Source organism: Corvus moneduloides, chromosome 22, assembly GCF_009650955.1.
Source record: "Corvus moneduloides isolate bCorMon1 chromosome 22, bCorMon1.pri, whole genome shotgun sequence".
Taxonomy (NCBI): domain Eukaryota; kingdom Metazoa; phylum Chordata; class Aves; order Passeriformes; family Corvidae; genus Corvus; species Corvus moneduloides.
In genome coordinates this window covers 5,676,161-5,798,056 of record NC_045497.1, presented here as the reverse complement: position 1 = coordinate 5,798,056, position 121,896 = coordinate 5,676,161, and the positions used below count along the sequence as shown (strand labels likewise).

At 54.8% G+C, this 121,896-nt stretch overlaps 3 protein-coding genes across 4 annotated transcripts in view; 2 read left to right on the top strand and 1 right to left on the bottom strand.

Annotated features, from left to right (window-relative positions):
* Positions 1 to 272: 272 nt before the first annotated feature.
* On the top strand, positions 273 to 47,142 carry IFFO2 (intermediate filament family orphan 2). The gene is made up of 9 exons (XM_032131360.1): positions 273 to 1,002; positions 29,008 to 29,068; positions 29,418 to 29,513; positions 32,086 to 32,226; positions 33,933 to 34,075; positions 36,507 to 36,627; positions 39,529 to 39,618; positions 40,264 to 40,394; positions 41,167 to 47,142. The coding sequence occupies exons 1-9, from the start codon at positions 392 to 394 to the stop codon at positions 41,270 to 41,272; spliced, it is 1,500 nt and encodes a 499-aa protein (XP_031987251.1). The 5' UTR covers positions 273 to 391; the 3' UTR covers positions 41,273 to 47,142.
* A 560-nt stretch (positions 47,143 to 47,702) lies between these two features.
* Positions 47,703 to 63,294, top strand: ALDH4A1 (aldehyde dehydrogenase 4 family member A1). Of its 2 annotated transcripts, XM_032131358.1 has the most exons (15): positions 47,870 to 47,929; positions 48,827 to 48,920; positions 49,184 to 49,276; positions 49,381 to 49,428; positions 49,722 to 49,877; positions 50,189 to 50,338; positions 50,432 to 50,506; positions 52,896 to 53,083; positions 53,844 to 53,917; positions 54,537 to 54,733; positions 55,078 to 55,125; positions 57,538 to 57,690; positions 59,504 to 59,625; positions 60,342 to 60,460; positions 61,799 to 63,294. In XM_032131358.1, the coding sequence occupies exons 1-15, from the start codon at positions 47,895 to 47,897 to the stop codon at positions 61,909 to 61,911; spliced, it is 1,665 nt and encodes a 554-aa protein (XP_031987249.1). In that variant the 5' UTR covers positions 47,870 to 47,894; the 3' UTR covers positions 61,912 to 63,294. The 2 variants fall into 2 exon arrangements, with proteins under 2 accessions (XP_031987250.1, XP_031987249.1); XM_032131359.1 differs by lacking the exons at positions 59,504 to 59,625; positions 60,342 to 60,460; positions 61,799 to 63,294 and adding an exon at positions 58,042 to 58,218 and having other exon boundaries at positions 47,703 to 47,929.
* Positions 63,295 to 101,069: 37,775 nt separating this feature from the next.
* Positions 101,070 to 121,896, bottom strand: part of PAX7 (paired box 7) — an 85,279-nt gene continuing 64,452 nt past the window's right edge. Inside the window, exons 5-6 of the mRNA XM_032131328.1 lie at positions 107,794 to 108,040; positions 101,070 to 101,663 (exon numbers count right to left, since the gene is read on the bottom strand). Coding sequence (XP_031987219.1) covers positions 101,548 to 101,663; positions 107,794 to 108,040 — 363 coding nt within the window. The 3' untranslated portion in view covers positions 101,070 to 101,547. The remainder of the gene's footprint in view (positions 101,664 to 107,793; positions 108,041 to 121,896) is intronic.

Below are 121,896 nucleotides of genomic sequence, written 5' to 3'. Positions count from 1 at the left end.
GGGGCCCCCCAAAAATCACCGCCGCCCCCGAATCCCGAACCCCGCGCTGGGGACACGTGGAGGGACCGGCGGCTCCTGCGGCACCGCGGGGCGGGGCCATGCAAATGAGCCGCGTTGCCGTGGCAACAGGGGCGTGGCTATGGAAATGAGAGGCCGGGTATGGAAATAGGGGCGGGGCTATGGAAATAGCGGGCAGTGGGCGGAGCCTCGGCCCGGCGCGGGGAGGATGAGGCGGGGCCGGGCCCGCCCCGCGCTCCCGCCCAGAGCCCTCAGAGCGCGGCGCGGCGGCGGCGGCCGCAGAGACAGCGCCAGCCCCGGCACGGCCGCTCCGCACCGCCGGTACCGCCGGCCCTCCATCACCGCCGGCCCCTCCATCACCGCCCCCTCCGCCATGAACTCGCTGCTGTTCGGGGAGATGGCCCGCGCCTTCTCCCCCGCCGCCGCCGCCGCTGCTGCCGCCGCCTCCTCCTGCCCGCTGGGCCCCGGCGGCGGCGGCCCCGCGGCGGCCGGGGGGGGCCCGCCGGTGACGGCGGCGCTGCGGAACGACCTGGGCTCCAACATCCATCTGCTCAAGGGGCTGAACGTGCGGTTCCGCTGCTTCCTGGCCAAGGTGCACGAGCTGGAGCGGCGGAACCGGCTGCTGGAGAAGCAGCTGGCGGCCCAGCAGAGCGAGCGCGACCGCCGGCTGCGCTACAAGACCTTCTCCCGGGACCAGGCGGTGCAGACGGACGGCGGGACCCCGCCGCTGGTGCCGCCGCCGGGCCCCGGGCACGGGGCGCTGCCGTCGCCGCCGCACTACGGGCGCCTGCCCGGCACCATCTGGAGCTACACCCAGGTGCGGCGCACCGGCGGCGGCGGCCTGGAGACCGTGCAGGGCCCCGGCGTGTCCTGGGTGCACCCGGACGGCGTCGGGGTGCAGATCGACACCATCACCCCCGAGATCCGCGCCCTCTACAACGTGCTGGCCAAAGTCAAGCGGGAGCGCGACGAGTACAAGAGGAAGTGAGTGATGGGGGATGCGGGCGGTCCGCGCTGCACTGCGGGGAAACGGGGCCAGCCCTCCCCGGGAGCGCTCGGGGACAGCGCTGGGGACGCGGGCACCGGGCTCCCCCTCCCCGGCCGTCTCTGCGGGCGGGGGATGCGCCCCGGGGATGGTGGGGGGCTTTTCCTCGGGGTGGGTGTTGAACCTCATCTCGGTACCCAGAAAATTGTGGGATCCATCCCTGTGGGGATGGAGAGCCTGGATCTTGTAAGGAGCATTGTCAGGTTAACTTAAAAAAAAAAAAAAAAAAATATATATATATATATATATATATATATATGCAATTTATATATATATGTATATTTTTTTTTTAGAAGGGAAATAATCAGTTATTAATATTGCATTGCATAGTTACTCCTAAATTTAGCTCGCCTTCATTTTTTTGGTCTGATTACTCCAGTAGTCGGTTCTGTGTGCCAGCTGCCCGAAATTAGCTCAGTGCTGCAATATTTGGGTTGCAAATACTGCAGGGCAGGGTTTGTACTCCGAGATGTTCCTCGGAATTAGCCAAAACAAAAGCCTTTGTAAGCCCTGCTGGTCTGGAGGTCTCCCCTGGCCTGTGGCAAGCCCTGGGGTTGGAATGGTGATGGATAGCGTTCCCTTGGATTGCTGTGGCAGAGATGGAGGCCAGAGAGGGAAAAAAAATGTAGTTGGGCTTCTGCAGGGAGATTCCTGCATTGTCTGAGGAGCTGCTGTCCTTCGAGGCTGGCGTGGGCTCTCCCGGCTGGACTTCGGGATTATTTAGCTTTAAAATGCATTTCCTGCTCGCCCAGCCGGGGTTTTTCCCTGCAGAACGCACTGAATCCGTTCTCATTTTCTGCGTTTCCTGGCTCTGTGGCCTGTGGAGCGTGGCTGGGTCCCTTCTGCCCAGGTTTACCCACTGCAGTGAGCTATTTGCACACCTCAGAGGGTCAGCAGCAGCTTTTGTAACAACCTCCCCTGCTGAAATCACCCGGCTCAGAGGCATTTTTGGGGCAGGTTTGGCTGCTCCAGTAGGAATTTGTGGCCTGTTCCTTGGCCAAGGCTCCGTCTGCTTCCAGTGCATCTCCTTGGAGCTCGTGTGCCTCGGTTGCTCTGTCCCTCATAGCTGGAGCCACTGGTGTGGGTGGAAAAAAGGAGCTGGTCTCTGTTTTCCAGCCTGGAGTAGTGGCTGCCATGGTGGCACGGGGTGGTTTTTGTTTCTGTGGCTGGTCCCAAGGAATGGGAGGAGCAGGGAGCAGAGGAAGTGGTACTGGATGGTGCCTTGGGTGAAGGGGGATCCGTGTGGGGTGTGGGTTGTGTCACCAAAACTTGGGGCTGCTTCTGCTTTTCCATGGATATGTGATTTATTTCCACTTCTGGGGGAAGAGGAGACTTGTGGGCCCTCAGGTTCAGCCTTTCTGCTGATACAAAGTTGATTTTTCTGCTTTTACTCCCTTGTGTAAAGCATGTTTTCCCTCTAGTCTGTGTTCTTGCACACTCAGAGATTGCATAAACCAGATAAATTCAGTGGAGCAAAGGGGAACCTCAGATCTTATTCTTGCCCTTGAAAGAGATTTTCCTTCTGGGTAAAACAATGTGATTAACGCATATCAACACGTCCCACGTTGGTGATGTTGCATCTGCAGTGTGGGTTTTATGGATGCTCATTACTGTGGAGCTGGAATTGGTCACTGATCCGTGACCTTCACTCCCACATGGACAGCACACACTCGTTTTTGGGGGATTGGCTTTTTCCTCTGGGGCCTTGAGCTGCCTTGGGCAAGCTCAGGGAGCAAGACCGTGCTGTTTGAAGTCACTCCTGGCAGTCCAGTGAAGCAGCTGGGTTTAGCTCTGGGTGGTGCAGTGTTTGTCAGCCTTCCTGCAGGGCTTGGGACGGTGTTTGTTTGTGCAGGGCTGGGGGTCCCTGTCCTGGCACCTCTCCGTGTCTGCACTAAATGCACTCTTTGGGCTTCCCTTACCTTGCTGTGATCCCTTTGAGGCTCCAGGTTTATTTAGGGAGCTGAGCTCCAGGTGGAGCAGGAGCCTTGTGCCCGTCTCCTGATGGGCTGTTGGGGCTCGTGGGAAGTTGGGCACGAGCTCAAGCTCCCAGCCCAGGTGTGTGACCAGGAGAAGAACCTTTGATTGCTCAGTGTGAGAGCCAGCAGAACCTTTGGGGAGCAGCCGGGCCTTGTAACCTCACCGAGGAGCCACCAGCCCATAGCCAAGCATCTTCAAGCAGATAACGATAATTCCATTTATTTCCTGGGGCAAGGGAGGCTGTTCCCCCTTTCCTGGGTGACCACTTGGTTAAGGAGGTTGTGGCTACGAAATGTTTCTGGTTTGATTTGGCTACGAGGGAAAGCCAGGCAGGTGGTGACGTGGGGCACGGGAATGCTGCTCAGGGAAGTGCTGGGTGTCCAGCACTCACCTCGGATGTCTCTGTTGTTGTTGTGGAAGGCAAACTCCCCGATGTCACACCTGGGAACTGGAAAATGCAGGGGTGGAACTCGGAGGGGAAATAATCCCTTTGGTTTCCTTTCTTTTAAAGGAAAAGTAGCCTTGCTGCTGTAAAATAACAGTGGGACAGCATCTGGGATGCTCTTTCCAATGAAATTCTGCCTGTGCAATTTCTGGGATTAGCAATGGCTCCATTTGGGGAAATATGTTTAATTTCTTTGTTCCATTCCCTAAAATAATTTTCCTAGGACGTTGTAACACAACAAACTGGAGCTCTGGAATCAGTTGAGCACACAGATCATTTTTTACCCAGGTTTTTGTTTCTGTCTGAAGTAAAATGTTCCCTCTGAGGAGCCCAGCAGATATTTCAGACCAGAACTGCTTTTTCTTTTTCCCCCCAGGTGATGATATTTTACCCAAATAATGTATAAATTTGAATATTTTCTACGTATTGTGCTGTCTTAATCTCATATTTTTTAGCAGTGGTCATGATTTTATACGAGATTATGACTTCAGTGAGGGAGTTAAAAACTGGAGGAGTTTTAGAGGGAAAATGAAGTTAAATTAATTTTCTTCATTTTTTTTTTTCCCAGCTATGCTTGCATTTAGAAGCGCTTTTGACCACAGGTCTGACTCCAAATCAGATCATTTATTGTTTATCTGTCAGATCTTTGGTAATTTTTATCTACTGTTGCACTTTTAGCAAGAAAAGGCAGAACTGTCTTTCTGCAAAATTGCACTTTTGCAGTCAAAGCAGCTCAATAAAAAAATACTTTCAGGGACAGTTAATTGAAAACGGAGCAAAGTCACAATTTTTAATTTAAAACACGCAGGTGAAGTGATTTTTTTTTTTTCCTGGACAGAATAAAAAACAATAATCAGCCGTAGTGCTTCGGCTGCTTTGAGGTGAGAGTGAGCAGCTGCGGGTTCCTCCAGGAGCAGGGCTGGAATCCGGGATTCTGCATCCCTGGGGGGATGGATGCACAGGTTTGGCTCCTCCCTGGCACGGATTTGGGGTTGATCCCTCCAGGTTATTCAGGAGAAAAATCTGCTTTTGGAGGAGCAGCTGGGGGGTGAGCCCAGCCCTGGCCCTGTTGTTTGGGGATCTTTGTCCCGTTTCTGGGAAGCTCCGGAGCCTCAACCCCTCCAATGGCACCGCTGGGGAGGGTCCAGCTGGGAGGGAACTGGGCAGAACCAAGGGGATTGTCCCCCCACAATTAGTTAAAGCCTGTTAATCGCTAACCAGGGCTGCGTGGCACGTGGAAGGCGTGGGGGCGATGCCCGGCTCCCCGGGCCGAGGTGTCAGCTTCCCGAGATCCCTGAAGAGCCGCCCCATCCCTGGGCTCCGCGACAGCGCTGCTGCGTGTGGCCAGCCCAGGCTGCTGACTCGGTGAAATCCTCCTGCAGTCACTCCCTGCCCTCCGTCCCTGCCCTCCGTCCCTGCCTCTCCTCGAGCTGTGAGAGCGCAGCTCCAGCCCCGGCACTTGGGGTAGATTTGTATATTTATGGTTCCACGATTACTCGTAATTGCTGCAGATATTGAGTCTGCCAGATGTTGGTTGTCTTTTCCAGCACGGGCTTAACTGGTACTAAGAGTTGAACTGGAAATAATTGTTTTACCTCAGGATGGTATTTCACTGGGAAGATTAATAAAGTCCACTTGGAAAAGAGATTATCTTAAATTTGCTGCAGCTGGGAAGGACAAAGATTATCATTGTCAAAGGCAGCGCGCGTCAAAACTCACTGGAGCTTGTTTTTTTTAGAGAAGGGAACTTAATAAAAATGTGCTTAGGATAAGCCCTGGAGGAATGTCTGAGAACTTTTAAAGCTAAAATATCAGCAGTAACAAGATGCAAATGTTCTGCATAGACCCAATCAAAAACAAATAATTTTTTCATCCCCCTGGAGGAATGTTACCAGCGTGGCAGACCTGTCCCTGCCTCGATTGGTCACAGGGCTGGCAGGAACAATCTCTGTGGAAAGCCACCTCTTTTAACTCTGCTATTCCTGCTTTTCTTTTTCTCTTTTAGAGGGATAATTATTTTTCAATGTGGCTTTTCACAGAAATTCCGGATTTTCCACCGCTTCCAGAGCAGCCTGGTCTGGGGGATTTTTGGCTGCCCCTTACAAGATGTGAAGTTTGATATGAAATGCTGGCTCTGGTGAAACCTGAGACTCAGGCTTGAAAAGCCCCTTTTTCCCTGGGCTGGGAGAACGTCAGTTTTTTGCAGTGGAGAAGGGATAAAATTGCCTGATGTGAAAAAATCTTGGCTGTGTGGCACAAATATTCAGTTGTAATTGCTGGGTGGAAAGTGGCACTGCTCGGAGCTGTGCAAGTGAAGCACCGTAAGAATAAAGTTCCCCTAAATAATTCCATTTTTCCTTCTAGACTGCTGCTGCAGACACACACAGTTAGGATACACACGGGCTAGCTGGAGCACTCTCACAGATCACAGGTTTATTTATTTTTTTTTCCCCCCATGATACAGCTGGAAACTGGGACTTCTGGGTTGTAGGGATGTAGGAGAAGGTTTGGAAGGAGGAGAGGGTGTTTCCCTTTGATCCTGCTTTCTAGCAGTGCTCCACGGTGGGGTTGGGGCTGTGCTTGAAGTATTTAATAGGCAGAGAAATCTCTGTGTGTGCCCTAAATGGTTTGTAACGGGAGGGCTGAGTGTGTTATGACTGACTTGAAGAAGTTGTCATTCTGAACTTTATCTTTAAATTAGAATTGAAATAATGCATTTGTAAGTGGGGAGAAAAATGCCCTCCTCACGCTGTGGTTGGAGTTTCAGAGAAACTGGGGCCACGTTCCTCAAGGAGGAGCTTCCCCTGCTGCAAGAGAACCACAGGCCTTTGGGTGTGTGTGTGTGTTTTGAATTTACCTTTTGATTTCTCCTGTGACTCACTCTGGGGGGCTCCGGGCTTTCTGAAGGCAATAAACCCCCAGATTTTCAGAGCACAGAGTAGGTTTGGGAGCAAACCCCTCAAATAGCTCAGATCTTAAACCCAAATAATCTCCCCAGCCCCTGCAGCGTGGGGCTGAGGTGGAAGCAAACTCAAGAACAAGTGATTTCCAGCTCTTCTCTTGGATAACCAGGGGCTCTGGAGCAGAGGTGCCTCTGGAGTGCTGGACATGGAGCTAAAGAAAGCTCTGCACCCACCTCCAGCTCAGCAGCTGCTTTTTTTTGTGGCTCAGGGCTTGTGGTGCTGCTGTGCCAGGTCTCGAGCTGGTTTCCTGCATCTGCTTTTCTCTGACCAAATTTACTTTTCTTCTGTGCTAGAAATACTCACAGGATGTTGGTTTTTTGCTCCTCAAGGGGCCCTGTGAGTCTTTTCCAACTCAGGATATTCTGATTCTAAATCTCCATCTTGGTGTTTAAAACCAGCTTTTAAAGGAAGAGATTTCTTCCAGGTTTTTTTAAGTTAAAAAACTTAGAAAGTGTCTGTGTGTGCACTGTTCGGTGGGACTGAAATTCCTGCGTAGCCTTGTGACCTCTTCCTATAAAAAATTACCTTGTTCCAAGAGCCCTGAAGGGATTAGTGAGAAGTGATAATAAAAAGCAGTAAATGATAAGAAATGGAACAAGACTGATACGGCTTGGGAAACAAGGCACAGGGAAATCATGGAATCACAGGGTGGTTCGGGTGGGAAGGGCCCTTAAAGGTCCAATTCCACCCCCCTGCCATGGGCAGGGACACCTTCCACTGTCCCAGGGTGCTCCAAGCCCTGTCCAGCCTGGCCTTGGGCACTGCCAGGGATCCAGGGGCAGCCCCAGCTGAGTGTTTCCTCAGGTTTCTAACCTTGAACCTCCCATTCTTGCATCTGAAGGGAAGGAATTTGCCTCCACTTCACGATAAATTTGGAAGAAGGGGCAAAAATAAGATGATTGTAGTATGGCAACAGCCTGGGCACACCCAGAGCTTCCTGAATTTCAAATATATCCTTAAAATGCCTTAATTTGGGTCGGCCTCTTCTCCCAGGGAACAGAGACAGGATGAGAGGAAACGGCCTCGTGTTGCACCAGAGGAGCTTTAGATTGGATAGAGGGAAAATTTCTTTGTGGAAAGGCTCACAGAGCCCCAGCACAGGCTGCCCAGGGCAGTGGTGGAGTCACCATCCTTGGGAATGTTCAAAAACCGTGTTCATGTGGCACCTGGGGATGTGTTTTGGATGCCTGTTGATGCTGGAGGAGTCGTGTGGGAGGGCGAGATCTGGTTTTGATGCCAGAGAAATAAAGAACTCGTCTGGTGTTTCCTAATCCCGGGTGTCACCTCGCCCAGAAACAGTTCTTATCAGATTATTACCAGATCATCCTGCTTCAAATTAAACCTGCAACAAGCTCAGGTGATTTACCAGAGGTGCTTTCACCTCAGGCGATGACTTCAGGAAGTTTGGGAAAGATTCCCTGACTTTTTCTGGTGCTGTGGCAGGAAGTGGCAGCTGGGGGACGCACACATTTTTACCACCACTGGGTTACCGAGGCACTTTGTTTCAAAAACCTTTTAAAAATTAAATTCTCAGCCGTGCTTTAAAAGGCCTGGAGCGTGTGGGAGCCTCTCCCGTGTCGTTCTCTGCGAGTGCCGCTGGTCCATGTGCAGGAATGACATCAGCTGTGGCTCTGGGTCTCCTTCAGGAAGGGAGGGCTGGCAGAGAATGGAGCTCTGTGCCCGCTAACGAAGTGTCCTGCTCGTTAGGGACCCAGGCCAGCGGCCAGCACCGCGTCACCGGCTGAAATGACAGGCGGAGAGTCCCTGCAGCCCTTTGTTCCTGCGTCCATCCACTCCTCTCCATGTGACTCTCTGGCTCCACTGTGTTTTGCTGGGCTCCCTGTGTCCCACTTCCCCAAAACCTTGGTAATTTGGATCCCTTTCCAAGTGGAGTTTGGGATTGCACCGAGTCACGTCGGCTCTTTGTGCCCACGCTGCTCCTTCTCGCTGGGGACGGGTTCAGGTGTCCCTTTTTTGGCTTTTTCTGCCTGGAAAGCAGCACCATTCCTTGCTCTGGAGATGGAATTTCCCTGTGTGTGATCAGAGCCTTGCACTGCTGCTGGGTTTAGTCTTCAATCTGATGCTCATTTCAGGGGGTTTGTTCTGAATTTGCACTGAAATCCAGTCAAAACCAAGGCTTGGTGTTACAGCCTGCACCTCAGTTCCATGTAACTCCCCAAATCTCTTGGTTCTGTGGATAAACCATTTAAAATTTCCCAAACCTAAGGGTTTGGGAGCAGCTAAACTTCACCCAAAGCTCTGTATTTTGTGGTTGTGGGCACTCAGGGGTGCCTGGGTTTATTTGCTGGGAAAGGTTTGGGGGCCCTGTGTGTGTGCACAGACACCAGCACTTGGAAAAGGGCTGGAAAACGCGACAGCTCCGAGATCCTGGAATAAAGAGAGGAGGAATTAACTTGCTCCTCTTCATGTGGGCAAGGGAAGTTGTTAATTTGCAGTGGCTCATCCAGCCAGGGAATGATGAAAGAAGTGATGATTTACAGCAGGACTGGATCCCCCTTTCCCTTAAATGCAGTGACTCAGGCTGGAATCTGAGATCAAAGGGATCCTGCCTCAGGATTGATTCCAAATTGGTGATTCTGCTGGAAAATGTCTCTCTGCCTGTGGATTCTCACAGGTAAAATTTGTCTCTGAGGGGAGGAAATACAACTCTGCCATTTTTATTATTTTTTTTTTTAATGAAGCTCCCTCTGATACAGAGAACAGAATTTAAATTGAACAGGCCCGTGTCAGTTCAGTCACAGAATTTGACCCTGACGAGTCAAATCTGGTTAAAGAAAAAACCAGGCACTGGTGTGAATTTACAGAATTCCATGAATTGGCAGGGGGTGCATTAATATTGAATCTCAATGGGGATATTTCAATATCAATATTTAATACTTCAAACAGCTGTTGTCATTAAAACTGCTACAAGAAAATCCCCCTCTCGCAGGCAGAAAAGAAATCTTTATTTCCCTCTCTAAATTCTTCCATAAGGCATTGGCCATATGCTGAAGCATTGGGCAGTCTGGAATCTTTTCCCAACTCTTCTATTAAATTTCCCCCCAAATGACTATGCCAGAATCACCTCACCTTTGGTTCTTTCTGCAATTTTTAAAACACTTTCTTTCTTATTTTTTCTCCTCTCTTTTTTATTATTTTGTCTCAAGAAAAGGAGAAACGGGGAGCGCAGAGCAGTTAAAAATTCCTTGAAGCCCTGGAAAATGTGTTCCCACTAATCTGTATTCTCCACCCGGCACAGAGCTGCTGGCTGTCAGTGGGAGAGCAGCTTTCCTTGTTCCAGGGACAAAGTGACCCTGGGAATGTTGTCCCACGTGCAGAGAGGCTGCACGGGGCTGGGTCCCCTCGGGAAGGGCTCCTGTGGGGAGCCTGCCCCGGAGCACAGATGGATCTGCAAATAAACCCCTTTTCCTTCCTTCTCCTCTCCCTTTGAGGCAGGGGATTCTCCTCTCCGTTGGTCTGCGATGCGGGCGGGCTCTTCCCTGCTCAGTTTTGGTGGCTGGGAGGAATTCTATATTTTTTCACCTATTATTTAAGGTAGGAGAGGGTGGGAGCCTCACGTGGGGCTGTGGGTGTGGAGGCACCGAGCTGCTCTGCATTTGTTTCAGCCCTAGAAGAGGTGTCCCCCTGTTTCCAAATGCGGAGCCTTTTCCTTTTCCCAGCCTTCAGTGGAGCATTAATTACTGTTTGATCTTTCTCCTATAAAATTCCCAATGAGATACAGCTCCGGGCCCGTGGGCAGGGATTTATTCCCTGTGGTGAGCTGTGGGTTAGGGCGGGTTTGGGTCCATGACTCAGCTCCATTCTCCTGAAATTGTAGGGCACTGGAAGGCGGGGGAATGAGGTCAGTGCCTCAGTCACTCCGGCCCTTTGCCCTGGCCTTCTGCAGTGGGGAAAGGCTGGGAGGAGAATTGGGATTGTTCATCCTGGAGAGTGAAGCTCTGGAGTGACCTGGTTGTGGCCTTCCCATGCCTGAAGGAGCTGCAGGAAGGATGGAGAGGGATTATTTACAGGGATCAGGACAAGGGGGAACGGCTTTAAACTAAAAGAGGGACAGTTTAGATGGGATTTTGAGAAGGAATTCTCCACCATGAGGGTGGGGAGGCCCTGGCACAGGGCGCCCAGAGAAGCTGTGGCTGCCCCTGGATCCCTGGAAGTGTCCAAGGCCAGGCTGGAACAGCCTGGGACAGTGGGAGGTGTCCCTGCCCATGGCAAAGGGATTTGAACTGGATCAACTTTAAGGTCCCTCCCAACCCAAACCATTCTGGGATTCCATGAAAACCACGTCTGTGCTGGAGCTCTCCTGCTGTCCATCCCTTCCCCTCCACAAATACCCCAGGGCTGCCCCTGCCCTGGCTGTTTGTGTCCCCCGCTACTAAAAATTCAAGTACTAAACCCAATTCTTGGAAGTTTATACAACTGAGGCAGAAAAGCAACTATTTGTGTGAATAGAAGACTCTGCCTTTATATAAATATTTAAAATTTGATGTCCCAACTGCCACCTTTATTAATTTACTTCCCTCTCAATGGCAGAGTGCTGTGGTTTAATGGTAATTAACCACAATTAACTGGGAACCCTAAACTTTATCAATCTGCCCATTGTACCAGAGGTGATAAAAGCAGCCCGAACAGGGGGCACGTTCCTTGTGTGTTCAAGTGTCCCTGGAGCCCCTGAAGAACAGTTTATTTCTTGCCCTCCGTTAACATCTGTGTTTGTTACAGTTGTGACACTGCACGTTAAATATGTTTACCTTTGTGAAGGTAATAGAGCTCCTCAAATGCAGATAAGGGAATGGATCTGCAGGAGCCCTCCAGGGGTGCTGTGTGTTCCTCAGGTGCCTTCGGAGCCCTTGAAGAGCAGTTTATTTCTTACCCTTTGTTAACATTTTTGTTACAGTCTTGGCACTGCACATTAAATATATTTACCCTTTCAAAGGCAATCAGACTCTTCAAATGCAGATAAGGGAATGGATCCATAGGAGCACTCCTGGGGGTGCTGTGTGTTCCTCAGGTGCCATCGGAGCCCTTGAAGAGCAGTTTATTTCTTGCCCTTGTGTTCTTACAACCCTGACACTGCACATGAAAGCTACACTTCGATATATTTACATTTTCAAAGGTAATAAAACTCTGGAAATGTAGATAATGGATCTATAGGAGCACTGTGGGAGTTCTGTGCATTCCCACCAGTGGCCTCGGAGCCCTTGAAGAAAAGTTGATTTCTTTTGAGGTCCCAATCTCAACACTGCACATAAAAGCTGCACTTAATATATTTACTTTTTCAAAAGTCATAAAGCTCTTAAAACAGAGATAATGGATATGTAGGACACTGCTGGGAGGCTTTGCTGTGCCCTAGGTGTGTATTCCACCTGTCTTCCTGACTCCTGGGAGCAGATAAGCTTTATCTCACTTTTTCTTTGATCTTTAGTAGGTTCAGTAAACGTGTTTAGTGTTGGGACAGAGATTAGGGTGACCCGAGCTCTCAGTTTTGAGTTTGGGTGACTTTGGCTCTCGGTTTTGAGGCTGGTTCTGAAAGGATGTGGTGGGAGAGGGAGATAAACCCAAAGACAAGGTGAGGAGGGCATGGGCACTCCATTATTTTTGCTGCTTCAGGCTGGAGAACTGCACAAGGGAATGCAAATCATGTGGTAATGAATTCCAGCGGGCTCCTTTCCACAGGAGGGTAATCCTGAGCTATTATCACTTGGTCTTATCAGGGCCTTTTCCAATGACTGAGGTGATAACAGCAGTTACGTCGTGGCTGGGCAGAGAGGGTTATTTATAGACAGCATTTACTCATGGAATCAGAAAGTAAATAAAGGCCTTTTATGAGAGAGGATGTTCAGCAGCAGTGTTTTGAGCCTTGTGCAGGTTCCATTCTAAGAGCTGAGCTCAGCCAGTGCACATTGAATTGCATAGTTCAGTGCTGCTTTACAGGATGGAGCAGTTTGTCCCAAAAACGGGTGATTTGCCCGAATGCTGGAGTGAGAGGAGATGGGAATATCCTGGTGGGGTTCATGTGTTGGTATTTGGCAGCAGGTGATGGAAGTGGTGCTGTCCCGGGTGGGTTTGTGCCATCCCAGGGATTTATTTCCTTTTTTTTCAGCCTGGCGTGTCCCCGAGAGCAATGCTTCAGGAATTAGGCTGCTCCCCGTCAGCCTAACTGGGATGGATTTCCAGCTCTGGGAATCAGGGAGACAGCCCTGGGTTGCTGCCAGGGCCACACTGAGCCCTGTCCTGGCTCACCCTCCCCACCAGAGACCTCACTGGGACCCTTGGTGGGGCTCCCCTTGAAGCCCAGGGTGCAGTTCCAGTGCCAGGAGATCCCTGCTCCGTCTGGAGAGCAGGAGACCCACGGCACCACTCCAAACATCCACATTTCCCTCTCCACAAGATTGCCCTGAAGTCACAAGGCAGTTGTGAAACAAAATAATCCTCACCCTACATGGGAAAACTTTCCTGCAGTCACAGGCCTGGTGGACAGTTCCTGGGAGCTGTGAGGAAGGAATCTTCCCCGGAGTCATGTGCAGCCGCTGAGATAATGCCCTGTTTTCACTTGGCAGCCTCCAGGAGGACATTCAGGAGAGCTTTCACGAGGTGTTTATAGGGAAGAGAAAGGAAAAACATGCCACAGAAGTTTGCCTGGACTTTCCGACAGCTTAGATCTTATTATGGCCTTAAATCCCTCCTGGAACTCCTTGTCTGAGCTGCCGGAACTTTGGCAGAGTCTCTGCCCGGTGCTGAGAGGCCTCGGCAGCAGTAGGAGGTGAGAAATGACAAAGGAAACATCCTGAGCACCATAAAAACACAAATGTATTTTTAAAAGGGTGATGGTGTGTATTAGGGCATGCTCTTATGTCACCTTCTCAGAGCGGCTGCCAGGCTGGAGCTATGGGGAATTATTCTGCTTTGTTACAGCGTGTTCTTGATTGGGGTTCCAAATCTGGTTTATTTGTGGGCTTTGTTTTTCTTACTCTTTTTCCCTCCTGCCTGAGATCCCTCCTCCATATTAATGTTCTTATCAGCTCTGGAAGTGTCTCCTGCGTTCGGGGGATAAAAAAAAACCCCAACCAGAATAAAGAACTGAGAAATCAGAAGGAAAGGTTGAGAGAAGGGAAAATACAGGTATATGTGGAAAAATATGGGTTCTTCTCATGCTACTTAAAGACCTGAGGGAGAGCCTTGAAAATCAACTCAAGTCTCGTGTGCTGGATTTTATTTTGAAGCTCTTGGGGTGCTTGGCGTCAGAAGTGAGTCCTGCCAAAGCCTGCTGGGTGCTGGCAGTGCCCTTCAGGACCTGTGGGGTTTATCAGTGGGTGCTTTAGGTTACCCTAAGATCCATGTGCTGGAGGGGAGGCGAAGGAATTAGAGATGGGGAGAGGAGAAACAGGGTGGGACCCCTGCTTTGGAAGCCTCGGGAGGCCGGTCACGTTTTTAGTGGGGAGGGTGGGAGTGCCAGGTCATGTTTGGTGGGTGGCAGCTTGCAAAGAGCTTTTATTTATTACAAATATTTGCTTAACACTACCTGGGGTGCAGGTTACAGGGCACGGAGGATTTTTCCTAAAGTCCTCATGTGGGTCAATCCTGCATCTTAGCAACTTATTAAAACTTTATTGAAGGCTGGGATAATAAGATTTTTTGGTAATATTTTTATTTAATTTTTTAATTCTTTTTTTTTTTTTTTCCTATTAAACTTGGGCCAGGCATGCCGGTGCCTATCTCCCGCTGGTTTATTACATTTGATGAACTGAGGAGCATGAGGCAGTTTCCAAGTTTTCCTAAACAATGGCTGGATTTTGCGGTGATTATCCCGTGACTCAGCCATAATCACCCCTTCCCATGGCGAAGCTTCGCTGCTGCACTCCAGTTTTGTGGGGAACTCCCTTGTAAACAACCCAACTCCAATTTGCAGGAGCTGCTCCTGGCTCTGGCCTGTCCTGTGTTCCTGTCGGTAATGATGTGGCTGCGGGGCTGAGCTGTCCAAAGGAATCACATGGCTTTACTGGGACACCGGATAATGACACGCTGTGTCCCCGCCGCAGCCTCCCCTTTGTCTGCTCGGGGTCTCTGAAGCTTCTTTTGACCTTCCCACTGCAATCCTACAAGTTTCTCACATTAGCACTCGCACCAGAAGAATTGGAGATGATGAATAGTCCGGGCCAGGGGTGAAATGGGATTTAAAAGCACTGGATGGGCTCCTTCTTCCTGCCCTGCTATTGCAGGGTCAGCAAAAAAAAACTCCTTCAAGATGTCCAACTTCTGCTTCTCATTTGTTCGGGGCTGCCTGGGCCTGGCTGCCAGACCCTCATAATGAAATTTAACCCCCCTGCATCCCATAGGTGGGGAGATAAACATAGAGCACTTTCTCAGGAGCAGAGGATAACTGGGTTTGGGACTTTTGCAGGAAGTTTAGAAAAAATACTGACTTAAATCAGTGCTTTCTTCGGGCTCAACATCTCTGTTCTCTGCCCTTTGCTGAAGTTTTATCTTCAGGATCTTTTGGATTCCAGGATCTTTTGCAGCCTCAATGATTCTAAAGCATCTGCTGCTGTGTTCTGGTAGTGTTTTCTTCAAAGAGAGTGGGCCGCAGTGAGTTTATTCAGCTGAATTTCGCAGCAGTTTTTTATATTTGCCTGGGCCACAGTGTTGGGACAAAACACCTGAATGCACAACGCACTAAATCCCATAAAACTGCAGCTTGTCAACAGGCGGGGCTGTAAAAGAAATGTAAATAAATGTCTGTGCGTGAGGGGCTGTCGTTAATGCAGGAGGTTTGTAGTGCTTCTGTTTGCTGGAGATTCCCTTCCCCGGGAATTCAGGATTTGATAATTAACTCGTAGCCAGCAGCACTCCCAGCAATGTAATCCTGTGCTTTTCAGATTACCTGTTTCCAAAGGAGTCGCAGTAATTACTTTATCTGCGGCTGTGACAACAGTTGTACAGGAGTGTGATGTTCCGTGGGGCTGTTCCCTGAGCTCTGCCCGCAGTTGTCTTCTCAGGCCTGGGGAACATTCCCTGGATCCCTCAGTGGCAGAGGAGATAAGGATTTGGTAATGTGCGGAGAGGAGCGTGGAGCTGCTTGTTTGGGAGAAAACAGTTTGATCAGAGTGGAGCTAAAAATGAGAGTGCGGTACAGAGACTGCTGGAGCTCTGGAAAAACGGGATTTCTTCCCAGTTTTAGCTGAGTTCTGTGGAACTTCCCCTCTCCCTTCCATGGCAGGGGTTGGAATAAATCGGTCTTTAAAGTCCCATCCAACCCAAACCATTCTCCTTTCCCTCTTTGTTCTTCAGTTGTGCCAGTCCCCGAGTTCCCAGCAGCACCCTGAGACCCCTCAGAGGTAAAATAAGAACAGCAGCACAGGAAAAAGCCTTGGAAATGTGATGCCATCCTCCCAAATTGAAACCAGGATGTGCCTGTCTTAAAACCTCTTTTCATTGCTAATAAAAGTAGATAAAGAAATGGAAAAAATAAGCAGATACACAATGCAAACTGGGGGAGATGGCTTGGATTTGATGGCTAGAGGAGCAGGAGAACTGGGAATCTGAGCCTTTTCCCGGGAAGGAAGGTGGCGTAGCCTCCTAGGCCACAGTCATATTTACAAGGATGACTTAGTTCTGCCCAGCTGAGCTCGAGAGAAGCCCGGCCTGCAGCGCCCTGGTTCTGATCCTGCCCCAGGTGCCACGGGCTGTGCCAGAGGGGTGTCTGGGGTAAATCTCCTCAGATCAAACCACATTCCCTGTGCCATGTGGGCACGTCCCTGGGATCGGAGCTGCCTTGTCGAGCAGTGTGTGCCATCCCCTCCAAGAGTGAAATGTCCCCGCAGGTGTCCCTGGGAGGCTCCGTGTCCCTGCAGGCGGCTGAATTGGGACTGGCTCTAGGGACTGAGGCCCTGTGGGCACAGGGAGGGCAGTGGCCTGTCCCAGTGGCACACAGCAGCTTGCTAGAACTTGGTGTTTTGGCTAATTCCGTTCTTTGGCAGCTCACGTGTCCCTGGTGTTGTGTCTCTGGTGGCTCCAAGTCTGTCTCAAAGAAACGAGGGGCAGTCTCAGAAATTGGAAGTTGGAAGTTCATCATCATATTTCCCTTTTTTATTACTTCCTAGAGCTATCTGGCTTTGGAGAGGTTCCTCTTCTCTGTGCTGCACATTTTCCCCCTCCCCACTGACGTTTTCACCCCGTGTTATCATTGATGTTTTTCTGATTGCAGGCTTGTTTGTGCTTGTTCTGTTGGCTGCTTTTCCATGATTTCCAGAGTAAATCTCTCCCCCCACTCAGCGAAGGCCCAGGCCAGCCCTGCAGACCTTTGCCCAGGCTGCTGTTTCCCACAAGGCTCTTTTGTTGGTTGCAGTTCTGGGTTGCTGCAGTCCCGGGCAGCTGGCTGGGAATGGGAGGCAGGCAGTGCTGAACAAATCCCTCTCCCCTTCCCTGGGGGCTGCTCTGCCTCCCCAAAAACTGCATTTCAGCTGTCAAAAACTGCAGCAGATCCCTACTGCAGAATTATTTGTTCATGCTTAAGAGCTGTGCATTTGTTCAGGGCTTGTAAACACTGTCAGCAAGGTTTTGACAGGAGTGAAAAATGAATTTAAGTTGCTTGTGTGGAGGGAAATGAAACCAGCTTTGGCTCTGCCTGCAGCCTGCCAGGGGTAAAACAGAGGGAAGAAATCATTCCCTGTGAGGCCCTGGCATAGGTTCCCAGAGAAGCTGTGGATTCCTGATCCCTGGAAGTGTCCAAGGCCGGGTTGGATGGGGCTTGGAACACCCTGGGATAGTGGGAGGTGTCCCTGCCCATGGCAGAGGGATTGGAACGGGATCAACTTTAAGGTCCCTCCCATCCCAAACCATCCTGGGATTCTGTGAAATCCAGTTCTGTGAAATCCAGCTTGGTCTGTTATTTCTTGTGGTTTCGGTGCTGGGGCAGGTTGGGCACAAATTTGCAGAGGAAGATACAGAAAGCAGAGTTTAGTTCACATTCTGTTATCAAAGCACAAATTATGTCCCAAGCCTTTCTCCACACCTGGTGGTACCTTATCAGCCAGAGCAGTTTATGACTAACCCCAAATCCTTCTCTGCAGGAAACGCTGTGTTCCTGCGACGGCACAACGGTGGGAGGTGTGATAAAATGTACTTTTAATTACACTCCAGTTTCTTGAGTGTGGATACTTCATTTATAAAGACTGCACAGGCAGAGGCCTTTTGTGGTTTTGCTCCTTGGGATGTAACAGCTCTGCTGCTCTGAGGCAGCTCCGATTTCCTGAGATCAGGAGCAGCACAAGGGCCAGGTTGCAATGGACAGATGCTGTGAGCTTCCATGAAACTCTGGGAAGGAATTAACTAAGGAATTAATTTCAGTGACCAGGTTCTCCTCAGGAGTGTGTACTCTTGGCCATCGTGGGTGGGAGATGTGGCTTTGGACACCTCTCATGGTTTAACCTGGTAAACAGTGTTTAAAATAATTTATCACTGTGGGATAGGCATATCAGTGATAGGCAGGCTGGGCTTCTGTCGCCTTCAGCCTGATCTTTTTCTCCAGAAGAATAAGCAATGGGATTAGGGAAGGGAAGAGTGGGCAGCAGAAAGAAGAAGCTGTACAAAAGTTTTCTGTCCAGGCTTTTCCTACTTGCAGAAGTTCTGGATTCTCCTGTGGAATGGCTTAGGACAGTGATTAGATTTTTCCTTCACTTTGTTGGGTGTGAGGCTGAAAAAACCTCAAGTTCACCATCAGCAGGTCTGTGCAAGGCCAGGAGATGTTGTAGGCGTTTCCTCTGTTGTATCAGCCTCGCCTGCCGTGCCTGTTTTGAAGGAGTTTCTCGTGTCCTTGTGAAGGGATTTCTGTGCAAGGGGCTGGGCAGGGACAACAAGAGGGATCCTGAGCTTATCCAAGATTCAAAAGGCAGCTTCAGCAGTGCCCTTTGTGGTAGCAGGAATAAGTCACACAGGAGCGGTGACTCGGAGCTCTGCAGCTTCCAGGGTGGCTAAAGCTGCACGGTTCCCTGCGGATTCTCCTGCTCTATTGGGAGCCCCATAATTTTCCTTCTGAAGGAATGCAGGCTCGGCTGCTGCTTTTACTTGATGTTGTTGACCTGTGGTGTCATTAAACCCGGGTTTTGTTTGAACAGCCCGTGTGGGCAGCGAGGAGACACAAAGGAACCTGCAGATGATTTTTTATTGTGGTTCCAGTAACAGGCTGGAGCATCTTCCTTGCTGGGTGTAATCTGGGGGTGTAATTAGGCAATGTTTTCCTGTAGAGTAACTCCTTTTAGCAATTTTCTTCACAAGGAATTGCTGTTCAAAGGTCTGCTTGCTGCTTTAGGTAGAGCCCAGGCCTAGAGTAAGACTTGAATATGAAACCTCTCCTTTATGGTGGAACACCCATCCCGAGTGGTGCAAAGGGGGCAGGTTCTGCTCTGCAGAGGTTTGATGTCTCGCAGTAGAGGCTCAGGGATAAACTCCCCCGTGCCTCTGATGTTTGGGAAGTTCTGCTCTGCAGAGATTTGGTGTCTCACAGTAGAGGCTCAGGGATAAACTCCCCCGTGGCTCTGATGTTTGGGAATTTTGATGCTGGAGTGATCCTGGCAAAGAGCTTCTGTGGAGAGGGTGTTGCAACAGGCAGGAACACAACTTCACTCAAATGCTGCATCCTCTGTTCCAGCCAGGCTTTAATGGAATCAGCCCTTCCCATTAAATTAATATGCTTTCCACAGGGCCCATCAACTAACATTTAATTTGCTTCAATGAGGCCGGGCATGTTGGATCAACATGATCAACACTTGGGATAATCAGGAAGAATCCCTGTATTTTACAGCATCTTAAAAATGCTCATTTAGACAGAGGGAGCAATTGTGAAGAATCTACTTGGTTGATGCAGCTTTATGTCTAATTTAGTGCAAAACCAAGATTGGAAGGAAAATGATCTCTTAGGCAAGGATTCCAAAATCAGAGAGAATGGTGAATTGTTAGTTTGTTTTGGGTTTTTTTTTTTTTTTTGTTTGTCTCTTTTGTTTTGTTTAACAAAACCTGGGAGGTTGTGGTTGCCCCGTGCCTGGAAGTGTCCAAGGCCAGGCTGGATGGGGCTTGGAGCAGTCTGGGACGGTGGGAGGTGTCCCTGCCCATGGCAGGGGGTGGAATGGGATGAGCTTTAAGGTCTTTCCAATCCAAACCACTGTGGGATTCCATGAAAGTAAAGAAGGCTTCATAGAGTTCTTTTTTTAAAATGAAATCCAGCTTGCCTAGTTCAGATCTTTTGAGCCAATGGAGCTGTTTGAGGTTACAATCCCAAACTCCCTTCCAGCCTCAGGAATGGTTTGGGGTGGGGGCAGATGGGGCTTTTCCCACAGCTGACAAAATGGTTAAATGGACCCTGGTGCTGCAGCAGAAGTTGGGTGTCATGAGAGCTTCTCTGAATCTGTTCAGAAGATCTGGAACACGATCCTTTCCCATCCCAAACAGCAACAACCCTGCCCAAACAGCAACAACCCTGCCCAGATTCTGCCGTGGCCGAGGGCAGGATTAAAGCGCCGATCCTTTTGTGTGGGCAGCCAGGTTGGTACATCTGAGGGGCCCTCGAGTGCAGTGCAGGGAAATCAGCGTGCAGAGCTGCACCCTGTGCTGCAGCTGGGTGCCGTGTGGGTGATCAGGGGGGTTACTGGGCACGTTCTGCAGCCCCGGGCAAGGGCTGAGTGACTCCCCAGCGCGAGAGCGCCGCGAGTGGCACGCCCAGCGCAGCGTGGGGCCACCAGCAGTGCCAGTGTGGGCACAGCCCTGTGCTGAGGGCTCCTGTGAGTGCCATGGTGCCAGTGTGGGCACAGCCCTGTGCTGAGGGCTCCTGTGAGTGCCATGGTGCCAGTGTGGGCACAGCCCTGTGCTGAGGGCTCCTGTGAGTGCCATGGTGCCAGCACAGGCACATCCTCGTGCTCAGGGCTCCTGTGAGTGCCATGGTGCCAGTGTGGGCACAGCCCTGTGCTCAGGGCTCCTGTGAGTGCCACGGTGCCAGTGTGGGCACATCCTCGTGCTCAGGGCTCCTGTGAGTGCCACGGTGCCAGTGTGGGCACATCCTCGTGCTCAGGGCTCCTGTGAGTGCCATGGTGCCAGTGTGGGCACAGCCCTGTGCTGAGGGCTCCTGTGAGTGCCATGGTGCCAGCACAGGCACATCCTCGTGCTCAGGGCTCCTGTGAGTGCCATGGTGCCAGTGTGGGCACAGCCCTGTGCTCAGGGCCCCTGTGAGTGCCATGGTGCCAGTGTGGGCACATCCTCGTGCTCAGGGCTCCTGTGAGTGCCATGGTGCCAGTGTGGGCACATCTCGTGCTCAGGGCCCCTGTGAGTGCCGTGGTGCCAGCACAGGCACATCCTCGTGCTCAGGGCTCCTGTGAGTGCCATGGTACCAGTGTGGGCACATCTCGTGCTCAGGGCCCCTGTGAGTGCCATGGTGCCAGCACAGGCACATCCTCGTGCTCAGGGCCCCTGTGAGTGCCATGGTGCCAGCGTGGGCACGGCCCTGTGCTCAGGGCTCCTGTGAGTGCCATGGTGCCAGTGTGGGCACATCCTCGTGCTCAGGGCTCCTGTGAGTGCCATGGTGCCAGCGTGGGCACGGCCCTGTGCTCAGGGCTCCTGTGAGTGCCATGGTGCCAGTGTGGGCACATCTCGTGCTCAGGGCTCCTGTGAGTGCCATGGTGCCAGTGTGGGCACATCTCATGCTCAGGGCTCCTGTGAGTGCCACAGTGCCAGTGTGGGCACATCCTCGTGCTCAGGGCTCCTGTGAGTGCCATGGTGCCAGTGTGGGCACATCTCGTGCTCAGGACTCCTGTGAGTGCCACGGTGCCAGTGTGGGCACATCCTCGTGCTCAGGGCTCCTGTGAGTGCCACGGTGCCAGTGTGGGCACATCTCGTGCTCAGGGCCCCTGTGAGTGCCATGGTGCCAGTGTGGGCACATCTCGTGCTCAGGGCTCCTGTGAGTGCCACGGTGCCAGTGTGGGCACATCTCGTGCTCAGGGCTCCTGTGAGTGCCATGGTGCCAGTGTGGGCACATCCTCATGCTCAGGGCTCCTGTGAGTGCCATGGTGCCAGTGTGGGCACATCTCGTGCTCAGGGCTCCTGTGAGTGCCATGGTGCCAGCGTGGGCACGGCCCCGTGCTCAGGGCTCCTGTGAGTGCCACGGTGCCAGTGTGGGCACATCCTCGTGCTCAGGGCTCCTGTGAGTGCCATGGTGCCAGTGTGGGCACATCTCGTGCTCAGGGCTCCTGTGAGTGCCACGGTGCCAGTGTGGGCACATCTCGTGCTCAGGGCTCCTGTGAGTGCCATGGTGCCAGTGTGGGCACATCTCGTGCTCAGGACTCCTGTGAGTGCCACGGTGCCAGTGTGGGCACATCCTCGTGCTCAGGGCTCCTGTGAGTGCCACGGTGCCAGTGTGGGCACATCTCGTGCTCAGGGCCCCTGTGAGTGCCATGGTGCCAGTGTGGGCACATCTCGTGCTCAGGGCTCCTGTGAGTGCCACGGTGCCAGTGTGGGCACATCTCGTGCTCAGGGCTCCTGTGAGTGCCATGGTGCCAGTGTGGGCACATCCTCATGCTCAGGGCTCCTGTGAGTGCCATGGTGCCAGTGTGGGCACATCTCGTGCTCAGGGCTCCTGTGAGTGCCATGGTGCCAGCGTGGGCACGGCCCCGTGCTCAGGGCTCCTGTGAGTGCCACGGTGCCAGTGTGGGCACATCCTCGTGCTCAGGGCTCCTGTGAGTGCCATGGTGCCAGTGTGGGCACATCTCGTGCTCAGGGCTCCTGTGAGTGCCACGGTGCCAGTGTGGGCACATCTCGTGCTCAGGGCTCCTGTGAGTGCCATGGTGCCAGTGTGGGCACATCCTCATGCTCAGGGCTCCTGTGAGTGCCATGGTGCCAGTGTGGGCACATCTCGTGCTCAGGGCCCCTGTGAGTGCCATGGTGCCAGTGTGGGCACGGCCCTGTGCTCAGGGCTCCTGTGAGTGCCATGGTGCCAGCGTGGGCACGGCCCCGTGCTCAGGGCTCCTGTGAGTGCCATGGTGCCAGTGTGGGCACATCCTCGTGCTCAGGGCTCCTGTGAGTGCCATGGTGCCAGTGTGGGCACATCCTCGTGCTCAGGGCTCCTGTGAGTGCCACGGTGCCAGTGTGGGCACATCCTCGTGCTCAGGGCCCCTGTGAGTGCCATGGTGCCAGTGTGGGCACATCTCGTGCTCAGGGCTCCTGTGAGTGCCACGGTGCCAGTGTGGGCACGGCCCTGTGCTGAGGGCTCCTGTGAGTGCCACGGTGCCAGTGTGGGCACGGCCCCGTGCTCAGGGCTCCTGTGAGTGCCATGGTGCCAGTGTGGGCACATCTCGTGCTCAGGGCCCCTGTGAGTGCCACGGTGCCAGTGTGGGCACATCTCGTGCTCAGGGCTCCTGTGAGTGCCATGGTGCCAGTGTGGGCACATCCTCGTGCTCAGGGCTCCTGTGAGTGCCACGGTGCCAGTGTGGGCACATCCTCGTGCTCAGGGCTCCTGTGAGTGCCATGGTGCCAGTGTGGGCACATCCTCGTGCTCAGGGCTCCTGTGAGTGCCACGGTGCCAGTGTGGGCACATCTCGTGCTCAGGGCTCCTGTGAGTGCCATGGTGCCAGTGTGGGCACATCCTCATGCTCAGGGCTCCTGTGAGTGCCATGGTGCCAGTGTGGGCACATCTCGTGCTCAGGGCCCCTGTGAGTGCCATGGTGCCAGTGTGGGCACGGCCCTGTGCTCAGGGCTCCTGTGAGTGCCATGGTGCCAGCGTGGGCACGGCCCCGTGCTCAGGGCTCCTGTGAGTGCCATGGTGCCAGTGTGGGCACATCCTCGTGCTCAGGGCTCCTGTGAGTGCCATGGTGCCAGTGTGGGCACGGCCCTGTGCTGAGGGCTCCTGTGAGTGCCACGGTGCCAGTGTGGGCACATCCTCGTGCTCAGGGCTCCTGTGAGTGCCATGGTGCCAGTGTGGGCACATCCTCGTGCTCAGGGCTCCTGTGAGTGCCACGGTGCCAGTGTGGGCACATCTCGTGCTCAGGGCCCCTGTGAGTGCCACGGTGCCAGTGTGGGCACATCCTCGTGCTCAGGGCCCCTGTGAGTGCCATGGTGCCAGTGTGGGCACATCTCGTGCTCAGGGCTCCTGTGAGTGCCACGGTGCCAGTGTGGGCACGGCCCTGTGCTGAGGGCTCCTGTGAGTGCCACGGTGCCAGTGTGGGCACGGCCCCGTGCTCAGGGCTCCTGTGAGTGCCATGGTGCCAGTGTGGGCACATCTCGTGCTCAGGGCCCCTGTGAGTGCCACGGTGCCAGTGTGGGCACATCTCGTGCTCAGGGCCCCTGTGAGTGCCACGGTGCCAGTGTGGGCACATCCTCGTGCTCAGGGCTCCTGTGAGTGCCATGGTGCCAGTGTGGGCACGGCCCTGTGCTGAGGGCTCCTGTGAGTGCCACGGTGCCAGTGTGGGCACATCCTCGTGCTCAGGGCTCCTGTGAGTGCCATGGTGCCAGTGTGGGCACATCCTCGTGCTCAGGGCCCCTGTGAGTGCCACGGTGCCAGTGTGGGCACATCTCGTGCTCAGGGCTCCTGTGAGTGCCATGGTGCCAGTGTGGGCACATCTCGTGCTCAGGGCTCCTGTGAGTGCCACGGTGCCAGTGTGGGCACGGCCCTGTGCTGAGGGCTCCTGTGAGTGCCACGGTGCCAGTGTGGGCACATCCTCGTGCTCAGGGCTCCTGTGAGTGCCCCACGGGCGTTGGAGCTGCCCAGCTCCGTGGGGAGCACAAAGCCGGCCCTGGGACAGGGGCTCGGCCTCGGGGTGCCCTGATGTGTTGGTACCCGGCCTCGGGGCTGGGCTGCAGCCCCTGGCAGCTGTGGTGTGCCAGGGAATGCGTTCCTATCCCACAGGAGAGCAGGGCTGGGAGCAGCTGGTGCCAGCCTTGGCACGGTGGGCAGGGAACTCTGGCTCTGCTCCCTGGGTGCTGCAGGTTCAGGGTGTTTGTATGTTCGGGAATTGCCAGCTCACGTCTCCACAAGCGTTTTATGGTTACTGCCCAAACCAACGCTTCCGTTTCCCTTTGTGGACTTCAACCTTCCCATCCTGCTGCTGCTCTGCTCCCTGGAAACTGATGGGAAGACGCTGCAATAAATGAGTGAAAGCCTCAGCTGGAACCTCAGAGTGGCAGGGGAGGTGCTCAGAGCACGGGCGAAGCTTCTCTTGTTCTGTTTGGAAGTTTTCTTCCCTCCACAACCCTCCATTAGAGGGTCTTCCTAAAGAATTTTGCTTTTGGAATAAGTATTTTGTCATTAAGTGTGACTTGATGAATGTTTCATTGCTTGAGGGAGGGATATTTTTAATGAAAGAATAATCCAGTTGATACCATCAGGCACCATTAATGATCAGCTGCTCTCTTTGTGCCTTCCTGCCTTGAAGAAAAACATTCTTAACCCAGCATGTTTGTACCTGGTGTCTTCTGTGAGCTCGTTGTTCGTTGGTTAAATCAAACCAGACTTCTAAAAACCCCCTAAAAGGCAGTTATTGAACAGCTTTGGGCAAGGCAAACTTGTCTAAAGCTGACTTTCTGTTCCAAAGGGGGTTTTGTGAATCTGCTGCCCTTCCCTGGTCCGTATTCCCGAGCTGGACTTGAAACTGGGACAGGAGAAAGGAAAGAGGATCCCGCTCCTTGACACTGGTTTTAAGGCAGTGGCAAAGAGGTTTGGGGCTTGTGTCAGCACAGAGCTTGGTGTAATTCCATGAACATTAAGGCTGGAAAACCTAGAGAAGCTTTTAAGGGCTGTTATCCTGAGGTGTCTCCATCTCTTTCTTGGGAGCTGGTGGCTGCTCTTCCAATTTCCCAGGGAACTCGAGTTCTCGGTGTGACTCAGCTTTACAAGAACACCGCTTTAAGCGATGCTAATCCTGACTGCTCCAGTGTTTTGTTTGCCCAGTATCCTTCCCAGAGAGCCGGGCGTCCTTTGTTCTCCTCTCAGACGTGAGGCAGGGCTGAAGGAATGACGGAATGCCCCTGGAATGTGATGTGTCACATCTGGTAAAAAAAGGGCTTCCAAAAAGTCAGACTTGCCCTTTATTTGCGGGTGGATGGAACTGACACGTCCTTGGAAGGTGGGAAAGAAGGGGAAAGAAAAAAAAAAAAAAGCCTGGCTCGTGTTGAAATTCATGTTGCTGACCTTTTTTTAGAAGGAATAACTGAAAATGTAATAAAAAGCCCCAAAGTCTGGGAGCTTTGGACAGCAACGCTTCTGAGTCAGAAGAAGGATTTTTGGATGCAGCTGGAAATCATTGCAATAGCTGCATGCGAGCCAAGAAATAAAGTGTGTTTGGGAGCAGCTGGAGCGTTCATATCCTGCTGCAAGCATGGGAAGGCTGCTGGTTTTCCAGCCATTTCCCATTTGGGTATTGCAGAACTGTAGAATCGTGGAACACCTTGGGCTGGAAGGGATCAGGGAGCGCAGCTCCCGCTCCCCTCCCGTGGCTTTCCCGCTGTGGAGTTCCCTGGCTGGGCAGAGCTGCTTCTTCAGGATGTGCTTCCCTCTCCCTCAGGATGAAGGGAGCTCCCGGAGCTGCTGGGCCCTTCCATGGATGTTTTGGGCTGCACCCCACGGCTCTGAGTGCCAAGGAGCAGAGGGGCATCCACAGCCTGCTGGGATTGCCACTTGCGGGAGACTCTTCTGACTTTAGATGGTGACCGAGGAGAAAAATATTGATTAATATGAATGACTGGGAGAATAATTGAGTGTGTTGAATAATAAAGGCAGCAGAGCCATAATTAGCATCCTCTCAGTGCCCTGCCTCCTGGATTTTGGGAATGTGCAGCAGCACGGCTGCCAAGGTCCCTTTAAAGTCGGGTGTGTTGCAGCAAACACAGGATGATCACAGGAATGAGCAATCTTCCCATTGTCTCAGCTCCCTGGAAGTTGAAATGGAGAATTAATCCTCTGCTCCATTGTCATCCCCTACCTTCCTGCCGGGCTCCTTCCTCTCCTCACTGCAAATATCCTCCCGGGGTTTAAGTGCGAGGGGAGAGTAAGATTGGCATTTTGAGCTGTTAAATGAGGTTAACCAGCTTGGTGGTGGGTGGGAGAAACGTGCTCTGGGGTTAATGATTTTATGTCAATGGTTAGCAGGACCTTTCTTGCCAGACCTGTGAAAATTCCCTTCAGTCAGGCAGGAACTTTTTGGTTAAAGATCACCTGATGGTTTTATTGTTGCTGTAATTAAGAGAAACGCAGGGATTGCAGGAGGGTGTGTGGAAGGTGGCATCTTCTCCCCTGCTCCTGAAGACCCTGGTTTGGGTTTGCCAGGAGGGAATTAGGGCTGGAAATTGCCGCTCTGCAAAAGGCACAAAGCAAAGCAGTGGAGCTCCTGGAATCTCTGCAGGACGAGGAAGGCTGGGCTGAGCAGACCTGGGGATGTGGAATTTGGGGTGGCTGACCTGCCGGGGAGGAACGCTGATCCTTTTCCCTGGCTTTCGGCAGAGTCAGGAAAAACACGCAGGTGACGTTTGCCAGAAATACATCCCTCCCTCTGCAGAAGGCACGGAGCACGGGGAGGATGCAATAATTCAGCAGGAGGGCTGGATGCACCCAGGATCCCTCCTTCCAAGAGTTAAAACCTTGAGAAAGCAGCAGATCAATTTTTGCAGTGTCTGCTCGAGTCCCATCCACAACTGGCGGCAGGAGCAGGAGGGATGATTGTCCTGTAACAGGAGAAGCAGCTCACAGATTGCCAATATAATTGCCTGCTTTAATTAATTTCACCTTCTTGCCTCTGATATTAGAATGTGAAAGGCAAACTTGCTATTTTTATAGCAGTGCACATGTAATTAGTCCAAAACCCACCCAGGGCATGGAAATCCGAGCTGAAACGTTTGGTGACAAATGCGAATTCCAGCCTAAATATTTCCCCCTGCTTGGCAGTGAATGGATGGTGGTAAAAAGATGCACAGCCAGTCCTCCTGCACAAATCCAACTCTCACACGCTGCTGTGCTGGATATTCCCGCCCCACAGCAGCAGGGAAGAGAGGATGGAGCGGGAATGTCCTCGGAGCTGCAGCCTGCCCAGCTGCCTCTGGCTCCTGGGAAGAGCCAAGTGCAGCAGCACCGTGTCCCTCCCTGCCCACACATTCCCTGTGGCTGCCGTGCCAGGTGGGATTAACCCTGCCCTCTGAAGGCAGAGCTGTGTCCAGGGGCACCGTGCTGGTGAGTGCAGCAAATCGGCCTCCACGGGGGCATCCTGCACTCCAGCCACCACCAGCGTGCTGTGTGTGTTGGAAAACGGGATGAATCCGTGAATTTTGGTGGATTTAACCGCTGCATTTTCTTTGATTCCGTGGATTTCTGGCCTCACAGCTGCAGCTGAACTCTAAGAAGTGTTGAAGTAGCAACAGAAATGGTTGTGATGGCACTCAGGGAGGCTGTTCACAGGATTCTTTTTGATCTGTTGTATCCAAAGTTTCTTTTCCAGGAGTGTAATTCTTGTTGTCCCAATAGACCAGGCAAGTCTGGGCTGGCATTGGTGCCTGTTCAAAGAGGGGCACACACTTGGCGTTCCCTCTCCCCCCAAACTCAAACCACATCCATGTGTATCATCATTTTTCCAGAATCTTTCCAGTTAATAGTGTCAGATTCTGGGTTTGCTGAAAAGGGTTTCAGTGCTTAAAAAACTGGATTTTTTTTTTTTAACACTTAATCCAATAATTGTAGAATCCCAGAATTATTTGGGTTGGGAGCGACCATAAAATCATCTCATTCCAACCCCGTGCCATGGGCAGGGACACCTTCCCCAGACCAGGCTGCTCTGAGCCCCACTAATGACCTCGAGCACGGTGTGAGGTTTAATTAAACAATTCATAGCTCTGTCTCCTTCGCTGCCACCCTCAGCACTGAGTGTGTGTGCCCAGCACTCAGGGACTTGTCCCAGCACTCCCCTGGCAATTGGAGTGCTGGGAAGTGACTGGGGCATGGAGCTTATTGAGGAATTGGATACAGAGGGCACAGAAACATGGATTGCTTGGAGTGAACTGGGAAATGGTGAGATTTTTGATTGACGTGACTTCCCTACACTCGATTCTTTTCAAACTGGAAACTTCCCACCGTATTTGCAGCCAAATATCAAACGAACTGAAAGAGGGGAAATTTAGGTTAGAAATGAGGGAGGAATTCTTCCCTGTGAGGGTGCCCAGAGGAGCTGAGGCTGCCCCTGGATCCCTGGAAGTGTCCAAGGCCAGGCTGGAACAACCTGGGATAGTGGAAGGTGTCCCTGGCCATGGCAGGGGCTGGAGTGGGATCAGCTTTGAATTCCCTCGCAGCCCAAACCTCTGGGATCCCATGGTTCTGTCGTGTGTGAGAGCAGGAGGAATGCTGATCCCGCTAAAAGTGGAGACAGCTTTTCTTCCCTTTCAGACTCTGTGTTCCTGCTTTGAGGGAGACCATCTGCTCTGCATTTCCAATAGCTGTCATCCTCCCACAGCTATCAGAACACTTGTGATTTTGAGGGGCAAAAACCGCTTTTCTCTATAATTACCACTTTGCACATCTTGCCTTGCAGATGGGAAGAGGAGCTGACGAGGAGGATGAGCCTGGAATCCATGGTGGAAACCTTGCGAGAGGTGAGGTTTGAGGAGTTTGGAGTGAAAGGTGCCGGGGTTTTCTGCACCTTTTGTCGTGCTGGTCATCATTTTATTTGTCTTTTAATTAAAAATCTGACTTCTGGCTAGAGCAGCTGTGCTGCTGTAGAGGACAGTGCTAATGTTGGGAAGCTGGGATGAAATCTGTGACAAAGTTTGTGACAAAGCGGGAGGAGGGAGTGGAAGTTACAATGGAGGATAACAAATTTCACTAAAGAATTCAGTTCCATTCTAAAGCCCTTTCTCCCCAGTGCCTTCTCAGCCTGCTCAGGCTGAGTGAGGAGCTTTGCTGGGCTCTCCCCTCTCACCTCTGGTGTGTTTTCCCTTGCAGGAGGCACAGGAAGCAGAAGCTCTCCAGGAGGAGTTGAACGAGAAGATTGAGAGGCTGAAAGCAGAGCTTGTGGTCTTTAAGGGTCTGATGAGTGATGTAAGTACAGAGGGCCCTCTGTGGGTGTTGTGTCCTGCAAATGGCTTCACCCATGGCCAGGTGAATAGTGAGTGCTGCTGTGTAATTAATTAGTGAGTGCTGCTGTGTAATTAGCCATGGCTGCTGGGATCTAATGCATCAGACAGATCCCCCTTCCCCGCTTCCTGTCTGGTCTGTGTGGAGATGCATTAACTGCTGCTTAGCCCATAACCAGGACTCTGCCCTCCCCTCCCCTTCCCCACAGCTGGCAGGGCCAGCACTCGGATCTGGGAAAGAGGGGTTGGAGAACTCCCAGACTGGGCTGCAGGTTCACCACTGTGCAGCACCAGGAGCTGCTGGCACGGGGGCTCTGCCTCGAGTTATGCGGGAAAATCACGTTCCTGAAGGAACACGTTGTATGGAATCATGGAACGGTTCGGGTTGGAAGGAGCTTAAAGATCATCCAGTGCCACCCCCTGCCCCAGGCAGGGACACCTCCCACTGTCCCAGGCTGCTCCAAGCCCCAATGTCCAGCCTGGCCCTGGACACTGCCAGGGATCCAGGGGCAGCTTCTCTGGGCACCCTGTGCCAGGCCCTCCCCACCCTCACGGGTGTTTTCCATCTCCCTTAATGAAGCTCTGAAAAGATGAATCCTGTAGTCCTGGTTCAGGTATTGGCTTTGCTTCCAGGGCTCGTTCAACCTTGTGGCTTAAAAAGAAAAGAAAGAAGAAAAGACTTTGTTTTCTCAGGAATTTCCTCATGTCTCCTTAGATACTGAGTTCTCTTCAAAGCCAGAGGATCTTCTAGGATAAAATGCTTTTGTTTAAACAGTGAGAGCATGCAGATATCTGGGAAGATAAGCCAGGTGGACATTGAGGTGCCTTTCTCAGTAAGCCTGAGGTAGTGCTGAAGCCACTTGTGTAAGGAAAAAACCCTGTTATGCTGATTTATTGTGTAATTTTTGCACGCCACAGCCTTCTCCTGACTTCACACAAACCTGCAGAACCCGCTCCCAGCTGTCAAATCCATTCTTTCGGGGCCACTAGATCTGCTCATGGGAAATTTGGCAATTAGCTGGGTGTCCTTCTGGTGGTTAATCGAGGATGGCCATGCCTGGCTAGAGGCAGCCTGGAAGGGAGAGGCTGCTGGGGCCATGGCTGTGACTTCATTTCACTGAGGAACTCAGTGCTCCGTGTGTACAAAAAGGGAGGTGGTGGTGAAAGCAAACATCCTCCTGGGCTCAGGGAAAGTGCTCTGGGCTCTGCACACTTCAAGGGATAAGGGAACCCAAGGAAAGCACCGGCAGTGCTTGTTTTGAACCTCACTGGGTAAATATTTAGAAGAGAGAAGTGCAAAATGTGGGCACGTGGCTCTTTCCTTCCTGCAGATAAGGATCACCAGTTCAATGGATAGGATTGCGTGGAGTGTGTCAGTGTTGAGAGATTTGTTTTCCTCAGTGTGTCTGGAAAACAGAAATCTCCAAAGGTGGTTCACGGGGGCTGGAGAAGACTCTCTGTAATAATTTAAAACAAAAACAAAGGTGGGAAAAAGCAAAGCAAACCAACAAAATGCCAAAGCTTTCCTCTTAGAAAGGGGATTTGGTGTTTAAGAATGGTCTGCAAAGGGTTTTTCCACTTTGGTGTCCCAAGTGGAAGCGTTGCTTAGGAGTGGGACTGTCCAACAGAGCAAGTCTCGCCTAGGATGGAGAATGTGCTTTGGGGATTTTTTAGTGTTTCTTCCTTCATAAGGAGCCAGATGTTCTGTCTGAGTGGGAGTAGCTCTCAGAAATTAGAACCACTACCAGGCAGTATTTTTCCTGCAGAATTTTTCCTGCAGAATTTTTGCTGGGCTGGAAGCCAGGTTAGTGCCAGCAAGGAGTGTTCTCTGTGCCAAGGTTTTCATGGATCTCTTTAGATCCAGTCAGGGTTTGATGGTTCCATGCTCTGTGTGCAGTTGCTGCGTGGCCTGGGTTCTGGTTTAGCAGCAGCTTCTCCGTGCAGGCACAGCTTTTGTGTCTGAAAGAGGGGAAGTGTTGCATCCTCACCAGGTTTTAGGTGTCATTCTGCTCTGCACACGCTGCACGGGGGGGGTTTCTCCATTTTTCAAGTGTTATTTATGGAATCCCAGAATGGTTTGGGATGGAAGGGACCTTCAGGACAATCCAGTGCCACCCCCTGCCATGGGCAGGGACACCTTCCACTGTCCCAGGTGGCTCCAAGCCCCATCCAACTTGGCCTGGGACACTTCCAGGGATCCGGGGGCAGCCACAGTTTCTCTGGGCATCCCATTGTCCCACCCTGTTCCTGACCCATCAAGGTTCCCCCTTGCCGCACTGAGCAGTTGTTTTGGGGTGGGTGCAGGTTTTTTTTTTGGTGGCGAATCCCTGAGAGTTGAAACTTTGGTTTAGAATCAGGGGTGAGTGCTCCCTGTGAGCTGTGGAGTCCTGAGAGTGCCCGTGCTCTGCCTGCCCAGAGAGCAGGGTGTGATGCTGTTAAACACTGGTGTGGCCTGGGGTTCCAGAGATACTGTGGGGTATCTCTTCTTGCCTGAACTGTCTAATAATAGAAGATAATCCCTGCTGTCCTTCCTGCAGCCCATGACAGACCTGGACACAAAGATCCAAGAAAAGGCCATGAAGGTGGACATGGACATCTGCCGCCGAATCGATATCACGGCCAAGCTGTGCGATGTCGCGCAGCAGCGCAACTCGGAAGACGTTTCCAAGATTTTCCAGGTGATTAGGCCCTGAATTTTCCATAGGGTAGGGCAGGAGGGAGCAGCGCTGAGCAGCGTGGTCCAGGTCGTTTGCCTTTTCTTGAACTCTCTCTATGGCCGTATTTGCCTCTGTCTGTCAGTGTAGCTCTGCTGCAGGAGCTGCTGCAGCACCAGGAGCACAAAGTGCAGAGGGTTTAAAAAAAAACCACAAGGCCCAGGATGATCTTTAAGCCGTGCTGTGAGTCTGATGTTAGTCTGCACTGAATGCAGGGAGAAAAGCAATGTTACAGGGCCTAGGTTTGTATAATTCCTCCCTCCCATTTGTTCCCTTCACAAGTGAGAGGTTTTAAGCTCGTGGAGCTGTCATCTGAATGTTCTTATTTCTGGCTCGAGCTCCATGGCCAGAAATAACATTTCTGTGATGGTGAGCTCTGGCTGCTCTGTGAGACACAAGCTCCAGTTGCTTTCCTTGGTGCTAGAAGGAAAGTCCTTGAATTTGCTCCGAAAGCTCTGCCTGGAGCAGAGCTGTCACTCCCAGTGCAGCTGGTCTGGTCACAACTGCAGTTTCAGCCCTGATTAACCCACCTTCCTTCTGCTTCCATCTAAACGTGTCTTGTTCAGGCTCTCAGTGAATCTGATGCTTTTCTGTGTGCAGTGATAGCACACAGTGTGCTAAATGCTGTCCAAAAGCACTGGAAAGGATCCTTGTGGGCTCTGCTGGTGAAGTTGCCTAAATGTTTGATGGTTTTTTTCCCTTTATGTTCCCCAAAAGACTCAAACCTCCTCAGAGGAGAATTATTTCTCTGGCAAGTTGAGCCACTGTGTGGTGCCAGTGCTTCCTTCTTGTCTCTGAGGAGAATTGCTGAGTCTTTCTGCTCAGAGGTGACTGTAGAGCACACTGCTGGTCAGGCCTGCAGGGGTTAAAATGACCAGGAGAGTGAAACCTTGGAGAACGATGCCAACAAGGGATGGTTTGTGTGCCAAGCAGAGGGAAGACTGCTGTAGGCTGGGAGTGGACCGTGTGTTTGTGGCTCTGGCACCAGCTGGGAGCATCTCTGGGATCCTCTGGGATCTGGGAGCATCCTGTGTGTTCCCAGCCCTCTGGGATCCTCTGGCATCTGGGAGCATCCTGGGTGTTCTCAGCCCTGTGTGCCCCTTGCAGGGGAGTCCCTTGAGTTCCCTGAAGTTTGTTTCTTGGGGCTGTCCGGGCTTTTCCATGGCTCAGCCAACCCTTCTGTGTCCGCCTGAGGATCCTCGATCCGCTGCCGCTGCTGGGGTGGGGATGGCCCTGGAATAAAGGCTCTCTGGAAAGGTTTCCTGTCTGTTCCTTGCTGGGGGTTCCGTGCTGGAGGCCACACCTGTGGTGGTGGCAGGAGAGGGAGAGTTCTGTCACTGCTCTCTGCCCGGGCACCGCTGCCCGCTTCCGCTTTTCCCTGGCTCATTCCAGCCTCTGCATGGCCTCTGGCAGGTCCCAGGCCGGGCTCAGTGAGCAGATGAACATCCCCAGAGCGCTGGCAGCCTGCAGCTTGCTTTGCTCTTCCCAGCTGCTTCCCTGTGCTCCGTGTCCACCACTCCTTACAGGGGCGATGCCCGCCACGAGTCCGGGCAGGGAATCCGTGCATTTCCCGGGAGCTGCTCAGACCTAACGCTGTCCTCTCCTTCCACCCCGATTTGCCACTCCCCCTCAGCTGAGCCCTGTAGTCACTGCTGCTCTCTCCACCCAAGGTGGCTTCCAAGAAGAAGGAGCGGAAGCTCACGTCCGACGAGGAGCTGTCGGAGCAGGACGCGGACAACGGGAGGTTCTCAGACGACGAGGTCAGCTGCTCTCTCAACATCACGGATGAGATGAAGAGGATGTTCAACCAGCTGTGAGTATCCCGGGAAAACTGCTCCTGTTCCGGGCAGCCTTAGCCTGGAAGCCCTGAGCTGGCAGCGTGGCTCAGGCCAGGAGACTTTGGGGAAGTTCAAATAAAGTGAACGGATTCCTGCTCCTCTCTCAGGTGGGAGGAACTACAGAGGATAGAAAAAATACAGACTGGTTTTGCTACTGTGTTGTTGTGAAAGAGGAAAAATGCAACAAAAAAGGGTCAAAACTAGGAATCTGTTCTGTGTGTTTGCCTGAGTACTTGATTCCTAGAGTTTGCTTGGCTGGATAGAATTTGAACTGAAAGCCCAGTTTGGAGTGGATACAAACCTCTCAGGTGTTTCAGGGTGGTTTTCAGTTGGGCTGTAGGCAAGTGGGAGTGGTGGATCTGTCGGGAAGATCAGGGGACGACAGTTTCTAGATGTCAGGAATGTTGGTGTTGTCAGCTGTGCTGCAAAGCCCAGTCTCACCAATGATGAGAATTGGAGTTCATCTTGCCTAAAGCTTTACCCCTAAACCAAATCTTTTTGCCTAAAGCTTTACCCCAAAGCAAACTCCTCCCACGAAGGAAGTTTGTAGCAGCTGAGGAAGGACTCCCTGCACGTGGTGCTGCACTGAGCAGGTCAGGGGGGTGGCTGGAGATGTGCCCTGTGTCCCCTTCTCCCATCAGGGACTGGACGGGGGTAGCCACAGCCAGGTGAGGCTTTCGGGGTCTCTGCTGTTCTCTTTTGGCAGAGAGAAGCCCCGGGAAGCACCGTGGGTCTGACTGCTGGCCCAGGGTGGGTGTGGGGTGTCTCCTGGCAGCTCCCAGAGCTTTCCCACGCGGGGCAGGACAGGATCTGTGTGGAGGAGCACACAAGGGACGGTCTAAGAACCACCAACTCCTCTTCTGTTGTCGGCAGTGCCCAGAGCTCCGGGTCCAGGGGGAGTGTTCCCTCCTCTCTGCCTGAATTCCCTGTGTGGGAGGGGTGTTTTTTGCAAAAGCTGTGGATGATTCCCCTTGTTAGGGTTCCTTTCAGATGTCTTTAGGCCCTTAGTAATAATAAGTGGGATAAACACAGGTTTTTGGCTTCCCCACGGCCTAAATTCGCTGTGAGGGCAGGCAGCGTGTGGATTGTTTTAAAAAGCAAGAAGTTAAAATGTACCTACTAGGTTGGTCATGTGTTTGGGTTTTAATTTCATTCCCAAACCTGCCCTGTGAGACCCAGTTGTTACTGGTGCTGCTAATGAGGGTAATTCTTATCTCCTGGTCCTATTACAGGTGGCACAAAGTGCTACAGGAACCTTGTTCTGTCAAGCTGGGGTGATGTGGGGAAGGGGTGGTGGCTCATCGGGGACGGGCTTGGGGTCTCTGAAGTAGAGATTAATAGTTTAGAAATAGATTGAGGAGCTGATATCGTTAACAGAAACAAAACAACTTGCATTTTAGCCGTAAGGAACTTAATTTTTAAGGATTAAGTAGTAAAAAATTCAAACTGCCGTGGATTTTGAGCAGTGTGTGAGGTCAGCCCAGGAGTCTTTGTGCTCTCTGGCCAGGGCAGATCTTGCAAAAAGAAAACAATTTGAAGGAGTGGAATTGCAAAAGGCACAATCATGAATGTCCAAGTTTTGTAAATGACATTTTTACAGCGCTGCTGATCCAGACAAACCTCCTGTCCCTTGCCAAGCTCTGCAGCCTCCTGGGACAGCATCGGGCTGCTTCCTGAGATGTTATCAGCTCAGAGGAAGTGAGCTAAAGCCATAAAAATGCATCAGCCTGGAATGCAGGCTGCTTAGGGAGCAATTCCAGCTCTTTGTCAGGGCTCCTGAACCAGGATGAGAAGCAGCTACTGCTCTGTGCTCTGCCCCCCTGAAACTTTCCTTTATTGCACAAGTTTGAGCAGATCAGGGTGGGAAAGGCCCCTCCTGCCTGTTTGCTCTGCCCTCGGTGGCTGCAGGAGTGTTTGTCTCCTCCACACATCGCTTTGGGGCTCAGCCTTGCTGTCCTTGCTCCTTTCAGAGCCCGTGTTCCAAGGGCTGCAGGGGACCCGCTGGCTGAACCCCGCCGTGAAATCAGCGCGGGTTCCGTGCCTTGTAACATCCCCGTGCTGCCTTTGGGCTCCTTTGCCCACGGAGCAAAGGAACAGCTCCAAACATTTTTGTGGTTTTGCAAACAGGGGAAGCTTCTGTGCAGCTCCATCTGGAGGGCAGAGGCAGGCCTGGTGCTTGGAGCAGGAGCTCCAACAAGGATCTTTTATTCTGCTGTGGGGTGGCAGAGAGCCCGGGAAAGAGGGACTTGGACAGTGGCACAGGCTGCTTGTAAAAGCTGTGAGGATTTCCAGCCGCTGCATTGTCCCCTCATTCAGCTCTCATAGCCCATTTTTCTAGACAATTAATTAAAGGACTGAGGGAGTGGGGCTGGAGTGGTTTCGTTAATGCCTGTTCTGTTCTCTCAGTCGGGAGACGTTTGATTTTGATGACGACTGTGACAGTTTAACATGGGAGGAGAACGAGGAAACGCTGCTGCTTTGGGAAGACTTCACCAACTGCAATCCCTCAATTGACCTCCAAGGAGAGGTGAGTTCACTCCCCTTATTTTCTCCAGCTCTTCTCTGCAGATACTCTCCCTCAGCTACTCTTTCAGCCATTTGAGCCTGTGGGTGTTTGACTGGTGATCCAGCCTGCCACACAAACCTACTTCGGTTTTAAAATCCTCTTAGTGCTTCATCTCTGTGGTTGATGTTTGGTCTGTGCAATCACTCTATTGGCCAAACTTTATTTCCTTGGCTCCTTCAAACTGAGTATTTAAAAGTACCAAGTGAGAGGTAAAAGATCCAAGGTGTCTGTTCCAGGAGCGTCAGGGAATCTGTCACCCTTGCTCTGGGCTGACAGGAAGTGGTTTAGATGGGTTTTAGGAAAAAATCCTTCCCTGGGAGGGTGGGCAGGCCCTGGCACAGGGTGCCCAGAGCAGCTGTGGCTGCCCCTGGATCCCTGGCAGTGTCCAAGGCCAGGTTGGACACTGGGGCTTGGAGCAGCCTGGGACAGTGGGAGGTGTCCCTGCCCATGGCAGGGGTGGCACTGAGTGATCTTTAAGGTCCCTCCAACCCAAACCAGTCTGGGATTCCATGATCTTCCCCACAGCACCTCCTTTCTCTGTGCATTGTCATTCACACTTTAATTATAATCATTTGTGGAGTGCAGGGCACGGGGTTGCACAGTTGTTCCTGTGGGGAGCAAAGCAGCCTCGGTGCGGTCTGTGGAAGGTGTCAAAGGACGTAAATCCCACCCCAAACAAAGAACCTGTGGTTGCAGGACCACACGAAGGGCCAGGGATCCTCTGAAGCCGTGAACCTCCCTCTCCCCATCAGAGGGGATCTGCTGGCAGTGCTGGATAATGAGCAGCTTCCTTTTAATCCCTAAGATCCCGGGGAAAGGCAGCTAATGGCAGCGTGCTGCCTCGTCCAGCCACTCCGCAGCCTTCTTAAACCGGCCTGGAGAGGGCTGGGAAGGGCTGGGAATGGCTCAGAATGGGGCTGGGAACAGGCTGGAAATGGGTTGAGAAAGGCTGGGAATGACTGGGAATGGGCTGAGAAGGGCTGGGAATGGCTGGGAATGGGCTGAGAAGGGCTGAGAATGGGCTGGGAACAGGCTGGAAATGGGTTGAGAAAGACTGGGAATGACTGGGAATGGGCTGAGAAGGGCTGGGAATGGCTGGGATGGGCTGGAAATGGGTTGAGAAGGACTGGGAATGGCTGGGAACGGCTGGGAATGGCTGGGAATGAGCTGAAATGGGCTGGGAAGGGCTGGGAGTGGGCTGGAAATGGGTTGAGAAGGACTGGGAATGGGCTGGGAACGGGCTGGAAATGGGTTGAGAAGGGCTGGGAATGAGCTGAAATGGGCTGGGAATGGCTGGGAAGGGCTGGGAGTGGGCTGGAAATGGGTTGAGAAGGACTGGGAATGGGTTGAGAAGGACTGGGAATGGGCTGGGAATGGCTGGGAAGGGCTGGGAAGGGCTGGGAAGGGCTGGGAGTGGCTGTGTTACTGCATCGCTGAGCAGCACAGCGGCGGGAGGTGGGAAATCATCCCGCTGCCTCCCGGACAGGGAAGATGCTGAGGCAGCAGCCTCGGGAATATTGTCTGGTGCTGGCTGCCAGGGCGTGTCCACGTTCCACCTCCCTGCTCGTGGATCGTCCCTCCGGAGCACTCGGAGGCTGCGGGGATTACTGGGAAGTGCTGGAGCTGCAGAAACCGCGCTGAGTGGGAGAGTGGCAGAGGGATAACGGGGAGCGGGAGGGTGGCGGGGTGATAACGAGGAGCGGGAGAGTGGCAGGGTGATAACGAGGAGCCTTGAGCAGGAATTAATGACAGGCTGATTTGCATAGGCCGGGCGTGCCTGGCTGAGCAGAGCCTTCACAGCAATAGCGCCGAGCCCAGGCCCCGCGCGCGGAAACTCTAAAGATTTTAAGAAGCTTAAATCCTTCTAAATGAAAATTATACAAGGAAAGGGTAGATTTGGCTTGTAGATGGAGGTTCAGAATAAAGACTGCTCCGGCTGTGCCTGCTCTTTAACATGTGCTTTACATGCCTGAATCTTCCTTCCGTGGGTTTTATTCAAGTTCTTACACGCTGCCCTCGCCACCTTCTTTTATGACCTTCCTCCTTAAAGCTCTTCTGCATATAAAAGGATCAGTGGGATGATTCTTGTAACTCCAGGCTGGGTAGCCTGGTGTGGGTGCCAGCAATGAGCCCTGTAAATCTGCCAGGGATGTGGCCACAGCGCGGCAAGGCCGTTAGCACTCATCGGTGCAGTCGTGTTAAGTCGAGGATGATTTTGTAATGGAAAGCAGAGCTGCTTGAAGATGTGGAAGAGGGAGCAGTGACACTGTGGTGCCTTTTTGTGCAGCACGAAGTAGCTCTGTGTGTTTGGGAGCCCAGGCTGTACTGTCACTCCAGAGCAGGACAGCATTTGTTCAGCTGCTTTATCCAGCAGTGCCCTGAGGAATTCCAGAGGGGATCCGTGCGTGCACGGGGGGTGCTGGAGGGTAACGATGTGTAACTGGAAAGTGACAATTCCAGGATAAAGGTGTGAGTAGCAGTGTGGTCAGTGCAGGGAAAATGAAAAGTTTCATGGCTGGAGAGCAATTCCAGTCTGTGCCAGTGTGATGAGGCTGTGAAAGGCTCGGGAAAATGCAGGGGTTTGGTGCTTTGGAATGCATCAGGTGCATGGGTTTAATTGCTGGAGCCTTGATCAGCCCTCACCTTTGTGTGTCCAAAGCTCTGCTCGTGGCACAGAAATGTGTTCTCCTGGTATTCCAGTTTGAAGAACAATATTCCTTGCCTGTGTTAAAAAAGAAAAAAAACAGTGCATGAAGGAACACAACCACCTGCATTTCCAGGGGAGGCTGAATAAAATCCTCCGTTCGCTCCTGAATGCTTTTAGTTCCTTGCTCATTCTTTGTGTTCTCCTTTCCCCTGCAGGAAGAAAACCTGGGAAACTTGATCCACGAAACAGAGTCTTTCTTCAAAACGAGAGACAAGGAATACCAGGAGACAATAGGGCAGATAGAGGTGAGGAAGGGGAATTGTTCCTAATGGAGGGACAGGGGCACGCACCGGGGAGTCCCAGAGGGAAGGAGGAATGTCCATATATCCAAGAATGCAAAGGCATTTCCCTCTGACATGCCCTGGGGATTTTCCTAAATGCCATTCTCTGTGCTATTATTGCTCCATACTTCAGCACTGAGCATAAATCTGGGGCTGCTGGAGACAGAAAACCTGCAGAACAAAAGGAATAAAACACACAATTATTCTTTTTTATTATTCTATTTTCCCTCTCTTTGTTCTGCATATTCACCCTCACCCTGGGAAATGCTTCCCAAGACGTGGCCTCACAGGTTGCCAGAAACAGCAGCTGGAGCTTCTCAAAATCTCTGCCCTGCCTCCAACAGGCTTTCATTAATTCCTGCCTGTTGACAAACAAGGTGCCAAGAGCAGGAAAACCCCTCCAGGGCTGCTCAGAACCAGCGTGAAACTCTGATTGCCCTTCCTGAGCTGGTGAATGCGTTGGCAGTGAGGAGCAGGGAGGATGAGCGTGCACTGCGGGCGGTTTGGGTGGGCTCTGGCCAGCTGAGGCATCCCCACCAGGGTGGGAAGCGCAGGGAAACTGGGATTGCACCTCACCTGAGGCTGATTCTTTCCCCTTCTTTCCCCCAGCTGGAACTGGCCACGGCCAAGAGTGACATGAATCGGCACCTGCACGAGTACATGGAAATGTGCAGCATGAAGCGGGGCCTGGACGTGCAGATGGAAACCTGCAGGAGGCTCATCAAGGGCTCAGCTGACAGGTACCGGGCTCCTCTGCTGCTCCACGAGCTCCCTCCCTGCTGCCTCCTGCCAGCTGGGGCTAAGGGCAGCACTGGCACTTTATGGCTTTGTCCCTGGGAGGATCCTGTATCCCGGGACCAGCCGGGAAAGGGGGCCTGGAGCAGAGTGTGGGGTCCTACACCCTGTGACAGCTCCAAGGACTCAGCAGCTGCTCCTAAGCACAGGGAGCTGCAGCTCGGGTGGACTTCCAGTCTTGAACATCTCAGATTTAGAACTCTTAAAACCCCAAATTAAATCTCGACTCTGGACTTACGTGAAGAACTTGTTTTTTAATCTTCTCATGTGTTAAGAACCTTACACTATGAGGGATTTCTCTTATCTCTTGCTCAACCCCAGTAGAACAAGATGATAAACTTTCAATTTTCAGGGCTCTGGGTATTAGGGATGCTGAGAGTCTCTGGAGGAGACTTTGCTCTCCATTTCCCCATCAGTAAACCTGGGACAGCCCCTGTGTTTGTGTAGGGGGTGGGTGGGGTGGCAGCTTAATTTTACTGCTGCTATTTACTGTAAACCCAATGTTTGATGTTATTAAAGGGGTTTTTAAATATATTATCTATATTTAAATATAGATATTTAAATAGCTTTGGGGAGTGCCAATGTTTCATGTTAATAAAGGGGTTTTTCAATAGTATTGTGGAGGGAAAGTGACTGTTTTCTTTAAAGATTCTTTTTTTTTTCCCTTCCTCCTTCTGTCACTGATATTAAATTTTTTGGCTGCACCTTTCCCTGCAGGAATTCTCCATCTCCCAGCTCCGTAGCCAGCAGTGACTCAGGAAACACAGACGAAATTCAGGACGATTTGGACAGAGAGACGGACGTGGAGCCCATGGTCAGCTGATAGAAAGCGGGAGCATTGCGGTGAAGGGGAAGACGGAGAGCAAAGATTCCAAACCAATTGCTGGGGGAAAGGTGAAAGACTCGAGAGCCCTCGCAGAGGGACTCTGAGGACTCATTCCTACACGCATCCCCTCCCACCCAAGGATTGGTGCTGTACATTTCTACTGTTCTACAAACCATAAATGCGGAGTCCTGTAGGAAAACACGGTGTTCTAATTGTGCCTTTGCCCCAAGCTGAGCCACTTTGAGCTCCAGTGGAATATTAATAGCAGGTGTTTTTATAAAATACGTTCTTTAAAAAAAAAAAAAAGCCAACCAAAGCTGGTAGCAGCAGAGGATGGTGCTGCAGAGGCTCTGGGTACTTCAGTAAGCTGCTGTTTTTATTGAGCTGCTGCACTGATTGGCAAAAGCAACACTGGCAAAAAGAGCAGCAGAACCAAGACAATTATGGTGCAATTACCAATGTCTGGCACAAAAGAAAAAAAAAAGGAATTGCCTCCAAATTGAACTGCAAACGTTTAAAAATCACAGCGGGTTTGGAGACAGCTCGTAGGGGGAAGCAGTTCTCCAGTACTCAAAGGGTTTTCTTCATCCCACCTTTCGGGGTGAGGGAGCCTTTGGGATGTGTACAAGGTTTCTGCTGGACTCCAGGACCTGGAGGAGCAGGACTCAGCTCGGTGGCAAAGCAGGTGGGCACAGGAGGGGTCACTGGGGGGGGGACTATCACTGATTAACTACTATGCAAAAACAAAAAAAAAGCTCGCCTTATTTATGTGGAATGTTTGGTCTCTGCTGGGCTACAGTTATCGCTTGGGAAAAGGAAAGCTAAACCCACATTTGCACACTTAGATGTCTGTAGAGCTGCTTTTGAGGTGGAATGTCATATCACAATGCCTTTGTTTCCAGTGATGGGATTAGGAGGGGAATCAGCCCTTCAGGTCCGTGTTGATTTGTGTCTTTTTTCAGGGTTTTGTTGGGTTTTTTTTAGTGTTTGCAGAATTTCCTTTGCTGACAGGGAGATAACTCCATTTTATGCTGCTTCCGTGATGTGTAGAGTGGGGTAGGTGAAGCATCAGGATGCACTGACGTAGATGTAGGCTGGAGACAGGACTTTGGGAGAGATCCAGGCCACTGTTCTTCGGGAAAGCTGAACACTGGGAAATGCTGTAATCCTTTTTAGGGCGTAGTAAACTGAATCCCAAACTGCTGCTGCCCTAGAACTGGGGAGGAACAGCCATGTGCTTTCTCTGTGAGAAAGTGGCAAGACCTTGGCTTTGCCCATCCTTCTGTATTTTTACCCAGGAGAAGCAGCATCAGAAGTCGGATCACTCGGTGGTGGCTGAGGGAACTCCGGCATCACTGAGCTCCTCACGGTTAGAATGGGAATTGTAGCACTTCAGCCAGGTAAAAACAGGGTATAAACCTCAGCCAATAATTTTTTGTTTGTTTTTAGACCAAGATTGAGAGCGTGGTTGATACTGCCCAAAGCCAGCTGTGGAGTTAAGTAGTGGTTGGAAGACTGGGAGTAAATACCAAATGTGTTTGTTTTTCCTGCCAGGAAGCTTGGAAGGTGCTGTGCAGGAGCAGTGCTAGGGCTGGACAGGGAAAATCCCCATCTCAGCACCCTCTCAGTGTTCCGGAAAGGCAAAGTGGCCAATCCTGTGAGCTTCCTGCCTGGTGTTTCCAAGGCTCTGGTGTGTTGGTCCGGGATCTCTGGAGCTGCTCTGCAAGCAGCCGGTGTCGGTCCGTGTCGCTCCATTCCGTAAAGAGCACAGGTGTCTTGGAAAATGGCTCATTCCTGGGTGGAAATTCCTCAGTCTGGCACGGCCACGGAGAGGGGCAGGAGCTCGGGGGGTTCCTGGTGGAGCTGTGGGCACAGGAATGTTTTCCCCTTGGAGTCTCCCGTGTTGCTGCCTGGCCGTCAGCTCCATCTCCTGCTTCGAGGCCGCGTGGGCTCCCTGCGTTTTCCAGGCTGGGAAGGAGGACCCAGGCTGATCCATCGGGATCCACAGTGGGGAGGGCACAATCCACAGCTGATGGCTTCAGTCCAAGCCAGTGCATCCAAGGATATTCCCGTGGTGTCCTTACTGATGGCAGTGCTCGGTGCAGAGCGGGTGACAACTCCTTGGATCCTGGGCGTGGGCGAGGGGCTTTCCGAAGCCTGCTCTGTCCTGTAAATGTAGATAACTTTTCTCTGGAAGAGAAACCTTACTCCAAAGTGCTCATTCCTGTTATTTCTTAGGTGGCCAAAGTGGTAAATGTGATGTTCATGAGGGCTGCAAGCTGGGGGGTGGCTGGGGGGGTGTTTGGGGTATTTTTTGGAGGGGGCTGGGACTGCATGTTTGAAATCTGTAATTCTGAAGGGTTTCGAGCCCGTTTGAACTTCAGCTGCTCCCAAGGAGCCTCTCCCGAGGCCGAGGAAGCGTCTGCCAAGGCTGGATGTCTGTGATGCTTCAGTGGCCGGGGCAGGCGTTGCTGAGTGTGGTGAATCAGCTCCTGGAGCCGGCCCCTGGCTCTCCTCCGCCCGGGAACGCTCCTGGCGCTGCCGGGGCCGCGCTGCCGCCTCGCTGCGGGTTTGTTGGTTTTCCTTCAAAATCAGCGTCCCAGCAGGAAAAAGGCTGAGTGTTCCCAAACGCAGGAGCTGTTGTGCTGAGGGCAGGGAATTCCCGAGGCAGGAATTCGGGTGTGGGGTGAGGAGGAGCACCTGTAGTGGGGGGGAGTGAGGGATGTGGGGGTGTAGAACTCACGTGCTCGGTGGTGATGTGTAGGACAGTAGATTCCCATGGGTGTTGGTGTCTTTCTTATAACCACATGTAATCCCTTTTTAAGGAAGGAAAGGTGTTTTCATACTCGGGGTCGGGGGTTTATTTTCATTTAGGCTGGACCAACCTTTTGGGGGCAGCTGGGGTTGGTCCTTGGGGGTTTCCCTGGGAGGTCATTGGTTCGAGGTCCTGCTCTGTGTGTGTGGCACCACTCCAGAAACCAGATCAAAGCTCGCCAGAGAAACAACAAAAAAAAAAAGAATTTAATTGTAAAAATGCTGGAAATGATTTTGATGACCTCTTCCTTTTTTCCTTTGTAAAGCTGTAAATACTTTATTTTTGTTTTCTATTCTTAATGCGGTGTCATATTGACACTTTTTTAGATTTACAATCAGAAAATCCTCCTCATCCTTTCTCATTTTTTAAAAGGGGATTTCAAGGAAGCAAATTTTTTTGCTCGTTAGCAGTGTAATAATAGATCAAATTCCTAAACTGGGTTTGTACAAAAATGTTTTCAGTAAACAAATGGCAGTTTGTGGATGCATGTTGTTCAAAAACGTCCAAAGAATAATGTGGTACAAATGTTTTAAAGAACAATGTGGTACAAACATGTTTTTCAAAGACTTAGTGACGGTCGTCTTAGTTCACACAACGAAAAAAAGCAAAATTCTTTAAAAAAAAAAAAAAAGTGTTTGGGGGGGAATGTAATGAAGCTCATCTAAGCTAAATGTGTAATCTATTTATAAAAACACAGTATATATTCTATTTTTATTAGAGGTTTTTAAAGTGCAAACAGATTTCTGTTGCAGATGCAATCGTTCCCTTGTAAAGTCTCTTCTGCTCTGATGGGACCCCCAAATTCTCTGACGGTTCCAAGAGTCAGTGTGGAAATAATCGGGATAGGTTTGGCTGTGGAGCACTCACAGGTCGCTTCCTCCAGGGGAGGCCAACAGGCTCAGCAGCTTTTCTGCCTCTGCAGAATTGCTGCTGCCTCGCTGTGATTTTATTCCCTGATCCTGGAAAGGGTCGGGACCTCCTGAGTCCCGGGAGTGCAGCAGGACAGGGGTTAAAATCTGCCTCAGCCTGGAAGATAAATTATGGTTGTCTGTACCTGTAGAAATTGGGATTAACTCAACCAAACAAAACAACAGATGGGAATCAGGCCTGAGTCTGCATCTAAAGCTGCTTCTAAAGCGAGATTATATTAATTTTCCTTTTCCATAATCGTTCCTGCCAGCAAAAACACGAGCTGGCTCCCGGGCCGGGCTTGGCTGAGGAAAAGCCGTGGCGGCCGTGGGTGCTCCCGGAGCTCCTTCCCGGTGTTTCCCTTGGCTCTGGGAGCACGGGGAAGGATGTTTGTGTTGGAAGAGCTGCAGTGCTGGGAGGTCTCTGTTTCACGTTCGAGTGCTTCATTTTAGAGCTGAATGTTTAAGGAGTGATTTATCCCGGCTGAATTGAGACATCCCCGCGCTTCCATGAGGCAGGAGCACCCCAGTGAGGATTTTCCACCTTTGGTTTCGGGACTTTCAGGTTTTTTATCCTTTTGCACGGGTCCAGGACTCGGCTGCAGGGGAACACGCAGGTTTTAAAGCTCTTTGCCTTCGCTGTTGCCACCCCAACGCTTGATTTTGAGCTTTTTAGTGGAACGTAACTTGTGTCCCTTTGAGTTTTAACCGAGAACAAAATTACCAATGGAGGCAGCACGCGGTGTCCCGGTGGGAATGAGCGGGGTGGAGGTGAGCTGGAAGCACTGCCTGCCGAATTCTCCGTGGGAATGGGGTCCCAGCCCCTCTCCCCGCAGAGGGAACGCTGGGGGCTCGCCCAGGCCCTTGGCAGAGGAGTGAGGAAACACCTGACCCTTTCCTTTGTCTGTTTTTGTGCGAGTTCCGTGTCCTCAGACCCTTCTGCGTTCGCAGGAGCCTTGCAAAGCTTCTCTTTTGAAGGAGCAACAAATCGTGTTTAAGCGTGGGTATTTGGGTGTAGAAATCGCCGTTCCCTCCTAATTTGAGGCACTCCAACAGTGAAGCACTTGGGAAGGGGGTGCTTGTGGGTCTGGCCAGCTCCCCTTTTTTTGGGAAATTACGATGTTAATGCATAGAACAACCCCTGGGGTGGCTTCAAACCTGTGTCATTTCTGTGGCAGAACAGCCCAGGACCACGGTGCCACACACCCAGCGGGGCTGCCCAGACTGCCACCCCTGAAACCCGAAATTTCTGTGTAACTGGGGAGGGTTTGAGGGCGGTTAAACCTCGGTCACTGAACACACACACACTCCTTGTGTAACGTGGTTTCACCAAAAGGCTCACGATTCAGCCCCTAAAACACCTTCCTGTGGTTAAAGCAAATGTAGCTACCTTCTGCCAAAAAGGATTATTTATTATTTATCGTGTTCAAGTGGAGGGTATCGATGGCTCTTCCCTCCTGCTGTGTCACTTCTTGTCGGTTCCTCTTTAGGTCACGTAAGAGTTTCTTTTATCCCCAACGAGCTACTGATGGTGTGGGAACGCCCCTGGTTACCGTCCCCGTGTAAATATTGTGCTTTATATTCTGTATATTAGCTAATTTTAATGACAAAGACTGGACTGATGATGCTGTTGGAGCCCTGGTGGGGAAAGGCCGGAGGATGACCCAGCTCCCGTGCTCTGGAGCGGGGATGGGGCTGGAGTGCTGTGCTGGGAACCCGCAGCAGCTGGAATGGGACACCGCCAGTGGATTTCGGACCATGAAATGCTTCAAGAATCCAATCCACGTCAGGAGGAGCCCCGAACACTCCCTCAGCCAGAGCCAGAACCACCCGCTCTCCTCTGAGCTTGGCAGATTTGCTCCATTTTCCTTTTTTTAGTGCCAAAACCGACCCCACCTCCCCCGTCCGGGTCTGCTGGCGGCTCTCCGTGTGCTGCTCCGGTGTCCAGCCAGTGTCCGTCCGGTGTCCATCCCGCTCCATCCCTCCGTCCTGCCCGGGCCGGGGCTCAGCCCGCGGTGCCGGACCCCAGGGGCTCCTCTGTGGGAACAGGGGCGGGAGCTGTCCATGAAACGCGTCCCAGTCGGTCTCTGGTGACGAGGAAAACCACAAAAAACTATAGAATAAATACCGAACTCCTGGTTGAACGGCTCTGCGTGTTAATTCTTGGGGTGGAAAACGCCTCTAAAGCAAAACGATTTGGGTCTGAGGAGGGAGGGACCATCCTCGTTTCCTAAAATCCAGGTGATTTGGGGTCCTAAAATAGCCCAAACTCCCCTCAAAATTAGGGTCTTTCAGCTGCTGCTCTTAAAACATGACTCTCCTTAGAAATTAAAATACTCGCTACACACCTCAGCCTTCTCCTGGCCCCGCGCCCCAGCCAAGCCTCCCTTTTGGGTTAAAACCCCCCCTTTTTTGGTAATTCTCAGTTCCCAAAGGGGCTCTCCGTTGCTTTTCTCTTTCTCTCTATTCACATCCGCTCCCACGACCGGGACCATGCGAGCTCCGCGCCCAGTCCCAGCCGCTCCCTCGCCTCGGGGGTGGGGGGGGAGGTTGCTGTTGTTTTTCCCGAATTTCCCTTTTTTAAATCACTTTTGGCTCCTTCCCGCGCCCCGCCCCCTCCCACGTGCCGCGCGCGCCGCCGCCCTCCGCTCGGGGCGCAACCATCGCCGCGCGGGGGGGGGACGCCCCGGTGGGGACACCCCACAGCCACCCGGCGGGCGGGGGGGACACGGCCCAGCGAGCGGCGGGCTCGCAGCCGCTCCTCCGGAACGCCGCCCCCCGGGGTTCATTAATTAGTAATTAATTAAAGGTTGTGTCTCCTCCCTGCCCCCCCGCCCCCCCCCCCCCCGCACGGTGGGTGGTGGCGGCCGCGGGCCGGGAGCGCGGCGGGGCCGGGATGTGGCGGCGGCTGCGGGCGCTGCGGGACGGCGGGTGAGTGTGGGGGTCCTTCCCGTCCCTTCCCTTCCCTTCCCTTCCCTTGCCCCCTTTCCGCTCGGGGTCCCCGCGATCCGCGCTGCCGCTCCTGCCATCCCCGCTCCCACCGGGAACCGTCCCGCTGCCAACCGCAGGCACTGCCAGCCCTTGTTTCCTCACTGTTTCCCTACTGCTTTCCCACTGTTTTTCCCTTTTCCCGCCTTGTTCCCCTCGTTCTTCCCTTTGTTTTCCCCTTTCCCCCCCCCGTTTTTAGCTGTTTTCCACAGCTTACCTCTTGTTTTCCGTTTTACCCTTGTTTTTACCTGTTTTCCACTGCTTCCTCCTGGTTTTCCTCCTTTACCCCCTTGCTTTCCCCGTTGTCTTCTCCTTTTCTCCTTGTTTTCTTTTTTCTCCCCCTTTTTCCCTGCCTCCACCTTTTCCCCTTGTTTTCACCCTTTTCCCTTCGTTTTCACCTTTCCCCCCTCCTTTTTCTCCCGTTTCCCTCCTTTTTTCGGGCGTTATCGCTGAGCTGGAGAGCGGAACGCCCCCGCAGGGTTGGAAAGCTGCCAAGGTCGAGCTGTTCCCGGGGCAGGTTCAGAGGTGCCAGGCCGGCTTTTGCCCGCTGGACTTTGCCGGGAGCCGGCGGAGCGTGGGGATGTTGGAGCAGCCCGGATCGATCCGAAGCTCACCCTGTGCCTCGTCCCTTAAAAATGCCTTTCCCAGCACTTTTTCCCGAGCGAGGGGGAAGGATGGTGGGCTGGTGGCGAGGTCCGGGCTCAGTTCCTGGTTCTGGCATCCGCATCCAGCGGGAGGGATGGAGCAGGGCTGCTTTGGCCGGGATTGAGGTGTCCCTGGGATGCTGGGGAGCGGAGGGAAGGAGGGAACGGAGGGATTGCAGCGCCTGTCCTGCCCCAGGCGGAGATGGCAGCACCGCCCGGCCATCCAGGTGACCAACGAGCCCATCCTGGAGTTCAAGCCGGGGAGCCCCGAGCGAGCGGCGCTCCAGAAGGTACCAGTGCCGGGATTTGGGGATCTTTGGGGCTGGAGGGGCCCGGGCTGTGCTGCAGGTGCTGCACGGCAGCCCCAGGCTCTCCCTGGTGTGACAGCCCCGTCCTGCCCAACTCCTGCTCCTTCCCCTTGGGGACAGCCGTGCCTCCCGTGGGCACCCCATGCCCAGAGCCTGTTCCCAGGTTCCCTTTGCATGTGGGAAGGAGGGATGGAGGGCAGCTGGGGGGGTGAGAGCTGCTCCCACCGTGTGCTCCTCTCTGCCAGGCCCTCGCTGACCTGAAGGGCAAAACCGAGGACATCCCGTGCGTCATCGGGGGGGAGGAGGTGTGGACACCCACAGTGAGGTACCAGCTCTCGGTGAGTCGGGGGGTTCTTATTTAATGGGGGAGAACGGAGCAGGGGTGTCCCTGCAGGAGGGTCTCTGGGACTGGTTCCTACAGAGCCTTTTCTTCTCCTTGCAGCCCTTTAACCATGCACACAAGGTGGCCAAGTACTGCTACGCCAGCAAGGTGAGTGGCCCTCTCTGTCCCCCCTCTTCCGGGCTGTTTTGGGGGGAAGCAGCAGTACTTTGCCTGGGTTTAGCAAATGAAACGCATTTTGTGAGCAGGGAGGCTCCAGGAGCCTTTCCAAGCCCCAGGGATCCCAGAACAAATCCACGCCAGGAGCTGCAGATTCGGGGTTGCGATGGCACCGGTGTTTTGTGCCTGGGGGTGGATGACCCCTCGCTTTTCCCTGTGACCTGGTGGTGGAGAGGAACCTGGAGAGGCTCCTCCTTGCTGCCTTTCCACCTTGCCTTCCACAGGAGCTCATTAACAAAGCCATTAACGCTGCCTTGGCAGCCAGGAAGGAATGGGACCTGAAACCTGTGCAGGACCGGGCCCAGATCTTCCTGAAGGCGGCTGACATGCTGAGCGGGCCCCGGCGAGCAGAAGTGCTGGCCAAGACCATGGTCGGGCAGGTAGGGGATGCAGGGGGGAAGCTGGGCTGAGCAGGAGGCAGCTGGGGGAGCAGGGCAGTGGGTGTGGCTGGGGTGGTTTTTGGCAGTGGGAATGGCTGTCGGTGTCCTGTGAGGGGATACAGGGGGATCCCCACTCCTTGCTGAGAAAGGAGGGAAGTGGGGCTGGGAGCTCCTGGGAGCAGGGGCCTTGCAGGAGGCCCCATCTTCGAGAACAGAGCTTGGGAGAGGCACCCCACAGACAGCACTGCACCGCTGCAGCTCTGGCTGCTGCATTCCCCCTTCCCATCACGGCCCGGGGCCTCTCCCTGCAGGGCAAGACCGTGATCCAGGCGGAGATCGATGCTGCTGCCGAGCTCATCGACTTCTTCCGCTTCAACGCCAAGTACGCGCTGGAGCTGGAGCAGAGCCAGCCCCTCAGCGTGGACATCAGCACCAACTCCATGGTGTACCGGGGGCTGGAGGTGAGCTGAGCCCCTCTGTGCCCGCACCGGCTCACCCCGCGGGGACCGGCGGCACCGTGCTCCCCGTGCTCCCTTTTCCCTGTCCCTCCGCAGGGGTTCGTGGCTGCTGTGTCCCCCTTCAACTTCACGGCCATCGGGGGGAACCTGGCGGGGGCTCCGGCGCTGATGGTGAGTCCTGGGGGTCTGGGGGGGACAGGGGGGACTGGACAGTCCAGGGAAAGGCTGGGAGAGGGACCCTGGCCCCCGGGTTCAGCTGGGCTGGGATGGGCAAGGAGTGAGCTGAGCCTCCCTCGGGCTGTTCCACACCTGGGGCCTGTTGGTCCCCTTGGCTGAATCAGCAATTTGCCTTTAATTAAGAGAAAACATCCCGGTGTCTGGATTTCCAGGGTGATGGGGGAAGCGTTGGAAAAGCACAAACTGCCCAAACCTTCCCTTCTGGGGTTTTTATTCTGAAGCAAAATGTCTTTTCCTTCCCAGGCTGGGTTTGGGATCTGGGGAATAAACACAGCTGGGGTTTGATTCCCTACCTGGGCTCAGGGGTGCTGTCAGGACATGAGAGTGTAACCAGTTTGTAGCTGCTCAAATTCCTCTGGGATGACACTTTTTGGGTGCTGTGGGTTTGGCAAAGGAAGGCAAGGGCAGGTCGTGGCTCTGCCATTTAGCAGCAAACTGGGAGACAGGAGAGCCCAGCAGGTGTGAAAAAATAACCAAAAAAGTCAAAGTATTGGTAAAAAGCATTTCTGTACATCCCCATTTCTGTGTCCCACCCCATGGAGCACAGGAGCTCCTGCCTTTGCAGCGTGGATTTTGGGGAGAGACTAGAATAACCTGGTGGATTTGGGCCAGGAATAATTAATTTATTGTTGCACTGGGGAAAAAAAAAACCAAACCACAAATTGTCCTCAGCTCTTTGCTAATTAGGCTCAGATTTCTTCCTGGCCCCAAAGAGGGGCCCTCCAGCAGAGCTGGAGCTGGAAGAGGCTGGAGAACAGAGCTTTAAATTTGGGAAAGTCACATTTAAAGCCATATTTGAGGAGGAGCATTTGAACCCGTCACTTGTGTAGGGCAGGAGTGGGGGGACAAGGAAGAGGGTGAGGCCAACACGGAGCTGGGAAGATTTCTGGGGAGAGAGGTCCCTTCCTCGCACGCCAGGATCCGAGGGAGGCCCTTGGCTTTGGGAAAGCTGGAGATGAGCTCATCCCAGAGCAGATGAGCCCTGCTGGGACGGGGCTAAGACCCGAGCTGGCAGCTTGGAGTGAAATCTGGGGCATCCCGTGGCTCATCCAGCTCCCCCTCCTCGCGTGTGACAATGAATTCCCACCGGGATGCTGCAGGGTGCTGGAATCCCCCGCCTTGCCCTGGGCCAGCAGCAGAAGGGAGCAGGACATCAGCGGGTGCCTTGAAAAGCTCAGCAGCAGGGGGCACCTGGAATTAGTTAGGAGAAAGTGGTGCTTAATAGGGGGATATTAATTAGAGCCCGGTGTTTCAGCCACCACAGCGCACTTCCCGGGGGATTAGACACTGCTCGTGCCTAAAGAGCTGGAGAAATCCGTGCAGTCAATCCTGGGAACGGGATTTCCTTGGGATTGGAGCAGTTGCTGCACCGGCCCGGAATCCAGGCTGCTGGGAATGCTGTGTCCAGCCATTGGATTGCCCAGCAGGCTGGAGGGTTTTGCAGGGTGTGGTTTGTTTCTCTCGATGTTTGGAGTGGAAGGGTTAGAGGGGACCAGGAAGGAGCTGTTCCCTTCCTGTGGGGTGGGAGGAAGGGACCTCTCTCCCCAGAAATCTTCCCAGCTCCGTGTTGGCCTCACCCTCTTCCTTGTCCCCCCCATTCGTGCCCTACACAAGTGACAGGTTCAAATGCTTCTCGTCAAACACGGCTTTAAATGTGACATTCCCGAACTAAAAGCTGTGCTCAGGGAAGGAGCTGTGCCCAGGACGGAGCTGTGCCCAGGAAGGAGCTTTTCCTGCACAGCAAGTCCCTGGAAAGCAGGAGACAGAATCCAGAAGTCCCTGTCCAGCCCCCCAGGGCTGTGAGCCCGTGCAGGGGAGGCCAAGCCGTGTGACAGGGACACGGGGCGGTCACTGGGAGCCGGAGGGAGGCCGTGGCACGGGGCCAAGGGGGTGGGGTGTCACCAGCACGCTTTTCCAGCCCCTCGTGCTGTTTGTGCCCGGCTGATCGGGGCAGGAGGTTTGGTTTCACTGCCCTGCCTGGCACAAACACCTGCTGGGCCCTGCCCAAAGCCGCTGGCGGCACTGGTGACATCGGGAGCACGTTCCTTGGCTGTGTCCTGAGACAGACACCAGGGCCGTGTTTCCAGCTCCTCTTAGGGAAGGCAGAGCTCATCCCGGGGAAGGGAGGGTGCAGAAGGCTGGCACGGCGGCCTGGTGAGAGAAAAAGGGGGGGGGGTTTGTGCCTTCAGCTGAGCAGGGCAGTCCCAGCCCTTCCCAAACCAGTGCTGGGGGAAGGTGGCTGCGAGTCACCGCTCTGGGACGGTTTTCCAGGGAATTCAGCCATCCCTCATGGAGCTGCTCTCCTCTCCTCTCCTCTCCCCAGGGGAACGTGGTGCTGTGGAAGCCCAGTGACACGGCCCTGCTGTCCAGCTACGCCATCTACAAGATCCTGCTGGAGGCCGGGCTGCCCCCCAACGTGGTGCAGTTCGTGCCCTCGGATGGCCCCGAGTTCGGGGACACCGTCACCAGCTCCGAGCACTTCTGCGGCCTCAACTTCACCGGCAGCGTGCCGTAGGTTGGGGACAGGGGTTGCCGGGCAGGGAAGGGGCTGGGGGCTCCCCTGGTGCCCCTTGGAATGCCAGGCCAGCGTTGGGAAGGGCTGCTAGAGCCGGCAGGACGTGGTTGCGCAGTTATATGAAAATAGGGGCTAAAGCTGGTGACAAAAAGTGTCTGAGCAGGGTTTTCGTGCTGTGGGGGGAGTGCTTTTAGCTCTGGGGCTAAACTCGGGGCACAGGGACAGCCAGAGTGGCAGTGACACTTCAGGGGTGCTCTGAGGGTGCTTCTCCGGGTGGATTTGTACTCCAGGTGAATTTGTACCCCAGGTGGGTTTGAGCTCGGGCTGTGTGTGGTGGCGGATCTGCACGGGCTATCAAAGCCTGGGACCCCTCTCCAGGGCCAGGCCACGCTCGGGTGAGCATGGGCTGGGAAGGTGGGGAGCTCATAACTCGGTGTTTGTGGCTGAGCCTCCCGCTGCGAGGCCATTACCATTTTTATTGTTTTCCAGCCGAGGGGTTTGTCACAGTGAGGCCTGCAAGGAAGGGGGGAAAGGGGAGGAACAGAAACTTCTGGATGCTCACTCCATGCTCTTCCCTGGGACTGCAGCAGTTTATTTTTAAAACCGTGGGGTTGCTGTGTGGAGCCTTTGCTTTGATACCTATGCTCCCATTCCCACTTCCCTTCCCCCTTTTCTGGGGGGTTTCCCATCAGGGCACATCCTTTCCCTGTGTGCAGAGACAGGAGTGCCCTGACCAGCTCCTCGCTCCTCTTCCAGGACTTTCAAGCGGCTCTGGAAGCAGGTCTCGGAAAACCTGGATCGCTACCGCAATTTCCCGCGCCTGGCTGGAGGTACCAGCCTCTCCTCCCACCTTTTTGGGGTGATGCAGGGCTGAGGGGGCAGCTTCTCCTCTGCTCGGGCAGGAGAGGGTCAGGATTGCTGTCCCTGCGGGCAGAGGAAATCACTGGATATTCAGAGTTGTGGGAGTGGCGCGGGATGGGATTTTGGGGTGGGGAGGTGGCACTTGGGTGGGAGGTGATGGTTGGAGTCCCAAGGTTTGGAGTCCCAAGGTTTGGAGTCCCAAGGTTTGGAGTCCCAAGGTTTGGGAATTTAGGTTGGTCCCTTTCCCATGAGTTTTATCAGCCTGTTTTTCCATGAGTTTTATCGGCCTGCTCTTCTGTGGGCTTTATCAGCCTGCTCTTCCATGAGTTTTATCCACCTGCTCTTCCGTGGGTTTTTTCAGCCTGTTTTTCCATGAGTTCTATCAGCCTGTTTTCCCATGAGTTTTATCCACCTGTTTTCCCATGAGTTCTATCTGCCTGCTCCAGGGCTGTGCCCCCAGGCTCACGCGTCTCCCCACTCATTCCCCTCAGAACCCCACCCAGGCAGGGCGGGCCCGAGGCCCCTTTCCGGAGCTGCCACACCCTGACAGCTCCTCCCCTGTCCCTTTTCCCTCCCATCCACGCCCAGAGTGCGGAGGGAAGAACTTCCACGTGGTGCACAGCTCGGCCGACGTGGGCAGCGCCGTGAACGCGACCCTGCGCTCGGCCTTCGAGTTCGGCGGCCAGAAATGCTCCGCCTGCTCCCGGCTCTACGCCCCGGCCTCGCTGTGGCCCCACATCAAAGAGAAGCTGCTGGAGGAGCACGGGAAGATCAAAGTGGGAGATGTGAGCGGAGCTGCCGGGCTGCTGAAGGGCTTTGCGGCTCAGCGGGAGGCTGATGGGATTAGGGGCTGCGGTAACTGGCTGCTAATTCCCATTGAACCGAGCTTTTCATCCCCGGCTGCTCCCCCCCACCGCCCCTCCGAGCCTTCCCCCCCAGCTTCTGGCCGTGATTAGAAATTAACTTGTAGCCACAGTCTGCAGGGAGGGCTGGGCCAGCTCTTCAATGAGAAGGGGAGCTCTTCGGACGCGGGGAAGAATTTTTTTGGGAATTGCAGCTCCCTCTGGTTCCTGAGGGAGCTCTGAGGCTCAGGGTGTGCTCACGTCCCCTCCTTTCTGCCTCCCCGCAGCCTGCCCAGGACTTTGGGACGTTCTTCTCGGCGGTGATCGATGACAAGGTGAGCTCAGAACAGCACCAGGCTCCCCCAGGCTGGGGTTTGCTGCTGACAGCGAAGGGGGGACATCAGGGATCAGCTAAAAGCTGAGTATCAGCTGAGCACTGCATGCCCTCCTCTTGAAAAGTGGGGAATTTCCCTCAGAAAAAACTCTGGAAAAAATCACATTTTTGCATGGCATGCTCTTGAAAAGTGGGGGTTTTCCCTCAGAAATTTTCCTGGACAGGAGGTTTTTTGCATGGCCTACTCTTGAAAAGTGAAGTTTTTCCCTCAGAAATTACTCTGGATGTTAATTTTTTGCATGGCCTGCTCGTGAGAAGTTAGGTTTTTCCCTCAGAGATGACCCCGGACATGAGTTCTTTGCATGGCCTGCTCTTGAAGAGTGGGGTATTTCCCTCAGAGATTATCCTGGATATGAAGTTTTTGTGTTCCTTGCTCTTGAAAAGTGAGGTTTTTCCCTCAGAAATGACCCTGGACATGAGTTTTTTGCATGGCCTACTCTTGAGAAGTGGGGTATTCCCCTCAGAAAAAACTCTGGAAATCACCTTTTTGCATGGCCTGCTCTTGAGAAGTGGGTTTTTTCCCTCAGAAATGACCTCGGAAAGGAGGTTTTTTGTGTTCCCTGCTCTTGAAAAGTGATGTTTTTCCCTCAGAAATGACCCTGGACGTGAGTTTTTTCTGTTCCCTGCTCTTGAAAAGAGGGGCATTTCCCTCAGAAATTTTCCCGGGCATGAGTTCTTTGCATGGCCTGCTCTTGAGAAGTGGGGTATTTCCCTCAGAGATTATCCTGGATATGAAGTTTTTGTGTTCCTTGCTCTTGAAAAGTGAGGTTTTTCCCTCAGAAATGACCCCGGACGTGAGTTCTTTGCATGGCCTGCTCTTGAGAAGTGGGGTATTTCCCTCAGAGATTATCCTGGATATGAAGTTTTTGTGTTCCTTGCTCTTGAAAAGTGAGGTTTTTCCCTCAGAAATGACCCTGGACATGAGTTTTTTGCATGGCCTACTCTTGAGAAGTGGGGTATTCCCCTCAGAAAAAACTCTGGAAATCACATTTTTGCATGGCCTGCTCTTGAGAAGTGGTTTTTTTCCCTCAGAAATGACCTCGGAAAGGAGGTTTTTTTGTGTTCCCTGCTCTTGAAAAGTGATGTTTTTCCCTCAGAAATGACCCTGGACGTGAGTTTTTTGTGTTCCCTGCTCTTGAAAAGAGGGGCATTTCCCTCAGAAATTTTCCCGGACATGAATTCTTTGCATGGCCTGCTCTTGAAAAGTGAGGTTTTTCCCTCAGAAATTTTCCCGGACATGAGTTCTTTGCATGGCCTGCTCTTGAGAAGTGGGGTATTTCCCTCAGAGATTATCCTGGATATGAAGTTTTTGTGTTCCTTGCTCTTGAAAAGTGAGGTTTTTCCCTCAGAAATGACCCTGGACATGAGTTTTTTGCATGGCCTACTCTTGAGAAGTGGGGTATTCCCCTCAGAAAAAACTCTGGAAATCACCTTTTTGCATGGCCTGCTCTTGAGAAGTGGGTTTTTTCCCTCAGAAATGACCTCGGAAAGGAGGTTTTTTGTGTTCCCTGCTCTTGAAAAGTGATGTTTTTCCCTCAGAAATGACCCTGGACGTGAGTTTTTTACATGGCCTGCTCTTGAAAAGTGAGGTTTTTCCCTCAGAAATTTTCCCGGACATGAGTTCTTTGCATGGCCTGCTCTTGAGAAGTGGGGTATTTCCCTCAGAGATTATCCTGGATATGAAGTTTTTGTGTTCCTTGCTCTTGAAAAGTGAGGTTTTTCCCTCAGAAATGACCCTGGACATGAGTTTTTTGCATGGCCTACTCTTGAGAAGTGGGGTATTCCCCTCAGAAAAAACTCTGGAAATCACCTTTTTGCATGGCCTGCTCTTGAGAAGTGGTTTTTTTCCCTCAGAAATGACCTCGGAAAGGAGGTTTTTTTGTGTTCCCTGCTCTTGAAAAGTGATGTTTTTCCCTCAGAAATGACCCTGGACGTGAGTTTTTTCTGTTCCCTGCTCTTGAAAAGAGGGGCATTTCCCTCAGAAATTTTCCTGGGCGTGAGTTTTTTGCATGGCCTGCTCTTGAAAAGTGAGGTTTTTCCCTCAGAAATGACCCTGGATGTGAGTTTTTTGCATGGCCTGCTCTTGAAAAGTGGGGTTTTTCCCTCAGAAATAACCCTGGATGTTAATTTTTTGCATGGCCTGCTCTTGAGAAGTGGGTTTTTTCCCTCAGAAATGACCCCGGACAGGAGTTTTTTTTGTGTGCATTCCCAGCTCCCAATCCCCCTCCTGAGCCGGGACGGCACCAAGAGCGCCGTGCCCCTGCGAGGAATTACCCAAACCCCCTTTCAGCCCCCCAGACCCCCTTTCAGCCCCCCAAAATCGCTCTTTTCCTGCCTCCCCCTTTTCCCCAAGTCCTTCGCACGGATCAAGAAGTGGCTGGAGCACGCCCGGAGCTCGCCCAACCTGACCGTCCTGGCGGGCGGCGGCTGCGACGACAGCGTGGGGTACTTCGTGGAGCCCTGCATCGTGGAGAGCAAGGACCCCCAGGACCCCATCATGAAAGAGGTGGGAGCAGCTGTGGAGGAGGGATCCCCATCCCAAAATCCCTGCGGGGCACGGGGGGAGCTGCTGCATCCTGCAGGGATGGATCTGTTCATGATGGAGCTGATTGGGGCAGGGAGAGCACCCACTGCTCCTTCCTGGGGCTGATCCCAGGGTTTGGGCTGAACGGGAGAGTTTTGGGCTAGTCTGGGAGATGTTGGGGCTAATCCTCGCGGGGCGTGTGGTTATTTGGGTTGCACAGGAGATTTTGGGGCCAATCCTCACAGGGTCTGTTGATTTTTGGGCGATTCTCATGGGGTTTGTTATTTTCTGGGGGCAATCCTCATGGTTTGTGGCGGTCTTTGGGCTGCACAGGAGATTTTTGGGCCCATCCTCGTGGGTTTTGTTATGTTTTTGGGGCCAATCCTCATGGATTTTGGGTTTTTTTGGGCCAGTCCTGATGGGGTGTGTGGTATTTTTGGGCCCATCCTCACGGTTTGTGTCATTCTTTGTACTCCCAGGAGATTTTGGGCCTGATCCTCATGGATTTTGTTATTTTTTGGGCTGATCTTGATGTTTTGTGTCATTCTTTGTACTCTCAGGAGATTTTGGGGCTGATGCTCACGGGGTGTGTAGCTGTTTGGGCTGCACAGGAGATTTTTGGCCTGATCCTCATTGTTCTTTGGGCTCACAGAAGATTTTTGGGGTTGATCCTGACGGTGTGTGATGTTATTTGGGTTGCACAGGACATTTTTGGGCTCATCCTCGTGGGTTTTGTTATTTTTTGGGGCCAATCCTCATGGTTTGTGGTGTTCTTTGGGCTGCAGCGGAGATTTTTGGGCCAATCCTCATGGTTTGTGGGTTTTTTTGGGCCAATTCTGATGGGGTGTGTGGTTTTTTTGGGCCAATCCTCATGGTTTGTGGTTAGTTTTGGTCCAATCCTGATGAGGTGTGTGGTTTTTTGGGCTGATCCTGATGGTTTGTGTCATTCTTTGTACTCCCAGGAGATTTTGGGCCTGATCCTCATGGATTTTGTTATTTTTTGGGCCGATCCTGATGTTTTGTGTCATTCTTTGTACTCCCAGGAGATTTTGGGGCCAGTCCTCACCAGGTGTGTAGTTATTTGGGTTACACAGGAGATTTTTGGCCTGGTCCTCAGTGGATTTTTGGGCCAATCCTCATGATTTGTGTCGTTTTTCAGGCCCATCCTCACAGTTTGTGCTGTTTTTTGGGCTGCACAGGAAATTTTGGGGCTGATCCTGACAGTGTGTGTTGTTTTTCAGGCCAGTTCTCACAGTGTGTGATGTTATTTGGGTTGCACAGGAGATTTTTGGGCTGATCTGGGAGATTTTGGGGCTGATGCTCATGGATTTTGTTATTTTTTGGGCTGATCTTGATGTTTTGTGTCATTCTTTGTACTCCCAGGAGATTTTGGGGCTGATGCTCACGGGGTGTGTAGCTGTTTGGGCTGCACAGGAGATTTTTGGCCTGATCCTCATTGTTCTTTGGGCTCACAGAAGATTTTTGGGGTTGATCCTGACGGTGTGTGATGTTATTTGGGTTGCACAGGACATTTTTAGTGGGTTTTGTTATTTTTTGGGGCCAATCCTCATGGTTTGTGGTGTTCTTTGGGCTGCACAGGAGATTTTTGGGCTAATCCTCATGGTCTGTGGGTTTTTTTGGGCTGATCCTGATGGGGTATGTGGTTTTTTTGGGCCCATCCTCACGGTTTGTGTCATTCTTTGGGCTCCCAGGAGATTTTGGGCCTGATCCTCATGGATGTTGTTATTTTTTTTGGGCTGATCCTGATGGTTTGTGTCATTCTTTGTACTCCCAGGAGATTTTTGGGCCGATCCTGACGGTTTTTGTGTATCCCGAGAATCGCTACAGGGAGGTGCTGGAGCTCATCGACACCACCACCCCGTACGGCCTCACGGGGGCGGTCTTCGCCCAGGAGAAGTGAGTCCCAAAATTCCCCAAAATCCACTGAAAAGCAACCGGGGATGCTTTCCCTGTCTGAAGTGAGCCCCGGATCTTCCTCCTCTCCGGAGGAGGAAAGAGCATTTCCCCCAAAGCTCGTGCTGCTTTTAGTGCTCCTCCTGCAAGGAGGGAAGGGGACGGTTTGAAAGTGGTTTCTTAGCCCAAAAAAAAGCTTTTTTTCAGGAAGGAATTATCCCAAAGGAATGTTTGGAGCCATGTGAGGGGTGAACCCACGGCCCAGGGGGAGGGCAAAGAGCAGTGTAACCTCAGAGAGAATCACCCCAAAGTTATCACAGAATCCTGGGATGGTTTGGGGTGGAAGGGACCTTAAAGTTGATCCAGTGCTGTGGGCAGGGACGCCTTCCACTGTCCCAGGCTGCTCCAAGCCCCGTCCAGCCTGGCCTGGGACACTTCCAGGGATCCAAGGGCAGCCACAGCTTCCCTGGACAATGAGAGATAACGACCTTCATTTTATCACCACAAAACTTAAATAGAGAAAGAAACTGATAAAAACCCCAAGGCTGGGATAATGCAGGAGCTCTGTGTGTGTGAAACCCCCGAGGTTTTGGGAATTGTGCACGAGGAAACACAAACTCCTCTCGAGGAAACCCAAACTCCTTTTTGCCCAGTTTTAGTGGCTCTGAGGGAGCCGCAGATCCTGGGGGGTGCTCAGGGCTGTGCCTGTCCTTGCCCAGGAAAGTCATCGAGGAGTCGCGGAGGCTGCTGCGCAACGCCGCCGGCAACTTCTACATCAACGACAAATCCACGGGCGCCGTGGTGGCCCAGCAGCCCTTCGGGGGCTCCCGCATCTCAGGTGCCACCAGCGCTCCCGGCCGAGCCCTTCCCAGCTCGCCTCTGTGTCCCTCTGTGTCCCTCCTTGTCCTTCCATGTCCCTCTGTGTCCCCTTCTGTCCTCCGTGTCCTCCCCTGTCCGTCCAAGTCCCTCCCATTCTCCATATCCCTTGTCCTCTGTGTCCCTCCCACCCTCCATGTCATTCCCATCCCTCTGTGTCTCTCCCATCCTCCTTGTCCTTCCATGTCCCTCCTGTGCTCAGTGTCCCTCCCATCCCTCGTGTCTTTCCACACGTCCCTCGTGTCTTTCCACGTCCCTCCTTGTCCCCATCCCTGCATGTCCCTCCCATCCCTCCCATCCCTTGTGTCCCGTGTCCTTCCCATCCTCTGTGTCCCTCCCATCTCTTTGCATCCCTCCTGTGCTCTGTGTCCCTCCATGTCCCCATCTTCCATGTCCCCATCCTCCGTGTCCCTCCCATCCCTTGTGTCCCTCCGTGTCCCCATCCTCTGTGTCCCTCCTGTGCTCTGTGTCCCTCCATGTACCCATCCTCTGTGTCCCTCCATGTCCCTCTGTGTCCCTCCTGTGCTCCGTGTCCCTCCATGTCTCCCTCCTCCGTGTCCCTCCATGTCCCTCTGTGTCCCTCCATGTCTCTCTGTGTCCATCCATCCCTCCGTGTCCCTCCTGTCCTTCCACGTCCCTCCTTGTCCCCATCCCTGCATGTCCCTCCTGTCCCTCCCATCCCTTGTGTCCCCTGTGTCCCTCCCATCCTTCCGTGTCCCTCCCATCCTTCCGTGTCCCTCCCATCCTTCTGTGTCCCTTCTGTGCTCCGTGTCCCTCCATGTCCCCATCCTCCGTGTCCCTCCCATCTCTCTGTGTCCCTCCTGTGCTGTGTCCCTCCTGTCCTTCCACATCCCTCCTTGTCCCCATCCCTGCATGTCCCTCCTGTCTCTCCCATCCCTTGTGTCCCCTGTGTCCTTCCTATCCTCCGTGTCCCTCCATGCCCCCATCCTCCGTGTCCCTCCGTGTCCCTCCCATCCCTCCGTGTCCCTCCCATCCCTCCGTGTCCCTCCCATCCCTCTGTGTCCCTTCTGTGCTCCGTGTCCCTCCGTGTCCCTCCCGTCCCTCCGTGTCCCTCCCATCCCTCCGTGTCCCTCCCATCCCTCCGTGTCCCTCCCATCCCTCTGTGTCCCTTCTGTGCTCCGTGTCCCTCCGTGTCCCTCCCATCCCTCCGTGTCCCTCCCATCCCTCCGTGTCCCTCCATGTCCTTCCCATCCCTCTATGTCCCTCCTGTCCCTAGCGTCCCTCTGTGTCCCTGCCACCTTCAGTGGTGTCACCAGCCCTTTCTGCCATCCCCTCACAGGCACCAATGACAAACCTGGGGGTCCCCACTACATCCTGCGCTGGACGTCCCCTCAGGCCGTCAAGGAGACGCACGTGCCCCTGCGGGACTGGCGCTATGCCTACATGCAGTGACACTGGGGACACCGAGCCCTGGGGTGACAGCTGCCACTCCACACAGCACTTAAACTACTGATCCCTAACCTGCCCCGCTTAGGAGTTATTTAAAAAAAAAGGAAAAAAAAAAAAGGTGTTATTAAATTGTGAGCTTGGAAGTGCTCATGGTTTCCTCAGGCACGTGGCACTTGGGGACACAATGGTGAATGTGGCAGTGGTTGGATATGATGATCCTAAAGGTCTTTTCCAACCTCAGTGATTCTGTGTGAGCATGCTTCGTTAGGTCAGTCATTAATTAAGGGGTGGCTGCAGAGGCACAACTGGACCCCGGCTCCCTTTTCCTCCCGGTTTTCCCATCCCCAGCAGCCCAGAGTGGTTCCCTCCCCTCAGGGCTGAGCAGGAATCGAAGCAGGAGATGAGGGTTAGGAGGCCCCATCCCTGGCACTGAGCAATGTCCCTCCCTGTGTCCCCACCAGCCCCAATCCCTGCCTGCGACGGGGGGAGCCGGGCTGGTTCCACACCCTGAGCTGGGTTTGCTCCCCAGCCCTGAGCCAGAGCAAAGCCTCACACCCCACCAAGTCTGGGAAGGGAGCTCGGCAGCAGGAACCTCGTGCCGGGAGAGGGCAGCTGTGGTGCTGCTCGGAAATGAGCTCTAGTGCCTTACTCCAGCCTCATTCCAGCCTCATTCCATCCCTCAAAGCCCTCGGCCGGGGTTGCCTGCACGAGACCTCCCAGCTGGGCTCAGCTGTGGGGCAGAGCAGCAGCAGCAGCACCCCCTTGGTCCCCTGGTTTCGTTCCTTGGGGACAAGGCCGGGCTGCCTCTGCTGTTCCCATCAGCTCTTGGCTGCTTCCCCTGCTCTGATCCCTGTGTGGGCACTGGAAGGAATGGGAGAGGCGTTGAGATGTTTCTGGAATGTTCCTGCGTGAGCAGCCTGGGTGGGTGAACCGTCCCTCACCCCCCCTGCGAGGAGCGGGAGCTCCAGGACCCCTCTCCCATTCTGGGAAGCTCCTGTCCCACCTGACCCCATCCCCAGGGCTCTGCCAGCTGTCGACTTCAGGCCTTAAACCAGGACTTAAATCAGGCCTTAAATCAGGCCTGATCCTGGGGTCTCCCTCAGCCAGGGCTCGGTGGTGGAACCTGCAGTGCACACGGGAAAAGGGATCTGGAACACGAGGCCCTGCCTCCTCCAGGCTCAGCTCTAATTCACAAACGTGTTTGTTTCTAACCTGTAGAATTAATTACTGCTAATTAACAGGACTTGTGAGTAGATGGAACCCTGGCATGGAGTGTTGGGGTCAGTGGCGACCCCAGTCCGTGTGTGGGGCAGGGGGGAGTGGCTGGAATTCCTGTGGATCCTGGCTCAGCTAGAAAAACGTGCAATAAAATCATTTTCAAGCCTCTTTGTGTTGCTTCTGTGAATTATTTCTCCGGATTGCTGTCAGATAAAGAGCGAGAGCGAGTCGGCATTGGGGACCTTTAAATAAAACCAACCCAGCTTTACATTTTCTGCTGAAACAAAGATTCAGGGAGAGAGAGGCAGGAATGACAAGGGGTCTCGTTCAGAATCCCAGGATCGTTTGGGTGGGAAGGGACCTTAAAGCCCATCCAGTGCCACCCCTGCCATGGGCAGGGACACCTCCCACTGTCCAAGCCCCGTCCAACCTGGCCTTGGACACTGCCAGGGATCCAGGGGCAGCCAGAGCTGCTCTGGGCACCCTGTGCCAGGGCCTGCCCACCCTCCCAGACAGGAATTCCTCCCCAGTATCCCACCCAACCCTGCTGTCTGGCAGTGGGAAGCCATTCCCCCTCGTCCTCATCGGTGTTACTCCACAGCATCCCGGTGCTGCACGCTGGGAGGGCACGAGGGACCCCCGCTCTGCCCCAAACTGACCCCAACCCCCCGGCAGGGAGAGAACCCCAAACCCCTGCAGGGAGGAGAGAACCCCAAACACCCAGAAGGGAGGAAAGAACCCCGAAGCCCAGCAGGGAGGGGAATACCCCAAACCCCTGCAGGGAGGAGAGAACCCCAAAGAACCCCAAACCCCGGGCAGGGAGGAGAGAACCCCAAAGAACCCCAAACCCGCAGCAGGTAGGGGAATACCCCAAAGCCCGGGCAGGGAGGAGAGAACCCCAAAGAACCCCAAAGCCCAGCAGGGAGGGGGATAACCCCAAACCCCCAGCAGGGGGGGGGAATACCTCAAACCCGCAGCAGGGAGGGGGATACCCCAAAGCCCCAGAAGGGAGGAGAGAACCACGTGCTGACCACCAGGATGGGCCCCAGGTGTGACCACAGCGCTGTCCCCTCCAGCCCAGTCACCTCCGGCCCCCCAGCGTGGGATCAGCCCCTCCAAAGCTCCCCCAAACGCCATCCCCGACCCTTCCAGCCTGGCCACAGCTCATCTCAGTCTCGTTAAGGGCTCGGCCTCGCCCCTCTGGCCGGGCAGCGCCTGCTCTGGACTCCTGGCCCAGCCCCTGCCCCCGGCTCGCGCCTTTCACGCCTCAAGGCCGGAGTGTCAAGTGGATTTTTGAGCCTTAACTCTGAATTTCATGGCTTTTGTGGCTCCAAATCAGGCCCCTAATGCCATTTAAACGTTGGCTTTTTGAAGCTGATAAACGCCTGGGAAGGCGTGGGGGGAGACGGGAGCTTCCTGCTCCAGCATCCCCGCTTGGATGCTCCTGGAATGGGAAAAGGGGCCTGGGGAGGGCTCGGGGGGGTCTGCACGATCCCAATAATGAGCGGCAACGGGTCTGGAGTGCCCTGGTAGCGCTCCGATCCCATTCCCCGGCTCTCGGCATTCCCTGGCACATCCCGGAGCAGGGTGGGAAGCTGAGCCAGGTTCCAGCTGGGAAGTGGCAGATTTTCCCTGGATAACCCCCGGCTCCATCTGCTTCCCGTTAGGGGACAATTGGCCGATCAAACCCCGCCTCGGGAGCGGCCGGGCCGATCCTGGATGGATCCCAAACCCTTCCCCCCACCCCGGGCGGGCAGGGGCGATAACGGGAACCCCCCGGAGCAGCGAGAGCTGCAGCCCTGAGTGGAAGGAAAGCGGGAACGAGGCAGGGTGGAGCTGGGCATCCCTGTGGGATGAGCTGGAAGAGGGATGGGAAGAGGCTCTGCCCGGGGAGAGAGGCGCAGGAACAGCCCCCCTGCTGTTCTGGCACTGAGCAGGGAAGCTTCTGCTTCCTGGGAGATTTAAAAACTAAAAAAACCTGTAAAAATAAACAAACAAACAAACCCAAAACAAAAAAACCAAAAAAACCACAAACAAAAATCCCACCAAAAAAACCCCAAACAAAACCAAACAAACGAACAAACAAACTTTAAAAATTGCATTTAAATTTTAATTTCAAATTTCCCGGATTGCCCAAAAGAGACAAGGACCACCACAACTTCTGCCTGAATGCTGTTCGAAACAGCGTTCACCAACTCGGCTTTGCTTGTTTGTTTAAAGGAAAGGTTTAACTTTGAGGGGAATGCCTCCAATTCCCCCCAGTGGGAATGGCTCCAACTCCGGACAGGCCATGGGGCTGGAAAACCCAAGGATGAAGGGATCACCTTGAGCACAGGACATAAAAACCGAACCACGGGGGGGGTCTCGCTGGCTCTGGAGGGGTCAGAGGAGACCCCTGAGGGGTCAATAAATGAGCTCTGAACCCCTGCCCTGGGCAGCAGGAGCAGCCAGTGGGATTATGGCACCAGATTTCCTTTATTTCCAGAGCCTCTCCGTGTTCTGGGACACGCTGGGGTCTCTGCAAGGCCCCCGGGGAGGGGACAGGGTGACATTGCGGTGGTGCTTCACTGCACACATCCCTGGAAGGGCTCGATCTCCATCTCCCTCCTGCTCTGCCAGCTCCCATCGCCACTTCATGGAGTCATGGAATGTCCTGAGCTGGAAGGGACCCGCGGGGGTCACCCAGTCCAAGCCCTGGATCCCAACAATCCCACCCTGCGCATCCCTGGGAGCTCTGTCGGGTTCCCAGCTGCTGCATCTTTTCCTGCCACCCTCCAGGAAACCCCAGGAGCTGAATTTGCCAGCAGATCCCCACGCAGGGTGGATCCCTGCCCGACCTCATGGGATCCAAACCCTGCAAAGGCAGATCCTGCAGTCCCATCGCTGCTCCAGAGGGGCACAGCTCCAGCCCCACACTCACCTTTGCTTCCCCCTCCCAGGATTTTGGGCTCCTCTTGGTGCCGGCAGCACCTTCCTGCAGGATCCCGGAGCCCCTTCGCAGCTGCAGCCTGGTGAAACCCCCCCTTTCCCACAAACTGCTTCGGGGGAGACAATTAGGGCTCCGTTTTTTCCCAGCCTGCCTGATTTCCTCCTAACAATCCTAAATCCGGTGTCCCAGGGGTGCATTCCCAGTGTTCCCCACCACCTGCAGGGCTGGTTCTGCCCTGTGCCGGTGCCATGGGGTGCTGGGGGCGAGTTCCCGGCTCTGTGCGTGGGAGTTTCCCCTCACTTCCCAAGCAGAGGCTGCAGAAACTCCCGACACAGGTGGTGGAGGGCTGTGTGGGATGAAGGGAAGGGCCAAACTGCGGGATAAAGGGACTATCCCACAGGATACAGCTCCCACAGCCAGGAGCCGGCAGCAGGTCACGACCAGGGGTCACAGCCCCAAAAACATCCCCCTTCCCTCCCTTCCCGGTCCTGGGGCTGCCCCTCCGGGCAGGGATTTTTGGGAACAGCTCGTGCCTTCCTGTTTTCCCATCCCCTGAATAAAAGGATGGTAAGGAGAAAAGAGCCGCGGGAGGAAGGGTGGGGACAGGAGAGAGGAAAACGCGGCACGGGGAGAGCCAGGAACCCCGAGCATCATCCCGGGGGTTTTCCAGGGAAACAGAGTCCCCCCAGTCCTGGTTTTCCTCTGTTTCTGCCTTATTTTATTTCTCCCTTTCACCGTTTCTGCCCGAGGCCTCTTCTCCCCGCTCCCTGGGGTGGCTTTGGGAGAGCGGCGAATTCCCGGGGGGCTGCGGGCAGCAGGGGTTTGCAGTACAAAGAGTTAGCGGCAGATGGAGATCTTTATCCTGCTCTCCGCAGGAAAACCGGGAAAACCAGCGGCTCCCACCGGGCTGCGAGGCCGGGGTGGCTCATCCAGGGGGGCTTGGGCTGGGAACTGATGGGCACCAGGGCCGGGAGGAGGAGGTGCCATGGGGCCGGGGTGGAAGAAAGGGAAGAGCCGCAGGGTTCAGCTCCGGAGCCGGATTTTCCCACAGGGAGGAAGCGAGGAAAGAAACACCGACAGCAAGAGAGGGGAGAGGGTTTGAGAGCGTCATCCCTGCTCCACAAACAAACCGCGGGTTCAAGAGCAAGTGCCTGCACTCCCCGTCCCCTCCAAAACTGCTGCAAAATCACGGAGAGGCTTCTAATATTTAACATTTTTGTTAAAGCCCCAGGTCCTGGAGTCATGAGAATGCAGCAGGATGTCAGCTTCCAGCTAAAATAAATAAAGAGGGGGTTCACATCCCTCAGGCTGACACGACGAAGCGGGAAGGAGATGTGACCCCACCTCAGCGCAGGGAAAAACCCCTGGAAAATCAAGGGGCTGGGAGGCAGAGAGCCCCTCAAGCACCCGCCGACTCCTTCACACAACCACGCCGCTCACGATGCACTGAAAAGCTCCGGGTGCGTCCCTGGGGAGAGAGAGAGCGCGCCCACCTTCCCACCTGGAAGGAGGCCTGGATCCCTTCCTGCCGGGCCCGGGGTCTCTTCCCAGCCCCTCGGAGCTGGGGATGCTCCGGCAGCGGGTGAGGAGCAGATCTGTGCCAGCGGCTCCCCCCTTCCCCGGGGAGCGCTTGTCTGAGAGCTGAATTCCTTCGGAGCCAGGCTGCTTGAGAAGGAGAACAGGTGAAGGCGGCCCCGGCCCCCCCCGGCTCTGCGGGGAAGCCCCCCCAGGACACGAATCGCTCCCCGCTGGCTGCCGGGCCCGGCCTGGCTCGGCAGGAGGAGCAGGAGGCTCCTGGCAGCAGCAGCAGCCGCGGCAGGGCTGGCCCGGGGTGCTTTGGGATTAAGGGACAACTTCGCCTCTGCCGGCGGCTCCTCCGCAGCCTCTGCCCCGTCCAGCTGCGGCCCCGCCGCCTCCTGCCCCACCCGCGGCCACCTCAGCCCCAGGGACGGGGAGGGGCTGGCGCTGGAGGGGGCACGGGACCACCTCAGGTGGCCCCATCCCATGGGATGGGAGCTTGGAGGGTCGGAGCTGATCTGCTCCGTGCGGAGCCATCCAAAGGGAGGGATCCTGCTCCATCCAAAGGGATGGATCCTGGTCTATCCAAAGGGAGGGATCCTGGTCTATCAAAGGGATGGATCCTGCTCCATCCAAAGGGATGGATCCTGGTCTATCCAAAGGGATGGATCCTGGTCTATCAAAGGGATGGATCCTGGTCTATCCAAAGGGATGGATCCTGCTCCATCCAAAGGGATGGATCCTGGTCTATCCAAAGGGATGGATCCTGGTTTGTCCAAAGGGGTGGATCCTGCTCCATCCAAAGGGATGGATCCTGATCTATCCAAAGGGATGGATCTTGGTCTATCCAAAGGGATGGATCCTGGTCTATCCAAAGGGATGGATCCTGGTTTGTCCAAAGGGGTGGATCCTGCTCCATCCAAAGGGGTGGATCCTGGTCTATCCAAAGGGATGGATCCTGCTCCATCCAAAGGGATGGATCCTGGTCTATCCAAAGGGATGGATCCTGCTCCATCCAAAGGGATGGATCCTGGTCTATCCAAAGGGATGGATCCTGCTCCATCCAAAGGGGTGGATCCTGGTCCATCCAAAGGGATGGATCCTGGTCTATCAAAGGGATGGATCCTGGTCTATCCAAAGGGATGGGTCCTGCTCCATCCAAAGGGATGGATCCTGGTCTATCCAAAGGGATGGGTCCTGGTCTATCCAAAGTGATGGATCCTGCTCCATCCAAAGGGATGGATCCTGGTCTATCCAAAGGGATGGGTCCTGGTCTATCCAAAGGGATGGATCCTGGTCTATCCAAAGGGATGGGTCCTGGTCTATCCAAAGGGATGGGTCCTGGTCTATCCAAAGGGAGGGATCCTGATCTATCCAAAGGGATGGATCTTGGTCTATCCAAAGGGATGGATCCTGGTCTATCCAAAGGGATGGATCCTGGTCTATCCAAAGGGATGGATCCTGGTCTATCCAAAGGGATGGGTCCTGGTCTATCCAAAGGGATGGATCCTGCTCCATCCAAAGGGAGGGATCCTGCTCTATCCAAAAGCTGGATCATGGTCTATCCAAAGGGATGGATCCTGCTGTATCCAAAGGGATGGATCCTGATCTATCCAAAGGGATGGATCCTGGTCTATCCAAAGGGATGGATCCTGATCTATCCAAAGGGATGGATCCTGGTCTATCTAAAGGGATGGATCCTGGTCTATCCAAAGGGAGGGATCCTGGTCTATCCAAAGGGATGGGTCCTGGTCTATCCAAAGGGATGGATCCTGATCTATCCAAAGGGATGGATCCTGGTCTATCCAAAAGCTGGATCCTGGTCTATCCAAAGGGATGGATCCTGCTCCATTCAAAGGGAGGGATCCTGCTCTATCCAAAGGGCTGGATCCTGGTCCAGGGTGGACAGGGAAGCTCCAGCCCTTTGCCCTCTGGGCCAAGTGCCCTCCTGCAAACAGCAACACCCCCAAATGCCACACCCTCCTCCTCATCCTCACACAGCTCCAGGCCTGCAGCACAAACCTCATCCCCGTGGATGCTTTTCCCTGGAAGCACCATTTCCTCACACCGGGGGCTCTGTGCACCCAGAGTCCCTCTCCTGGGGGGAGGTTAGCCCCTAAATCTCCTCCTGTCCCTACAACCCAACCCCCTCCAGGCTCAGCACCAGCGCAGAGACCCCCCCCCTCCGCACACCCCAGCTCCTCACTCCGCACCCCCCTCCCCAGCCCCGGCTCGGGTGTTTAAAATGTATCAGCGGTTCCATCTCAGCTGCTGTTTTCCATCCCTCAGCGATAAGGGATCTGCGTGTACACAGCACCCAGGGAACGCTGGAACCGCCGCTCCTTCCCGTGGATGCTCCCCCCACCCCCGGGGCCAATTATTCACATTCTCCCAGCGGCAGTCCCGCTCTGCCCTTGTTTTTGTGGCGGATTCCCCCCCCCCCCCCGCCACCCTTTGGTTCTTTGCCCCCACCCCGAGTCGTGCTGGCAGATTTGAGATCACAAACCTGACATTTGGGAGGCTGTGCCGCAGTGCCAGGCGGGCAGAGCTGCCGGGGACAATCGATTCTCCCCGCTCCGGCTCCCGGTGCCATCCTAAACATTCAATCCACGTGAGATCAGCCCTTCCCGCAGCTCCCTGAGCGCTTTTCCCCACAGCTCGGGAGAAATCTGGCACCCCAAAAACCGGGAGGCCCCCGGAGCTGGGCAGGAGCGGAAGGGAAGGGAAGGGAAGGGAAGGGAAGGGAAGGGGAAAGGGAAAGGGAAAGGGAAAGGGAAAGGGAAAGGGAAAGGGAAAGGGAAAGGGAAAGGGAAAGGGAAAGGGAAAGGGAAAGGGAAAGGGAAAGGGAAAGGGAAAGGGAAAGGGAAAGGGAAAGGGAAAGGGAAAGGGAAAGGAAAGGAAAGGAGTGCCCTCTGCATGGACAAACTGAGCTGTGCTGGGATGGCAAACTGGGACCAGTCTGCTGCTCCTCCATTGTCACAGCCACAGCCCAGAGAGGGCAATAACGCAGGGAAAGGGGATTCCAGCCAGGTGCCTGGGGAAAAGAACACGGTGGAACCTGGGGGCTTGTAGGGAACAGCGACAATTGGATTTGGGGCTCCCACAGAGATTCGCTGGGTCCCAAATCCCCCTGAGCTCCAGAGGGTGCAGCCCAGTCCTCAGGGGCCGGGCTGGGGGCTCACGCGGGGCTCGGGGTAACTGCAGTGGGTGCATCCAGAGGTGCTCCCAGAGGGATGCCAAACCCCTTCCCGTAGGAATCCCTCCTCAAGCAGGGCAGTATTGGATCCCTGCGTGGGTGGGGAAGTTGAGGCAGAGCCCCGAGAGCGAGCCTGGGAAGGGGCTGAAGGCTCTGATACCAACAAGGAGACAACTGGGATTCCCATTGCTGTGGGAAGCGGTGGGATGGGAGCTCTGGGAACTCTGGGACGGGGGTCAGAGCTGGAAAGAGGGGGGTGACATCTCCACCCGCTGGTGGCACCTCCGTCCCTGCCTTGCTCTGCACCCGGACAAACCCTCGGGGTGCCGCGGGGAGCAGCGGTGGGAGCCGAGGTGACGGAGCGGGGTCAAACCCCCAGCCTGGCTCCGCGGGGACGGCGGTGACGCCCGTGCCCCAGGAATGCGGCCCCCTCGCAGCCCGGCCGGCCCTAATCCCGCCTGGCAGCGGGATGTGCGGGGACAGCTGTGCCTGCGCCCGCCTGACATCACCCCCGGCTGGGAAGCGCTGCCGCGGCCAAGGGCTCCTTCTCCGGGGGGAAAGGGGGGTGGAAAGGAGCCCGTGCTGCCCTTAACCCTCCGCTTGCCGGCAGGTCCAGGCAGCGCTGGCTCCCGAGGAGGAGAACGGGGCGACTCCTGCGCACAAATCCCGGTGCTGGGACAAAGGTGCGACCCCGCTCCGCCCGTACGGGCAGAGAGAACGCCCGAGCCGAGCTGGATCAGGGAATCACCGCGGTGTTCCCCCCTCCAGCTGCCCAAAATCCAGCTGCGGGCTCTTTTCTCAGCCCCAGGTCTGTGCTGCTGGTGCCTCCAGGCAGGGAATGCCAAGAGGCGGAGGGAGAGAAGGAGGGGAGGCAGCTCCAGCTGGACGCAGGCGGAGGGAGGCTCGGAGCTGCTCCTGCTGCCCTCGGCTCCTCCTGCTCCGCAGCTCTGCCCTCCGTGGCTGCTGCTGCTGCTCGGGGGTTACACACCAACGATGGGCAAAACCCGGGCCCAGGCTGTGCCTAGAGAAGGATGCTAGTGGCCAGGAGCTGTGCCGGCACCTTCTGCTTCGTCCAGCAGCCAGTTCCCCGCTCCCGGCGCCTCCCCGGGGATTGCACATTTGCAGCTCTGTAGGGCTTTGTTAGGCTCCACACCACGGAGCTGCTGCCCACACGGGCACTGGGATGCCACTGGGAGAGCCCTGGGGTGGAATGGGAGGGCAGCTGACGGGCACCCCAAATTTGCTGCCGTGTGCGATGAGAAGGGTTCATAAATCACGGAACCACGGAAAGGTTTGGGTGGGAAGGGACACCAAAGCCCACCCAGTGCCACCCCTGCCAGGGCCAGGGACACCTTCCACTGTCCCAGGGTGCTCCAAGCCCTGTCCGACCTGGCCTCGGACACTTCCAGGGATCCAGGGGCAGCCACAGCTCCTTTTTCAGTGTTTCCCGCAACCCCAAACCTCCCCCTGAGCTGCTGCTTCCCAAAAATGACCCACCTGGGAGTGATGCCCAAGCCCCCAAATGACTCTGCTCCCCCTTGCTCCCCTTTCCCCCTCCATCCCTGGCTGGTGACGGGCACAACTGGGCCCAGCTTGGCTGCTGGGCTGGCGAGGGGAGATCGGATCGGGTGGGACGGGATGGGATGGGATGGGATGGGATGGGATGGGATGGGATGGGATGGGATAGGATGGGATGGGATAGGATAGGATGGGATGGGATGGGATGGGATGGGATGGGATGGGATAGGATAGGATAGGATGGGATGGGATGGGATAGGATGGGATGTCAGCCCTTGAGAACGTGATCCCCCCGGGGCCGCTCTGCCTGATGTTTCCCCTGGAACCATCAATCAGGGCAGAGCCACGATCAGATTTTACAGCCAGAGCTGCCTGTGAAACCCAAGCCCGGCGTGGCAGCCCCTGCTCGGCTCCCTGGCAGGGCAAGGGGAGCCTGGGTGGGGGTTTAACCCCTTGAGAGAGTCCCTGGAGCTGCAGCCCCCCCGTTCCTGGGGTTTAACCCCTTGAGAGGGTCCCTGGAGCTGCAGCCCCCCCGTTCCTGGGGTTTAACCCCTTGAGAGGGTCCCTGGAGCTGCAGCCCCCCCGTTCCTGGGGTTTAACCCCTTGGGAGGGTCCCTGGAGCTGCAGTGGCCTCAGCCCCCCCCGTTCCTGGGGTTTAACCCCTTGGGAGGGTCCCTGGAGCTGCAGCCCCCCCGTTCCTGGGGTTTAACCCCTTGGGAGGGTCCCTGGAGCCCCAGCCCCCCCTGCTCCTGGGCTTTCCCCCCCTCCGCCCTGCACAGGTGACACTCAGAGATGCTCCTTCTCCATTCCCAGCCCACATCCCCCAAAATCTGCTGGCAAAATCCTAAACCAGCAGATCTGCTGCTTCTGCCCAGTTCCCACCCAGCTGCAGGGCCCAGGATAATCCCCAGTCCTGAAGACTCGAAGCTAAAACAGACACGGCAAACACGGGGAAATCTGTGCCTGGAAAAGGGAAATTCCTGTGGAAACACGAGGAAATCTGTGCCTGGAAAAGGGAAATTCCTGTGGAAACACGAGGAAATCTGTGCCTGGAAAAGGGAAATTCCTGTGGAAACACGAGGAAATCTGTGCCTGGAAAAGGGAAATTCCTGTGGAAACACGAGGAAATCTGTGCCTGGAAAAGGGAAATTCCTGTGGAAACTCAGGGAAATCTGTGCCTGGAAAAGGGAAATTTGTGTGAAACACGAGGAAATCTGTGCCTGGAAAAGGGAAATTTGTGTGAAACACGAGGAAATCTGTGTCTGGAAAAGGGAAATTTGTGTGAAACACGAGGAAATCTGTGTCTGGAAAAGGGAAATTTGTGTGAAACACGAGGAAATCTGTGTCTGGAAACGGGAAATTCCTGTGGAAACACGAGGAAATCTGTGCCTGGAAAAGGGAAATTCCTGTGGAAACACGAGGAACTCTGTGCCTGGAAAAGGGAAATCCCCGCCCGCGGAGCTGCTGCGGCTGAACCCCGAGGGGAGCGGCGCTCCCAGAGCTCCGCGCTGCCCTCGGGAAGCTCCTGCCGCTGTCCCGGGGCCTTTGTTCCCCCTCTCCTCGGGGAGCTTGTTCCTGGCCATGGTCCCACTGCGCAGAGCTGTTCTCCGGGAATTGCGTGCCCGGGAACAAAGCGGCTTTCCCGAGGGCCGGCATCCTCCCCGCGGAGCAGAGCCCGGCGATTGAAGCGCGGGGATTCGGGGAGGCTTTCACAGCCCGGCCGTGGCACGCTGATGGATTGCTGGCCGGGGGTGACATTCCCCGAGCTGGGAGCGCTCATAAATGTCGGGGAAAGCGACAGCGAGCGACGGGAGGAGGTGGCTGAGGTGGAGAGGAGCTCCTGGGAATTGGGACGGCATCTTTTGGGATGTGGCACGGGGACTCTGCATCCCAGAGATGCCGCTGGCAGGGGCAGAGTAGAAATCACAGGCTCAGGGAATGTCCTGAGCTGGAAGGGACCCGCTGGGATCACTGCTCCAACCCCTGGCCCTGCACACGATCCCAACAATCCCACCCTGTGCATCCCTGGGAGCGTTGTCCGAGCGCTCCCGGAGCTCTGGCAGCCTTGGGAATGTCGCCATTCCCTGGGGAGCCTGGGCAGTGCCCAGCACGCTCTGGTCGGATTCCTGATCTCCATCCCAAACCTCCTGACACAGCTCCCGCCGCTCCCTCCGCTTCGTTTTTCCACGACAATGAATAAATCCGTCTCGGGAAGGCGCTGAGCCCTCAGCGAGCGGTTCCACGCTATCAAAAATAGGAACTGGCTGATTAAACCAGGCTGATTTCCAGCGCCTGACTCCAGGACGGAGCAGCCTCGTGCCCGAATGCAGCAGGGAGCTGCAAAGTCACGGGTTTGGGGAGCTGAGGGGCGAAGTGATGATGGGAGGAACCAGCAAAAAAATCCCGATCCTGACCCATTCCCGCCTCGGAGGAGCCGGAACGGAGGAAATTAAAGGGTTGTCCATGGCCCAGCTGCTGCTCCCGGCCCTGTCCCACCCCTTTGGACGCCGTCCCGCTCCTCACCTCGCCCAGGGCTGGGGAGGAGGGAGCAGCTTCGAGCAGAAAAGCGGCTCCTGGAGCCGGGATTCCGTTCCATGCTGAGGGGCAGAGGCCGAGCACGGAAGGAGGAAAGAAAGAGGTGAAATCCTCACCTCTCCTGCTGCTTTGGGCCCTAAAACGGGACCCGCCTGGGTTCTTTTCCCAGCTGGGGCGTTTTGAGCCCCTTGGAGGGCACGGGGCACCCAGCCAGGTTGTGATCCTGCCCCTTGGGATCCGCTCCCTCACCCATTCCCGGCCGACCCCTGTCCCTGCCGGCTCCCAGCGCCCCTCGGTCCCTCCCTGTCCCCTGAGGATGAGGAGGGGCTGATTCAGAGCGGTGCGGGCTGCGGGGAAGGCGATAATTCGCCGCTAACACCTGCATTTGCAGCCTCCCCCCGCTGTCAGCTCCTTTGAGCGGCGATGACAGCTCGCCAGAGGCTCCCGCCGCTGTTTTCCCGGAGCTGGGCAATGTGGGGAGCAGCTGCTGGCGGGGAGGTCTCATCTTTCTGCTCCAGCCACGGAGAGCCCGCCTGGAGCCTTCCCCAGCACCCGATTTCATCGGGAACACCGAGGTTTGGCACCGCTTCAGCCCCTGCCTGAGTCCCGGCTGGGGGGAACCAGCTGCGGCTCCTCCTCACGGCCTGGGAAAATAGTTCAGGGCTCCGCTTTTCCCTGAGAGAACTGAAATCCAAGCGGCCGCAGCTCCGGCTGCCCCTCCACCCTTCTCCCGTTCCTTTTCCACCCCCCTTTTCTCACCCCAACCTCGCAGCCCTCGTGGAGAATCCAGAGCTTTTCCCTGCTTTCCTTAGGGAGAGCAGGTCACCCATCCCATCCCATCCCATCCCATCCCATCCCATCCCATCCCATCCCATCCCATCCCATCCCATCCCTGCCGGGAGCCCTATAGATCCCACACCTCCTTTCCCTAAAAACATTAACCCCTTCCCTCCCCACCCCGTTGTTTTGGGCATGGTAATTCCAACCATCCCAAGTTATTCCTGAAGTTACACCCTGGTTTTCCAACCTCATCTGTTCGGTGAGGGAATATTTTCCTGAACTTTTCCAGCTCCCAGGCACAGAACCTGCAGGAGGAACCTCCCAGTGAATGAGGAACTCCATCCATGTGGTGTCACCCCTCTGCTCCCCCCGGACCACCGGGAATGCTGCTGATCCCTGTTTTATAGAGGATTTGACATCCAAAGGGGTTCCCCAGATTCCCAGCCCAGCAGAGCGGTGCCCATGGACAAGGACACAATTCCCACAGTGCCCCAGCATGGCTGTTTCAGGAAATTTATCCCGGTTTTTCCAGGAGGAGCTCCCCAGCGGCGATTCCTGCAAAAAGCCACTGCTGTCCCCAGCAGGGAGCCGAGGCACAGCCAGAGCCGGATGCCCCAGTTTTGTGGGGAATATTTGGCCCCAGAGCCAGGTAAGGGGTGCAAATGGGTCATGGAAATGGCTGAACCAGCAGAGAGCCCCTGGAAATTCCTGTCAGTGCCTCAGGCCAGGCCCTGCTTGTGCAAAATCCGACTTTGGTGGGAATCAGCCCAGTGGGGAAAGGACCCGGCTCTGTCCCAGCGCTGTTGAGACTCCCACAAAATGTCCCAGAATCGGAGCGGTGACGTTTCACTCCCGGTTTGAGCTGGAGAAGGAAAGGAGCACGGCTGCATCCCACAGGCGCTGAGAGCCAGGCAGAGTCTGGCTGGAACGGTTTGGGAATCAGCGAATCCTGGAATGCTTTGGGTTGGAAGGAACCTCAGAGCCCATCCCATTCCACCCCCTGCCATGGCAGGGACACCTCCCACTGTCCCAGGTTGCTCCAAGCCCCAGTGTCCAACCTGGCCTTGGACACTGCCAGGGATCCAGGGGCAGCCACAGCTTCTCTGGGCACCCTGTGCCAGGGCCTGCCCACCCTCCCAGGGAACAATTCCTGCCCAACATCCCATCCATCCCTGCCCTCTGGCAGTGGGAAACCGAGATTTAAAAACTTTTTAAGCTAAAACTAAAGAAACTGAACATTTTCTTCCTTTTTTTGGGAGAGTTTCACATTTCAAAACACCCAGCTGCCCGTTTTGGGCTGACCTCACTGACCCAGAGGGACACGAAGAGCTCACAGGGAGACACCAAGAACTTCAGGCACGCTGGCTCCTTGCAGTGTGGGAATGTGGGCTCAGGATCCCATATTCCCTTTCTTTTACACCAATGACACTGCTCAGGGCCACCCCAGCAGATGAAGGTGGGGATCGGCCCCACCAAACAGCCCCATCCTGGGGGTTTGGGTGCAGCTCAGTGTCCCCATCCCTGTCCCGGGGGTTTGGGCACACCTTGGTGTCCCCATCCCAGGGTTTGGGTGCAGCTCGGTGTCCCCATCCCCATCCCCATCTCCATCACCATCCCAGGGTTTGGGTGCAGCTCGGTGCCCCCATCCCCATCCCGGGATTTGGGTGCACCTTGGTGCCCCCATCCTGGGGATTGGGTGCAGCTTGGTGTCCCCATTCCGGGGGGTTTGGGTGTAGCTTGGTGCTCCCATCCCCATCCCCATCCCCATCCTGATCCTGATCCCGATCCCGATCCCAGGGGTTTGGGTGCTGCTCGGTGTCCCCATCCCCATCCCAGAGATTGGGTGCAGCTTGGTGTCCCCATTCCAGGGGCTTTGGGTGCAGCTTGGTGCCCCTGCCCCCATCCCCATCCCCGTCCTGATCCCAAGGGATTGGGTGCTGCTTGGTGTCCCCATCCCCATCCCCGTCCTGATCCCAAGGGATTGGGTGCTGCTCAGTGCCCCCGCCCCATGCCGGGGGTTTGGGTGCAGCTCGGTGTCCCCATCCCCATCCCAGGGAATTGGGTGCAGCTCGGTGTCCCCATTCCCATCCCCGTCCCGGGGGTTTTTGGTGTCCCCATCCCCATCCCGAGCGTTTTCCAGGCCCAGCGCACCTGGAGCGCAGGAACGGAGCAGGGCACGATGGCAGCAGTGACAAACAAGGCAGAACAGCGCATGTGACGCCCCGTGAATTAATCAGGGAGCGGGGCCGGCGTGCTGGGCAAACAAGCCCTGGAACTGCGTCTTCAGCTTGATTAAATTAGAAAGCTCTCCACTAACACAAACAGCCTCGGGAAACAGGGAGACGGCGCTAACCGAGCGGATGAGCAGCTACCCGACAGGGGCCGGGGCTGGGAGGGATGGGAGGCAGGGAAGGGATTTGGGAAGCAGGAAAGGGAGAGGGAGGCACGGCCGGGCAAGAACGGGGAGAAGAAACCTCTTCTCCTCCCGTTTTGGGAGCACTCCCCCCACACACCGCGATGAAATGAATCATTTCTGAGAGCCCGGTCCCTCTCCACAACTTCCCAGAGCCCAGCCCGAACAAGGATCTCCCAAAGAGGAGGGAATCTTGGAACAAGGGGAGGGCGATTTCCACCCCAAACGTTCCCCTGAAAAGCCAAGGCGCAAAGGAAGGGTTTCCTGTGAACGAGGTGCGAACGGCGAAGGGTCGAAAGTCACCGGTGAGGGCTCCGGGGCAGGGCGGTGTGAGTGCTTTTCCTGCCTGAGGAAGGTGCGGGAACCGCCGAGGCTGCGATGGATCCAAATCGGCTCCAGGAAAGGCCCCGGGAACAGCTCCAGGCACAGCTCCAGAACAGCTCCAGGAACAGCTCCAGAACAGCTCCAAGCACAGCTCCAGAACAGCTCCAGGAACAGCTCCAGAACAGCTTCAGGAACAGCTCCAGAACAGCTTCAGGAACAGCTCCAGACACAGCTCCAGGAACAGCTCCAGACAAAGCTCCAGGAACAGCTCCTGAACAGCTCCAGGAACAGCTCCAGGCACAGCTCCAGAACAGCTCCTGAACAGCTCCTGAACAGCTCCAGGCACAGCTCCTGAACAGGGCCAGGAACAGCTCCAGGAACAGTTCCTGGAACAGCTCCAGGCACAGCTCCAAGCACAGCTCCAGGAACAGGGCCAAGCACAGCTCCAGAACAGCTCCAGGAACAGCTCCTGAACAGGGCCAGGAACAGCTCCAGGAACAGCTCCTGAACAGCTCCTGAACAGATCCAGGAACAGCTCCAGGAACAGCTCCAAGCACAGCTCCAGGCACAGCTCCAGGAACAGCTCCAGGCACAGCTCCAGGCACAGCTCCAAGCACAGCTCCAGAACAGCTCCAGGCACAGCTCCAGGAACAGCTCCAGGCACAGCTCCAGGAACAGCTCCAAGCACAGCTCCAGGAACAGCTCCAGACACAGCTCCTGAACAGCTCCAGGAACAGCTCCTGAACAGGGCCAGGAACAGCTCCCGGCACAGCTCCAGGAACAGCTCCTGAACAGCTCCTGAACAGATCCAGGAACAGCTCCAGGAACAGCTCCAAGCACAGCTCCAGGCACAGCTCCAGGAACAGCTCCAGGCACAGCTCCAGGAACAGCTCCAGAACAGCTCCAGAACAGCTCCAGAACAGCTCCAGGCACAGCTCCAGGAACACCTCCAGGAACAGCTCCAGGCACAGCTCCTGAACAGCTCCAGGAGCAGCTCCAGGAACAGCCCCAGAACAGCTCCTGAACAGCTCCAGGAACAGCTTCTGAACAGCTCCAGAACAGCTCCAGGAACAGCTCCAAGCACAGCTCCAAGCACAGCTCCAGGCACAGCTCCAAGCACAGCTCCAAGCATAGCTCCAGGAACAGCTCCTGAACAGCTCCAGAACAGCTCCTGAACAGCTCCAGGCACAGCTTCAGGCACAGCTCCAGGAGCAGCTCCAGGAACAGCTCCAAGCACAGCTCCTGAACAGCTCCAGGAACAGCTCCAGGAACAGCTCCAGAACAGCTCCAGGAACAGCTCCAGGAACAGCTCCAGGCACAGCTCCAAGCACAGCTCCAGAACAGCTCCAGGAACAGCTCCAGCCTGGCTGAGTTCTGGAGGGGCCACACCTGGCCCTGACAGGGGCACCTGGCCGAGGTTTCGGTGCAAACTGAGGAGCTGGGATTTGGCACCAGGCTGGCTTTGCTCCCCTGCCGGTGCCAGGCTCCCTCCTCACACCCTGCCCGGTCCCTCGGGGGCAGCCCCTCCTCAGTGTCTCATTTAGCACACTGGGATGAAAATTACAGGATAAATCAGGGATGACCCGGCTGAGGGTGCTGGAGGTGCATCAGCGTCGAGGGATGTGAGAGCAGAACCCACCAAGCCCCTTCTCCTCCCGTTTTGGGAGCACTCCCCCCTCACACCGCGATGAAATGAATCATTTCTTCTCTCCCAGTCCTTCTCCACAACTTCCCAGAGCCCAGCCCGAACCCGATCCGAACAAGGATCCCCCAAAGACGAGGGAATCTTGGAGAAAACCTCCAACAACGGCCCGGGTACAGCTGGGAGTGGGGAAAGGGACTGGGAGAGAAGAAATGAAGCGGTTTGGGATTGGCCTGGGGTGAGCCCGTCCCATTGCGGGAGTGTGGGAGAGGTCCCCGGAGGGGAGGAGGGGTTTTCCATAGGAAACGTGGCTGTGGGAGGGACACGCCAAGGCACGGCCAACACCTGAGCAGCCCCAGGGCACAGAGCTAAAGAGCCATCCCCGAAACTGCCCCGGGGCTGGGAATGGGATTTGGGATGAGATAAAGGAGTTTCTTTGCAATCGGCTCGTGGAGCATCGGAAGGGCCGAAGCAAAGCCCGGTGAGGGCTGTGAGATGGTGCAGGACTGAGTCCACTCCCAGTAATCCCTTTATCCCTGTCCCGCACCCCTCATCCCGCACACATCCTCCCGCATACATCCTCCGCCTTTTCCTGCCGAGAACTTCAAGGGAGTTAAGGCTTTCTCTCCTTTCTCTCCTTTCTCTCTTTCTTTCTTTCTTTCTTTCTTTCTTTCTTTCTTTCTTTCTTTCTTTCTTTCTTTCTTTCTTTCTTTCTTTCTTTCTTTCTTTCTTTCTTTCTTTCTTTCTTTCTTTCTTTCTTTCTTTCTTTCTTTCTTTCTTTCTTTCTTTCTTTTTCTTTCTTTCTTTCTTTCTTTCTTTCTTTCTTTCTTTCTTTCTTTCTTTCTTTCTTTCTTTCTTTCTTTCTTTCTTTCTTTTCCTTCTTTTTCTTTCTTCTTTCTTTCTTTCTTTCTCTTTCTTTCTTTCTTTCTTTCTTTCTTTCTTTCTTTCTTTCTTTCTTTCTTTCTTTCTTTCTTTCTTTCTTTCTTTCTTTCTTTCTTTCTTTCTTTCTTTCTTTCTTTCTTTCTTTCTTTCTTTCTTTCTTTCTTTCTTTCTCCTTTCTTTCCTTCTTTCTTTCTTTCTTTCTTTCTTTCTTTCTTTCCTTCTTTCCTTCTTTCCTTCTTTCCTTCTTTCCTTCTTTCTTTCTTTCTTTCTTTCTTTCTTTCTTTCTTTCTTTCTTTCTTTCTTTCTTTCTTTCTTTCTTTCTTTCTTTCTTTTTCTTTCTTTCTTTTTCTTTCTTTCTTTCTTTCTCTTTCTTTTTCTTTCTTTCTTTCTTTCTTTCTTTTTCTTTCTTTCTTTCTTTCTCTTTCTTTCTTTCTCTCTTTCATTATTTCTCTCTCTCTTTCTTTCTCTCTTTCTTTTTCTTTCTTTCTTTTTATTTCTCTCTTTCTTTCTCTCTCTTTCTTTCTCTCTTTCTTTCTTTCTTTCTCTCTTTCTTTCTCTCTCTCTTTCTTTCTTTCTCTTTCTTTCTTCCTTTCTCTTTCTTTCTTTCTCTCTCTCTTTCTTTCTTTCTCTCTTTCTTTCTCTCTCTCTTTCTTTCTCTCTTTCTTTTTCTTTCTTTCTTTTTCTCTTTCTTTCTTTCTTTCTCTCTTTCTTTCTTTCTTTCTCTCTTTCTTTCTTTCTCTCTTTCTCTCTCTCTCTTTCTCTCTTTCTTTCTCTTTCTTGCTTTTTTTTGCTTTCTTTCTCTCTCTCTTGCTTTCTTTCTCTCTTGCTTTCTTTCTCTTTCTCTCTTCCTCCCTCCCCTTTCTCCATCCCTTTCTCTTTCCCTTTCTTTTTCTCTCTCCGTTTCTCTCTCTCCCTCTCTTTCTCTCTCCATCCCTTTCTCTCTTTTTCTCTCCCTTTCTCCCTCTCTTTTCCTCCCTCCTTTTCTCTCTTTTTCTCTCCCTTTCTCCCTCTCTTTTCCTCCCTCCTTTTCTCTCTTTTTCTCTCCCTTTCTCCCTCTCTCCTCTTTTCTCTCTCTCCCCAGCCCATGGAAAGCCGGAGCTGGTCCCTTCCCACCCTTCCCAGCCCGGCTGCGGCAGCGAATTTCCAATTTTCAGCTCATCTCAAGGTCGTGCCAAGAGGCGCAGAGGCCCTGGTAGGACATAATGGCAGAAGAATTGTAAATGTGGCTTTTAGTGAATGCGGAATGAGGCAGGGCCAAGGAGGGGAAATTTTCCATTCGGCCCCGGCCCCGGAGAAGGGAATGCATTTTCTCCTGCCCGCGCCGCATTAGATTTCCAGAGGTGCTCGGCACCAGGTACATGTCATTAGTAACACTTTGCGTGGTAATGAATCCCTTTATTTCCCCTCCACACAGCTCATGAATACATAAAGAGCCCGCTCTGAGCCGCATCTGCTTCAGCTGCGGGAGCCTCTCATAACTTAATTCCGCATCCTCTCCAGCCGGGTGCTGATCCCAGCTGGGGCCAGACTTAAAGGCGCAGGGAGCTCGGAAAAACCTCCCCGAATCCCGGCCCGGATCCTTGGGTTCGCCCCATTCATCTCCAAGGGATGGAGATTCCTTTGTTTTTCCTGCTCGAGCTCCATTTTGGCCAAAATCAGCTCGGGGCAGCTGCGGGTGCGACTTTGGGTGACCTGGAACGGGCCCGGTCCCATTTCCAGAGGGAAAACCCCTCCGGCCTTGCCCTGGGAGAGAGGAGGTGATGCCGGGTCCTTCGTGGGGTTCTGGACGGGCAGGAATTCCGGCAGGAATTCCAGCTGCGCGGATCTGCGGGGAAGGGGCTGAGCCAGCACCACTGGGCTTCCCTTCGGAGGCTTTGGATTTCCTGGTGACAGGGAATTGATGGGAAGTAGTAGTAATAATAATAATAATAATAATAATAAATAAATATATTAATGATACTGACGATAATGATAGCAATCGTAATAATAATAATAATAATAATAATAATAATAATAGTAATCAACCTCTGGTGCTTCTGGCTCTCCGCACGCCCCCTCCGGGGTGCGGCCTCCGTGCAGGAGCTGTCAGAGGTGGCTCCGAGGGAAGGAGAATTCCTCGGACAAACCCGGGCACCTGTTGAGCGTGGCTGGAGGTGAAATTCAGCCCCGAGCCCCCCAGGACCCCCGGCCAAGGCCGGGGTCGGTCACAGGGACCCTCCTGAGCTCCCTCTGGCCATTCCTTGGGAGCTCCGGAGCATCCCAAGGCAGCCTGGGGGCATTCCCAGCGGGAAAGGCGAGGCTGCGAAGGTGTTAGGAGCTTCCCAGGTGCGGTGGAGCCACGGGAGATGGGAGGAAATGGGAGGTTTGGGAAGGAGCCGGCTCTGGGCAGCCCCAGGCTCTTCCCAGCGGGACCACTGTCCGCCTGGAAAACGAACTGAAACCCAGCATTCCCGGTGTTCCCAGAGGCCGCGGGCTCAGCAGGGAGGGGAGGCATCCTCCCAGCAGTGGGAATCCCCTTGGGAAGCGTCCAGAGGGTCCCGAGCAGGGCTGGAGCCGCGGGTGGCTCCGAGCTCCGGAGCTTTGGGAAGCGGCTCTGGAACGGGAGCGGAGCTGGGCCCAGCTGGCCCCGAGCTGCGACAGGCGGGGCTCGGGGCAGGGACAGCGCGGCTGGGCACAGCTCAGGGCAGGGACAGCCCGGCTGGGCACAGCTCTGGGCACAGGGATAACCCGGCTGGGCACAGGGACAGCCCGGCTGGGCACAGGGATAACCCGGCTGGGCACAGCTCTGGGCACAGGGACAGCCCGGCTGGGCACAGCTCAGGGCAGGGACAGCCCGGCTGGGCACAGCTCAGGGCAGGGACAGCCCGGCTGGGCACAGGGACAGCCCGGCTGGGCACAGGGATAACCCGGCTGGGCACAGGGATAACCCGGCTGGGCACAGCTCTGGGCCCGGGGCAGGGACAGCCCGGCTGGTGGCACTTCTGGGGCTGGCAGGGACAGCCCTGGGGCTGGCAGGGAGGAACGGCTCTGTCCCAACACCCGGAGAGGACACGGATCCGCTTTTCCCGCATCCCATCCCGAGGGGACTCTGGCTCCCGGGAGATGGAGACACATCGGGGTTTCTTTGGGTTAAAATCCGGTGGGAATGGGGGTGGAGATGGGGATGGGAAATGTTCCCGGTGAGGCCGGGACTGTGCAGACCCTTTGTCTGCAGTTTGGGTTAAAGGAACGAACTCCGGGCAAATAAAACCACCAAAAACCCAACAAAAACCACCAAAACCCAACAAAAACCACCAAAACCCAGCCAAAGCTGAGCCCCAGCCCCGCCCACGGCCCCAGGGTCGGCTGCTCTGAGGCCAGAGCGATCCCGGGAATGCTCTCGGTGTGCTGGAGCCTCTCCTGGAACTCATTCCCGAATTCCCATCATGGATAAGGAAGTGTCCACCCATCCCCATCCCACTGCCCTGCCCTGTCCTCCTTCCCCTCCCGGACTCCTCCTCTCCTCTCCTCCTCCTTTTCAAGAAAAAAACCTCACAGTTATTTTATTTTATTTTATTTTATTTTATTTTATTTTATTTTATTTTATTTTATTTTATTTTACTCTTTTCTATTCTATTCCATTTCTATTCTATTCTATTCTATTCTATTCTATTTCTATTCTATTCTATTCCATTCCATTTTAATTTTTCGAGTGCAGAACAAGCAGCTCCAGCTGCCCCTAAAAAGCTTTTTTTCCTCCTGAATTAGGAATAATTTCTCAGCTGAAATTATCGATCGCCTCAAAAACGCTGCTCAGCACTTTTCTGCCCCAGCGCAGCTCTCCAGCCTAAAATCAATATCAGTTATTAGATATCAAGAGCTGCGAGATCTTCGAGATGAAAGTTAAAGGAATATGTTAATAAAAAATAAAATTATTTATAACTGGGGCTGATTCCAAGGTTGCTCCAATGCTCCCCTCCCAGGGCTGCAGGAATCCACATGAAATCACTCCCAGCTCCTTCTCCGAGAGCATCCAAGCACTGAGCTCCAGGATTTCCTCATGGAAAACTCACAAGAATTCCAGGTTTTGGCTAAAAATCCCCTTCGGGAGCGGTGCCGGCCCAGCAGCCCCCAGGGCCGCTCACCTCCACCAAAAACCCGATTTTTTGCCACAAAACTCCTCTGAGTTTCCAAACTGAGATGGAATTCATGTTCCCCCTCCCCTTCCTGATGTGCTGCTGAGCTGGACACGGACCCCAGAGTGGGAATTTGGAGCGAAAGCTCCAAATTTTGGGAGTAAAAGCTCAGAAATGGGAATGGAGGTCAAGAAACCTCCGCTGAGGAGGAGGGATCCCCAATTCCTGTGGGGACGCCAGGTTTGGAGAGAGGCAGGGATGGAAACCGCGGGGGGAAAGGGATTTTATTCCACGGAAAACAGGGATTGGGAGCTGCTGTTCGGGAGAAACGTGCCTGTCCCCGAGCTCGGGTTCCTGGACGAGGATGGGACCCAGCAGGGAGCAAAAGGGACAAACCCCGCCCCAGGTTTCCCAAAATCCTGCGGGTGTTGGACCTGGGAGAGCCGGAGGTGCCCACTAGGAGCCCAAAATCCAGGATTTTCCCACCCCACTCCACATCTCCAGGAAAACGGATTGAGATGGAGGAGAGTTTCAAACCCAGGCCGCACCCCAGAGGGAAGAGGGAACTTCCAGCCCCTCCTGGAATCCCGAGGGCCGCGGGGAAAATGCAGAAAATCCTGGAATGGGTTGGGCTGGAAGGACTTTAAAGCCATCCAGTGCCACCCATGGGCAGGGCCACCTCCCGCTGTCCCAACCCACCCGGCCTCGCCTTGGGCACCTCCAGGGATCCAGGGGCAGCCACACTTCACTGGGAATTCCGGCCCAGCCAAGAATTCCTACCCCAAATCCCATCCAAACCCCCTCCACCGATGGTTTTTGACTCATTTTGGGGAGGAATTTAGAAAGGACGAGTCTGGCCCAGCTGCCCAAGTGTGGGGCAGCACCGGGCCCTGTCCGTTCTCCTGATCCAGGCTTATTTTAAGGATTCCCTAAAAACCAGGGAGGGACGGGCAGGAGGACAAAGGCACAGAGCCATCCTGGCATGTGCAACCTCCTGGCGCCTTCAGAAACCGGGATGGGCTGGGAAAAACTCACTGAAAATGATATTTCAGCCCCAAAATTCCCCCTCTCCATCCTTCCCGAGCCGAGTGTCCAGCGCTGCTCCCAGGGGATTTTCCTGGATAGCGCTGAGGGGTGAAGGAAAGACCCCCCCACCCCCGCCCTGCCCTGCTCTGCCCCCCAAATTCCGGCTCCTCCCGCGAACTTCCCGGCTCTCACTGCCGAGCCTCTCCCTCCCCCTGCGCGGGGTCAGCGCCCCTCTGATCGCCCCTTGTAGCTGCGGCTCGGCTCGGGGAGCGTAATGGAAAAATAATTAAAAAATAAAAGGGAGGAATCAAACCCCGGCGCGGCGAGGGAGAGCGGGGAGGGGGCGCGGGCGGCGCGCGGAGCCGGCAGATAACGGGCAGATGTGATTTTTGCAGATAAGCGTAGTAATTTAGATAAATCTCGAGGCTTTCGAGCCTTTCGCCTGCGTCCCTTTTCTTTCTGTCTGATTTTTTTTTTCAATTTTATCTCGCGAGTCAAGAGGAGGGGGGAGCGGGGCGGGGGGGAGGGAGGCGGAGGGGGGGAGGTTTAATCTTTGGGTAGTTTTTCTTTTCTTTTTAATGTGTTTTTCCCCAGAAGGTGGGATAATGGGAGCCGCTCTCCCCCCGCGCACACTCCCACGCTCACACACTCACACGAGAGCCCGGGCTGTGTTTTTTAAAAGCAGCGGACAAAAATCAAAATATTTGAAAATGTATTTCATGGTAATTATGTCATATTTCATGGGCTGATGCCACTACTGAAAGAGAGCCTGAATGCCTTAATTTGTATAGAAATTGTAATCATTTGTTCATTTCAAGGTGAAAATTGCATTTTTTAATTTAAATTGTATCCTGCGTGATAGTCTATTATCTAGTAAAATTGTCTCCATGTCTGAATGCCTTATATGCAGCTGCAATGCTTGTTACAAATCCAGTTATATTCATAAAAGCTTTGGCCATGTCTCGGGAAATGTGAACAGTTTCTTCTGAGTTTTCTTCTCTCCCTTTTTTCCTTTTTTCCCCTCCTTTTTCCCCCCTCTTCCCTCCCTCCCTCGTCCTCCTCGGATTAAATTTTTTTTTTTTTTTTTGGTCTTTTCTTTATTTTTCTTCTCCCCGGGTTGAAATAAACCCGTATCTGGCCATTAATAACTATTAGCCTGGCTCTGCACAAAAGACAATCCTGGGTGGAATTTGGGGTGAGGGATGTGGAGGGATCAGCCAGGATTCCTGGATATTTGGTTTATTTATTTATTTAATCCCATTTATTTATTTATATTTTATTTGATTTTATTTATTTTATTTTTTAATTCATATTTTATTTGATTTTTTATTTATTTTATTTTATTTTATTTTATTTTATTTTATTTTTATATTTTATTTATATTTTATTATTTTATTTTATTTTATTTATATTTTATTTTACTTTCTTTCATTTCATTTCATTTCCTTTCTATTTTATTTTATTTTATTTTATTTTATTTCATTTCATTTATATTTTATTTTTTGTTATTATTTCTATTCTGTTCTATTCTATATTTCTTTATTTTCTTTATTTTCTTTATTTTCTTTACTTTCTTTATTTTCTTTATTTTATTCATTTTATTCATTTTATTTATTTTATTAATTTCTTTTTTTTTCACTTATTTATTTTCTTTCTTTCTTTCTTTCTTCATTCACTTATTTCTTTATTTCCCAGCCACCTCTAGCTCAGGGATTGTTGGGAGGGAGATAAAAAAGAAAAGGGATGAGAGGAGAGGAAGGAGAAGGAAAGGTGGGAATGAGGGGAAGGGTCGGTGCGGCAGCTCCGGGGGAGAAAATCCCTTCCCGGAGGACGGCGGGGAGAGGCGGCAGCGGGGAAAGCCCCGCGCTGGAGCTGGGAGAGGGCTCGGGGTCACCTTTTGGGGTTCTGGGCATTTGGGGCGCGGGGAGAAGGGCGCTTGGCTCCCGGCTCCGGGGTTTAGGAAAACATTCCGGGGGTTTTCCACCAGGAGAAGCCCCACCCCACAGCGCTGCCCCCCCCCGGAACCCAGCCTGTTCCCTGGGGGATCTGGGGATGCCCAGGGGGTGCTGGAGGGGAAACCAGAGCCTGAGGAGGGAATTGGGGTCTCCAGGATCCCCCCAGCAGCGGGGAAATCCAGGGCTCCTCCCATCGCCGGGTCCGCCCTGCTCCCGGCGAATTCCAGCTCCCTTGGCCTTTGTAGGAGGGAATTGGGATGGAGGCAATCGCAGACACCCGAAACCGGCTCTGACGCACCCCAAAGCCCTCCGGGGGTGGGGGGGGAGGGGGCAATTCCTGCTCGCCCAGGCTGCGTTTCCCTGGGAATGCGGATATGGGAATGCCGGCACCTCACCCTGCTCCCCTTCCCCTCCCGCCCCATCCCCCAGCGCCCCTTTCCCGGGAAAACTGCCCCAAAAAGAGTCGGCCTGGAGCAGAAATTCTGGGAATGCCGGCACGAGGGAGAGGGGAGGGCTGGCAGGGGGTTCCGGGGGTGCAGGGTGAGCTCCGCGCACCGCTTAAAATTCCGGGCGGCTCCGCACAGGGGAGGAGGAGGCCTGGCCGGGACGGGATCTTAATTAATTAAACATTAATCCCGAAAAGAGAAAGGAACGGGCCCCGCGCGGAAATCCTTCCTCGGGGATTTAATTCCCGCCCGTGCCCCCGGCCCTGCTGGGAACTCCCTGATTTTATGCAGGGCCACAGCCCGGTTTAATCAGCTCCAGGAGCTGGAATCGCTCGGGAAGCGCCGAGAGCTCCGGCTCGGGGTGAGCTGCGTCCGCCAGGATGGCAACGGGGCCTGGGTATGGGGCAGGAGCTGGGAATGACCCTAAAACATCCCCTGGGACCAGCAACGGGGTCTGGATATGGGGCTGGAGCTGGGAATGACCCTAAAACATCCCCTGGGACCAGCAACGGGGTCTGGATACGGGGCAGGAGCTGGGAATGACACTAAAACATCCCCTGGGACCAGCAACGGGGTCTGGATATGGGGCAGGAGCTGGGGATGACCCTAAAACATCTCCCAGGATCAGCAACGGGGACCTGGGATATGGGGCAGGATGTCCCTAAAACATCCTTCGGGATCAGGAACAGGAGCCTGGATATGGGGCTGGAGCTGGGAATGACCCTAAAACATCCCTTGGGATCAGCAATGGGGACCTGGATATGGGGCAGGAGCTGGGAATGACCCTAAAGCATCCCTTGGGATCAGCAATGGGGACCTGGATATGGGGCAGGAGCTGGGGATGACCCTAAAACATCTCCCAGGATCAGCAACGGGGACCTGGGATATGGGGCAGGATGTCCCTAAAACATCCTTCGGGATCAGGAACAGGAGCCTGGATATGGGGCTGGAGCTGGGAATGACCCTAAAACATCCCTTGGGATCAGCAATGGGGACCTGGATATGGGGCAGGAGCTGGGAATGACCCTAAAGCATCCCTTGGGATCAGCAATGGGGACCTGGATATGGGGCAGGAGCTGGGAATGACCCTAAAGCATCCCTTGGGATCAGGAACAGGAACTGAGATATAGGGCAGGAGGTGGGAATGATCCTAAAACATCCCTCAGGATCAGCAATAGGAATCTGGATATGGAACTGGAGCTGGGAATGACCCTAAAACATCCCTTGGAATCAGCAACAGGGACCTGGATATGGGGCAGGAGCTCGGAATGGCCCTAAAACATCCCTTGGGATCAGCAACAGGGACCTGGATATGGGGCAGGAGCTGGGAATGACCCTAAAACATCCCTCGGGATCAGGAACAGGGACCTGGGTGTGGGGCAGGAGCTGGGAATGATCCTGGAGATGCCATAAAACACCCCAGGATCACGGACTGGGACCGGGAAGTGCCGAAATGCGGGATCCTGGCCCGGGCTGGGCACGTTCCCTGTGGGATTTGCTGGGAATGCGGCTCCACTCGAGCGAGCAGAGGTTTGGGAGGTGGAAATGTCCGGGTTAGGGGTTATTGACCTAAAATATTTACCTAAAAAACCCTAAAATAATCCCTAAATAAACTATCTAAATAACAGAGCTAAATAAAATACCTAAATAACACCTAAATAAAATACGCACAATGATACCTAGATAAAATACTTTAATAAAATTCCTAGATAAGTACCTAAACCCCCCTAAAAATACCTAAAATAACACCTAAATAAAATACCCAAAATGATACCCAAATAAAATCCTAAATAAAATACCCAAAGAAGCACCTAAATACTACCTAAATAAGTGCCTAAAAAGCCTAAATAACACCTAAAATAAACTCCTAAAAGAATACCTAAAATAAAATCCTACAATAATACCTAAAGAAAATCCCTAAAGAAAATTCCTAAAGAAAATTTCTAAAGAACATTCCTAAAGAAAATTCCTAAAGACAATTTCTAAAGAACATTCCTAAAGAAAATTTCTAAATAAAATTCCTAAAGAAAATACCTAAAGAAAATTCCCCAAAGAAAATTCCTAAAGGAAATACCTTAAAAAATCCCTAAAAATATCCCGAAAATACCTAAAAAAATCCCAAAAATACCCCCAAAAATCCCGAAAACCCCCTAAAATAATGCCTAAATAAAATACCTGAATAAAATACCTAAACCCCACCCCAAAATGGGTGTTTGCTCCTCCCGCCCACCGCGTGGCTGAAGCCCCAGGTGGGCCCCGCATCCCAGGAATGCGGGAAAAGCACCGGGAGCAGGAGGATCTGAGGATTGCGATCCCAAAAAGGGCGGCCCGGGCGTTCCCGCTGTCCACGATCCACACGGAACATTGGGATTCGTTCTGAGCCAGAGGGAGAAGGATTTTCCCGGTGTTTCGGATTCCTGCTGTAAGGAGGACCCTGTTGGGCATGGGCGGCTGCGCTTCCCAAAAAATTCCAGCGGGAATTCCGGAGCAGCTTCCCAAAGTCTGGCTTTGAAGGTGAGGTTGGAGAGGGAGGTGGTTCTGGACACGTCTTCCCATGGGAATTCCCGAAATCAGGCACCACTTCCAGGGTTCTGGGGCGCGCTTTGGGATGTGTTTCCTGCATCCAGAAAAATCAGGATCGTAAACCCGCCCCAAATCCGCTTCCCGGAGCAGCCACACCCAGCAGGGTCGGGCTTTGCTGCCTCCCTTTCCCCCAAATCTTTGGGATTTGGGGATTGGGCAGCCGGGGGGTGGGCGAGGGTCAGGCCCTTAAACCACCACGAAATTCCAGGTGCAAAACACCCGTGGGAATCCCCGGCGATGGGAAAAAGGGAAATGCCGGGAGCCGTTTGAACCCTTTTCCCTAAAACATTTCCTTTTTACAGCGAGAACCTTCTAGAGATGTTTGAATTGTTTCGTTTGGAACAAAAAGGGGGAAATCCTCGTTTTCTTTAGGCTGAGCTTCCAAGAGGGTTCAAAGCTCGGCTTAGGAAGGAAAACTGCTCTGGATCCCTGCCCGATGCTTCTTGCCATTCCTGGCCCGCCCTCGAAAGGATGAGGAAAAGGAGTGAGAAATGGGAAAGAGATTGCTCCTCGAGTTTCCTCTGAGAGCGGAATCGTGGAATTGTAGGATCAGAGAACCATGGAATTGCGGGATTATAGAATCAGGGAATGATGGAATTGTAGGATCAGAGAACCATGGAACTGCGGGATTCTGTAAAACCACAGAATCATGAAATTGTAGGATCAGAGAACTATGGAATCATGGAATTGTAGAATCATGGGATCATGGAATTGTAGGATCATAGAACCATGGAACTGCGGGATTGTAAAATCACAGAATCATGGAATTGTAGGATTATAGGGTTATAGGGTTATAGAATGATGGAATTGGGGGATTATGGAATCATGGAATCGTAGGATCAGAGAATCATGGAATTGTGGGATCGTAGAATCACAGAATTATAGGATTATAGAATCAGAGAATTGCAGGATTATGGAATCATGGAATTGCGGGATCATGGAATCATAGAACCGTGGGATCATGGAATTGTAGGATCATGGGATCATGGAATTGTAGGATCAGAGAACCATGGAATTGCGGGATTATAGAAATATGGAATCATGGAATTGTAGGATCACGGGATTATGGAATTGTAGGATCAGAGAACCACGGAATTGTGGGATTATAGAATCACAGAATCATGGAATTGTAGGATCAGAGAACCATGGAACTGCGGGATTGTAAAACCACAGAATCATGGAATTGTAGGATTACAGGATTATAGAATGATGGAATCGGGGGATTATGGAATCATGGAATCATAGGATCAGAGAATCATGGAATTGTGGGATTGTAAAATCACAGAATTATAGGATTATAGAATCAGAGAATTGCAGGATTATGGAATCATGGAATTGCGGGATCATGGAATCATAGAACCATGGAATTGTGGGATTATAGAATCGTGGGATCATGGAATTGTAGGATCATGGGATCATGGAATTGTAGGATCAGAGAACCATGGAATTGCAGGATTATAAAATCACAAAATCATGGAATTGTAGGATTATAGAACCATGGAATTAGAGGATTATAGAATCACGGAATCATGGAATTGCAGGATCAGAGAACCATGGAATTGTAGGATTATAAAATCATGGAATTGTAGGATTATTAAATCATGGAATCATGGAATTGTAGGATCAGAGAATCATGGAATTGTAGGATCAGAGAACCACAGAACTGTAGGATTATAAAATCCTGGAATTGTGGGATTGTAAAACCATGGAATCATGGAATCATGGAATATGCTGCGTTGGAAGGGATCACTGAGATCAGGATCATCGAGCCCAACCATCATTGTGAGAACATCCAGGAAAGTGACGGAAATATTCAACGTTTCTTGGTGGGAAGTCGGAAAGGAAAGGGGGAGTTCCCCCTCCGAGGGCTCCCGCCCTACAAAGCCACGGGGCGAGGATGGAATTGTTGATGTTTGGGATTTCCCTGCGCTCCGGGGCTCTGCCTGCCGGGAATCCCTCCGGAAGCAAAGCACGGAATTCCAGGGGAACGTCCAGTGCGGGGTCGGAGGAGGCTGCGGAGGGTGCAGAGGTCTGGGGGCCAGAGGGAGGAGTTGTGACACCCGGATCATCATAAATAATAAATAAAAATAGAAATGATGAATAAAAACTAAAATGAAAATAAAAATTTTTAAAAAAGAAAAAGAAAAAAATAACATAAAAATGAAAATGAAAATGAAAATAAAAATGAAAATTTAAAAAAAAAATGAAAATGAAAATGAAAATAAAAATAAAGTAAAAATAAAAATAATGTAAAAGTAAAAAATAAACAAAAAAATAAACATTTTTTAAAGTAAAAAAGATATAAACAAAAAAAACATTTTTAAAGTAAAAAAAGAAAAAATAAACAAAAAATAAAAATAAAAAATAAACAAAAAATAAACAGAAACATTTTTAAAGTAAAAAAAGAAAAATATAAACAGAAAATAAAAATAAAAATAAAAAGTTAAAAATTAAACAAAAATAAAAATAAAAATAAAAGTTAAAAAATAAACAAAAAATAAATATAGAAATTTTTTAAAAAGAAAAAAAAGAAAAGATATAAACTAAAACTAAAACTAAACATAAAAATAAAAACAATAAATAAAAATAAAATATAACCAATAAATAATAAAGAAAAATAATTTTAACATAAATAAAAATAATCAATGACCAATAATCGATAGTCGATAACCGATAATCGATAATCAACAATCAATAACCGGCAGGAAAGGAGCAGCGTTTGCCCCCCGGGGCACAGGAACCGCCCCTGCCGTGGCCTCGGGTCGCTCGCAGGGGCGCGGGGAGCGGGGCCGGGCTGTGACAGAGCCAGGAGCTGCTGGCCCACGGGCTCGGAGCTGCCTTATCAGCGCCTTATCAGCTCCTTATCAACGCCTTATCAGCTCCTTATCAGCTCCTTATCAACGCCTTAGCAGCTCCTTATCAGCGTCTTAGCAGCTCCTTATCAGCTCCTTATCAGCTCCTTATCCGCGCCTTATCCGCGCCTTACCAGCAGATTACCGCCGGCGACAGCTCCGAGCCATAATCGCCCGCCCCGGGGCTCCCTCGTGCCCTCGGTGCCCTTGGAGGGCACCGGGAAGGGCCGGGATGGGGCCGGGACCCGGCAGCGGCGAGGGCCGGGAGTGGCGTCACCGCGGTCTAGGGTCACCGCGGTTTAGGGTCACCGCGGTTTAGGGTCACCGCGGTTTAGGGTCACAGCGTTTTTAATGACACCTGGTTGATGGTGTCCCCGCGTTTTAGGGTCACAGCATTTTAGGGTCACCGCGGTTTAGGGTCACAGCGTTTTTAAAGACACCTGGTTTATGGTGTCCCCGTGTTTTAGGGTCACAGCATTTTAGGGTCCCAGCGTTTTTAAAGACACCTGGTTTATGGTGTCCCTGCGTTTTAGGGTCACAGCATTTTAGGGTCACAGCGTCTTTAATGACACCTGGTTGATGGTCTCATCGCGTTTTAGGGTCACAGCGTCTTTAGTGACACCTGGTTGATGGTGTCCCCACGTTTGGAGGCTCCTGGACGGACGGGATCCCTCCCCCTGCACCCCCCGGGTGTGAAGGGCTCAGAGCTGCCCTCAGCAGCACCCCCTGATTTCCCCGCTGGCCAAACCCGGCAGGTTCTGTGGGGTCTGAGCTGGGAAGGGGCTCATGGGCAGATCCCAAACGCAATTCCCGCAGGATGTGGGGAGGGAGCTGGGCTGGGGTTGGTGACGGTTCCCTGAGCCCCTCTGGGCTGTAATTCCCACGACTTTGGGGTTTGGGAACTGCGGGTTCCAGCTTTTTCCTGCTGGATTTCCCAGGGATCCCCATGGAGCCCCCCAGAGCCCCCCAAAGCTCCGGCCCAGAGGTTCCCCAGCCCCGGGCCAGGCTCCCTCCAGCCCCCAGCCTCATCTGGGGTGGGCACCCCTGGGCTCAGAGGTCCCCGAGTTTCCCGTGTTCCTCAGAAATGTGGATTATCCTGGCACTGGGAGCAGGTGGGGGGTTCAGGGGTCTCAGCTGATAAGGGGCTGGCTGATAAGGGGGGAGCAGGGTGTGCAATCCCAAAGCCCTGAGCCGGTGGCGGACCCCAGGCTGGCAATTCCTGCCCTTTCTGCTCCCCAAACCCAAGCATGGGCAGTGCCCCACCCTACAGTTGGTGTTTCCCACTCCACAGTTGGTGCTTCCCACCCCAGAATTGGCGTTTACCACCCCAAAGTTGGGATTTTCCATCCCAAAGTTGATGTTTCCCACCCCACAGTTGATGTTTCCCATCCCAAAATTGGCGTTTCCCATCCCAGAAGCGTTGTTTCCAATCCCACAGTTGATGTTTCCCACCCCAAAGATGGCGTTTCCCATCCCAAAGTTGATGTTTCCCACCCCAAAGTTGCTGTTTCCCACCCCACAGTTGGTGTTTCTCACCCCAAAATTGGCTTTTCCCACCCCACAGTTGATGTTTCCCATCCCAAAGTTGGTGTTTCTCACCCCAAAGTTGGCGTTTCCCATCCCAAAATTGGCTTTTCCCACCCCACAGTTGATGTTTCCCATCCCAAAGTTGGTGTTTCTCACCCCAAAGTTGGCGTTTCCCATCCCAAAGTTGGTGTTTCTCACCCCAAAGTTGGCGTTTCCCATCCCAAAATTGGCTTTTCCCACCCCACAGTTGATGTTTCCCATCCCAAAGTTGGTGTTTCTCACCCCAAAGTTGGTGTTTCCCATCCCAAAATTGGCTTTTCCCACCCCACAATTGATGTTTCCCATCCCAAAGTTGGTGTTTCTCACCCCAAAGTTGGCGTTTCCCATCCCAAAGTTGGCGTTTCTCACCCCAAAGTTGGCGTTTCCCATCCCAAAGTTGGTGTTTCTCACCCCAAAGTTGGCGTTTCCCATCCCAAAGTTGGCGTTTCTCACCCCAAAATTGGCGTTTCCCATCCCAAAGTTGGTGTTTCTCACCCCAAAGTTGGTGTTTCCCATCCCAAAATTGGCGTTTCCCATCCCAAAGTTGATGTTTCCCATCCCAAAGTTGCTGTTTCCCACCCCACAGTTGGTGTTTCTCACCCCAAAATTGGCTTTTCCCACCCCACAGTTGATGTTTCCCATCCCAAAGTTGGTGTTTCCCATCCCAAAGTTGGCGTTTCCCATCCCAAAGTTGGTGTTTCTCACCCCAAAGTTGGTGTTTCCCATCCCAAAATTGGCTTTTCCCACCCCACAGTTGATGTTTCCCATCCCAAAGTTGGTGTTTCTCACCCCAAAGTTGGCGTTTCCCATCCCAAAGTTGGCGTTTCTCACCCCAAAGTTGGCGTTTCCCATCCCAAAGTTGGTGTTTCTCACCCCAAAGTTGGCGTTTCCCATCCCAAAGTTGGTGTTTCTCACCCCAAAGTTGGCGTTTCCCATCCCAAAGTTGGCGTTTCTCACCCCAAAGTTGGCGTTTCCCATCCCAAAGTTGGTGTTTCTCACCCCAAAGTTGGTGTTTCCCATCCCAAAGTTGGCTTTTCCCACCCCACAGTTGGCGTTTCCCACCAGGGGTGACCTCCCCTGCCTTTGCGGGGCCGCGCAGCTCCCGGACGGACCCCTCCGAGGAGGGACAGCCCCAAACACCCCCCGGGCCCGCTCGGGCTCCGCTCCGCACGCGGATCTCGGCCCAGCACGGCTTGGCCGGAGACCAATGCCTTTCCCGGGGAGCCAAACCCTCTCCAGACAGGCCCGGCTCCTGAACCCGGGGCTTTGTTCCCAAGGCTTTATTCCCGCTGCGGAGCCCCCAGCCGCGCGTCCCCCATGGTTTGGGAATATTTTTCCGCTCGGCGGTGCCGGGCTCCGGCGTTTAACGAGAGCCAGGTGCCCGCGGAGCCGGGAGCAGCCGGGGCCCGGCCCGGCTCGGCGCTGCCCGGCCCGGGGCTGCTTTATCCAGATCAATGGATAAAGGCTCGGTTGTGCTGTGAACAGGCCGGGCAATGGTCCCCGCCCCGCGCAGAGCCGCGGCCGAGTTAAAGGCTTTATTTATTCGCGCCGCTTTTCCACCTTGCCGCCAACCAGTTTTTGAGGGAAAACAGCTGGAATTGGCCTCTGTGTGTTGGATATCCCCGAGGTTCTCCCCCCTCTTTCCTGGCGCGTCGTGCAAACAACCCAAAGGCACTCGGAATAATTTTTTTTCTTTTTTTTTTTTTTTCTTTTTTTTTTTTTCCTTTTTTTTCTTTCCCTTTTAATGTATAACAGTTACGCCTGAGTTACAGAAAGACACCTACAGGCAGCAGGTAGTTAAAGCAAAACCAGTTTCTCTTCCTACTAAAATCTACTCCATATAGCTGAATAAATTATGGTGCGGTTCCGTATTTACACAGCCGGCGCACGCGGGCGCGCCCACGGCCCGGATGGCGAATGGCGATGAGGCAAACACAGAAGCGACAATCCCGCAGGACTCGGGGGACAGGGAATGCCCTACAGTGCTAGGAGGGACCCGCACGGGGCCGCGGGGGTGTGGAGGGAGGGCAGGTTAGAAGCGTTAAATACACGAAGGAGCCGATCCGTGGCGGCGGGGCCGAGTCCGGCTGTGCCGTGGTGGGGAGGGGGCTGGGGGGGCCACGGGAACCACCTCGGGGTCACTGCTGTCCCCCAGGGGTGGCAGGTCCCACCCACAGCACAGGAGAGATGTGGGGCTGGGAGAGTGTCCTTGGCTGTGTCCATCTCCGACATGTCCATCTCCGATATGTCCATCTCTGACATGTTCATCTCCAGTGTGTCCATCTCTGACATGTCCATCTCCAATATGTCCATCTCTGGCTGTGTCCACTTCTGGCTGTGGCCATCTCTGACATGTCCATCTCTGCCGTGTCCATCTCTGGCAGTGTCCCTTGGTCACTGTTGCTCTGGATGAGGCTATGGGCAATTTTTGGTCGCTCAGGGTCAGCAGCAGCTGAGGATCTGCTTGGTCCCCATTGGTGGCTCCCGGTGGCCACAGCCAGGTTCCTGCTGTCCGGCTGTCCAGGCTTGGTCCCCATTGGTGGCCGCAGGTGGCCACAGCCAGGTTCCTGCTGTCTGGCTCTCCAGGCTTGGTCCCCATTGGTGGCCCCAGGTGGCCACAGCCAGGTTCCCACTGTCCAGCTGTCCAGGCTCCAGGTGGCCACAGCCGCACGTTCCCGCTGTCCAGCTCTCCAGACTCGGTCCCTGTTGGTGGCCCCAGGTGGCCGCAGCCAGGTCCCCGCTGTCCACACTCCGTCCTGTCCCCACTCTGGCCCCTCCCTCCGCCGTGTCCCTGCTCCCGTCCCCTCCCACCCCCCGAATTTGTCTCTCGTCAGCAGAGCTGAGGTTGGCAACCCATGAAACAAAATTGAACCAACGAAACGAACCCAAAAATTCCTTCTGGCTTTCATACGTGAACAAAAGGAAGAAACAAAACAAAACAAAATAAAAAAACAACGAAAAAAGAAGTCCAAAATCAACCCCATCCCACCCCGAAGATTCTGGAATGTCTCTTGAAAACACACGATAGGCAAATTTCTACAGATCATCCCCCCCATCCCCTTTTATTTTCTTCCTCTCCTTTTTTTTTTCTTCTTTTTTTCCTAAGTTTTCTCTTTTTTCTTTTTTTTTCTTTTTTTTTTTTTTTTTAAACTAGCACGGCACTCACTGAGGCGGGGGGGGGGGGGGATTTTTTATCTCTTTTTTTTTTTTTAGTATAAAAACCCCAAAAATGGCAACTTTCTATAAACATACAGCACATGACCAAAATTTTCCAACTAATGTACAAAGTGCGACCACGAGGGGAAGGTCAGAGAAGAGCTATTTTGTTCCTCTAGGAATTCTATTTACAGCAGTACCCGGCTGCCCACGGACTTTCCGGGGAAGGTGATCACCAGAGGGGTTTCTGCAGTGCTCCCTCCTTTTTGTTTTGGGGTTTTTTTGGGGGGTCCTGCCCTCGGGTGAGGCGGCCAGGCCCGGCTGTCCACTGGTGAGGGGTCCCTGGGGGACGCACGCGGAGGGGAGGGGAGATAAGAGAGGAGATAAGACGAAAGCAGGAGCAGCAGCCAAGAGGTTCCGTGGGATTGAGCCTTTCCTTCTGGTCGAGGAGGAGGGCGTTCGGTTGGGAATTCCAGCGGGAAGGAGGAGGGATTGGCACGGGGTGGAATTCCGGCCGCAGGGAAGGTGCTCCCAGCTGGGGATCGTCAGCGTTCGGCCTCCGAAACGTTGTTGAATACCAGCAAATCTCTCGTTTCAGCAGTTGCTGTGAACGGCGCTGAGAGAAATCCCAGCAGGTGCTTCCGTCACTGCCCCCACTCGTGTCCAGCATGGAGCCACCGTCGATCCCTTTGGGCTTCCTGTTGGGAATGAGTTTCAGCCAGGACTGGAATCCCGCAGGAGCTCTGGGATCGGCTCTGGAGCACAAACACCAAAAGCAGCAGAGGCTCTGCTGCTCTCCAGGATCTCCGGAGCAGCGCAGGGAGAGGCCTCGGGATCACCCGGGCAGCGCAGGGCCTTGGGGCTCCTCTGTCCCCTCCGGGAACCGCGTCCCTTTGGCCTCACCAGCCACGCCCTGCCCCGGGAGAGGATGTGGGAATGGAAGCGCTCCCAGAGCTCTGTGATCCAGGGAATGTTTCGGCTCTGCCTCACGAGCAGAGCTGGGATTTCTGGAGCACTGAGCCTCGGGATTCAGGAGTCACCCCTGCCCGCAGCTCCTGCACGGGAGAGGTGCAGGAAAATCCTCCTGGGAATGTCAAGCTGGCTCTGCCGGAGCTGGGAAGCGAAGCTGATGGGAGCTGATGTGGCTCTGGTGGGACGCTGGAATCCAGGACAGGTGAACGTGTCCAGATGGCTGCAGGGACAGTGGCCTGGTGGCTCGGGGTCAGTGGTGTGGGGGCGAGGCAGGGGAAGAACGCGGGGAAATGTTCCAGCTGCACAGGCTCAGGAGGATTGGGAAGGGTGGAAGGGGCAGAAGGGAGAAGGAGGGGATGTCTCCTTTAGGAATTCCTCCCACCACGGGGTGCCCCAGTGCACAAAAGCAGGAATTTGCTGTCCTAAAGGGGTTCAGGGCATCCCAAAGCCTGACAGCTCGTGGGGGCCAGTGAACTCTGCCCGTGGCCACTGCACCTCTCACACCTCAGCTCCTCCAAATCTCCCGAACCAGCGCAGAGAGGTGAGGGGGAAACCTCTGCCCCGTTGGCGTCTGCTCAGGCATCGGGATCGTCACCACAGCCAGAAAGAAAATATTCCACCCCCAACTGGTGCCCTGCGGGTGTCGGCTGCGTTTGTCCGGGTGGGGACGGGAGAACAGAAAAGCGGGGGGATAAATCCAGGGAATCCGGCTTAGAGGGGCAGGGAGACCGAGAGAGGCTCCAGCAGCAGAGGGAAGGGCAGAGACTGGGCTGCGGTGGGAGCTGGGGGTGGGTGGATGGGGCAAAGCTTCCTCCTGGCAGCGAGAGACGAGGGGACGCCTCGGGAAGGTGAATCCCGGCCCTGCAGCGCGGAGAGAGGCGGCTGCGAGCCCCTTCCCGTCCTGGCTGCTGCAAAACCCCCTCAGCTCGTGTCCCCCCGCCCCACGTCCATCCCCGGGCGGGGCAGCACCTCCAGACCCGGCTGCGGTCCCTTCCCGGTGACTCCCGTGGCAGAACCCGGCTCTGCGCAGTGGCCCTGCCCTCTCGTCCTTGCTGCCGTGGCCAGCTCAGGGACAGCGGGGCCACCCGGAGCCGTGCCGCGTGTCCCCAGCGTGTCCGGGTGTGTCCGCAGCCCCTCCTCGTGCCCGGCCGGCGCTGTCCGCTCTGCTGCCGTGCTGGCGGTGACAATCGGGTGACAATCGGGTGACAATCGGGTGACAATCCGAATTGGTCCCTCCGAGGAGAAGTGAGAGTCGCTCGTGGCCGTGCCCTCGGTCCCCGCTCCTCCTGCAGCCATTCGCGTTTTCCAAAGGTCCCAGGCTGGCTGGAATTCCAATCCTGCCCCTGCTTAGCAGCAATCCGGCCCGTCCGGCCGTGCTTTGGGAAGCCACCAGTGAGAAGAGAGGCTGGGCTGGGGAAATTTGCTGTCCTTGAATAAATGTTTTTCTGCTTTCGTCCGTCCTTGTGGTTTTTTGTTTGTCCGTTTGTTTTTTTAAACAAGTCCTTATATTTGGTCCATAGGTCTTCCGTGGTCCCGATTTACATCACCCTTAATGCTCAGCTGGGTTGTTCCTTCCTATACAACATTCACCAAATTTACAGCGATGGAAAGAAAAGGAAACAAAATGAAACATTCCTTTTTTTTTTTTTTCCCCTCCTTTACAAGGGGGGAAAAAAAAAAGAAAGTAAAAAAAAAAAAAAAAAGCTCAATTTGGCTTTGACTGTGCCAGCTACCTAGGGAATGGAAAGTTGGAAAGTCCTGGAGTGTGGGGGAATGCCATGGCCAGGGGGGCTCGGAGGGAGGGCTGGGCCTGGGGTTAATAAATGCACCCAAGCCGTTGTCTCTGGCCACAGGAGGAGTCAGGCCGCAGAGGCCGGACTTGCCTCTGGAATGCTCTGGATTCTTGGAGAGCTGCCCCCTCTTTCCGCAGCGGGGTGGGAGGGGGCCGGGAAGGATCCCTGGGAGGGTGGGTGCTCTCTCCAGAGGCCTCTCCGGGTCCCGCTGCCGGGGCTCTCAGTAGGCCTGGCCCGTCTCCACCGGCAGCAGCCCCAGCACGGCCGAGTGCTCGCCCAGCTTCATGCGGCGCTGCGTGGACAGGCTCACGTTCTTGGCCAGGTAATCCACGGCGGCTGCAGGAGGAGGGAAAAGGGACAGTGAGGACACGGGGGACCTTAGGTGACCAAGACTTTCAGCCCCGCACAGCAGCAGGGACAGCCCAGGGACTGTCACCCACATCCTCGGGACATTCCGGGAAGGGGCTCGGAGCTGGGATGGGGCTGCCAGGAGTGGGACAGACCTGATGGGACTCAGCACAGCCCAGGGACTGTCACCCACCCTGGGGACATCCCGGGAAGGGGCTCGGAGTGGGGATGGGGCTGCCAGGAGAGGGACAGACCTGATGGGACTCAGCACAGCCCAGGGACTGTCACCCACCCCGGGGACATCCCGGGAAGGGGCTCGGAGCTGGGATGGGGCTGCCAGGAGAGGGACAGACCTGATGGGACTCAGCACAGCCCAGGGACTGTCACCCACCCTGGGGACATCCCGGGAAGGGGCTCGGAGCTGGGATGGGGCTGCCAGGAGAGGGACAGACCTGATGGGACTCAGCACAGCCCAGGGACTGTCACCCACCCTGGGGACATCCCAGGAAGGGGCTCGGAGCTGGGATGGGGCTGCCAGGAGAGGGACAGACCTGATGGGACTCAGCACAGCCCAGGGACTGTCACCCACCCCGGGGACATCCCGGGAAGGGGTTCAGAGCTGGGATGGGGCTGCCAGGAGCAGGACAGACCTGATGGGACTCAGCACAGCCCAGGGACTGTCACCCACCCCGGGGACATCCCGGGAAGGGGTTCAGAGCTGGGATGGGGCTGCCAGGAGCGGGACAGGCCCTGCGGGGACTCAGCACAGCCCAAGGGAGAGCAGGCTCTCGAATCTCCATAAACACCCAAAAAGAGCTAAAATTCCACCATGGAAAAAGGGGGTTCCGAGGGAGTTGCCTGGAGCTGAGCATGAGCTGAAGGTTTGGGATAAACCTTCCAGGCTCCTGCTGCCAGTGATGCTGCTGGAAGCGACTCCAGAGATTCCAGCGGAAGCTCCCCAGGCCTGGGCTTGGATCTGCCTCGCTCGCTGCTGACTCACGGCTGAGCTCTGCCTCCCTTCATCCCACAGAAAACCTCTTCCCTTGCCTCCATCTGGGAAGGGGGAGCAGCTCCAGCTCCAGAGGGGATGGGAGGTCCCCGCTCCGGGGTGAGGGGACAGGGCTGGGACAGGCCGGTGACACTGCTCATTAGCCGGCCTTCAGTCAAAGTCCCTCTCCCCGCCTCTAATGGCCCCAATTAGATTAATCAGGAGCTGGCAGGAGCTGCCCGATCGGTGCCAATGAGTAAACAAATTTCAGCCATCAACGTCCTGTCACCGGCGGGCCCCAGAGGAGCCCCTTCCACGCACCAATCCTGATTAGACTTGGCAGATCCATTAGAATTCCCTTCACGCTCCCGCGTTCCATCACCGGCATCATTAACGCGGCCCCGGCCTCTGGGAGCGGCCGGCACCGCCCGGATCCACCATTCCCGCTCCCCTCTGGTGGCGTGGAGCGGCTCTGGAAGCGGCAAGGATCCGGTGGAGCTGCCAGGATCCTGGGATAACCCAACTGGAGCAGCACCAGCGTTGGTTGTGGTGCCTCCGCCTTCCACAGGGTTCCACGCCCAGCTCCCGCTCTCATCCAGAACTTTCCCGCTCGGTCTCCTGATGTTTCAGGGAACCTCGTGGAGCGCTGGCTCTGGGAGGCCGCGGGGAAAGGGGGATTTCACTGCTGGGACAGCGCCGGTGGGGGGTGGTGGTGGCTCTGTCCCCGGTGTCACCCGCGCTGGGTGCTGCTGCGGGAAGGAGGGGGGTGAGCTGTTGGAGCCCACAAAATCGTGGAATGGTCGCTGAGGTTGGAAAAGCCCTCTGAGATCACCGAGTCCAGCCCTTAAGCCAGCGCTGCCCAGCCCAGCCCCAAACGCTGTCTCCGAGCATCCAATACCCATTTTTGGGAGCAGTCCCAGGGATGGCGTCTCCCTGTGCCGGTGCCTGACCACCCTTTCCATGCAGACATTTCCCCTAAAATCCAACCTGACCCTCCCTCGGGGCTATCTGAGGCCGTTTCCTTTTGTCCTGTCCCTCATTCCCTGGGAGCAGAGCCCATCGTGCCCCAGGGAGGAGTTGGGAATTCGATGGCAATCCCATCCTACTGAAAAACCCCAAAATATTCCTTTCTGGGCCAGTGGGGACAGTCCAGAGGCACCGGGGTATCCCAGGCCAGAAGTCAGGGATGAGGTTTGTTGGTTTAATGGGGCGGAAGCCAAAATAAACCCAGAAATTTACAGAAGGGGCTCTGGGTATTTGTTTGTTTCTTTAAGTGAGAGGGAAAGTGAGGCTGGGTTTGTTTTTGTAAAACTGGGAATGAGGAGAAGTGGGGGGGAGAGGGATTCTCTGCCAGGTCCAGAGGCCAACAGAGCCACAGAGCTGCGATCCCCAAATCCTGGGATTTGGGAAATCCCGAATGTCCTCTGTCACACAGAGCCTGCCCCAACACCATAACCCCCATTTATATTATATTATTTACACTTATAAAATGATCCTATTTATACAATAAAATATTAGTTATTATTATTTACACTTATAAAATGATCCTATTTATATAATATAATATTAATTATTAATATGTACACATAAATGATATTATTTATATAATATTTATAATGTATTATAATGTAATATAATGTAATATAAATATTCTATAAAACCACTACATTATATATAATCCAAATAATACCTTGCATTGGCTCATTAATATATTCTCTCACCTAAAAAACAACCCCAAAAAAAGAGTTTTGATGCTTTTTATGCCGCATCAGAGCGGGAAGAAACACCTGATCTGAATAAATAACCCTCGCGGGGGTCACCTCACACTGACGGGCGTTTAAACGGAATCCGAAAGGAAGTGAAGAACCCCGAAAGGAGGAGGGATTGGAATTCCCTGCAAAGGACTGGGAGAAGCGGGGGGAAAATGTTATTCCAAGGTCAACAGCGCGTGAGGGGCTGCTCTTAGCAGGACGAACGTCACCAAGGGGGTGACAGAAACCGGGACAGGGGGGCCCGGAAAACAACACAGCCAGGGCCGTGCGAGCGGCTCGGCTGAAAATTCCTGCAGCAAAGCGAGACAAACCCTCCTTTCTCCTTCCCTCTCAGCCGCAGCTCGGCCCCCCCGCCGCCCCCACCCCGTGTTTTATTTTTTACACACGTGGGTGTGACTAACGCCTCGCCCAAGGGAATCTTTATTGGAAATACATGGTATCGGAATTTGTTTAAGATTTTTATCAATAGCACGTGTGTCCAGCCCCGCATCCAGAAGCGAGGGGAAGGTCAGGGGGTCACAGATCAAACTCCCGACAAACAAAAAGAGGAGGGGCGGAGGGGCCGCTATTGATCCCGTCTGCCGCCACAGCCGGTTCTCATTGAGCCCGCGGAGTTCAGGACATTAAAGGGCTCTGACGGGAGCGGGGCAAAGCGCCGCGGCCGAGGGGAGGGAAGGTCAGCGAGGACGGGTCAGCGAGGACGGGTCAGCGAGGACGGGCAGCGGGCAGCGGCAGCGCTCCCGCAGGAAGAGGATGCACCTTTAACCCTCGCCGGGGCAGCGGCGCTCGGAGCGCGCTCGCGGCCGGGCTAACGCGGCAGGTGAGAGGCGGCCGGGCTGTCCCTGTCACCCGAACTGGCTGTCCCTGTCACCCAGCAGGGACAACACCCGCGGCCGGGTGTCCCTGTCACCCGAACTGGCTGTCCCTGTCACCCAGCAGGGACAGCACCCGCGGCCGGGTGTCCCTGTCACCCGAACTGGCTGTCCCTGTCACCCAGCAGGGACAGCACCCGCGGCCGGGTGTCCCTGTCACCCGAACTGGCTGTCCCTGTCACCCAGCGGGGACAGCACCCCCGGCCGGGTGTCCCTGTCACCCGAACTGGCTGTCCCTGTCACCCGAACTGGCTGTCCCTGTCACCCAGCGGGGACAGCACCCGCGGCCGGGCTGTCCCTGTCACCCGAACTGGCTGTCCCTGTCAACCAGTGGGGACAGCACCCCCGGCCGGGCTGTCCCTGTCACCCGAACTGGCTGTCCCTGTCACCCAGCGGGGACAGCACCCGCGGCCGGGCTGTCCCTGTCACCCGAACTGGCTGTCCCTGTCAACCAGTGGGGACAGCACCCCCGGCCGGGCTGTCCCTGTCACCCGAACTGGCTGTCCCTGTCACCCAGTGGGGACAGCACCCGCGGCCGGGTGTCCCTGTCACCCAGCTGGGCTGTCCCTATCACCCAGCGGGGACAGCACCCCCGGCCGGGTGTCCCTGTCACCCGAACTGGCTGTCCCTGTCACCCAGCGGGGACAGCACCCCTGGCCGGGTGTCCCTGTCACCCGAACTGGCTGTCCCTGTCACCCAGCAGGGACAGCACCCCCGGCCGGGTGTCCCTGTCACCCGAACTGGCTGTCCCTGTCACCCAGCGGGGACAGCACCCGCGGCCGGGTGTCCCTGTCACCCGAACTGGCTGTCCCTGTCACCCAGTGGGGACAGCACCCCTGGCCGGGTGTCCCTGTCACCCGAACTGGCTGTCCCTGTCACCCAGCAGGGACAGCACCCCCGGCCGGGCTGTCCCTGTCACCCGAACTGGCTGTCCCTGTCACCCGAACTGGCTGTCCCTGTCACCCAGTGGGGACAGCACCCGCGGCCGGGTGTCCCTGTCACCCAGCTGGGCTGTCCCTATCACCCAGTGGGGACAGCACCCCCGGCCGGGCTGTCCCTGTCACCCGAACTGGCTGTCCCTGTCACCCAGCAGGGACAGCACCCGCGGCCGGGTGTCCCTGTCACCCGAACTGGCTGTCCCTGTCACCCAGCGGGGACAGCACCCGCGGCCGGGTGTCCCTGTCACCCGAACTGGCTGTCCCTGTCACCCAGCGGGGACAGCACCCGCGGCCGGGTGTCCCTGTCACCCAGCTGGGCTGTCCCTGTCACCTGGATGAGCTGTTCCCGTCACCCAGACAGGACAGCACCCCGGGCCGGGCTGTCCCTGTCACCCCCGGCCAGAATGACACCCCTGACTGGGCTGTGCCTGTTACCTGGATGGGCTTTCCCTGTCACCCAGCCGGGAAAACACCTCCAGCTGGACGGTCCCTGTCACCCAGCGGGAATAACATCCCTGTCACCCCCGACCAGCCTGTCCTTGTCACCCAGCCAGGACAGCACCTTGAGCCAGGCTGTGCCCATCACCCAGCGGGGACAACACTCCTGGCCAGGCTGTCCCTGTCACCTGAACTGTCTGTCCCCATCACCCAGCGGGAATAACAACCCCGGCTGGGTGTCCCTGTCACCTGAACTGTCTGTCCCCATCACCCAGCGGGAATAACAACCCCGGCTGGGTGTCCCCGTCACCTGAACTGTCTGTCCCCATCACCCAGCGGGAATAACAACCCCGGCTGGGTGTCCCTGTCACCCAACTGGGTGTCCCTGTCACCTGAACTGTCTGTCCCCATCACCCAGCGGGAATAACAACCCCGGCTGGGTGTCCCTGTCACCTGAACTGTCTGTCCCCATCACCCAGCGGGAATAACAACCCCGGCTGGGTGTCCCCGTCACCTGAACTGTCTGTCCCCATCACCCAGCGGGAATAACAACCCCGGCTGGGTGTCCCTGTCACCCAACTGGGTGTCCCTGTCACCTGAACTGTCTGTCCCCATCACCCAGCGGGAATAACAACCCCGGCTGGGTGTCCCTGTCACCTGAACTGTCTGTCCCCATCACCCAGCGGGAATAACAACCCCGGCTGGGTGTCCCTGTCACCTGAACTGTCTGTCCCCATCACCCAGCAGGAATAACAACCCCGGCCAGGCTGTCCCTGTCCCCCCCTGCCCGGCTCCCACAGCCTCCCAGCTCCCAGGGGCAGGCTCAGGATCCCAATCCCAGCTCTCCCAGAGCCCGGGGGGAACTGGGGAACGAGAAGGGGGCCGGGGTTTGCCCTTCGCTGACAGAAAGGTTTCCCCTCAAACATTTCATTGAGGGTTTCACGTTGAACCACAAGGGGAGGAGCAATCCGTGACGAGCAGATCCCCTTTTCACCTCCAGACGGACAAACTTCCGCGGGCACCCCACCCAACAGACGGAATTTGGATAAATCGGAGCATCCACACCTTCCCCCGCTCCCCGGGAAGGGGCAGGCCCAGCCTGGCACTCACTCTGGCCGTACTGGCCGTACTGGTAGCCGGCCACGGGGTCCACGCTGTAGCTGGTGGTGCTGTAGGTGGGGGGACAGTAGGACTGCGAGGTCGGGAGGCTCTCCACGGACTTGATGGAATCGCTGCGCTGGCTGCAGCTGGCCGAGATGGAGTTGGTGGTGTCCAGGCCGCCGTGGAGGGGAGAGATGGAGAAATCGGCCTGGGGCTGCGGCGGGACCCCGCTGGGGTTGCTCAGGATGCTCATCACCTGCAGAGAGACACCGGAGAGAGCGTCAGGGGCCGGGGGGGAGGAAAACAGCCCCGAAATGGTGCTTTTTAATGGGAAAACAGCCCCAAAATGGTGCTTTCTAAGAGGAAAACAGCCACGAAAATTGGTGCTTTTTAATAGGAAAAGAGCTACTAAAATAGTGTTTTGTAATAGGAGAACAGCCATAAATTTGGTGCTTTTTAATGGGAAAACAGCCCCAAAATGGTGCTTTTTAATAGGAAAACAGCCATGAAAATTGGTGCTTTTTCATAGGAAAAGAGCTACTAAAATAGTGCTTTTTAATGGGAAAACAGCCCCAAAAATGGTGTTTTGTGATAGGAAAGCAGCCCAAAATGGTGCTTTTTAATGGGAAAACAGCCCAAAAATGGTGTTTTGTGATGGACAACGTCCAAACGGGTCTGGCCGGGTGGGAGAGCCGAGCTCTGCTCCCCCCAACCTCCCCAGGCAGCCCCCACAGCCTCAGGGCTCTCCTTGGAAGTCCTGAACGGGGAGAATGAGAAGTTCCTCCTCAGCCCCCTCGGGTTTCGGGGATATTTTGCCGCCCTGGCAGGGACGAGCATGGGAGCCACGGAAAACAGGGAGAAAAATCCCGATTTTGCTAAAGAAACGATGAGAGGACAGCACCTTTTTTGGGAAGTCAGAGCAGGGCTTGCTCTGCAGAGCTCCCCAGCCGAAGCAGATCAAACCCTCGCTGGCTTTGATGCAGCTTTAGGGGCTGAAATGTCCAAGTTCTCTTTGCCCCCAAATGTTAAAGGGTAACAGGTCCTGGTCCGGCTCGTTTCAGTGCTTGGTTGGAAAATGTAATTAGATTTGCACACAAGAAACCTTCCTGCTTGGAGACCTGAACCAGATGAGCTAATTAGGGTTTTGTTGGTTTTGGGGGCTTTTTTTTTTTTCTCCCCCTTTTTTTTTTTCAGAAAAAAAAAAAAAAAAAGCCAGATTTGTTCCCGGGGCTGAGCTCGGGGTGAGGCTCTGCCCTTCACACGGGGACCCTGATCCCGGCAGGGATCAGCAGGATTTCCCCGGGGTAATTCCGAGTTCAGGGTGGAAAGGGTTTTGCAGGAGCCAGGGAAGGGCCGAGGGTTCCTGAAGCCTCTCGGGCTGCGGAGGGGGGAGAGGGGACAGGGGACGGTCACCTCGGGGGGCCCGGCCGGCGCTCAGATGCTGAGCGGCTCCAAATCTCCGAATTTAGCATAACCTTATTGACATCAATTAAAGTGGCAAATTGGAAATATTTGGAGCCTGGCAAGTGGTAAAATGAGCCCTTTATTCCCCGGCAGCGGCCTGGTGAGCTTTTGTGCCGGGGCTGCATTCTCGGCAGGGACACGGGGGGGGTTGATGGGGCCGAGGTTCCCCTTCCTGCTCACCCCGACACCTTCCCCGGCCCCTCCTCCCTCACCTTCGGGATGAATGCCCAGCCACGAGCTGGCCTCTGCTTTCTAAAGCATCTCCTCCTCCCCCCGGAAGGGCTCGGGAGAGCTGCAAAGATGCTTTGCCTTGATGGAAAATCCCCTCCCGCCTCAGCTCCTCCGCGGGCCTTGGTCCGCGAGGGGAATTCGGGAGCGGGGGTTGCTTAAAATCCTGGAAAATCCATCTAACCCCGAGCGCGGGGCTCGCCTGGGGTGTGGGATTTGGGGCACGGGAATGAGGTTGGAGCGAGGGATGGGCTCGTTGCCCCCAGCCAGGGCTCACTGAGCCCCAGCTCGGACTCACTGACCTCGATCCTGGGCTCACTGACCCCCCCAGAGAGAGCTCACTGATCCCCAGCACGGGCTCGCTGACCACCCCGCTCCTCCTCCAGCCTTTCCACCCCTCACCGAGCTCAGATATTGCTGCTGCTCCCCAAAAGTTAAGCCAGGCTCGGCTGTCCCCACACCGAGGCTTAGCCAGAGCCTAAAACAGCTCTCCAGAGCCTCCAGGCTCAGCTCATCGCAGGGCTGAAGGCCCAAGGTGCCTCGACGAAGATGTTTAGCCCGAACTCGGAGCCAGAATGTGCCCGTGGAGCTCCCTGGCCCGCGGCAGCCCAAGGCCTGGGGGGGTGAGGAGGGGAATTTAAGTATTCAGGGGAGCGGATTAATCCAGGACTGGGGCTGCCGTGCTGCCCTGGGGGGTGGAACACAGACCCCTCTGCCCCCAGGCTCCTGCGGGAGTGGGGAAATCACGGAAGGGCAGCCTGGAGTGGCTTTTCCAGCTGCAGAGTTATTTGTGGGCTCCCCTTAAAGCAGGGTCACGAACTCTGATCCGGCTCATCCCCCAATCCCCTCGGTGCAGGGAGAGCTCCGGCCTGGAGCATCCCCCGGGCTGGAGGTGCCGGATCTCTGTCCTGAGGGACTCCCAGGACCCTCCCCCGGCGGCGCCCAGAGGTGGCTGGGGTGAATTCACGAGCGGAACCGGGCGTTTAGAACAATAAACATGCACGGAAAACACAGACGAGTGGATGGTGAGTTGTTTTGGGGAAGCTCTGCCCTTTCTCCTGAGCTGTCCAGGCCTGGAAGTGCTGCCTGGCTGGGGGTGTGAGCCAAGCCCTGCAGGTGCAGAGGAGATTTCGTGCGCTGGGCAGCGAAAGGCGACTGGAATCACTCAGGGAGCAGCGGGGTTTGTGTGCTCTCCCTCCTGGCCGTGTCCCCAAGGGTCCCTCAGCTGCTTTTTATTACCCCGAGGAAAGGCAAGGCCCCCCCAAGCCAGCGAGAGCCGCGTTAACCCTTCCTTTCAGAAAAACAGGGGGTGGAAAGCAATGCTGGCAAATGAAAGCCAGATTCACACTGCGGATCCAGGGAGCGGAACGATGCTTCCACAAATCCTGCTGAGGAAAAGGGGTTGGCTTCAAGCAGTGGGAATCGGGAGCAGTGCCTAATCCCAGCTCTGCCCCTGGGGAAGTCACTCCAGGCCGGCCTCAGCTCCGGCAGCCCCGGTCCCGGGGAGTTGCCGGTGCCTGTTCCCCCCTGGAATCCCTGCAGGGACACTGCCCCTGCTGAGGGACAGCTCAGCCCGGCCCAAGGCCCCTCTCTGGGAAGGACCGGCTGAATTTCCCTCTGGGAATCCCTAGTGGGAACATCAGGATCCGGGATTCCCTCCCAGCCCTGCCTGGGTGGGGAACGGGTTCGTGGTTGGGCAGAGGCTGGGGCAGGGGATCCATCCCAGCCCGATGCTCCCACAGTTTTGGGGTGGGGATCCATCCCAGCTGGATGCTCCCATGGATTTGGGGTGGGGATGCCCATCTCAGCCCAATGCTCCCATGGATTTGGGGTTGGGATGCCCATCCCAGCTGGATGCTCCCATGGATTTGGGGTGGGGGTCCATCCCAGTGCGATGCTCCCATGGATTTGGGATGAGGATCCCTCCCAGATCGATGCTCCCATGGATATGGGGTGGGGATCCATCCCATCCCAATGCTCCCATGGATTTGGGGTGGGCATGCCCATCCCAGCTGGATGCTCCCATGGATTTGGAGTTGGGGATCCATCCCAGCCCAATGCTCCCATGGATTTGGGATGGGGATGCCCATCCCACCTGGATGTTCCCATGGATTTGGGGTGGCTGAGGGGACCCTGACAGCTCAGCTGAGCCCCCAAACTCTCTAGTCCCTCTCCAAGAACGCTGCCCACGGGAAGTCCCTGCCCTTCCCAGACAGGCTGGGAGAGATTTGGGGCCGAGCTCCCCGGTTTCAGCCGAGGGCAGCTCTGATTTTCCCCACGCCAGGACACAAAGGTGTTTGGATAACGAGAGAGAAGCGGAGATTCCTGTTCTCTCCTTGCCACCCAGCACAGAAAACCTGCAGGCCTGTGTTCCCTGACTTCTCCTTCCAGCTGGAGAAACTCATTTTCCAGGCAACTTTTGAACTCTGGATCCCCTCCTCAAGAATGCAAAGTCCTTCTGCCTTTCCTTTCTGACCTTGCTGGCTTCTAATTTATGACTTCTTGGTGCATTATCATGACTAACCAAAAATCAATACGCACTCCACATCTGCAAGGTTTTATCTGCGGGGAGATCTGCTCCCTGTCCATCACCGGGACTGACAGCCGTCCCTTTCCCTCCCTCTCATCCCCGTCCTCTCCCTTTCCCCGTGCCTTTTCCTGTCCCAAATCCATCCCGTGGGCTCACACTTGGCGCCAGGAGCTTTCAGCTCCCTCTCCCGAGGTCACCTTTGTGGTGGGGAGGAGCAGGGAGAGGTCCCGAGGCGTTGGGGAGCCCAAGGTTGATGCACAAAGACCCTCCTGGATGAAAGCAGCAGCTCCCCCCTCACCTCCTGCTGCTGCCTCCCTCCCCACCCTCCTCAGCAGCTCCCCCCCGTTCCCCCCCGGGACGTTTCATCACTCTCTCCCCTACTTTAAAAGAAGGGGAGTTAAAAAAATGTAATTAATTCCCTCCGTTTCTGAGCTGGCCCTCAGGGCCTCTGGCCGTGGAAGCTGCGGCGGGGGAAATGTGCACCCTTTATGATAAACGGAGGCGGCTTTGGGGAGGGAAGCGCAATTAGGACCTTCCAGCTGGGCAATCAGGATCCGGGTTTTAGGGCGGGGGGGTCAGGAGGGGCTGGAGGGGCACCCGAGTGATGGGGAGAGATAAGGGGTGGAGAAGGGGAGGGCAGCGCCCAGGTTCGGTGGCCAGGCCTTGGCCAGCTGCTGCTCCTCGGTGGCTTCCGAGATCCACGGGACATCCTCGGAGTGGCCACGGCTCCTTCCCTGCCTTGGCAACTTCCCAAGGCCACTGGGTGACCCCCATTGACTCCTGGACATGGCAGGGACACATCTGGGGACACAGCCAGGGACACATCTGGGGACACATCACACTCAAGGACACACATGGGGACACGGTGGGGACACATCCAGCGACACATCCGGGGACATGTCAAGGGACACACTCAAGGACATCCGGGGACACAGTGGGGACACAGCCAGGGACACAGCCAGGGACAATCCTGGGACACATCCAGTGACAGACCCGGGGACACATCCAGGGACATGGAGGGGACATGTCCAGGGACACACTGAGGACACAGCCAGGGACACATCTGGGGACACATCTGGGGACACATCACACTCAAGGACACACATGGGGACACGGTGGGGACACATCCAGTGACACATCTGGGGACATGTCAAGGGACACACTCAAGGACATCCGGGACGCATCCAGGGACACATCTGGGGACACACCCGGGGACACAGTGAGGACACACGCGGGGACACGGTGGGGACACAGAGACACAGCAGGGACACATCCTGGGACACAGCCATGTCCAGGGTGCTTCAGTGCTCCGCGAAGGCGAGCGGGGGGACACCAGGGCTCTGAGAAGACCAAACCCCAGCAGACGTGGGGCTGGGGCGGGGCAGGAATTGCCTGGGATGTGCCTGGGATGTGCCCGGGATGTCCCCGGGCTGTCCCTGGGATGTACCCGGGGTGTCCCTGGGATGTGCCCGGGATGTGCCTGGGATGTTTCTCGGGAATGGGGAGAAATCCTCCCTCTCTGGGAAAAAAGGCTGGGAATGGGATCAGTTGGACCCTTTGGAGCTACACCAGGCAAGAAGGAACAGGGAGAAATCCTCCCTGTCTGGAAAAAAGCTGGGAATGGGATCAGGGCTGGGACTTTTCAATGCCACACCAGACAAGAAGCACCGGGAAATTCTCGGCCGGGGAGGCTGAAATCTCTCTGGGCTTCAGCTTCTGCACTGTTCCCACTTCACTTCCCAGGGCACAGAAAATCCACCTGCTGGGAAACCCGCTGGATCTCCGGGATTTACTGAGGACAAGGACCAAGCTCTCCCGCTTCCTCCAGGAGGGAACTCAGCCCCTGCCGCCCGTGGCTGCTCCAGGTCGTGCCCTGCCCTCCCAGACAGTTTTTGGGGTGAACCCAGCTCAACCTTTCCCATCGTTCTTTCCTATCCCGCTCTGTTCATCTGCTCCTGCTCCCCGGCAGAGGGAGAACCCTTCCCCACATTAAAGCTTTTTGATCTCCATGGATTCATTTCCACTTGGTGGGAAGAGGAAGAGTCGATTATTCTGTACATACATTAAACGGGAACAAAATGAAGAGGTGACTGCAGGACGACTGAAAGCCGAAGAAAGAGTTCGGAGGAGATAAATACACTTTCCCCAAAGATCTCCACTTGAAAGGAGGATAAATATATGCAAATATGCCCCTAGGTAGGACTAGAATGGCTCGTGTGGCAATCGCTAGCGCTGCGCTCACAAAACCAAGCAATTAATTTCGAATAGCTTCTAAATCACCAGAGCCAGCTGAGCTGGATCCCAACGCTCCCAACCAAGCACCCACTAAATTCGCTTTGCAGTCGAGGATTCACACCTGCTGCACCTGGGAAAATGCCTGAGCCAGGGTCGGGATGCAGCTCCTCACATCCCAGACAGATTTTGGAGCAAACTGGAGCTCTGTGATGGGGGTTGGTGGGCGTGGGGGTGTTCCCGAGGCTCCTGGAGGTGTTTTCCAAGCCCAGCCTCCCTCCGGGGTGACCTCGGTGACCTTGAGCACAGCCCTGGCCCTCCCGGGCGTAACCGAGGCTGTGGTTGGAGTCTCCACGTGGATTTTGGGAGGATTCAGGGTTAACAAACCCGGGCTGCTCCTGGGGTGTTCATCCCCCTCCACGAGCCGAGAGGAGCAGCAGAGAAGCTCCCACAACCCCACAGCTCCTCCGGCTACCAGGCTGCTGCTGGGGAGCTGTGGCATCCCCATTTCCTGCCCCAAACCTCCACTGAGAAACGTGTGGAGAGCTGGGAACGGGACGCGACGTGCCCGAATCCTTCATTCCCTACATCCCCCTAGGACAGGGCACACCGGACCCCTTCGAAGCGGTCCCAAACAGCAAACAACAAACCCAGGAATGCCATCGGCGCCTTCCCGCCACTTTAAACATCCCAGGGATGTTCCAGCGCCGGGGAAAAAGGGGTCTGGGACACGGCAGGTGACATGGAGATGAGTCTGTGCCCTACGATGGCCCTGCTCCGCTGGATGGATGGGAAGCTGCCACACACCGACGATGGAGAGGGCTCGGGGAGGTGCTGGGGGTGGGATGGAGCCGGGAATGCGATGGCAAAGTGGAGCCACGGGGGCTGCCCGAGGGAGCAGGAGGAGGAGGAGGAGGAGCGGGGAAAAGGCGGTGGGAAGTTGTTACCTGATTGTTCAGGGCTATGGTGAGGTTCCAGCGGGAGCACTGCATCTTGTTTTGGGCACCCTGCTTCTGTAGGGATGTACAAATTACAGACAAGGTCTGAGGAAAAGGTTCTAAGCTACACAGAAAGAACGGGAAGGTCTCGGCTGGAGGGGGAAGAGGAACGGCTTTGGCGCGGGTGCTCTGGGAAGGAGCAGCGGGAATCCCACACGGGAATCGGAAGCACCACGGGGTCAAATGTCCACTAAGGGCTCTTAGAAATCCCTCGGGAGAAGCGGCGTTCGGAGGGGAAGAGTGGGAATTACGTTAAAAACTGCTTGGTCCGGAAACGTGAGCCACGGTCCCGGGCTTTGGGACACCCAGCTGGGCTTTGGGACACCAAACTCAGCTTTGGGACACCAAACTCAGCTTTGGGACACCCGCTGGGCTTTGGGACACCCAGCTGAGCTTTGGGACACGAAACTGGGCTTTGGGACACCCAGCTGGGCTTTGGAACACCCAACTGGGCTTTGGGATACCAAACTCAGCTTTGGACACCCAACTGGGCTTTGGGACACCCAACTGTGCTTTGGGATACCAAACTGGGCTTTGGGACACCCAACTGGGCTTTGGGACACCCAACTGGGCTTTGGGAAACCAAACTCGGCTTTGGGATACCAAACTGGGCTTTGGGACACCAAATTCATGTTTGGGACACCAACTGGGCTTTGGGACACCAAACGCAGCTTTGGGATACCAAACTCAGCTTTGGTACACCCAAGTGGGCTTTGGGAAACCAAACTCGGCTTTGGGACACCCAAGTGGGCTTTGGGACACCAAACTCGGCTTTGGGACACCCGAGTGGGCTTTGGGACGCCAAACTCAGCTTTGAGACACCCAACTGGGCTTTAGGACACCCAAGTGGGCTTTGGGACACCCAACTGGGCTTTAGGACACCCAACTGGGCTTTGGGACACCAAATTCAGCTTTGGGACACCCAACTGGGCTTTGGGACACCCAACTGGGCTTTGGGACACCAACCTCAGCTCGGGAACACGAGCCACGGTCCCTGGCACTGCGACACCAAACTCTGCTGTCCCCCGGAGAAAAGCAGGGGGCAAAGGCCTGGCCAGGCTGGATCAGCAGGGAGGACACACAGAGAGGTTTTGTGGGGTGGGGTGGGGCTGGGGGAGGCCAGCGGGGTCCCAGGTCTGTGGCCATCGATTTCAGCGACCGGGAAAAGCCAGGAGAGAGCAGCTCCTCCCTGCCAGAACCGGGAGGGACTCGAGCGCCTCGACACCCCAAACTCTCCCAGGGCTCCGATGTCGGGCACCGGCGGGCAGCTCCCCTCGGGGAAGGGGCCGTTTGTGCTCTACCACCCACCAGCAGCATGGCTTGTCTCGTGGCCCAGCAGCACGGAGCTTTTTCCCTGATTTCCTTGGGATTGCCGCGATGTTTTATAGAGGAAAACCAGGATAAGGCCCGGGATTCCCCCATGTGCCGCTCAGCGGACGGAGCTGCCCCGTCCTCCCGATTTTTAAGTCACCAAAAATCACCCAACTCCATCCTGGTGCTGCTTCCGTCCTCCACGGATTGAATCCTACGCTTCTCCATGAATGTATTGGAAGGGAAAGTGTCCACAGGAAAATCCCCCTGGTGAAATGCAAAGCGTCTCCAGGATGCTTCACCCTGCGTGTCCGTGGCAGGAATGCGAATCCCTGCTCATGGAGTTTGGGAACAAAATCACCCGGGATGGGAAAGCAGGAAGGCAGAAACATGGGAAACTGGAATTCCTAAACACTCCCAAACCAATGGAAGGATTTAGGGTTGGAAATGGGCCGAGTTTGTGGCTTCTGGGTCTGTTTTGTGTAAGCTCAGACTGGGTGGGGTCAGGCGGGGAAGGAAAAGCTTTGGGGTCTTGGTGAGGGATACGAAATGCCAAGAAAGACACAAACACAGCCCGAGGTTCCCTAAAATCCTGTCCTAAACCTGTGGCCGTGCAGTGAGAGCGGCACCAAGGGGACCCCACGCAGCCCAGCCGGGTCTCAGCGAATTCCAGCTGCTTTAGGAACCTCTCTTATTCCTCTTGGAGTCCGACAAAGCCGGACCCAAATTTACGCCAAGGTCTCCTGTTCACCTCCTCCCTTTCCTTCCCTCCCTGGTTTCATTCCCATTCCCGTTCCTGGCAATCCCCGCTGCCCCTGCAGCCCCCGTGGTTCTTCCAAACATTTCCTGGGATGCTCTGAGCCCTCTTCAGGCCCCTCTGCACCCACTTTTCTCTGAGAGTGTGGGGGAGCCTCTGTCAGTTCTGTCCAACCCTAAGAATGACCAAAAAAGGGCCAAAAGTGCTGCAGATAAAACCAAGGGATCATTAAAATCCCTCCCAAAAACCCCAGCAGGCGCAGGCTCCCAGGAATACCCAGAATTTATGGGATTTACCCCTTCCGTGAACAGCCCCGACCCAACCCTGGCACGCTCACCCACTCCCAAATTCTCCCTCCTGGTCCTTGAACCACGAGTGGGAATGGGCATGAACCACGAGTGGGAATCCTGGAGTGGCAGAGGAGGAGGAGGAAGAGGGTTGATTGTGCATGGAGGATTTGTGAAATGATCCCAATTCCCCTCTCGGCTGAAGGGAAAAGCCAGGCCGGGCTGAGCCGCGCCCGTCACGTCCCCGCTGCCGGGCGGCAAACGAGTCCTGACGCACAATTGGGATTTATTAAATGACATCCAACAACTGTCTATGAAAGGAGCTGCACCACAAAGAAACCCCCGCGGCACCGCCGGGCCCCGGGCGAGGCTGCTCCGTGTGCTGATAGCCCCGTGCGCTGATAGCCCCGTGCGCTGATAGCCCCGCTCCGTGCGCTGATAGCCCCGCTCCGTGTGCTGATAGCCCCGTGCGCTGATAGCCCCGCTCCGTGTGCTGATAGCCCCGTGCGCTGATAGCCCCGCTCCGTGTGCTGATAGCCCCGCTCCGTGTGCTGATAGCCCCGCTCCGTGCGCTGATAGCCCCGTGCGCTGATAGCCCCGCTCCGTGTGCTGATAGCCCCGCTCCGTGTGCTGATAGCCCCGTGCGCTGATAGCCCCGTGCGCTGATAGCCCCGCTCCGTGTGCTGATAGCCCCGCTCCGTGCGCTGATAGCCCCGCTCCGTGTGCTGATAGCCCCGCTCCGTGTGCTGATAGCCCCGCTCCGTGCGCTGATAGCCCCGCTCCGTGCGCTGATAGCCCCGTGCGCTGATAGCCCCGCTCCGTGTGCTGATAGCCCCGTGCGCTGATAGCCCCGTGCGCTGATAGCCCCGCTCCGTGTGCTGATAGCCCCGCTCCGTGCGCTGATAGCCCCGCTCCGTGTGCTGATAGCCCCGCTCCGTGCGCTGATAGCCCCGCTCCGTGTGCTGATAGCCCCGCTCCGTGTGCTGATAGCCCCGTGCGCTGATAGCCCCGCTCCGTGTGCTGATAGCCCCGCTCCGTGCGCTGATAGCCCCGCTCCGTGTGCTGATAGCCCCGTGTGCTGATAGCCCCGCTCCGTGTGCTGATAGCCCCGCTCCGTGCGCTGATAGCCCCGCTCCGTGTGCTGACAGCCCCGCTCCGTGCGCTGATAGCCCCGTGCGCTGATAGCCCCGCTCCGTGCGCTGATAGCCCCGCTCCGTGTGCTGATAGCCCCGCTCCGTGTGCTGATAGCCCCGTGTGCTGATAGCCCCGCTCCGTGCGCTGATAGCCCCGCTCCGTGTGCTGATAGCCCCGCTCCGTGCGCTGATAGCCCCGTGCGCTGATAGCCCCGCTCCGTGTGCTGATAGCCCCGGCCCCGGGCTCCTCTCTGCCTCCCTCCCTCCCTCTCTCTGATCAATCCCGGCTCTAATCAGTTAAGGCCCGGCTTAAGCGCGATGTAAGGGACACCCGCGCAGCCCAGGCGCTGCCTGCGGGGCTCCCGGCGTCGGTCGGGAGAGGTCACGGGGAGAGATTTCCGAAATCCCAGAGCTCGTTCCTGCCCCTCAGACGGGAGAAACCTGGCAGGATTCACTCGCCCCCACCCCAAATTCTGCTTGGTCCTGATCCCAAACTCCTGGTTCCGAACACCACGCGGGGTTTGGATCCAAACACGCCCGTGCCGGCTCCCGTCTGACAGCGCTGGTGAGTTCAGCAAGTGCAGCGCTGGCCGAGCACCGAGCACTGAATGGCCCGAGCTGGCCAAGGAAAGGGAAAATCCCATCGCCAGCTCCTGGTTTGCTCGCTTTCCCCATTCCAGGAGTTTTTTAGGGTGAGGGTTTCTCTTCCCAGCTCGCCCCAAAGACTGAGCAGGATCCCAGGCGATGCTCGGCTCCGGTTGGTTTTTCTGAGGCCGCCACAGTGGGAGGGAATTTTTAAAGTCAGGACCTCTTTTTCCTTCACCCAAAGGAAAATCCCAGCTCCCGAATCCAAGGAAATGCCGTTCCCAGCCCTGCACGGCGCCACGTGCTCTCCCCGTGCTGCTGGGAAGCACTGCGGTGTTTCAGGAGGCAAATACGACCTTCTAAACCCTCCCAGAAAATCGGGAATCAGGGATAACGGAGCTACATCCACCATGGAGCAGAGTCTGGAGTGTAAACAAACAGTGGGAAGGAAGTGGGATCCCGGCTGAAAACCGGGATAAAGGAGTACCGCCCCTGGAGTTCGGATGCTCCAGCTCAGCCACCTCTTCCCCTGCTCTGCTCCAGGCTTTTCCTTTCCCTCCAGGAAGGGCCATTCCCAGAGATGGTCCAGGGGAAAAGGAGCCCTTTGTGTTCCCTCTTTGTCATCACCTCCACACTGCTCCTGCCCCGCTGGATCCAAACAGCCCCAGCTCCATCCCGAAGAGGAGGCTGCGGACCCCTGGGCGGCCGAGGGGATTTCCGGGCAGGGCAAGCAGTGCCCGAGCCTGTTTCTGAAACCCCAGAGCTCATTCCTGCCCCTCGGAGGGGAGAAACCTGGCAGGATTTACTCCCTTCCCACCCCAGATTCTACCTGGTCTCGATCCCAAGCTCCCGGCTCCGACCAGCATGCGGGGTTTGGATCCAAACCGCCCCCCCCCCGCTCTGGATCCCGTCTGACTGGGCACTGCCCCACCAGGAACTGCGGACAGTGGGAATAAAACCCTGCAGGATTGATTAAAAACGGTGCAGGCACACAAAGAGCAGAACAAAATCTTTCCCCCGCAGCGATAAGAAAGCCCCGAGGGACCGGGGTTTAGATCCTATCCCTCCCCGAGTCCTCCAGCTCTCCAAAAGCCCTTTGGATGGAGTTTTCCTGCGGAGTCGGAGGTGCTTAATTAAGCAGGGGCTGAGATTAATCCCTCCCCGGGTATTTCGGCTCTGCCGTACCTGGGGTAGCGGCGCAGAGCTCGCTGGATTCCCGGTGATTATTTATTTGTGTGCTCATCACAACCCGGGGAAGCTTTTGAACAACGAGGGAGGAAAACAGAAGCTCCTGGCTTTAACACCTCACCCTTCCTGCCCGTTCGCCGGGCCCAATTCGGGTTTTTGGCCACCTCTGAAGGTGCTCGGAAATGAAATATCTTTTAGAATTACAAAGCCAAGAAGCCTGGAGCATCAGAGCAACGAAACGCCTCTTTTCAAGCCCATCTTTTTTCTCACGGGCGCCACCGACGGCCTCGAACGAAGCGATTTTTTGAGGGGAAAAAGATGCCCTGATGGAAGGTGGCTGCCTCGTTGAAATCAAACCTTTCCCGAGGCAAACAGCCCCGCATCCACCGGCCGGGATGGGACGGAGCTCACCCCTCGCTCTCCCGGACCAACGCCAGAACTTTATTCCTTAACCCCGCCACTCCCGGCTGAGCCGCGAGTTTTTAAATGGAAATACCTTGACGCAAAACCTGCCCCCAAAAAATTGGCAAATCCTCTCTCCGTGCCCGTCCAAGGGCAGGAGCGCGGCTGCCACTCCCTCGACGGCTCGAGCAGAGTTTTTGAGGCGTCTCCTGCCGCAGAAGTTTAAAAGCGCACAAGGCACCGCTGATCCCGAGATAAATGGTGGAAAAAGGATTAGAGCTACTTAGCGGAGGAGAGGGAAGACTCAGGAAGGGCTGATCGCTTCCAAGATATGACTATTTAAAGATAATGATTGCATAAATTTAATTAATGCGTTTTCATGCCGCAAATGGCCGTTTTGTAATTAATGTATCTGGCCTCGCTAAGCATGGGAGATCACATCTCCCGCTCCCTCCCCTCGCGAGCCCCCCTCCGCCTCCCGTTTAATGAAAGACAGAGAGCAGATGACAGAAACAATTTGTCAGCCAGCGCGGGTGTCAGATGCCTAATTGGTTGCGCTGAGTTAGCGGGAAGTGAAGGGGGAGAGGGTCGCGCCTGGGAGGGGGGGCTCTTCCCTCTTTATCCCGAGCTCCGGGGCTCGGTGTCTGCGCTGGGGGCGGGGGGAGCGAGGGGCCGAAGTGTTTCGTGTTAATTGCTGGCGATTAGGACACAGATTGGCTGTGGCAGGCACTGGGCAGTGACAAGCCGGGGACGCAGCGCGCACAGCTGCCACATGTCACCGCGTCCTCGCTGCCGGCAGCGGCGACACCGCCCGCGGTCCTGGCCCGGCTGCCCGGCCCCATCCCGGCCCCATCCCGCTCCGAGCTCGGATCCCAGCTCAGAGTAACCGCGACCTTGGCACGGAGTTTGGGGCTCTGGGGAAAAGTTGAACCCCCAAAAACCAGAGCCCGGCCTGGGTTTTCCCTGCCCTGAGCCCCATCAGGGAAAATCTCCTTGT

What these genes read in the sequence shown, in the direction of transcription:
- IFFO2 (XM_032131360.1), top strand. Translation starts at nt 392, where the DNA reads ATGAACTCGCTGCTGTTCGGGGAGATGGCCCGCGCCTTCTCCCCCGCC. An exon ending in AAGAGGATGTTCAACCAGCT is followed by an intron (nt 34,076 to 36,506) that starts GTGAGTATCCCG and finishes CTGTTCTCTCAG; the next exon opens with TCGGGAGACGTTTGATTTTG. An exon ending in CAATTGACCTCCAAGGAGAG is followed by an intron (nt 36,628 to 39,528) that starts GTGAGTTCACTC and finishes TTTCCCCTGCAG; the next exon opens with GAAGAAAACCTGGGAAACTT.
- ALDH4A1 (XM_032131358.1), top strand. Translation starts at nt 47,895, where the DNA reads ATGTGGCGGCGGCTGCGGGCGCTGCGGGACGGCGG. An exon ending in AACTTCACCGGCAGCGTGCC is followed by an intron (nt 53,084 to 53,843) that starts GTAGGTTGGGGA and finishes CTCCTCTTCCAG; the next exon opens with GACTTTCAAGCGGCTCTGGA. An exon ending in AGGACCCCATCATGAAAGAG is followed by an intron (nt 57,691 to 59,503) that starts GTGGGAGCAGCT and finishes TTGTACTCCCAG; the next exon opens with GAGATTTTTGGGCCGATCCT.